The sequence below is a fragment of the Dermacentor andersoni genome, chromosome 3 (assembly GCF_023375885.2).
Source record: "Dermacentor andersoni chromosome 3, qqDerAnde1_hic_scaffold, whole genome shotgun sequence".
Taxonomy (NCBI): Eukaryota; Metazoa; Arthropoda; class Arachnida; order Ixodida; family Ixodidae; genus Dermacentor; species Dermacentor andersoni.
Genome location: NC_092816.1, coordinates 186,649,681 through 186,793,859, shown reverse-complemented (window position 1 = coordinate 186,793,859; position 144,179 = coordinate 186,649,681). Strand labels below are relative to the sequence as shown.

The following is a 144,179-nucleotide window of genomic DNA, read 5'->3' as shown; positions in this document are numbered from 1 at the left end:
CTCCACTGAGCGTAGCGTGTACTTCCGCACTTTGATCGATGCCGGAATCGCGCCCTTGCTTGTCGCTGTGTGGCCCCGTCTAAAGAACAGCGGGCGTGTCCGGAAAGTGGCAGCATACTCCGCGCTCGTGTTCAGCAGCGCGTCGGCACTGCTGTTCTTTGCGTACACCGACTACGATACAGCCTTGTCCACCTCGCTCTTGGTCGTTACGCGCCTTGCATCCATACTTCTCGACCTTCTCGAATTCTACCTCACTCTCGCCGCATTTCCCACCGAGTCACGCTGCACCGGTTCCTGCGTAGGGCTAGCTTCCGTCTTGATAGGCAATGCCATTGGACTAGCAACGTTCCGTGTCGTCCTCAAGAGACGCGAAGACAGCTGGCTCGTCGTCCAAACGGCGCTAATGGCGATAGCTGCTATGGCCACCATGTACATGCCTTCGGACGATGCCTGCCTGTCAAGAGGTATGGACTCCTTGGCCGCCGCCTCACTGCCCTCCAAGCCGAGTCCGTTGAGCGCCGGACAGCCTGCATGTTCTGCCCCGCTATCGGTGGCTACCGAGGTTCAGGCCAAAGTATCGCCACCGGACGCGCGAGGGGCCCCCAAGAAGAAGGGAAAAGCGAATAAGATGCCGGAGCAGTTCGCTGTGCGCCCTTCCAGGTTTGCAGCGAACTGGTAAATAAACTAGCGCCACAGAGTGCGCACGTGCGTTTTCCTATTTTTCACCTATGGTTTTGTCTTGTACTGCACATTCTCGGGGACAAATCCAAATTATGCTAGGGATGCAAAAGCGTAACGATGCTTCAATAACTTCGGGTACTACTTTCGAATGTATGCTACATTCGCTGCATAACCGCCTTATATGCTTTATTGAAGTCCTAACGTTATATAGACTGCCTTATCCTTCGCGCTTGATTTCTGTCTCCTTGTATGGGCCATTATAAGTTATTTGAGCTTAATTGCACGAACTTGCTTCTCATGCTTCGTACATTGTGATAAGTGACGCATGCACTTCCATTCGATGATTGTTGTTCCACTTGAACAAAAATTTAGAAGAGCGGTATACATAATAAGCATGCAGTACGAACATCACACTTTTTGTAGACTTGAGTTACTCAGGCGATTTGTTCAAGTACTGATTATTTGCTTTTTTACAAGCATATGGAAGATTACAAACATGTCGTGCAAGGCACAAATTCTACTTAAGAAAGTTGTACAGCGCTCTCAAACACTCCTGGTAAAGTATAAACTGCCCTGGCTTCCGTTTGTGTTCGCGGAGCAGTACTCTCACAGCCGAAATCACCAAACCTAAACGATCACCTCTAACAAACCAAGAGATCATCAATAAGCTTCGAAATAACATGAACTTCTCCGGGCAATTGTTCGCGCACGCAGGAAACTGCAGCCTCGGCGCGGCACACGCCTCGCGCACACGCGCTTGCTGTGTTGGCTCGTCCCGGGGATTCAGCATGCTGCTGCCAGCCTTGCTATAATAGGTATCATCATCAGCAGCCCATCTTTATGTCCCCTGCCGTACCGAAGGCCGCTCGGAGAATTTTTCACGCTTTAAAATTTAAATTACTACAGTTGAATTCTTTTCAACGACAGTGGTAAGCTTCCAATAAGGATTTCATAATGCCTGCCGTATGCTCTTGGACCGAATTTTAATGCTCTAAGTTTCCTTCCCATGATCAGCGTCCCAGTTGACTAATTGATCTAGATAAGCGTACTTCATCTATAAAAGCACTATCGCATCGAATGCGCGATGATGCGCTGTCTGTTTGAACGCGGGATTGGTCACAATCGTAACGCTGTGCTTCGCAATCACGTGGTGACAGCCGACGGCGCATGAAGTAGAGTTTTACCTATAACGTTCTTTCGCGTCGTTCCTTGTTTCAGATTCTCAAGAAAGGCCGTAATATACGGAAAAGAAATGACGTGGTTGCGCCAGGGGGGGGGGGGGGGGGACACTCCCCGGTTTCAGTGGCACTAAAGTCCCTTGATGATTTGAAAGTAGCGACACTCTTTGAACTCTGCCGCCGCCGCGCGACCTCCTCGCCTCCTCCTCGCCCCTTGCGCGTTCCCCCGTTTTGCCCCCGTTTTTGTGCACGACGATTGGTCTCCCTGCCGTTGCCCTTGGAAACGCGCGGATCTTGAGTTTTGCTTGTGTTTTTCTTTTTCGTTCGCGCCATTTTCCTCCTCAGCACGGCTGGCTCGGCCCTTTAGCTCGGCGCAGCGAACGTTGTACGCTGTGTTTCCTGCTCTATGTGCTAGCGCTATGCCGGCCTGTTGCGCATATAACAGTAGCAAGAAGCCTGAAGATGGTTGTGCCGTTTTTGTGATACCACAAGGAAAGCGTGATGGCTTGCGCAGGAAGCAGTGGCTGCATGACATTGGCCGAGAGAACTTTGTTCCGACAAAGAACAGCGTTGTTTGCGAGCTGAGGCATCTTTCTTATAGCTCGTAGCAAAGCATCCCGTAATGCTGCATTTTTTTTTTCATTCTTCCGGCCTGCTAACCAGCGTTTTTGTTGCGGTTGTCCTCAGTATGCTTAATATTCTGGGGCGGCTCCATCACCTCGCACGTCGCTAACTGTTGTTATTCAATCGGAAGTGCAGCATTATAGATTCTGCTTTGCGCCCTGAAAAAATCAGTGGCAAGTATACCCGTGGTATTGCGGGTGATAAGCGTAAGCCAGTCAACATTGAGTTTTTTTTTCAAGTTTTAAGGCAAAAGCCTTTAGATCTCTGTTTCAAGGTCGCGTTGTAAACTGGAAGTATCACGTGACGCAAGGAGGCCAGAGGTGACCCAAAGCATGTCCACCCCTGTATAAGAGAATGATTACCCAAGTTAATTAATGAATCATTAGTGATTGACCTAAGGTGGATTAGGGATGATTAAGGTTGATTAGAGTGTATTAAGGAAGATTAAGGTGGATTATAGTGCATTAAGGAGGATAATATGCATGAATAAAGATTAAGGTGGGTGGAGGGAAATTAAGGCGGATTATGGTGGATTAAGGTGAAAGGTTGATGAAAGGGTATTAAGACCGATTAGAGTGCATGAACAAGGATTAGGGGGATTAAGGTGGACAAAGTATTAAGACCGATTAGGGTGCATGAACAACGATTAGGCGGGATTAGGGTGGATAAAGAGAGATTAAGGTCGATTAATGTGAATTAGGGTTGGTAAAGGAGAATTAAGGCCGATTAGGTTGGATTAAGGTGGATTAGGGTGTATTAAGGTAGATTGGGACTATTAGGCAGGATTAAGTTGGATTAAGGTGCATGAATACGGACTAAGGTGGGGAAAGGTGGATTAAGGCGGATTATTATAGATCCGGGTTGATAAAGGAGGATTAAGACCGTATAGGGTAGGATAAAGTGCACTGGGGGCGATGTGGGTTGATTAGATTGTATTAAGGTGGAGTGGGAGAATTAAGCTGGATTAAGGCGGATGAATGAGCATTAAGGTGGATTAGGGGAGACTAAGGGGAATTAGGGTTCATTGAGTATTAAGACCGATTAGTCTACCATAATCCTCCTAATGAACATTAATCCACATTCACCGACCTTAATCCTCCTTCATTCAGTTTAATCCACCATAATCCACAAAAGCCCTCCTTAATGCACCCTAATCCACCTTCATCGACCTTAATCTACTCTAACCTTCCTTAAGGCACTTTAATCCTCCTTAATCAACCGTAATGCTTCCTCATTCACTTTAATCCACCCTAATCCACTATAATCGTTCTTAATTCACCTTAATCCACCCGAATACACATTCATCTACCTTAGTCCACCCTAATCCTTATTAATCCCCCTTAATCCTCCTTCATTCACTTTAATTCACCCTAGCCCACCATAATCCTCTTTAATGCACCTTAATCCACCCTTATTCTTCTTCGTGCACTTTAATCCACCCTTATCCACTATAATCGTCCTTAATGCACCTCAACGCACCTTCATCCACCTTTATCCAACCTCCCTTATGACCTTAATCCACCTTCATCACCCTAATGCACCTTTATCGACTTTAATCCACCTTAATCCTACTTAATACACCCGAATTCAACTTAATCCAATCACTAATCAATCATTACTTTGCTAATCATTAGTCATCTCTTATACGCGGCTGCATATGCTTTGGTTCGCTTCCCGCCTTCCTTCGGTCACGCGATATTTTATGTAGCTCACAACGGGACCTTGAAACAGAGGTCTAAGGCTTTCGTTTAATAAGCCACACACAAAGGGATGTGTCACAATGAATACTAGATCAGACGCACGAAGTAAAGCGTGTGATCGTGTGGCAGAAAAATTGTCTGGAGTATAGAACTCGCCTCAAAACTCCCTTTAAACCAGTATACCCAGCTCATACGGCTTTAAGAAAAAACCAACCTCCTCATAAACGTTGCCTCCAGCATTATCGATGCTGTTATTAGCATTTCTCAAAATTTTCAACCCCACTGGGGCGCGCAACTGGCCCAAAATAACAGACCTCCATAGAATCCTGCGGTCCGTCCGCGGGAGCCCAGGAGGAATAGCGTGCCGTGCGCAGCCAGCGGGCGAGGAGAATCAAGGAGGAAAGCGCCGTGAGGAGGAGATTGTCGCTACTTTCAAATTATCAAGGGGTTTTAAGTGGCACAGGAAATTGGCGCCATCTCTGTAATGGGCGAACGCAAAAATCCGTTTCCCTTGCATGGCCTCGTAGATCGTCGCGCGCACGCACGCCGATCCAGGTGGCCGAGCCCTTCCCCTCCCCAACTCCTCTCCAATCGCTCTCCCTCGTTACTACCCTCGCAACTCCCTCACCTTCGACTGTCTCCGCGCGCACGCCGTGCGGCCCCGACGGCCCGGAGCCAGCTCAGCCCGCTGCATGAAGTTTCATATTTCGTTATCTGCTGTTATCGCGAAGCGTGCGCTGCTGTGCGTTGACCGGCGTGGCTAGTTTCGTCAGTTTCGTGGTCCTCGGTAGCTGTGTGCTTGTGCTCCGCGATGTTTCACCAGTTTCACGACTCGTACCGCTCGTGCATCGTGCAGTGGTGCCCAAATACATCGAAAACAAGCCCTGCAGGGTTGTTCCGGGTGCCTAAAGACAACAGGTGAGCGCTCAGACCCAAAGACATCAGAAGGCGCATGTATGTACTATCGCGCTCAGTATGAGCTACACCGCGCGAGCGCATGGCCGTGCGCTCGGTATGGTTGTACAGTGGTCCCGATAGTGGCGTGCTTTCGAGCTATCTGGAGAGGGTGTAGCTGTTCCAGCAAGCTCGCATCACCTCCACTTGCTTGCTTTCCCCTTCACCCTCCTTTACACTGGTTTTGATATCCGTTTCGAAAATGATAACTGTAGCTATCGGTCGACGCCCAAACTTCGTAATCGGGCCCGCGTCGGTCCGCACAGTGGGTGTTATCTGGTGTGTCAGATTAATAAAAAGGAATACGTTCGTCATTTCGCAATATGCCCCGGGTGTCCAACGATGATCGACTTCTTAATTGATCTCAGGTTTTAGCATTTACAGCACGCAAGCTGTCTTAGTGCGAACCAAAATTTTTGTTTATTCGGGCTGAATATATCTTTGATCATACGACTCTTTCATGTCAGTGCACGTTAAAGAACCCCAGGTGGTCGAAATTTCCGGAGCTCTCGACTACGGCATCTCTCAGCCTGAGTCGCTTTGGGACGTTAAACCCCATAAACCAAACCGAACCATACGACTGTTCGGAATGGCAATTAAGTACCCTAGACAAAAAGAACCTGCACATGACCTTGCGTTTATGTATCTATGAAAAGTATCCTCTGGATGAGCTGACTGGAAATTAGTGTATTCTGGTAATACCGGTAATGATCGGCGAAATCGGGGTTTGGGGCCTTAGTGATAGTGCACTCTAAAATTTCGGAACCATTTAATGCATCTTAAGAAGGCGTGGTGTGCTCTGGAGCCATCACGCACGGTGGGAAGTTTATGAAGACGACGCATGGCCCCAGGAGTTGCGGCAAATGAGCAAATTAGGCTGCTCCGGCCAAATGTGAAACGTTGCTATAGTACGAAGAACGGCGGTGGCAGCAATGGCAACGCATTGCCGCATTAGTACCGGGGCTATGCTAACACCCTGTCGAAAACAATGCATGGCCCACGTCGTGGCTGCTTCCGCCTTCACGCTGGACGCTGAGGCGCATTATCAGTGCTAAAATCATGGCTAAACGCACAGCCCTTCTTGGACGAAGAAAGCGCTGTCTTTGATAACCTTCGCACGCCACGTCTGGTCGGTGGCAAAAGTGCTGTATGATCTTGCAGTTTCTGCTTCAGCGAAATCAAAGTGAACAAGAAACAGAAAAGGTGTCCTTCAGATAAACGGGGACGAGGGGTTCCAGCGCGCTTGCTGGAACAGCTACACCCTCTCCAGATAGCTCGAAAACACGGCACAATCGGCGCCACTGTGCAACCTTGCAGAGCGCTCGGCCAAGCTCTCGCGTGGTGTAGCTCATACTGAGCGCGATAGTACACGAACACAGCCCTGTCCATTTGTGTGCTCCATGAGGCTCCGGACGTCGTTGCGCCTTGATTGTGCTACACTTGCCTCTTCCCGCTAGAGAAAGCTGACAAATTGATGTTCCTCCTCGTTGTTACCTGGTCTGTGACTTGTGTTCTTCTGTGCCAAGTCTCATTCTGCAACTTCGGTATCTTACCCAGCTTTCCTTACCGCCCTCACTGCTTTTTCTGTGTGTCACGTTCTACAAACCTACTAAGAGCTGAAAAATTACTGTTAGTGTTTGTGTACTATCTCAGTAACCCCCGATGGGAAAACCGCGCGAACAACCTTCATGTGTAGGCATGATACGCTTTTTTTTTTCTTCTGGAAAGCATGAGCATTGCAAGTGTCCTACATGCAGATTTTTGCAGTTCGTGTTTATTATACAAAGGAGAGCCTAGTAGGTACGACTTAGTGCATTAAGTGACGTAATTTTGTTGCTAAGCATTACATTCGGGTCAAAAGAAAAGTTGTGTTGTTAGCTTATTTTACCTGGTCTTTGATTGAGGAATAAGCCTTTTCTTCTGCAAATGTTTTCTATGTGCTGCTGCAAAAGCCTTCTGTTCCCCTTGCCACCGTTACTCAAGCTGTGGCCAAGTGCAAAATAATGTGATAATGTGTGTTTCAGTTTTTAGTACAATGTTATTCTTTTTCTGCCATGTTTTTTCAATTTCTTTAGCCGTAATGAACATGTCACGCATTTCGTATACTTTCGTGCAGATTTATAAGTAAGCTTTCTTTTGGTATGGGGGGGCGGGCTCTCAATCAAACAATGCTAGCATTTTATTCTATTTTTAAGGTATTTTGCGTGTCATTGTTTTGTTTTTGCCATTACCAGTGAGTTTTCCCTTTCTACAGTTGTCATGACTATGTCATACATGTCGTCCAATTTTGCGCAATATCTTAGTGCATATATCAGGAGCTCGTCAACATTTCGGTCTTGAGGACGTTATATAAAAATCTTTTTTTTATGTGTGTACAAGAAACGGCCTTCGCGTTTTCTAACGCTTTCCTTTGTTATTTCGCCATCTGTGAACTTTTGTCTTTAGTACTCTTGTATATGTCATGCACCTTTCACTTTTGCCCATTTTTTGAGCGTCTATCACACCACATTGTAAGAAAAATCTGTTTTCGGAAACGAAGTCAATAAAGCGAAACTAAACATCTGTTGTGTTGAAAGTGTAATTTCTTTTTATGCCCCGGCGCATGCTGGTACATGCTGGCAAGACTGCGTGCATGCCAACGCATAGCCTACGGCACACCACGCGCCAGCTCGCAAGCAATGCCAATGCGCTGCGTAGCGCGCGCATTGCTTGCGAGCTGGCGCGTGGCGCGCCGTAACAAACGCGCTATGAAAAAAAAAGCGCGCCGCTTACGGGTAAAAACAAAAAAAAAGTGAGCGGCGCGCGTGGCATGGGGGAAAGGCGGATAGGGAGTGGAGCGCGTCGGCATAATCAAAACAAAAAGGAAAGAAAAACGTTTGGAAGAGGAGGTGCCGCGCGGCTGCTGTTGCTGTTGCCATGACAACGTAAAAAATCATGTGCGCCGAGATTATGCTTCTGCGTCGCCCATTGGCTAGGGCCGTAACTGAAGGGGACCTTGGCGCTAGCGTCGAAAGAGCGTCTCCTGGAAAACGGCCAATGGGAGCCATACGGAGTGTCCGCCCCCTGGTTGCGCGCCCAGATTGCAGCGTCTTCAATCGTTTTTCCAGACAGCGAATTCCGCGTGCCCGTGCCGCAATTTTCATGCGCGTTAGGCGCCGTCCTATCTCTTATCGGTTTGGATCAAGACGAATACACATCCTCGTACAATAGGCGCTGACGCACGCCGAACGTCGCGAACGATAGGCTATTTTTTTCGGTTAGGAATTATTCTTATTGGTACTTTCTAAACACGATTGAGAGCACCTCTACTGTGACGTACAGAAGTAGTGATGTCACGTTCAAGCGAATACCTTTGGTTAGGGGCGCTATGGGTTTTCCTCACTAATAAGGAGTTCTAGAAATAATGTCCCCGAACTGCTTTGCATACCCAAAACTAGTTTGCATGCCTTTTGTGTTTTTCACGCGCAAGCATTCTATGACGAGTACCCCATCCCCGTCACGCGAAAAGTGTGGTGCCTTGTATCTGCACTACAACGCATGATTTGCAAAATTAGGAGATTTAATAGTTACAATAGTTTAAACACGCACTTGTCACCTGAGTGCATAAGTGTTGCGGGATCCGAGATCCCCGTTAAGTAATAAACGAGAAAAAAGCGAGTTAACGAAAGGCTCCGATCTTTATTAATCATATCTTAAAATGGCAACAAACAATGACACCAAGGATAACATAGGGGAAATTACTTGTACTTACTAATTGAAATCAAATATGATAAAAATAATGGAAATGGCCGCAGGTGGAGGACGATCCAACGTCACTGCATTACGCATGCGAAGCTCTACCAACTGAGCTACTACGGCGCCGTTTTCCCATCGACTTTCTTGGATATTTATGTTTTGCTGCTTCAGGTACTCTATCGCGGTCGTCTACTTCAAGTCGTCGCCAAACGGCCTCGTTGCTGAAACCTCTCGCATGATACATACATCTTATTCAGTGGTGAACCACCTTCAATGCTTTTTCGCCTGCAGGCCAGTCAGCGCCGCCTTTGAAGACTACGCCGACGACATACCGCTGTTCTTGCGGGTGGTCGCCATGTTTGTTTCGCAAAAACGCCCGTCTGCTACGCGCGCTCCGCTGGGAAGAGAACAGCAGCTAGCGGGCGACCCGTTCCGTAAACGCACTGCCGCCCCAGCGTATCGGAAATGCGCAGTGCCGTCTTCGCTCGCCCACTGGGCCCGCTGGCCCGTAAGCCTTATCAGCTGTAACTGTAATTTTATCGCGTTTTGACTTTATACTGAACCTCAGGGCGACGACAGAAATGCGCCTGGATGTCCATATAGTTGCTATCGCAATAAAACGCCCGGTAAGATATAAACTTCCCTGGCGTCCGTTTGGGTTCCGGATGCAGTACTCAGCCAGCCGCAAGCACTAGACACAAACGGCCTTGCCACAGTGCAATGTCAATTAACCAGTAAACTTTGAAGCAAGACGAACTGGAGACACGGACCGGGCAAGCGCCTCTCACAACTACAGGCAACTAGCCATCACCCCGGCGCCGGCAATGGCCCCGCGCACAGGTGTTTGCCGTGCTGAACAGCCGCAGGCGGCTAGAAGAGTACTTCGCTTCGCACGCACGATGATGTGCCGACTGTGACAATCGTAGTTGCCGCATAATCACGTGGTGGGATCTGTAGGCGCGTGCCTTCATTGACACGCGTACATGTAACTGCCGATGCTGACATGTTTTAACCTGGACGTTCTTCTACATTGTCTTCGTTTCGGATTTCAAAGAAAGGCCGTGAAACATTAAGAAGGAAATGAGGTCTCTGAGCGCGTGTGCCTCCGTATTGCAGCGCCTTCAATCGTGTTTCCAAGCAGCGAATCCTGCATGCACGTCTGTAATTGAGCCGGTGACAATTTTCACTCGCGTTTGGCGCAATTCTATCTATTCTAATTTAGGATCATGGCGCATTTCGATCCTCTTGAAAAGGGGTGCTGACGCCGATCACTTTTTTCTTCTCTTAGATATCCGTTTTGGGATTTGTGCTTTCGAAGCAAGATTGAGAGCACTTCAATTCAGACGGGGAAGAACACAGGGACATCATGTTACGTGATTAGCATTTGTAAGAGAGGGGGGGGGGGCGCGTTTGTTTCCGTTAAAACCGGGTTCTAGAGATAGCATCCACACATAGAGTAATATAGTAAACGACAAGAGTGGAGTCTCAAGCCATCTCGCAGCCGAGCCAAAGAGTAATATACTAAACGTAAAGAGTGGACACCTCCGTCGGCCCCAGCGGCGGCTTTGGATCTCAGGGCACGTAGCGCAATCGGCCAAACCCAGCAGCCTCCAAGATGGTCGCCGCGCGCCGCCGAATATCGGAGGCCATACTTTCATTTTCGTTTGTTTAAATATATATATACATTTTTTGGTGACCAGTAGCGTTGCATGCATGGAGCGATTTCGTGCAAGCGCTTGCGCCGCTTCTTATACGTTGCAACTACTAGCACACAATGCTGTTGCTTCACTTAATGTTAGTTTGATTTAAATTCATATTCATTATGTTTCAAGCTGTTACTTAGCGCAACCACCATCATCTTCATCATCATCATCATCATCAGCAGCAGCAGCAGCAGCAGCAGCAGCAGCAGCAGCAGCAGCAGCCTGTTTTATGTCCACTGCAGGACGAAGGCCTCTCCCTACGATCTCCAATTACCCCGGTCCTGCGCCAACCGATTCCAGCTAGCACCCGGGAATTTCCTAATTTCATCGCTTACAATCATGCCAACTGTTAAATGAGGAAGTAGAACTTTATCGCTTGTGACATTCTGCTTCTAATAATTCACCACAAAAGGCGTATCGTAAAAAGATGTGCCATGTTCCTTAAATATCAGTCAGCTTGCTGGATCGCCAAGAACACGTAAATTGCAAACAAGAATTTATTGCAGCAAGATTGTAAGGAAAGTGGCAGAGATACTTGAAAACGGGAAGACACTAGGAAATTCAATACGGGCGTCATATGCCGTACTTTTATTCGCGACCAAGCCCGAACCGCACTAAATTTCTCGGTCGTGATTGGTGCCTTTGCGCAAGCTGCGCGAGGGAGCCGATGGCAGTCGAGAATGTCGGTCTCGATCGGGCTTGATCGCGATCGTATGTGGTCCTGTGGCAGCGGTATAACAGAAAATATTCGAAAATTAATGGCGTGAAGGCAATAAACTTCACACAAGCATAACCACACACACAAGACGCCTTGTAAGTATCGAAGTAATGAAAAATAACTACACAGATAAGCCATCAATAATTTACTGAAAATGGGTTTATCTTAGAAGGAATAAACATGACGCTTTTTGTACTTCTACGAAGAAGGGTGATTTGAGGTAGCAAAATTATGTGAATCGTTGCGTGCGAAAATAAATGGCTACGTAAAAAATTGGGCGGGCACCAACATCATCATCTTTAATACATAATGCAATGAGTCCCTCATTAAACGGCTGCAATATACTGGCAACTCAGGCAATTAAACACTTTGACACCGTCAGCTTCTACACCTGCTGTCTTCGAAGCGTTGCAATTGTCTTGTGATACTTGGAAATGTGCCCTTGAATATGGATGATGACCTTTGGCTGTAGAGTGTATTTCGAGGAAGGAAAAGTTGAGATTCCTGCAATACGAAGAATGATAGAGGCAGAAGGTAAGCGATACTGGAGCCTTCAAAGCCTTTGAATGAAGATGGTACGTTCCTTCGTGTAATGCATTTTTTTTCTTATCTAACACGGCGACTCTCCCGTATTAATGTATGTCATCAAAAAGAATGGCGGTCAAGAAAGCCATGTAATAAATGCTGAAAAACAACAAACTTTCTACGGTAAGGACTCCATACAGAATCAAAACGTGAAAATATGTTTCTTCAGCCCAATGCAGAACAGCTAACAACGCTCGAGCGCACATAGCCTCGTACAGAGGTTCAGAGAGCGCGTTCTCGCCATACTGCAAATACTGCACGTGTACTGCTTCAGATAAAGCCATATTTCTTTTGCAAAACTGGCGCACCATTCTTTTTCAGAAGCCGCTGCGCACAACCTTCTTGAATAAATCAACACAAAGCCCTCTGCACACAACGGCAGGTGTTCATAGGCTGCATTTCCTAAAGAACCGTTTGGTTTGAAGTAAAGCAAGTTTTGGCACGTTGGTGTTTCATTTCTGCATCTAGCGCACAACACGAATCGGTTTTTACTCTGTCCTTGTCTTCTGTTGTGCGCAAGATGGGCTAGATGCAGAAATTAACCATTTTATCCTATTTTGTTTTCGAACTTTGTCATTGTTTTGAACGTGCGTCGCAGCTCCGGCGCGGCCGCGTCGCTGCTATCGCTGGGATCACCACACATTGCTGTGCATGATAAAAAAAGAACACCAAATGAAATTGAACGTCGCAAATGCGCAGCAGCTCTTCATGGCTTCATGTCGGCCATGTCCCCCTCCGTCTCTCGTTCATGCGGCTAACAGGGAAAGAATGAAACACGAACAGAATAGAAATTTTTAGCAACGCGCAAAAGAACTTCCTGCGGCCTTACCTTGAAACAGCGACGACGCAGTAGTGTCCGATGCTGGCAGAAGAACCCCACAACGATCCTCGGGCGCATTTTACAGAATAACGTCGCCGGCCGCCAGCCCGTCCGTAGAGCCCCGCGATGGACGGGCTCTACGGCCATAGAATCAAGAACCAGCAGGGGCCTGACAGGGCTTCGCACGTGCAGGATCGAGCCGCCTGTCAAGTTGCTAGCCATGGCCGCAGCAGCATTTTTCTTGATGAGCTACATAGCTGAATCGGCGAATCTGCGTAGCTTGGCCGCGAAACAGCTCGAGTACCGCGCTTGTCGTTTACTGTGTTACTGTATGGCGGAGCTATTGAGAGTCGCCGATTCCGCTAGTCGGCAGAGCTCATCAAGAAATATGTGGCTGTGGCAGTGGCTATACGCTTTTCAGGCGGCATGACACAACGCGTGCGAAGCCCAGTCAGGCCCTTCGCAGGGTCACCGCGTAGTTATTCTGTGAAATGCGCCCGAGGATCGCTGTTGGGTTCTTCTGCCAGCGTATGACACTACTGCTTTGACGCCGTTCTTTTGCACGTTGTTAAAGACTAACATTATCTTCGTGTTTTGTTATGTCACTGTTAGCCGCATGAACGAGTGACGGAGGGGGGCATGGCGGCCTTGAAGCCATAAACAGCTGCTGCCCGTTCGCAACACTGAATTTCATTTCGCGTTCTTTTTATTTTTTTATCATGCTGAGCAAGGAGTGGTGATGCCAGCGATAACAGCTACGCGGCACTGTCCGAGCTGCGACTCATGCTCGAAACGATGACGAAGTTAGAAAAGGAAATAAGACGGTGCCTTAAAAAAATGCGGCCTATGGTAACACGCTGCAGAGTGCTTTATGTAGATTTATCGAAGAAGGTTACGCGCAGCTGGTTTCTCAAAAAGTATGGTGCGCCAGAATTGCAAAAGAAATGTGGCTATTTCTAAAGCGGCACACGCGCAATATTTGCAGTAGGGCAATAATGTGCTCTCTCTGTCAACCTCTGTAGCAGGCTGTCGGCGCTCGAGCGTTGTTAGCTGTTCTGCATTGGGCTGATGATACCTACATACCTGATGATACGAGAATACCTACAAGGGGCTTGCTGGTACGGCATATGTTATTATGTTGTAGCGCAAGCTGAACGACAAGGACAACAGAAAGGCACATTTGACACACGCAGCGCCGTGTGTGTCAAATGTGCGTTTCTGTTGTCCTTGTCGTTCAGCTTGCACTGGAAAAAAAAACGATGATACGTGTTTTCACGTTTTAATTTTGTATCGAGTCTTTATGTAGAAAATGTATTGTTTCTTAGCATTCATAACAGTGTTTCCTTCACCTTAGAACAGAAAAAAATGTGCATTACACGAAGGAACTTAACATCTCCATTCGAAATCGTTGAAGGCTCCAGTATTGTTTACACGAAGGAACGCAGTATCTACATGCAATGGCTTTGAAACCTGCAGTATTGCTCACCTTCTGCCTGTCATTATACTTACTGCAGGAAGCTCAACTCTTACTTCCTAAAAATACACTCCACAGCCAAAGGACATCATGCATATTCAAGTGTAAATTTCCAAGCATAACAATACAATTGCATGCTTCGAAGACGGCAGGTGACCCCGCATCCAGTCGAAGTGCTTAATTTAAGTTACTGAGATGCCAGTACCTTGCAGCTGATTAATCAGGGATTCACTGAATGACACATTCGAGGTGAGCATGTTCGCGCATGCTCAACTATTTTTCTATTTTATTTTGGCACGCGGTCATTCACATGATTTTGCCACCTTAATTCACCTTCCTTCGTTAAACTACAAGAAAAAGCGTCATATTTATTCCTTCTAAACAATCCCACTCTGAGCAGAATAACTGTTGCCTTCTGTGTAATTTTTTTTTTCGTTCACTGGATTCAACACGTGTTGTGAGTGTTGTTATGCTTGCGTAAAATTTATTGCCACGACGCCATTACTTTCCGACTATTCTATACTACCTGCCTTTCGCAGTTTCTTCCCGTTTTCATGTCTTGAACTTTTCTCACAATCGTGCAGCAATAAATTGTCGTCTGCTATTTTCGTGTTCTTGACTGCCCAACAAGCTGATGTTACTGAAGGAACATGGCAGATTTTGTTAGGATACCCACTTTTTAATAGGCTTTCAGAGTTTTTCCGATGCGCCTGCGGCGAGTTCAACCCTTAAGGGCAGTAAAACATGTGCATTCATTTCTTCCGACTGGCTTATTTTTAGGACGTTTTTGCGGCCCCTAGGGAGTCCACAAAATCGGACGACGTCTGTACAACTGACCAAGAGGATACTTCAAATGGTCCGTGGGGCGAACGCGTGGCGGGAGGAGGACAAGCACAAAAAGGACCTACGCATTGAAGAATGAACGGGAAAGGAAGCATGCCGCCGCTTCTTTGCAGGTGTTTGAGCCCCAAAAAATTTGTTATCCGACGCCAAGATGCAGATGTACCTAATACAAACCAAGAGAAACTCTTTAGAGCAGTGAAACACAACACTGAGGCGTTGTGCGCCGGCTGAGAGTACGTCAGAGCCATTGAGGTTACCAGCTGTACAGAATGTCCCTTGTGACGAAGTTCGGGTCTCTCACCAACGAGCTTGCTATCACATGATAGAAATAACTCACCAGCGGAAATGTTTGCTTCTGTATGCATCTCCTTTTTATTCGTATCTCGGAATGTTCGACAATGCGTTTTACCATTACTTTTTCGAAGGTACTTATTTGTTGTGGATTTTACTAACCCCTCCCTTCTGTTTTCTTTTTCATTAAAGTAAGCACTGCTCCTTACTATTCAACTAGATTTAGCCGTTTTTTTTAACATGCTTACTAGACAATGAGAGCATCGGGCGACATGGTGCCAGCCCGCCTTGACATAAAGAAAAGTTCGGTGGCACTTAGGCAATTTTGCAGAGTCACTCAGGGAGATCCTGTACAACTGAGGGAGTTTGGAAATGTCATCTTGGCAGGCACCCTGCCATTCCGTTAGGTGCGTTGGCAGCGAAACTCTTTATGTTTCCTATATTACTCCATGCTTCGCCCGCATGCAGGTCGGTGAGGAGTAAAGCCGGCCTGTGCATGCGGGTCGCTGGCCATTGGTGGAGAGGGCGAGGGGGCCGCGGCGCCGCGTTGAGATGGTAGAGATGGCACTGGAGCTGATGCCCTCAGGTTGCGCATGCGTTGCGCCGCCTGGCAACCACTTGGACGGTGACATCTGCGCTTTCAAGGGGAGGTCGATTATCCCAAAGCAACGACAAAGATAGCCAGCTTGCCTCGTACAACCCTTATAACGCTGCTTTTCGTTTGCTCATTCCTCCTCCGGTGTATCCTTGAACAAGATGAGAAGCTACGCATGAGCCCTGTTTCGTAATCTTCGATGTATGTAGATTCCAACAGGGCACGTTCGATCTGCTCAATATTTTTAATTGAATTTATCACTGCAGAATTACAAGAAGGGCGTGGCTATAGTGAATGGGCCCTTTAGTATTGTGCAACCCTACAGTGACGGGGAACAAAATTCTATACAGTGCCAAATCAATAGCTCCGGTTTCTCTCCGTGATTCGTGGAGCAGTAGGAAAACAATGAGTTCGCGACTGTGCGGTGCTCGGCTGGATCCGCGTGTAAAAATAGCAGTTATATTTCTTGAAATCGTGCTTTCCTCGTTCGTGTTTCGATAGCCTTTATATGGACACTCCAGGCGCTTCTTTACCGTCGCCGTGACGTACCGTATTATGTCCAAGGGAGATAACACCATCGCTGCGTGCCTTATGCTGTATGTGCGAGTGAAAGAGCGCGAGGGTAAGCCGACGATCGCGGCCCAATCTGGTGCACGCCATGGAGGAAAGCAGCGAGCAAGGAACCAGGGTAGAGGAGGCAGGGGGATGGGGGGGGGGGGGGGGGGCGTTGTACTTCAACAGCAAATGCGCGCGTCGAGGCTGTGCGCGTTCTTATGGCGGCGAGGACTTACGGAGTCGCCATCTGTCGAAAGCGCCTCACTTGCGCAATATAAGGGATAACGCGAAGCGCTCCTTATAGGTATGACTCTCGACGCTCAATAAAAACAACAGGCCGGAACCCTCTTGTACAGTTTTGTAAGTACTCACGAAACGATAGAAGTTTTTTTACTGTCAGAAGAATAATCTTGGGCAAACAGAAAGCACCGAATTCTTTATGGACACCACCTCTTTACTGAATACCTACAGTGAACAGCGCATGGTCGCCGCGATGGAGTCCCCCTAACCAGCTTCTTGCGCGAAAGGCAGGCAGTTCCTGAGAGCAAACTATGTGAAATGTGTTCTTCTAGTGGCGTGTTTGTATAACCAACTGGAGTATGCCAGAATGAAGGCTCAATGCAGGGATCGCAGTGACCAACTGCGCGTCTGCATTCATGTCGGCGCACAATGTTTGCCTTTCGCTGCGAGCTAATTTTCGTACCATGCCGTGAGCTCTAGGGCGCAGCATATGAGCATTTGACAGGACACAAGCAACTATTGTTGCTTGGACGCTAACAGATCTGTTCAAAAATAACATTGCTAGAACTATCCACTTCGACACGGCAATGTTTAAAGCGTGCCATCGCGACAATTCAATTTTTTCAATTTCATCACAATTCAGGAAGGTTCCTGTTTTTTTTTTTCATTACTATCTCTCAAGTTGCACCGTACTGCACATGTTCATCGGTCTTCTCAGCCAGCTTTCCCCGCTACTTTTTTCTTAATCCACTATACATTAACTGTGCTGTGCTAACACGATCACATGCCATGCCTTTCTTTAATGTGTTTCTTGCCATTCCCTTTGCAGTGCAGTGAACTTGCCAGTGCGTTACCGGTTCTGGTCACCGGGATCAAGCCGCACTCCAGGCCTCTTTGTGCAATTTTATCAACACGCGCATTTTTTTTTTTCCGGTGGAAAATTGCGCGGCACCGGGATTCGAACCACAGTTCTCTTGCACGCGAGGCGGATGCTCCACGTCTACGCCACCGCTGCACCTACCACCGCTACCCAGTGACCAGGGTAGTTGTAGAAGTGTGGGAGAAGCCTTTGCCCCGCAGTGGGCTTAACCATGATGATGATGATAATGATGATGATGATGATGAACTTGCCGGTATCTATCACCGACAAGCTTACAGAACAATGCTGCATGACATTAGCTGGGCAGCGCGCGCGGGCGAGCGCCAGTGGGCGCTTTCTTCTACTCACTGAACATCGCAGCCTCGACGCCATAGCAGAAATTTTTCACGCGGAAGTACTTGCTGCACATCCGAGTTGTAACCGATGGCTGCTTGCCGGTTTTCTAAATTTCGCGATCCGTGTTTCACGCAGCGTCTTGTCCCGCACATAACGTGAGAAGGCTGACACCGGGCTCCGTTACGTACCTCCGGCAGTGCGTCACCGAGCAGTAGTCGACCATGTTGGACGCCTACAAAGGCAGCCACTACCTATTGCGTTGAAGTGCTGCCAAGTAGACATCCGAAGCGGGAAAACCTCCCTACTTAATCAAAAGTGCAGCGCAGGCGGTACCTTTAACGATTGTTTTCAGCTTGCGTCGGCGCTTCCGAAGGAGTCGGCGTGGCCGCTGCGTCCGCATGATGCCTCATACCACGTCATGCCGACGGCAGCGCCAGATTTTTTTAGTGGTGGATCTCGCCCCGATTATCTTGAAAGCGATCTCCTTTGGCGGCAGAGTCTAGGTGGGCCGGAGGCTCGTAGCTTTGCATGCGCTGTGTTCTCGCCGCTCAGTTTGCGCTGAAGCGATAGCCAGCCCGAAGGTCACTTTGCTCGCTGCTGCTGCCACGCTTCCTCGAACCAACGTTTTGACCGCCAGTGTCCACGCTCATTGAATGTCACTTGTCCATGTTTCACTGTGCGCGCTGACGCCATGCTTGTTAATTTAGTTAGTACTAATATCTTTGCTTATTATGGCGTCTCGTAATTTGCTCTTACAATGGATGCTTCGCCTTTCGGGCGAAACTGCAACCTTTTTAAAGATATTGCTATTCTAGGCAGTTTAAGTGAGTATGCATACATCCTCGGACACACAAAATGAAAAAAAGGAGCGTCGAGTGCTTGTGAGGTTGTTAGCACATGCTCAGTTCCTTTAAACTTCAGGGGCTACGACAAAGCTCCGTCCACACAGTTTGGTCCTGTGCAGCACTTGAACGTCGTTTCTGTGAGTGTCACCAGCTAGCCCCACTCCGCACATAACATGCGAGAAGGGGCCTTCTCACTTTTGCGACGGCACTACTGCGACTTCGCCCCTCAAATAACCAAGTGTTCCAATAGGACGGGTACCCGCACCATAGTTACTGCCTTAGAAATATAGGGATGGATATTGCACTACTGGTAAAACTAGGTATGGCTTCAAATTTTAAGATAACACAGACATACTTGTGGGCGCTTCTAGCAAGTTTCGTTTTAAACAGCAGTACGGAAGTGTGAACCGACAAAGCGCTAGGAACGATGATCAAAGAAAACAAATAGGCGCGTATTCGTACTTTACTTGTTGGATAGACAAATCATTAAAGAGAGTACGGAGCTTCTAACTGAGCACATTGGCTCTTATGAAACACGAGCAACGCAAACGCACTCCGCAGGACCGTATGAAAGGACAACACAACCACTTGATCTCACGCAAAGCACTGGAATGGACGAAGAGCAACTGTTTCAACAAAGGTGAATTACCATCTGACAGTGTGTCCTATAGAACGTGAGGCTGTCGTGCGCACTTCACTCCCGGTGCGAAAACGCACGTTGCGCTTCTTCTGCTTGCGCCGGAAAAAACCTTGCTGATAAATTATTGGGCCAGCACGTTTGCACGTGCTCCTGCTTGCGCAGAGTAAGGCAGTTACGACGGCGACGTAGTGACGTTCGAGATCAGCCTTTTCGCACGGGGGCTTTGTTCGTTGATGAGGGCCCGGATGATGACGAGCGCCGTCACAACCGCAGTCACAAAGATGGCGCCAAGCACAATGCCAAGGTTGTCCCAGATGGGTTCCGTGGCCTTGGTCAGCAGCTTCCGCTTAGGCTTGTGCTGCGCGCGAAGGAAGCTTTCGTGTCTGCATGAAGGCTTAAACAAGCAATTTGCTACAAGTGAAATACTTTAAAATTATAACACGTGCTAGAATTTCATACGACCTTCAAATTTGATTCAATAGTATCGAAGAAATTTTTGCAGGTATTGTGTCCCGTCATTCGAAGAGTAATGAGCCAACAAGAGTAATCTGGTTGTACACCCGCCGTGGTTGCTCAGTGGCTATGGTGTTAGGCTGCTAAGCACGAGGTCGTGGGATCGAATCCCGGCCATGGCGGCCGCATTTCGATGGGGGCGAAATTCGAAAACACCTGTCTGCTTAGATTTAGGTGTACGTTGCCCGGTGGTCGAAATTTCCGGAGTCCTCCACTACGGCGTGCCTCATATCAGAAAGTGGTTTTGTTATGTAAAACCTCAGAATTTAATTCAATTTAATCTTGCAGTACGCTATTAGGTTCCTTACTTTCAAGGCAAGCAAGACGAAGATAGAAGAAAGGCTTAGCAAAACTGGACAAGCGCCGATTTACACTAGAACGTTTAGCCATCTAAAACGCCGGTTTCAGATGATAAACAATCAGCTGTAAGTGCTGTTGCTATTTACATTAGCGTTATTTCTCTCTTCGTCTTTCTTGCGCTGACCAACATGCGCTCTGTAAAAACTTTTCTCGTCCCATGGATTTGCAACCATCTGGATTTGCAAGGCTGTCGTATCTTTCTCATTTAAATGTAAGATGCCTATTCACTCTGTGATACTACCAATGTGCAATATCGTATGCACAACCACGTCAAGCTTATATTATATATACATATATACATACATTCCGACTAAGTAGTTAAGGAATCTTAATTAATTATTCATTTTCGCACACATAATTAAGCGAAAGTGTCACTGAGACAATTGTAGAGCGACATGAACAACTCCTCATGCAGCTTTTTGTTGTTCAAAACGTGCTACATAAAAGAATTTTTCCGAGCGTGAAAGAAGCCCGCGAATACACGAAAAGTGCCTCGAGAGGCCCGTCGTGCGGCAATTTTGCGTGCGTTGGAGGGCTCCTTTCACGCTCCAAAAAGCACTTTTGTGTAGCACGTATTGAGCAACAGAAAGCTGTATCGGGAATTTTTGATGTCTCCCTACAATTTCCTCTTTGACACTTTGGTCTAATTGTGATAGTTGAGAAGCTGATTAATTAATCAGTACTAATTAGCTAACTAGAAAAATATCAAATTTGGGCGCAAATAAAACATAATGACAGCCTCTGTATACGAAGCTGCCCTCCTTTCTGTGTGTTCAGTGAACAAAGGTGCAGCAGTGAGTGTGTGAACCCTCGCCCTCAACGCGGGTCTTCCGACGACTTTCGATACTCCGATTGACTGGAAGGTTGGACGGCACTTTTCCAGGCCTAGGGATCTAAGCAAGACAAAGAGCGTTTAAGTAGACGTTTTCAGCTCATCGGTGTGTTTTACTTCAGCCGTGCTAGACTGATTAGATGTAACGCTCTCCACTCTTCATGTAGATATTGCAAATTAACCCGGTACTCCTCCTTCTCGATGAGAGCATGTTTCTTCCTTCAACAACGTCGTTGGCGTGGATGCGTCGGGCCAGCCTACCCCTTTTGACAAGCCCGACCTCAACTCTTACAATATCCAGCAACTCGCCTCCAACAGCATAATTCTACAGCATCCCCAGCAGCTGTACTAGTTAGGCTGCGCTCCTTATTAGTACTATTACCGCACACAGACCTTGAAACTCTTACAGGCTTAATGATTTCACTGAGGCCCAGCGTAGACTTGGGACCGTGATAAAGATTGTACCCTTTGGCAGCTGAAACCTTAGGAACCTTAGGTAAACACTGTTAGATAAGGACCATTCGCTAGCATCGGTCTCGGCCTCCGAATGAAACGACTCGCCGTCGCATTCCAATTATGCGGCGCAGGTGCGCCTCGACCATGCTAACGCACTCATCGGACAGGTTGGCTATCCTGCCCCCGTGTGCCGCGCGTGGAGTTTTTCTCTGCACCCTGTGTGACGCTTCCCGAAAGTGCTAGTTGAAGCATGCATGGTTCGAGGTAGTTGACCCTAGTTCCGGGAAATGCTGTTTGCAGCTCTGTCATGTAGTTCAAAAAAACGCGGGTCGTCCCCTTTAGCTGAGCGCCTTCTATGTGAGGAGGCAACGCCGGACGGAGGCAGCAATTGGAGAATAGCACGCTTGCATGGAATGTCCCTATTTGCCAAACATGACGACACTTGCATGAGGCCCAACAATTGCGTGAACATGACGACACCTGTACGGGCTCGCGTTTGGATGAAAATGACATCTGCACGGTGTCGATGATTTACTGAAAATGACGTGACCCTCAAGGACTGGAGGGGTCATAAGCCAGACAATCATCGGGAAGAGAGAGAGGTTTTTCTTCTTGCGGGCCGCCGCGCACGGCTTGCTGCCTGCCGTCGACAACATTTCACTGTTGTTTTCCTTTGATAGATTCCTGTACATCATGTAAATAAACCATTTCTCTCAATTTTTCTCAGCGTCGGCTAACTCTCAGAATCAACGGAAAAACAAAATAACACATGATTCTGCCGAACTGGTGCTGAAAGCATTTTTCATGGTATTTCAAGATGCCTTTCTTGTAGGAAGTACCACTGCTGTGGCTTTGACTATGTTAGAACATACAGTGTAAAGGCAAGATAGATAGGCCGGCGTTGCACGCTTTTCTTGCGCGTATACGTATGCACGTAAACAGCGAATCTGTTTATGGCTGGCGTTTCATGCATTTTTGTTCTCCATGTGCGAAACCCTGAGCCGATCCTGAAGATAGTGCACTAGCGGGCCTGCCCAAGGCGGAGGTCAAGCAGGTTTCAAGCCATCCACCAACTTGCAAAAATAATTTTAATATCCTGGACACAAAAAGTAGTCTCAGCTATTGCCGCGTCCCTATCTGTGCCCAATCAGGTTGACGACGAGGACGACTACTTCAAGAGTGCGAGCGAGGTGCTAGAGAAGAAGCCTGAACCGCGTTCTTGTTCTAATTATCCCCATTAAATACATCTGCCTGCTTTCTCCAGTGAGAGGCGACCCTGTTGGAGGGGCTGGGTATCGCATCATCGACTAATGATTGGGACAACTCCTTCGAGCAGCCCCCCATCCAACCCTTCAAGACATCATCAACGCGTCGAGACACCTGCACACCGAGCAACCCGCCACGTCCAAGGTCTGTGCCCAGAATTCAGACTCTTGCAAGGAACTTTATCCGTGACCTTACCGACTCAGGAACTGACGCTTGTAAGTGCACCACAGGTGACTGTTCAAAACACTCTATTCCCCGCTAGCTTCCACGGTGACACATATGAAGACGCTGAAGACTGGCTGGATCAGTACGAACGTGTAGCTAAGATCAATCAGGGGCGTCCCGACCAGAAGCTTTCCAACGTGTACTTTGCTTTTGAAAGTAACGTTAGGACGTGGTTTCCAAACCACGAGGCACATATGCCAACGTGGAAAGACTTTTGCCGGCGACTGCTTGATATCTTCGGATGGACTGATCGCCGGCCGAGATAATGTCCGACAATTTTTCGAGTTGCGCATTGAAAAGTCCAACGAAAGTGTTTCCCCGTTTGCCGAGGACATGACTTGTTTCTTTTGCCCCGCGGATCCCACCATGTCTGAATTGAAGAAGCTGAGTCACCTCATACGCGGCGTCAAAGAGCATCTAGTCGGTGGACTTGTGCGTAACCCACCTACAACAGCGGAAGAGTTCATTAAAGAAGCCACAGAAATCCAGCGGGCGCTCCAGCAGCGTTGCTGGTTATACGAACGCCTGAGTAACGGTGCGCCTGCAGGGCCCACAATACTGGCAGTGAAAGGCGTGACCTCGATGCACCAACTGATAAAAGACATTGTGCACGAGACTGCGAAGCGAACAGCGACACCGAAGGAGTTTAATGTTACTTAGGTCGCTGAAGGGTTCCGCCAGAAGATCCGGAGAGCATTTACATCTCCCAAGCCACTCCCTGAACCATGTTTTAGGCAGCGCTTAGAGCCGCGCCCATACAGCTACGCAGACGCTGTCCGTCGTCCACTTTCTAACGTGCCAGTACCACAGCACCACCAGCGGCTACCTATTGCTGCCTGGATACAGAAAGTGCATTTCAGGCGACCTCAGCTTTAGCGAACTGACGTATGGCACAATGCTGATCGCCGACTATTGTGTTTGCTTTGGGGAGAACCAGGACACATTTAGCGTTTTTACCCTCATCGCCAGGGTGGCATCCAGGGATTGTCTCCTGCCACTCAGCGACGGTGTTCATTTTAGGGCGAAGTTCCCTTCAGCAGGGCGGAAATATCTACCAGTCGCCCCTAAAACTCTTTGCAACGAAATCTTGCAAGCCTGTCACGATGAAGCCCCCTAAGGCACCTAGGCTACACAAGATCATTAGCACGCATCAAAGAGAAGTATACTGGTCACGGCTCGCAACAAACGTGAAGCATTACGTTCGAACGTGCCTCTTGTGCCAACGGCGAAAAGTGCCACCTGCGAAACCTTCCGGACTATTACACCCCGTTCCAGTGCCGGAAACGCCGCTTGCACAAATTGCGTTGTACTTTCTGGGTCAATTACTAATATCTGCTGCCGGAAAGAAGGGAATGATAGTTGCGAAACATTAGTTCACGTGGTATGCGTAAACCAAGGCACTTCCGAGCAGCACAGCAATCATCATCGTCATCATCAGCCTGGTTACGCCCACTGGAGGGCAAAGGCATCTCCCATACTTCTCCAACGATCCCGGTCTTGTGCTAATTGTGGCCATGCTGTCCCTGCAAACTTCTTAATCTCATCCGCCAACCTTACTTTCTGCCGCCCTCTGCTACGCTTCCCTTCCCTTGGAATCCATTCCGTAACTCTTAATGACCATCGGTTATCTTCCCTCCTCATTACGTGTCCTGCCCATGCATATTTCTTTTTCTTGGTTTCAACTAAGATATCATTAACTCGCGTTTGTTCCCTCACCCATTCTGCTCTTTTCTTATCCCTTAACGTTACACCTATCATTCTTCTTTCAATAGCTCGTTGCGTCCTCCTCAATTTAAGTAGAACCCTTTTCGTAAGCCTCCAGGTTTCTGCCCCGTACGTGAGTACTGGTAACACACAGCTGTTATAAACTTTTCTCTCGAGGGATAATGGCAACCTGCTGTTCATGATTTGAGAATGCCTGCCAAACGCACCCCTGCCCATTCTCATTCTCATTCTCATTCATTATGAAAGTAATGTTTACCAGTCTCGGAAGAGAACCGCAGTTTACGATAGGTAGTGAGGCACTTGAAGTGGTACGGGAATACATCTACTTAGGGCAGGTACTGACTGCGGATCCGGATCATGAGCGCAGCAACCGAGGCCGCACAAATCTTCATGGAAAACGTCGTCCGGAGGCACGGAGCTCCAGCGCTCATCGAAACCGACCGGAAAGCAGCGTTCATGGCTGAACTTCTGCGCACTGTACTCACGCTCAGTGAGACGGCAAACAGAAGGACGACAGCCCATCACCCGCAAAGCAATGGGCTTACGGAACGCCTCAAGACTCTCGCAGACGTGTTGTGCAGGTATGCCGATGTGGAGCAGAAGAACTGGGACAAAATATTGCCTTATGTAGCGTTTACTTATAATACAGCCCGGCAAGAAATCACTAGAATGACGCCTTTTAAGAGGTGTCTATAATGCTGGATGCTCATGATTTCAGCGATTTCGAGACTGACGCCGCAGGTTGTGTAGAGCGTGCCGAAGCACCACGACAGACGGTGTGCGTTCGAATAACTAGCGAGCAAGACCGTGATGCTCTACTTTACGTCAACACCATTGATGCGTCGTCTACCAGCACGGCCAAAGAGTCTGGGTACGGATTACCGTTCGCCGCCGAGGACACTCGGAGAAACTTCTAAGCCGATATTTTGGACCGTACAAAGTTCTAAGACGCCGTAGCAACATCAACTATGAAGTCGTTCCTTACAACCCATCTTGCTCGGAGCGCCGCCAGGACCTGCCTGAGACTGTGCACGTGGTGCGCATGAAACGTCAATTTTCTGAACGACATTAACACTTTCTGATATGCTGCGGATCAGGTGCGACCCGCCGAGCCCTGGAACAGTGCTTCTCCTGGAGGGGGGCAGATGCCGCGTCCCTATGCCGCGGCCCAAACACGTTGACGACGAAGACGACTACCTCGAAAGGGCGAGTGAGGTATTAGTTAAGACGAAGCCTCAACTGAGCCCTTGTTTTAATTGACTCCATTAAATACATCTCCCTCTCTTGTCTCCAGTGAACCGCGACAATATTAAGCTCACAAGCATAGACACCACACTTTGACCCGCGTTGGTCATGTCTACATGTGCAGCGCCCTGTCTTCGTGGGCTTTCCAAGCGCTTGTGCATCTACTCGTGGTCTTCCCGTACTTGCAGCTTGGATGGAATATGCGGAACGACTAATCCCAAGTTCCGTATATTGGACACAAGGCTAACCACCGAAGATGCAGGCGCTGGAATCGTTTTCACGATTCGTTGGCTAGGTTTGACGTTGTGACATTTTTGTGTTGCTTGAAGAGGTTACGCACACGTTCGGCTGAGACGGAAAGAACGACATTTGTTACGGTATGCTCAGCCCACCGTTGTTGCTTGGATTCGATGTCTCGAGCTTGCTCGGTGGCATGGTTTGCAGCATCTACCCGGCAGCGCCGCTTGCGATTCCTCAAAGTTAAATTGCTTCAAAGTTGATTCTGTCCGTTACGTAACACAATGAATGGCTTCTATTCCCTTAAGCAGTGGCAATAGTCAATAGTCACAATTGATATTGTTGGTCTGAAAATGCTGTGGTTGCTCCAATGTTTGATCAGCTGGCGTCTGCATTGAAGCGGTGCGTGTTATAATGCCTCAGAGCATGTTTAGTGCAGTAGAGAACAAGCTGACTGCGGCTTTCGTTGTGTCGGGTCGACTGCCTTTTGCAAGGTAGACGAGCCATGTGGAGGAAATACTGCTCCTCTGGCCGCATGGGGCCTACTTCTGACGGTGGTGGTTCCGTGACCTGTTTCAGGACTACAGGCCATGCTCACTCTTGACCTGTGGTGGGAGCAGGAAGCCTTCATGGTTTCTTACGTGCCACTCACGACTTCAACCAGCATGAACTTCCTCAGGAGGCAATTTCTTACCGTATCAACGAGATCGGATTCAACGCTGGCAAGAACATTCTGACGAAATATGTGAAAAATTCAGCAGTGCTGGAGATGTCAAAGCCTATTCCGCAGTTATGCGCAATCCTCGTCCGCTCCTTTATTACTTGCGGGAAGCTGACAACGATTGGTGTAATTTCCGACATGCTCCATGAAATAAAATATGCAGACCGCAAGATGCTTTTCACGTCATCGGTGCGCATCGTTTATATACACCGTTTGGAAACTTCCTCTGCATTAAGTTAATATTTCCTTATTCGACATGACCAGCGTCTGTGAAAGTAGGCTACGTGATGCACCATGTACGACCATTCATTCTGAGACTTGTTCAGTGCCAGAAATGTCTAAAGATAGGACACGTAATCGCTGGTTACAGAATTGAAGTCACCTGTTCACTATGCGGCGGACTGCATAATACCGACCGCTATGATTTGTCTTTATTTAAATGTCCCAGCTGTACTGGCTCTCACGAAACAGCAAGAAGCTCGTAATCTTTGAAAAGGGCCTATAGACCAATCTTCCCTTAAGAAGGATGCTCAATCTGTTCGCCAAAGTGATCAATGATCGTGAAACAAGCGCCGCAAAGTCATTTCAGAAGAACTGCATACGATACAGAGGCGCCACGACCACATCTGCCTGTGTGTTCATCGAGGGCAGCATTCACACCTACAGGAAATTCAAGGGTCGTGAGAGCAAGCGGCAAATATTCGCCTCCACCGGCAGATACTGACAGATAGGTAGATACAGATGCAGAGCTTTGCCGCAATTTTAACCCACGGCCATGACAGCGGGCCCTAGTGGTCCTCTGCGCAATGAAGCTAGAAGAGTGATAGAGCCAATGAAACCGGCGACACGACGGACAAGCGAGGAAGTGGACACAATGAGAAGGAAAGCGTTTAGAAAATGCTGAAGCACCTGGTAGAGTCGATGTGCGTGTCTCTGTCGTCTCCGGGGTCCTGCCGCTAAGTGCCCTGCAGATGCTCGCCTTACTGGAGTCGCTTACCGCAGTTCTTTATATGCTGTAGAGCCTTTACTTGACGTCTGGGCTGCTCACGCACGAGAGGCCCACAAACTATCTTCGTCGCCGCGCCTTTATGTGAAAGTTGATTTGAACTACCACCTAGGAAACAAGATGTGGAACCCGGCAGTGGTTTTAATAATGCAATTTCTATATGTTCGTCAACACAATGCTTAATTTGTTATCATCGTTATGCATCCTTCTTCCTGCGTCATCATCACCCCTCATTACACCTCTTTGTCCCCTTTCCCCCTCCTTCTGTGCAGAGTAGCTGGCTGGAGTACTCTTGGTCGGGCGGACGTCTATGGCTTCTTTCGGATAAATTCTCTCTATATAGTCGCGTATAATCCACCTCCGCTGCAGCAGTTACATCGGCAGGTAGTGCGTAATACGCAACAAAATATCGCAGTTTCAGCCGGAAGGCAAAGCAATTGATTGCGATAGAACATTATTGGAGAGCTATACGAAAAGGATAGTCGTTTTATCGGTCATATATAGTTATAAACATAGGCCTACTAACTGAATTACAAGCAAAGCGTCACACGCGCACAAGCCAACATGAACACATCTCACTCGATCACCGCCGAAACTCGTATCAAAATGCTGCAGCAAGGGAGCGAGGCAGTTGCAGCGAGCGAATTGAGGTTCGTCCAGTCACTCGCGCCAACGCGAAGTATGCCGCCAAAAAACAACGCAGTGCGGGTTCTGCACCCGTCGCAGATCGCTTTCAAGGTACAGCGTTCGGTCAGGGCGCGTGCGGCCCCCACGGAGTAGAACACGCCCCCTCCACCTCAAGCCTTGCGTGCTATGGAAGGCCTCCTCTCCGATTTCCGCCGTTACGAGCGTGAGACGTGGCCACGATGGCCAGCTCACCCTCGCACGCACTCGCTCGCAAATTCAGGAAACTGCGCACGGCGATGATTTTATTGCCGACTCTATACGGAACCTCACGGTGATGGCGAGGCCGATGGCAGAAATGTTCCTTTAGTGTCCATATAATTGCTATCGCAATAAAATATTGATCAGTCCTTGGTGATGGCACTTGAGATTCCAGATTGTGTGGCAATATCATTATCAGCTTGGGCTACAACACACGAGCGCGTGGCAAACTGCTCCCCACGTGTTGGATAATTACGCAGAGGGGCGTGTCGTGTTCGAGATTTCAAGAGAGAGTAACTGTTGTGCTGTTTTCGCTTCAAATATATATCGCTTCTTTGTGCCTGGTTTTTCCCTCTCCCCCAGTATCATGCGCGGCATATCGATCTCGCGATTACGACAAGAAAAGCCGGTGACCCCCTTCAGTGGCAGCTAGGCGTCAATCAATATTCCACGCACAATTCCGCAGAGTAACTATTGCAGATGCGAGAGAACGGGTTCTCCGCAATGTTTAAATTGTATATATTGCGATTCCACGCGGAAAGAGAGAAATGGTAAGAGAATGTTACTGCATTGAGCACCAATGCAGCAACATATGTGACGGTGGCATCGAGGACCGAAAACGAGAGCATATAATTCTGAGGTGACAGCAGATTTTATTTACACGAACGACAACAAGATCGCCGCAAACAGTGGCCCACCGCAATGTTGGGATTCTTTTGGAGAGAAAAAAAACATTTCCTCTTTGAGCTTTAGAGAGAGGACGAATGCAGGCACAAGCGGGTCACGTCCGAAACAATATGTACGTTCAGTTCGCCTGCGCCACATGAACATTTTCATCACAAGGTTCTGCACACTGTCATTCGTTTCAGTGGTGTAGCTATAGCGCCCTCTGAAGCAGGCCATTCGCTTAAAAGGTGCGGGAAATGCGCAGGGTTTGTTCCCGATTTTGCTGCACCCTTTCTATTGTCCGTATTGTCTTGGTGAATAGACACAGGTGCGAAAGAGCAGCGCAGCAGACGACGCAGCACACATGGATAAACACCGTTAAAATCCAGTTTACGTGCGCCCTCATAGCAGCAGTTTCGGACTTCTTAGACTTACGCACTTCGTACACAGTACACAGAAAAAAAAAAAGCAATTGCACCGCGGCTGCAAATGGACATTCGTTTCGAGTGTCACGCTGTTCCTGCACCGAATAAACCAAGTTGCGCAATTTCCGAACATCTCGTGAACCACGGTGCAATGGTTAGCCGTTGTTCAGGAGAATCGAACGCACCTAATAACAACGTGACGTTCTACCTTTAGGTCGGAAACGTCGCACCAGACAGAGCCACTGTACAGCCTGCGACAGCGCTTGGCCACAGTGAGCTCATTAGCACTTAACTTCACCATAGATGCGAATAGTGTAAACGAAATGTTAACAAGACAGTCGAAAAAACTGTACTGCAAGTGGCGATAGCAATATGAATGAAATAATCCTAACAATCAACCACGTGGCGTACGAGCCATAAAGTTCCCTTGATGTCACGTTTTCTACATATACGTCTTATTATTTAAACTATTTAATAGCCTTGATATCTTTTGCGGATTGTTTGTAAACTTTGTTTCTAGCATTTTAGTTTTGCGACAGTGCTGTGCCACGTCGCAAAATTCTGTGAATTCTGTGCTACGTAATTTGCAACGTACGTGTTCTTGCAAAAAGCTTAGCGTTGTAATGAAATGTTGGTGTGTCCGCGCTGTCGATCCTACATGTTTTAGAAAACTGTAATCAAACAAGTGCGTCAAAGGTAACACGTTATTTCTGATGAATAAGCTGTTCGTGGGATCATACCGAAGCAGGTCTTCAGCTGACCTAAGGCATCGTTTTCACAACTGATTTATCATATCTAAATTTTCATGCCTTGTGGTTACCCAAACTATATGAAAATTCTGCGCTCTATAATAAAAAAGGCGTTCTAAATTATCATAATGCTAGATGACGGTATGTGGCAATTACGGTTAATAACAAGGAAATTTTGTGCCATCTAGGTCAGCAATTGATGGTTGACAGGGACATCCCATGATACGTTTCATTCTTTAAGTACACCGCCTGCCTTGAATTAAGTGACATTGTCAACGGGAGTTCATATTAGGAATATTTGATACTAGATATACTCTTGATTTGTGATTTATATACCGTGGTTATTTGCATTGCCAACTTTAACATGAAGGCTACTGCGTTCTGTTCACTCATATAATTTTCTTAAAAGTAGGTTTTCTGCATCAATTACATGATCAGCTGATTTTCCCTAAGCATGCATACTGGTATTACCTGCTTACATGGCGCAATAGCACGTTTCATTGACTTTGACTATATCGTTAATGAGAAATAATAATATTAAACACGAACCTTCCTAAAACGCTTCCTTGTCCTGCTCTTGAAGCCTAACGAAGAGAGTCTAAAAAGGAGCCAATATTTGAGGCTGTTTGTGAGCTTTCTTCCTGGTAATAATGTTTTAGTGATGCGCCCTTTTCACATATGCCACACTAATAATATTCTCTTAACAAAAGATCACAGATCCTATCGTCAAAAGTTTTAGCCAGGTCTAAAAAATTCTGCGTAGTATATTTCCATCTTCAAATTGTGGAAATATGTGTTATTTCACGGAGAGCAATGCGTGCTGAGTACAGGTGCCTTTCTGCAAAGCATGTTCAGAGTTCCATTCCGGAATTGGTTTATGTGGAACCCGTTCTAACATAACACTTTATTTCAAATTTGCTGAAAAAGAGAAACCTGGTCGAATAGAGCCTCTCCGATAGTGTTCCATGTCATTTTAATTGCTTTTTTTTTTAATATAACTGTTCATAGAAATAAGTAGGCATGACACGGCACGGACGAACGTACAAGTCAACGGACAAGAAGGACATCGCACATCAAATGTATAGTCCCACCATGCCGGATAAGAAGGCACTGTATTATTGACGTGTGGCGCTATCATTACTGAGCATGCGCAGATAAGTTTTCTGCCTACCGGCTTTTCCATAATTGCGTGACCTTTCGGTTGTGTGGGTTATTGTACAGTCAGCATTCCCTTAGTTTTGTGTTCGTCGCAACGCCTGCGATTCGCTAACGTGAATCCCTACCAACCAGCTGAACCTTGTGTCATTATGTTATATGCGGCTCTGCATATCTTGGAGAAAAAAAAACATCGGTGGACTTAACATTCTTACTATGTGTAATCCACGGTGCTGTTATATCAATTACAGTATTTACAGGTTTTAATTGCAAGACATAAGTATCTCTCTCGTTGCTTTTCTTTTTATTGTAAAAAACACTATTTACCTTACTTTTATACGAAGAATACGTAAAGAAACAACTGCGACTTATTTATGTGGATCCAAGGACATTATTGGGTGTGGCTTTACAGGCTTTAATAAAGAAGTACCTGTTAAAAGAACCTGTTATTGCCTTTCTCTTCAGTTCGCTTCCACCTGTCAAAGAGGATCATATTTTTTACAGCAGAGAGTTTGCTATTTACCAAGCAGGTTAACGCCATCCATATTGTCTATATCGACGCACCAGTGAAAGTAAATGTATTAGCGAAGCGTTCGCGCATTGTCTTTTCTTCATATCTTTATTTAAACAATTGCGAAGATTGTAAACAATTCAAACATACCTTGGTTTTTATCTCCTTAAGAAAAATGTTTAGTACGGTTGCTCCTATCTGAATACAAGGGGAAGGAAAAAGTTTTCTAGCCAACCAGTGCACCATGCTTAATGAGAAGTGGTTAAGGTAAAAGGAAATGTTCAAATGCAGTGACTATCGATCGCGAATTTTCGAATTAGGACGCCAATTTTTTATTATACATCCTTGAGATTCGCAAATTTCAGGTAACGAAAGTATGAAGTTTACATCTCTAGAACCCAGCAATGATAAATGGAATCACCATTCTGTAAATTCCAGTTCATGCTGCTTCAAAAGCGGACAAAACTGATGTATTATACATGGCTGTTATATGCACCACTAGTACGTGAGTAGCAATTTTACATAATCCTTGTAAACAGTAACTAATTACCTGAGATATAAATTATTTCATAGAATTTTCCGCTTTGGATGTTCTAACTGGTGCAATTTACAGAAGTGTGATACGTGTTCTGGTACAGAGTTGAGAGTTGTAGCCTTCGTGCTCTTATTATCTTTAAAACTTAACGATTTCCCGCAAATGAAAGAAATCAGACTCTAAGTAGTTAATTTGGGTTTAATGGCGCAAAAGCGACTAAGGCTATGCGGCGCCAGCCACAAGGTATTAGAAATCAAATGTTAAAGCAACAAAAGCTGCGTTACTTTAGTGTTTGTATAAAAAACCGGTTTCTTCTAGAAAGCTGAAAAAGTCAGGGAAGGGCACAAGCGGTTCATCTCCGAGTATTGAGGCGGGGTGTAAAGGTATGTGTAAGTTATAGGTATTATGTAACAGCTTCCGTCTCTGTGTTTCAATATGTGGACATGTCATAACAATGTGCATTACTGTGAGTGGTTCATGGCACTTCTCGCAAGTTGGCGGGTTTTCATTTTGAAGTAGGAAGTGTGTCAGGTGTGTACGCCCTATTCGGAGTCTACATAGGATCACCTCATAGAAGCGTTGCTGGTGATTGCACGACTTCCACTCGCTAAGCAGGGGTTTTATTGTGTGTAACTTGTTATTTATGCAAGAGTCCCATTTTTGTTGCCGCATTGATGCCAGGGCCTTATGAATCGCTCGGATACTGTTTCTGTATGGAAGTGTTGTTTGTGTTACCTTTGTGCGCTGCCGTGAATGCGCATCTATCTGCTGCTTCATTCCCTGGTATCTCAACATGGCTTGGGACCCAGCAGAATTGTAAAGTTCTTCCGTATTCATTATAGGCCAACATGTTTAGGATATCATCAAGTAGGGGTTCAGACGCGGAGTTAAGGTTTAGAGCTCTGAGTGCGCTTACTGAATCGGTATATACGATAGCATTCATCTGCTTGTCGCTGGTATATTTTTTTACTGCCGTCCATATCGCAAAAACTTCGGCGGTAAACACTGAAGAAAAATTATTTATCCGAATGCTATTTTGCCAATTTTTGGTTAATATTCCGACACCTACGTATTCTGGTGTTTTGGAGCCGTCAGTGTAAAATTCCGTGTAATTTTTATATTTTTCTTGAATAGCTCGGAAGTCTTGTATTATGTGTTCTTGTGGAATGTCTTTTTTCTTTAGATGTGTTAGCGTCCAGTCACATAGCTGTGAAAAGTTGTACCATGGTGACAATCTTGGTGGCCTTTCAGCAACCTGCAGGGCCTCATGAGGAATATCATAAGTATGACAGTATTCTTCGTGGCCTGGTCCTCTAGTGTTGTTTGTGTGCCTGGACATGTGAGCAGTGGTATTTTGTAAGATGTGTACTCTCCCTTAAATTTCCTCACTTTGTCCTACATTCGTTTTGACGTGACGGTGCTATTAACTAAAGATGTGTATTTTTGCCATGACGATTTCTCTGCCTGTCTTCGAATAAATCGTCCTTTGGCTTGGGCATGTTTGAAATTTAAAAGGTTGCTATAAGTGGGGTACCTCCGCAGGATTCCCCAGGCCTTATAATTTTTTTTTTTTTTTGGCTTCGGTACACTCGTTCGTACACCAGGGATTTTGCCTTCTGCGCAAAATACCGGATGACTGCGGTATTGCCTTTTCTGCTCCAGATATTATGACCTCAGTGATTTTTTTGTTGAGTTCGTCAATGCTTAGTTCTTGTGAAAATACAGCCTCCAGTTTCGCGTTTTCCATAAAAGACGGCCAGTCAGCGAGCTGTAATTTCCACTGACGTGGCCTGTTGACTAAGGTCAGTGGTGATGATAAAAGTTCGATGATTGCGGGCAAGTGATCACTGCCATAAGATCTGTCAAGGGCTTCCCATTTAAGATCATTAAAAAGAGATGGTAAGTAGAAAGCTAAATATAGACAACTAAAACCGCGGGAAGTTGGTGAAAAGTGCGTCGGGGCACCTGAATTTAAAAGGCAGATATCATTGAATACGATAAAATCTTCAACCAGCTGTCCTCTTTGGTCAGTTTTGACGCTGCCCCAAAGAGTACAATGAGCATTAAAATCCCCTGCTGAAACAAATGGTTCCGGTAATTGATCTGTTAAATTTTTAATTGTTTAGTAGTGAAGTGGGTGTGGGGTGGAATGTACAGTGAGCAAATGCTTTTGTAAGATAGAATGGTGACAGCTACGGCTTCTAAGGAGGTATTCAATTGTACATTTCGGGTAGGAGTGCCGCCCTGCACGACTATAGCCACTCCACCTGAAAAACGGCTCTAACATTCGCGGTCCCTTCGGACAACGGTGAAACCTTTGAGAATTTGACTATTTTTTGGACCGAGATTTGTTTCCTGGTGACATACTGCAACTGGTGAAGAGCAGTTGATGCTGTCTTTGACGTCACCTAGAATGTGTATGAGCCCTCTACAATTCCAATGGATAATAAAAGCCATTTTGAAATTGAATGGTAACAATGGCACTACGGGAAGAATAGGAGGTAGATGTTAGGTGACATGGATTTAAAAAGGCTAATACAAATGAGCGATAACCTTTAGCTCATCGCTTTCTTATTTTGAGTGGTTATTGGGATTTTGTCCCTCTTACCGCGCTCGAGAGAGCGCTTGTCCTTCGGTGTCAATGACACCGGGGTTTTTGTGTCGATCTGCATCGCTCTCTCTGAGGCCCTGGAAGACCGAGAGTTTGGCGCCAAGACACGTGCCTCGGGCGTTGCAGTTCGCTTGATCTTAGGGCCCTGCGGGAATGGTGTCTGTAGGGCCTCTGAAGAGGATGGAGCAGCGCCGGCTGCTTCCACCACGGGGGCGGGAGGGGTCACGGCGGGACTACTATGCATGGTCTCGGAGGACTCCTGAGACCTCTGTGACGCTGCCCCCATCTGCGTCACATCGGCGTAACTTCTTCGAGGAAGATACGATAGCCGCTTTCTGGTTTCATAGAACGAGATTTTTTCTTTGACAGTTAGAGCAATTACTTCTTTTGATTTTTTCCAGCAAGGGCAGGACCGCAAATAAGCTGGATGATCTCCCTTGCAGTTAACACGATGTGGGAAAGAGGTGCAATTCTCAGATTGGTGTTCGTTTGAGCTGCATTTAGCACAATTTGTTTGTCCTCGGCATGTATTTGAAGCATGTCCAAACCTTTTGCCCTTGAAACATCGTCTGGGGTTTGGTATATATGGTCTCACATTGAGTTTAACATAACCTGCATCGAGCAAGGTAGGCAGAAGGTGAGTATAACATGTTTGGTGGGGATTTCTTGGTCGCCTCTGCGGATTACTATTCTTTTTACTTTGGTAACATTTTGTTCCTTGAAACCTTCCAACAGTTGCTCGTCGCTTAAACCAATAAATTCCTCTTCAGATATTACTCCCCTGCTTGTATTAAGTGTTCTGTGGGCTGAAACAACGTCACTGTCGCCTCGCCAATACTGGTAAGTTCAGATAGCTCTTCTGCTTGATCTTTATTATTCAGTTCTAGGAGGAGGTCCCCGCCAAACATTTTGGAGGCTTTTTATGTCTGTCCGATATTATCATTCAGGCATTTGGCTACAAGGAATGGAGAGAGCTTTCTAACAGGCGTGTTGCTTTCACTATTGACTACACAGTGTTTGGGGAAAGATGGAGCGTTGCTTCGAAAGGAGAATTGGAATGATACTTCGGTGCGGCATCTTTTTAGACGCAGATCATAGACTACAGAGGCTTGCGCTGCCATAGGAAAATGTGTTTGTTTGGCAACAGCGCCGACCGCCCACCATGCAGCCCAGTGAAGGGGACGTGGCAGAGCTTGCGTACAAGTCCGCACGACGCCAGTCGTACGCCATCACTATTACCAAATATGGTGTACCCAAGGTAAGATAGCCACACAAGGTTATCCCTTGCCGTCAAGGAGAAAGGAAGTAAGCAGAAGAGAGAAGAAGATAGGAAAGGCCAGAAAGTGAGAGAGAAAGACGAAGATTCGATGAGAAAGAGACAGGAAGAGTTGACTGCCGATTTCCCCCGTGTGGGTCGGTCCGGGGGTGCCGTCTACGTGAAGCAGAGGCCAAAGAGGTGTGTTGCCTCTGCCGGGGAGCCTTAAAGATCCAAACACCTGGCATCGGCTCAACACGCAGGATTCCCCTTTCCTCGGACACGGAAGAACAGCTCACGGCTACAAGCGGGAGGGTCCAACCCTCGTGTACTCGGGTACGTGGTGTCGCACACACCAAGCGCCTTCTGACGCAGACGCCCCTGCGGGGAGACTATATAGTGTACCCGCGCCAACAGTCAATATAACTTCACTTTCTCTCTCAAATGTACACAATTTAGTTAAAATGGGCCTTGGGGTTATCTCAGTAAAGCATTTCTGCGTTTTGCAAGTATGTGAATAGGCGGAAACGAGTTAAGCTCGACATAAGTTTTGGCGAATGACCGGTCGTGTTTGATGTAAGGGCGCCTCATTTCGTGCCGCGTCTACAGAGGCTCTGGGCACTGAAGTGAAATCGAAAAGCAAAGGTACATTCGGCACTGAGACAAGGCTGGATTATACTAGTCTGAAGGCATATTCTGGAAGCGAAGCTTGTCTTCTTTCCTCTGCTTGCTTTTCACCAACATTAGGTCGACTGAGTAATCTAAGTAACCTGGATTCATTTTGGCAAAAGTGCATTCATACGTTGAGGACTATTTAAAATGTATTATTTGGTAGTACATGCGAAGACAACGATTTGATTCTGAGGCTTGCCGTAGTGGGGTAATGCGGAAAGAGTTGGACCTCCAGGAGTTCCTTAGCATCCACCTAAATGTAAGTACACATGTGCTTCCGCATTTCTTCCCCATCAATATGCGGCCACTGCCTCCGGGATTCGATCCCGTGACCTCGTGGCTAGCAGCCCAGCACCATAGCAACTAAGAACCACGGGGGTGTAGACTGTGACTCTGTGGACCGATCTGGATACAACAATGCCTGAAACGTGCTCTGGAAAGCTGATAACGTAATTTTCAATGCGTCAAACTCTGGAAGCACTTAAATGTCACAGCAACCATATGACTCGCGGCCTTAACCAGTAATGCTAACTATTAAGCGTAATTACCACTGTATCTCTCAAGGTATAACGGGATTCTATCGGCCGATATCCGCAGTAAGCTTCGATGGTTTATGTCCGAGTTTTTTTCAATGTCGCACTCTCTCTGCCTCGTAATTCTGCAACGAGGATCACAAAAGCGCCGAAAAAACGTCCATCGAGTAGACGAGCGACATGCTTGTAAAGACTGAGCCGCCACGTTTTCTGAAGGTACAAAGGTTCAAAATAGCAAAATAGATGTCACATATTTATGCAGATATTGATTTCACCAACTTTCGTAACCTTGCTGCAGGTCCTCGTTCCAAACCCTAGAACGTGTCCAGCGTGAAAGCCCACTCCCGGACCACGTTGCCCCGCTGTCGTCGGTCAGTGCGGCCGAAGGAGCTGCCATGATTCGGGACGCTGTCAGGAGCATTCGAGACATTGACGCCTTGATGCAAATATCCTGCATCGTCAGACGTGTTAAGAACGACCCGCTGAGACGCAAGTTTTGCCAGCCATTTGCGACAGCAGCGGCAAACTTTTCTTGGAACGCCAACGTTACCCTCTAGCCTCGTCGCCATTGTGACTAAGCGTGCTCGGCGGACCAACTATCGTTACTGAGCCCGCCACCGCCAACCTGGTCTGCCGCGAGTGGGGGAGTGCCCGCGGGAACGTCTACTGAGGCCTCTTCCCAAGCGCCGGTCGAGACGCAATACAATGGGCTGCCGGCCGCGCAGCGGGGGTCAGCTCGGGGAATAAAAGGCACCGTTCCTGACACAAGCCCCGAGTTCTACGAAGTCCGGCTTACCTAGGTTGGGGACCGTGACCCTCGCGCAAGGAACTGTGCGTGTAAGTGTGTGTGTGTAAGTGTGTGTGTGTGTGTAAACCGTCCCGCAGAGAGGCGACTTGTTTACGATGACTGGACGGCCGTTTCACTCACCTGGGTATCGGGGGAGGACCAAGTGTTTATAAACCGCTGTTGTGTGGATGCTCAGTGCACTTTCTTAAGCAGTCATGTTAGACTGCTGTACTTTCTCAAGCATCATGTTAGACTGATGTACTTTCTCAAGCAGTCATGTTAGACTGATGTACTTTCTCTCGCAGTTATGCTGGACTGATGAACTGCATGTAGATACTGTAAATAAACCCATATTCCTCGTTCTCGATGAGAAGCAGTCCTTCCCTTCATCAACGTCCTCAGCGTGGATAAGTTGGACGAGGGCATGGGCCAGCTACCTTCTAATTCATGCCCGACTCCAATCTTGACAACGGGTCACGAGCGATGGGATTGAGCCCCCAATCCTAACAACTGGCTGACAGCGGTGAGATGGACTTTGCGACGTGGTGCCTTGTCTGCAGTGAGTGCTTGTTTCTTGCGTTGACTCTCTAGGCTTGAGTTTGTGGTTGTTTTGTTTAGAAATGTAGGGAAGCTAGATTGTTGATTGTTAGCTAGGTTGTATTTTCCTAGATAGTTTTAGCGAGCAGGACCAAGGCAGTAAAGCAGCAATCATGGAGTTAAGGACACTGCTGAGAGATGAGTTGTTGATTGTTGGTGAGGAAGTGGGCCTAGATGTACGCAAGGAAGTGCTAAAATCGCAATTATTGGAACCAATTTCCGAATAGGCCAGCGAGGAAGAAATTGAAATGGGGTTGGAACTTCTGAAAAGGAGAGAAGAACGAGAGAGAAAAGAACAAGAGAGAGAGGAACGCGATAATGATCGCGAGGTGAGAAAAATGCAACTTCAACTTGAAAGTAAACGTTTGGAGTTCGTCTCAAGGAAGTGAAGGGGATCTGGGACGATCAAGAGAGGCAGAATCATACCGCATGGACAGGCTATTAAAGCCATTTGAGGTCGGGACCATCATAGGCTTGTTCCTATGCAATCTTGAAAGGACTTGGGAGAAGATGAACTTCGGTCCGAGTACATAGCCACAGCGGTTGCTGTCTATGTTGCCGTGTGAGGCGGAAGTAATCGCCAGACTCAGTGCACAGGATGTGTAAGATTATGCGAAAGTTAAGGCTAGTCTCCTGAAGAAATGCCACCTTTCAGCCGAAGCTTTTCGGCAAAGGCTTAGGAGCACAGGCAAGAAAGATAGCGAGGGGTATCCGGGGTTTGCATGCGGCTTAAAGGCCAACCTAGCCGAGTGGCTGAAAAGCGCGGAAGCGTACGACAGCAAAGACATGATCATTGAATGCATGTGTCTAGAGCGGTTTTACAAAAGCATCCCCCAAGCTGTGAAACTGTGGGTGCAAGACAGAGGGAATGTAAACACTGCGGAAAGAGCGGCTGAATTAGCCGAAGAATACGCAACGCGTAGAAAGGTGAACGCCGAGGACGGTAATTGGGACGGTCGAAATAGACCGCGGAAACCATTTTCGTTCAAAAAGGGTTCGCAGACTAGACGATCGGAGCCTGCATACGTGGAGGAAAAGCCCGGAAAAAAAGAGCGAGGAGGAAACTAACGGGGAAACCGTACAAAAAGAGCAGAAAAGAAAATTGAAATTTTTTAGACCAATCCGCTGTTATAAGTGCCACAAACTGGGACATATAGCTGCAAACTGCGGGAAGCCTAGCGTAGTTTTCACCTACGTGGATGAAAAGGACGAGAATATGGAACTTTTAAGCCCATATCTTCACGACCTGCAAGTTAATGGTAAACCATGCCGGGTTCTGCGAGACAGTGCCGCCGCGATGGACATTGTCCATTCGTCTTACGTGACGGTAGATGACTTCACTGGAGAAGTAGCATGGATCAAACAGGTTGTAGAACAACACAGCGTGTGTCTCCCCACAGCCAAAAGTCCAAATCAGTGGACCATTCGGGGAGCTAGAGACTGAGGCTGCAGTTTCCAAATTTTTGTCACTGCAGTACCCTTACATCTTTTCGGATCGTTCAAATCAGTTACTGCGCGACAAAGGGCTTAAACTGGGAGAGGGCGTAGTAGAGGCACTGATGCGAGACGAAGCTCGTAAAATCGCGTCGCTTTCGGTTGAGCATGCACAAGCTTCTTCAGCGGAAGTAGCAAAACAGATAACTTCAATACCCGAATCTGAGCTGGGGACAGCTAGGCAACGAGGGACAAAAACACAGTTGAGGAAAGCCTGCCAGCTGACCAGCTCAATGAGAGCGCATCGCCAGGGTGTCAAAGTTCACCACCTGCAGGAAGAGCCCGCTAACGCACTGGCAAGCGAGACAGGGTCATTACTATCACCGGCCTCAAAGAACTTTGATCAGCTCTTGCGTGTGGATAGAGAGTCATTGGCAGCCGAGCAAAAGAATGATGAGAGCTTAGCTAAATTACATCACGCAGCTAAAGAAGGCATTGCTAGGCGCAATGTGACGATACATGAGAGAGGAGGATTGTTGTATCGGCACTACAGAGATCGAAAGGGTAGCATTTTAAATCAGTTAGTCGTACCTGCTAAGTACAGGGAGGACCTTTTGAGTCTCTGTCATGGAAATGGGTGGTCCAGCCACCTAGGCATAAACAAATGAAAGGAAAGATTTCTTATGGAGTACTACTGCCCTGGCTCTTGCAAAGACGTAGAAAACTTTGTAAGATCATGCGATGCCTGCCATCGCTGAGGTAAACCAGGAGAGACATGGAAAGCTCTACTACAGGTAGTGCCCTTAATAACAGAACCTTTCAGACGACTTGTGATAGACACGGTAGGGCCTCTACCAAAAACAAAATTGGGTTACAGGTACTTGCTTACCATGCTGTGTCCGGCTACAAAGTTTCCAGAAGCAATCCCTCAGAAATAACTCAGCTCCACCGAAGTAGTAAACGCGCTTTTGACAGTGTTTGCACGAGTTGGGTCTCCAGCCGAAATTCAGGCGGATCAAGGGTCAGTATTCACCAGCGCACTGACTTCCACATTCTTGCAAACGTGCGCGGTAAAGTTAATACACAGTTCCGTCTATCACCGTCAGTCAAACAGTGAAGAGAGGTGGCATTCAGTGTTTAAGCGAGTTTTGCGTGCGCTCTGTTACGACCACAAGGAGGACTGGGAGAACTGTCTGCCGGCAACTTTGCTTTGCGAACGGTTCCACATGAAGCGACAGGGTGCTCGCCAGCAAAACTAGTGTATGGGAGGACACTCCGTTCTCCACTAAGAATGTTAAGAGAGATTTGGGAGGAAAGATGGGAGAGTCCAACAGTGGTATAATGCGTGCTAAATCTGATGGAACGGCTAAGCACAACCCAAGAACTAGTCAGAAAGAACATGGGAGTAGCTCAAAAGAACTCCAAATTCCGTTACGACAAGAATGCGAGGCTTCGTACGTTTAACGCCGGGAACCAGGTAATAATCCTCAAACCTTCAAGAAAAAACAAGCTTGAAGTCCACTGGGACGGGCCCGTTAAAGTGTTGCACAAGCTTTCAGATACTAACTATGCTCTGAAAATGCCCGGTTGCAGGAAGGAGGTGAGGATATATCACCGCAATTTGATCAAACCGTATATAGAGGGGAGCGGAGTCGTGAACTAAACCATCAAAGAGCAGGATGACACTAGTACCAAGTTTAAGGAGTATAGGGCGACCTCCAACTCTGAAATCGGCCTAGAAGAAGTAGTAAAACATTCGGTATGCTCGCACGGTCTAAGAGCCGAGCAGCTAGAGGAGCTAAAAGGGGTGTTAGGGGAATATCTCGACAGATTCAGCGATCGGCCAGGTAGAACCGACATAATAACGCATGAAATAGAGCTGACATCAACCAAACCCGTAAGATCAAAGCCTTACAGGGTGTCTCCAAGACAGAGAGAGATTATGGAGGCAGAGATACAGTAAAACACGTTGTGGGGCTAGTTGGTGCATAGCTTTCAATAGATTCAGCCACCTGTCATTTCAATAAACAGTTGCAAGTAGCGCCTTGTCCTGTCTGTATTTCTTCTTGTGTGCCGTCACTTTTGGCGCTTAATCTATTGAAAGCAGAGATACAGCGCATGCTAGAGTTGGGAGTTATTGAGCCCGCTGAGAGTGACTACACGTCACCGCTAATACTGGTAGAAACCCCTAACAAGGACCCTCGTCCGTGTGTTGACTACAGGAAGTTAAATGTCATCACTAGGGATCAGCTGTACCCGATACCCAACATTGAGGAACGAATTGAAAGAGCGCTGCTAAATACATTTCAACTATAGATCTCGTGCGGGGGTACTGGCAAGTTCCCCTTTCAGAATGTGCCAGCCGCTATGCCGCCTTCATCTCACCTGTAGGCACTTTTCGCCCTCTCGCACTCAGCTTCGGGCTGAAGAACGCGCCGTTTAGCTTCTCAAAATAATGGATATTGTCCTAAAAGACGTGCAGGAGTTCGCCTTTCCATATCTTGATCAAGTAGCAATTTTTTTCGGGCAGCTCGGAACAACACGTATCCCACCTCAGACAGGTGTTCTCACGGTTGAGGGAAGCCGGCTTAACGATGAAAGCGGAAAAGTATAGATTTGGGTGTTCGCAGGTTACTTATGTGGGCCAGGTTGTCGGCCAGGGCACGAGACGGCCGGCCGAGCTGAAAATAGCTACGATTGGAGAATTTTCTCAGCTGCGCGAGAAAACAGACCTTCGTTCATTTTGGGACTTGTGGGCTACTATCAACGGTACATACCGAATTACTCGCAAATGGCAAGTCCATTAACGGACGCCCTCCGAAAGGGAGCAATGAGTAGCGTACACTGGGATAAGGACAAAGAGAACACTTTCCAAAGTTTGAAAACGCTATTGGCTTCTCGTCCTGTGCTTGGCGCGCCAGACTACACAAAGGAACTCATAGTTCAATGCGAAGCAAGCGACAGAGGTATGGGCGTGGTATTTAGTCAGGTCGGTGACGATAACGAGGAGCATCCTATCCTCTATGCCAGCCGTAAACTAGCTGTAAAAGAGGAAGCATACAGCTTCAGAGAAGGAATGCGCTTGTTTAGTATGGGCCACCCAGAAGTTGTCGTGTTACTTGTATGGAGCGAAGTTTGTCTTCGAGACCGACCACTGTGCTCTGACGTGGCTCAATCAATTGTCACACAAAGATGGCCGCTTGCTCCGATGGAGCCTCACTCTCCAAGAGTACAACTTTTCCGTTAGATATAAGAAGGGAAAGTTGCATAGCAATGCGGATGGATTGAGCAGACTAATTTGAATTCTGCGTTTGAGGGTCCCGCCTAAATTATAGCGTTACTAGTGTTAATGTTGTTAAGCCAAGAAGATCCCCTCTCATTTAGCAGGATTCCCTCCATGATTGCTGAATTTGTCAGCACGAAATTGCTTCAAAAATTGGCATAGCGAAATGCAGCATTTTTTGTTTGTGCGCTTATGTTTTCTTTGAAGCCTAGCGCGTCTAAAGTGAGACCCAAGGTACGTCATCTCGGCGCAGAGCCGTGTTGTGGCGTTCGTTTAGCAGTTGTCTGTCCTTGTTGGATGTTTTGGGGTGGTGACATCATTACACAAGTGGTTGCTGCGAGCCAAGGCATCACCCCCCCCTGGCCAGCAGCCGTTCTCTTCCTGCCCAGCGGTTGTCAGCGTTGGACAGTCGAGATTTTCCGGGCCATGGAGGCGCTGTTAAGAACGGCCCGCTGAGATGCAAGTTTTGCCAGCCAGTTGTTACAGCAGCGGCAACCTTTTCTTGGAACGCCACCGTTGCGCTCTAGCCTCGTCGCCATTGTGACTAAATGCGCTCGGCGGACGGTCTATAATTACTGAGCCCACCACCGCCAACCTCGTCTGCCGCGAGCGGGGGATTGCCGGCGGGAACGTCTACTGAGGCCTCTTCCCACGCGCCATTCGAGACGCAAGAGAATGGGCTACCGGCCGCGCTGCGGATGTCAGCTCGGGGAATAAAAGGCACCTTTCCTGACACAAGCCCCGAGTTCTACGAAGTCTGGCTGACCTCGGTTGGGGACTGTGAACCTCGCGCAAGGAAGTGTGTATGTGAGTGTGCGTGTATAATCCGTCCCGCAGAGAAGTGAGTTGTTCACGATGACTGGACGGCTGTTTTCATCACCTGGGTATCGGGGGAGGACTGAGTGCTTATAAACCGCTGTTGAGCGGATACTCAGTGCACTTTCTTAAGCAGTCATGTTAGACTGATGTACTTTCTCAAGCAGACATGTTAGACTGATGTACTTTCTCTCGCAGTCATGCTAGACTGATGAACTGCATGTAGATACTGTAAATAAACCCATATTCCTCGTTCTCGATGAGAAGCAGTCCTTCCCTTCATCAACGTCCTCAGCGTGGATAAGTTGGACGACGGCATGGGCCAGCTACCTTCTAATTCATGCCCAACTCCAATCTTGACAACGGGTTACGAGCGATGGGATTGAGCCCCGAATTCTAACAGACGCAACGTCACCTGCCATTCTCGTGAGGATTCCCGTCTGCAGCTGGACGACGTGTCCGAGTATTACTGGTTCCTGGTGAGACAATACATGATTCTCGAATACATAAATGAAAGCATTACTTAACCGTCCACCCCACGAGACGCTGCTGGGCTCACCGTCTACCACCCTGCAATGAAGCCAACCAGCCGATAGCGACCACGGTTTCATTTCGTGCCTTCCGGGCATGCAATCTATAGCGTTTTTCATTGCTTTCCTAAAACTGGTGTCGGTCACCTATAACTGCCACTGTGGAAAGGTTCTAGTAATATGGACTGAAGCACTCCAGATCCCTGCTGCTACTACTATTTGGAATTTGGAATGCTATTTAAAATTTCGACATGAACTGCCCTCGCACCGAAGGTCGGTCAAGGCTTCGTCTACCTTTATACGTGGCAGTGGTCTATTAGAAACACTATAATGATCCCATTCCATCTCTTTTCACTTTCTTTTCACGCTTTTATTTTTGTCACCCCTCTTCTTTCCTTCTTCCAATTTCTCTTCCCCTAGTGCAGGATAGCAAACCAGAGGTTTTAACTCTGGTTGACCTCCGTGCCTTTCTCTCATTTGCATCTTTCTCTCTCTCTCTGCTTTTACTACATCTATATACAGGAAACGCTCAGTTGTACGAACGTCGCTTTATCGAATATTTCAGAATAACGATCTTTTTAAAAATCCCCGGCAGTTTTCTTATAGATTCTATGCAAAAGTGTTTCACTTAAACGAATTTCGGAACAGTCAATATTTCAGTTCAACGAACTCGCTCAGAGGACCAAGGCTTATTTTTACGAACCACGTGGTGTGTTTTTCATTGGCTCCGTTCAGCCTTCTAGTTTTAAGTAACAACGGCAATCCGCGTGCCCACTTTCGAGATGAGTGCAATGAAACGGAAGCGGCTGTCTCTCTCGGAGAAGCTGGAAATCCTTCAACGCCTGGACAACGGTCAAAGGCAAGTGAACGTTGCAAAGGACTATGGAATTGCACCGTCGACGTTGTCAACGATTGTGAAACAAAAATCGAAGCTTGAAGAAGAAACTTCGATGAATCCCGCCAGGAAACTACTCTGCATAGGGTACTTCAAAGAAGTGGACGATGCCGTTGCGGTATGGCTTCGCGACCTACGATCTCAAAACATTCCAGTGTCCGGCCCTATGATACAGGGCAAAGCTAAAGAATTTGCTCTTCGGGACGTTCGCGGCTTCGAAGCAAGCAGTGGATTGCTTACACGATTTCGGGATAGGCATGGGATCGCGTGGAAAACGATTTGCGGTGAAAGCAAGGATGCCGACCAAGCGGCAGCGAGAACCTGGACGGATGAGCTTGTAGCTGAAGCTGTAGGGTACGTTGGAAAGTTGAGAGACTTTGTGTCTCAACAGCAAGCTGTGCCAGAAGAAGTGTACAAAAACATTGACTCTTTGGACAGTTTTGTTACTTCCTGTGCTAATTCTAAGTTATGGGGTTTTACGTGCCAAAACCACTGTCTGATTATGAGACACGCTGTAGTGGAGGACTCGGGAAATTTTGACCACCTGGGGTTCTTTAACGTACTTCCTGTGCGTTAAAAGTACAAGTGCTGAAGAAGATTACAGATTTCTTTTCTAAGTGAGAAGGGCAGCATTATAACTGTTATGAACATTGTACTTGTTGATATGTACAAATTCCATTTCACACATTTCTAACACTATGGATGCCATGTCTATTGTTCCATGAATTGCACTTCAAACTTTTGACTCTGTATGCCATGTCTTATGTTGGTCTAGTGATTATTCAGTTTAGTGAACTTTCAGTTAAGCGAACTATTTTCTTCGGTCCCTTGAAGTTCACTCAAGTGAGAGTTCACTGTATGTCCTTAGGATTATGTTTCTTCGCGCAAATGCACGAAATCTTTCGATTTCTTTTTTTCTAAAAAAGATTTCTTCCCGTGTTTTCTAGAAAGCTTTACTTGCTTAAACTTTGTGCTAGAAACTCACGACGTGCTAGACTCAAGTGGTAGGCACCCGTACTCTTCCCCAAGCCACCTATCTTACGGAGTTTCAGTGGGTTCTGCGATATTTCGAGTAACACAAGAATTGACATTCACCATTACTTTAACACGAAGCTAATGAGGAAACCAGATACTTTTCTTTGCAGCTTCGTTCTCTTTTATGAAACATGGTTCACTTTGCGCGCTTTCGCGGAATTAGGTTATCGTATTCAGTGTCTTGAAGCTTCAGGTAGCCCATTATTTCAACCTCCCCTCGCAATCTGCTAGGCTGCTGCTTTGCTGATATGTAGAGTGACCGACGCGGAAAGGCATTGGCTGCGCTCGCAATCTCGACACCAGGACAAATCTTCCTTCAACTTTAAGGTTTCTTTCGGAGAAATTCTCGTGGTTGTTTCTATGTTTTTAAGTAGTTTTGCGCTACAGTCCATGCAGTGCAAATTTTTCCCTTTGCTGAAACATCTAGCTCTGTGCGGACTTGCGCAGGACGGACTTCCCTTTTGGCGGCGTTTCATATCCAAAACCTTCCCAATCTAAGTGTATCCCGAGTTCGCTTCATTCTGACGCACTCGACCGGTAAAATTATCCTTTACAGTGCGTTCTGAGTTGCGCCATAAGCTGATGCATTGCCTTGTTACAACGAAAAGCACATAATGGTGAAGGACGATTTAGAAAAAAAAAGTGTAGTCTATATATACATTCTTGTTCTTGAGTTGTATTATTAGCGAAGGACTTGACGCTGGTCAAGTTGACTCCACTGGAGCAAGTTGGAAACGGCAAACTGTGGCGCATCATGGTTGCTTTGTGAGACACTACAATGTAGAAGCCTCAGCCAAGGTTGGGCTGACATATGAACTGCGTATTGCTGCTCGGCCGAACGCTTGTCATTTGCTACGGCGGTTTCCATGCCTTCGCTAATGACCCCTTCAATTATTGTTTTATAGCGTAATTTCTAGTATCCCAGCCGGTTTAAATTTCTTTGTTGGGGACCTCTTTATTTTTTTTTCAACAATGTTATTCTTCATTTCCCTGCAGATTTTCTTGCCATTTTATACGATCCTATATGGCTTATGTGCAGGGAAACTTTTGTTTTCATGGGGTAGCTAACATCACCACAGCCTCCCGACAGATAAGTGCACAGACAGCCCGTCGCGCTCATTCATGTGGCCTGCGAGTGGAGAACGCCGTAAGGGCGTGGAACCCTCTAGGAGGTACTCACACAACCCGGACTGTCTCAGTGTTCTAAGCCCGGCTAGAAAAGACCGACAGCAGATTAAAAGGCATGCGCTGATAAGAAAGCTTATCAGGACTGTTGCATTAGATCATAAAAGTTTGCTATGTTCATAAAATATTTATGCGAAAACAGCGCTTGCAGACGTATTCACTTTGAAGGTTGCGCAATGTGGCATGGAGGAGCCGATCGACTTAAACGTGGCTCCATTGACGCAACGGTGCCAATGCTAAGTGTGCATGAAAACGCGAAAGTGCAATAATATTGGTGCCTCAAAAAAAAAGAGAAAAAAAAACGCGAACAGCAACCACATGTGGCCTTCTTAGATCCCACGCAGGAAGTATAATGCATGTTTTCACCTATTGTACATTTCATTGTTTTTTGTTGTTGCCATCGATTCCTCACTACACATTATGCATTGGCTTGATGTGCCTCTTAATACAGGAATATTTATACACTGAATGACTGGGCCGACGTAGTAGAAATTGAATGTATGTGAGGGAAGTGTGCAAAGAGGGACGTATGTAGAACGAAGACAACAAAGAACGGCTTGTGATTGTCCACCTCGTTATTTTTGCAATCCTGCCTCTACGCACCACGAATGCACGCATGTCAAATCTCCTCATTGCACGACATTTCAGCACAAATGCGTGCCATCAGCAGCTCGCTCGTATAAACCAGCTGCTTCAGTCAAGGCTACAACACAGGATCTTGGAAATAAATTTGGCCAAAGGAAGAAGCACGGCTGTATATTTATGCTCGATCATCCGCTACAATGGTAGTATGCTACAAAAGTTAATTTAGGGATAGATGCGAATTATCACAATTATCCTCATATTAGTAAGGTATTCTTTCAAATCTCAAGATGGATTTCCTTTGCACTATGGTATTGATTAACACCGAACAAAATGAAGCTTTACTCGGACAGAGGAATTTTGTCCGACTTTCAGCTCTGCTAATTCAATGTGACGGTGAAAAATTGAAAGTATCGCCATGAGACAAAGACAGCTGCTGGCTGGCAAACGCGAAAAGCATCCTCATGCCTGTCTATGCGTTGCAAAAGTATTTAAATTGCCGCAATTGCATGCAGATGTTTATTAATTTTTATTGATTCTCGCAAGGGGCTGATAACTAAATCAAAGAACATGACACACTCCACATTTCAACGAGAGGAACGGAAGGTTCCAATAAAAATGAACTCACGCGTTCTTGTTGTAAAAGTCTCAGAGCACGAGCCAGTGCCATCTGCGGCAACTTCTCATTCAAGTCATGATGAAAGAAGCGGGGACGAAGTCGGACAGGTCGAGAGCCCATTGATACCTTTCACGGACACGCCCGGACTCAGCTTGTTTCTGTGCTCGACCGCCGCTTTATCTTTCCAACTTGAGATGCTTTCAACAGCACACACTCTGTCATTTTTAACGGGCATTTGGTTAAAGATTCCTAGTTTTAATAGGTCAGGCGCAACCTTGTCTTTTATTTAAAAGAGGCGAGTGTTCTCTGCGGGCAGTGCGAAACAATCCGTCTTTTTTAAATTTTCCGGTGCTGCCATCTGCCGAACGCCGCTGGAAACGTGTTGGAAGAGTGCCGGGACTTTCACGGCTTGTTTCTGAACCTGCACCCATGTTGAGTGCGCGTCGGTTGTGCGTTTCGTAGATTACGAATAATGAATATTATTGTCTCCTCCGGGGTAGCATGTCGTTCCTAGAAGCCATGTAGTACTCACCGACTACGGGTTGAGGAGGCTCGAGTGCGCTGCGGCGTTAAGAGGAAGCATTAGCTCGGGCACAACTCCAACGCGGCCTATTCAAATGCATGTCAAACGCATAAACGCTTTTGTGAGCTAACGCCTGGGCCTAGTTTATTGAAATTTGTTGCATTTGAGAGAAAAAGGTAAATTCTTGTGACTGTTGGCAGCGGAATTTCGGTTTACGTCCTGCATTTTCTTAAGATAATCTTCAACTATTGAAAAGTTCGGAAAGAATGAAACCACGAAGTTAACAAGTTAATAGCTCTGCATCAAAGATAAATATCGCAGTTCTGTAAACGGGATCCATTAGACCATTCAAAGCGGACAAATTGAATTTGTCAGTTTGCATCTTACATGAATCCATTACGCAGTGTAGAAGGGTTCTGCAAAAGCTGTATTTACATATTACTAAATATCTTTAGATTCGTGTGTAACATATCAATTTTTTTCCGCTTTATGTGTACTATTAGAAGGAATTCTCTGAATTGTGGTATCGTTTTTCATTGCTGAGAAATATAGTTGTAATCTTGATAGTATCGTGGTCTCAAAATTTGCGTTCCTTCTCAATTTTTAGTAAGAAATTAACGACATAAATCATTCATTCAAAACCGACAGTCAGTAGATATTAGGTTTTTCTGTTACATGCAACAACCCTGGTCAAGTTTGGTGAAGTGGTTGCCGAGAAAAACGAAATTTCCTTTTAGATGTATTTAGATAAGGCACCCGAGCTAAAGCTTCCTCTGAACAGTGCAGCCGATATAGGCTCGATGAGTTACATTTGCCGACGCAGCCGCGTTGGAGTTAGTTTTCGCTGATTCGTGCACTTGCAACTAGGTTTTAACAGTGGAGCTGTTTAAGCTTTAGTTCCGCGGTGGAGCGTTAACAGAAAATTCAGCCCAGCTGCGCGTCGCCTCGCGTTGCCTAGCAACCACTTGCGAGAGCACCGCGCCACGTATTCTCTTGGTACTCCACGAGCGTGGGACTCCCGCTAAGGGGCTAAGCAGTGCTGACGCACTTCGCATGGGCTCCTGCATTTTTAGGCAATTTTCCGGACACCTGCTTTTATTCATCGAAACTGTGGCATCGACGGAAGCGGCACGGGAAGAGGTACCGGAGGATATCAAGTTTATGAGCGGTACGTCGTATTCTCCTCATTTTTGCCGTATGAAGGCTTCACGCCACGCTAACGGAGCTAACCCTACAAGGCTAAGCGACCAGCCGAACGCGCGTGGCCCGTGACCCGCGGAGCGTATCCCGTGGCTCGTGAGCGCTCGTGAGCCGCCGCTCGCTCTCTTCGAGAGCGACTCGGCGCTGCCGCTGTGTACCAATGACTGACGCATCCGACGCAGCAAGTGCACGAGAACTGAGCCAGAAAAACAACAGCATTGAAATGCAGGTGGAGACGATACAAGAGCAGCAACAACTGGAAGCGGAGTGGACGTATGACGTGAACAGCGGAAAGGCGATAAACATCCAGGAAAAATGGCACACATGGGAGAGGAGAGGCAAGAAGACCCAGGTTCATACAAAACCCACAGCCGAGGAAGCAGACCAACTACGAACGCAGCAAGCCGGAGCAACAACACCTATTGCGGGAAACGTGCCACATTATAGAAAACCGAGACTTCCGCCTTTGCCAGTGGACGACACGAAAATCATCTACAGACCTAAGGCGGGATTACAACTTTCCAAGTGGACATTGGTGGCAGTGACACATGCCATCGGCCGAGCTAGCAAGTTGTCCCAGAAAGACTTCTACGACAACATCCGGATTCAAGTGCAACATGCCGAGAATATAATAATCGCAAGTACACCAAAGACATAGCGTACGACATGCTCCTCAAGATCACCAACATCCAGCTTGGAGGGTCCATTTACGAAGTCAAAGCACATGTCAGCACCCTACAGGGCATCAGCAAAGGCGTAATCTACAACATCGCGCCAGGCACGAGCGAAGAAGAACTACTACAGGGGCTACGAGTATCCGCAAGATACACGGTTCTCGCAGCACGCATGCTGGGAAGACCGTCAACAGCACTCATCTACTTCGACGGACCACACGTCCCATACAACATCATATATAAGTGATGCGACTACCGCTGCAAACCATACAGGAAATCTGTGCAGTACTGCAGAACCTGCGGAGAACTAGGGCACCGGCAAGATATCTGCCCGAAACCCCTTATCAACTTCTGCTACATGTGCGGCATGGAAAATCAACCGGAAGAACATGACTGCCAACCCAGTTGTAAAATCTGTCAACAACCCCATGAGACAGCAGGGAAGGGGTGCCGACATAAACTGAAGCCAAATCCACCACCGTACAAGATCAGACTGCAATGGGAAAACAAGATCCAAGAGTAGCAATGCAGATGGAACTCAAATTCAGACTCAGACTTTCCGGCACTATCCGAATCAAGCAGTACCTCACTACAGAGTCCACGCAGATCCAGAAGTGACTCCAAATCAACAAGTGGTCAAGCAAACGATGGACCCCGGTCAAGATCACGATCTGGATCCCGTACACGCAACCCACAAAAGCGAGTCACGTATGCAGACGCTGCAGGAGGAAACACACGAGCACAAGAACCCACGGAAACCGAACGAGACCTGCGAGCACAACTCCAAAATCAGCAAGCCCTCATTGACAAGCTCATACAAAGGTGCAAAGAACAAAACACCGCCAATCAAGCCTCGAAACCTCAAGGAATGCCAAACATCCCACCGCCCCTTACGGAAGAAAGAATCAAGGAAATCGTAACAATGGAGGTGCGGAAGCAGATACAGGAGGCCATAGCCACTTTTGCAAAGGAGATAACACAACAGCTCCTGCAACACATCACCGATCAGCTGGCCCCTATCCATGCTACCCTCCAAGACCTCAGCAACTTCATGTCCTATGCCAAGCAGAACCACGTAACGAAAGCCACAGTAGAAAAGCTACTCAACAACACCGACACGGCTCGCAAGAAAGCACGTAAAGACCTCCACAATGCAGCCAGACCGGAATCCATGGCCCGGGGCGAAGAGAACGATATCGAACAAGATGGCGAGTAATACCAAGGAGAGATTACCACAACTCCCAATGAAGCTGTGGCAATGGAACTGTCGCTCTATCCGAAGCAAACGAACAAACCTCCAAGAACTGACCAAACTGGAACAACCAGATATCATCGCTATCCAAGAAACTTATTACACCAATCTGCGCATACAGGGATATGATACACACACCGGATCTCACAGAACAGCCATCCTGACGAAGAAAAATCTCACCACGCAGGATCACACAATTCAGGGAACAACCGTGGAACACGCCCTAGTCGAAGTGCTACCTGAGAAGAAGACACACCAAAGACTATACGTACTATGCTTATATAGCCCACCCAAGGATCCGTTATCCGACTTTGTAAACTTCATCACGGAAGCCAGAAAACTATCTAAAGGACATAAACTCGTAATAATGGGGGATTTTAATGCCCCCCACACAGCATGGGGTTACCAGCACACGACCAAGAAAGGAGCGCGAGTGCACGATTCGGCGCAACAAAATCACCTCACCCTCTGGAATGATCCTAAACTACCGACCCGAATAGGCAACAGTGTGTCCAGGGATACGAATCCCGACCTCACCTTTACAGTAGGAATATCCAAGGCGGAATGGACCCGACTGGAAGAAAATCTCGGCAGGGACCACCACATCCTTCAGCTTTAAATCCTGCACCATAAGAAGCCGAGTAGAACAGGAACGGCAAAGCTGACGGATTGGAAGGCCTTCCGAGAACATGACATAGAAGAAAACATCGAAAACATTGAAGAGTGGCTCACCGAAGTGGTCAAGATGGCGGAGAAGCACACTAAAGTCATCCAACTCACGATGGACACGCCAGCCGTAGACTCTCACCTCCTACATCTTTGGGATGCCAGAAGAGGACTACTGAGGCGGTGGAAAAAGATGAAACTTAACCGCAAACTGCAGAGACGGATCGCTCACATAACAAAGCAAGCAGAAGAATACGGAGATCAGCTCAGCAGGCAGAATTGGCATAAACTGTGCGACCAACTTCAAGGCACACTCAGCACGAAGAAGACCTGGCATATACTGCGAGCCCTTCTAGCTACCACCAGAACCAAGACCCAGCAAAGACATGACCTCAAGAAAATCATTAACTCCCATCCAGGAACAGACAAACAAGTTCTGGAAGAAATCAAGGGTAAGCTTGTCGGAGACAATGCCCCCAAGGTTACCGATCCCCGACCGTACAAAGGCGAACCAAATCTCACCCTCGATAGCCCTTTCACGCTTCCTGAACTCCATGCCGCCCTTGCCAAATTGACCCGTAACACATCGCCAGGAAATGACAAGGTGACCAACAAGATCCTACGAAACCTCCCAGACAAGGCCCTAAATGGACTCCTCGAGTACATGAACAACTGCTGGGAAAAGGTGTGCTCCCAGCAGAATGGAAGCACGCAAAAGTAATTATGATCCCAAAACACAACAAGCCACTACAAATCAGCAACCTACGGCCAATCTCCCTTACTTCCTGCGCTGGAAAGCTGCTCGAACACATGGTTCACGATCGCCTCACCACATACCTCGAAGACTCAGGACTCATGCCCGACACAATGTTTGGCTTCCGACAGCTCCTCTCAGCACAAGATATACTACTACAGCTCAAGGAAGACCTCTTGGACCACCTAGAACGCCACAAAAAGTTCTCTATTTTAACAATAGATGTAAAAGGAGCCTTCAATAATGTGAAGCATGACGCAAACCTCCAAAATCTCCAAGAGACAAACTGCGGAATCCGGACCTACCAATACGTACACGACTTTCTCAAAGATCGCACGGCTACGGTGGGTATAGGCAACATACGAAGCGACAAGTTCGAAATGCCCAACAAAGTAACTCCACAAGGGTCAGTCATTTCACCTTTGCTGTTCAATTTCGCAATGATCAAGCTCCCACAACGACTCGATGGCATCGAAGATTTAAGCCATGCAATATACGCCGACGATATAACGTTATGGACAAAAGCGTCCACAACCGGCCAACAGCAAACTACTCTCCAAGAGGCAATCGATCAGATAGAACAGTACCTCTCAAAATGCGGTCTCCAGTGCGCCCCCCAAAAATCAGAGCTACTTATACTCAAGGCAAGGACCCGGGGAAGACCACGAGCCTACGTCGCTCCAGATCCCAACGTCAGACTCAGTGGAATCGATATCCCTCAAGTTGGCTCCCTCCGCGTCCTTGGCCTCACAATACATAAAGACGGTTCTTGGGCAGCTACACTTCCGAAGCTTCAGAAGACCCTAACACAAGTAACCCATCTCATTCGGCGTATAACCACCCAAAGAAGAGGACTGAAAGAGCAAGAAACCGTCCAATTAATCCAAGCACTCTTTATAAGCCGGATCACATATGGCACCCCGTATCTACTCCTCAAGAAAGCTGAAATTGAAAAACTCAGCATCATCATCAGAAAAGCAATCAAGAGCGCACTAGGACTCCCCAGTACGACCTCAACCACGACACTCCTCAAACTTGGCCTCCATAACAACTGGGAAGAAATGAGCGAAGCGCACAGAGCCAGCCAGCTGGAACGCCTTAAGCTGACTCAAACAGGCAGAGCAGTACTTCGCAAGCTCGCATACTGCGAAAGCTTCATAGCAGACTCAGACGCGAAAGCCCGATTGCCGCCACTTCTTCGTGACTCTATCTCAGTCGCTCCAATACCTCGCAACATGCATGCAACATACCACAAAGACAGAAGACAAGCAAGAGTTAGAGCGCTTAGCAAGAAATACTCAAAGAACCCCAACACGAGATATACAGATGCGGCAAAATACCCAGGTAGAAGAGCATACGCAATTACCGTGACCAACAACCTAGGGAAGGAGCTAATCGCTGCCACCATACCGGCCAGAAATCCAGAAACGGCGGAGGAAGTGGCCATCGTCCTCGGCATCGCCACATGCAAAGACACAGCAATCATCTTGAGTGACTCGCAAACGGCATGTAGAAACTTACGAAAAGGCCGAATTTCTGCCGTAGCAGTGAAGATTCTCAAAGAAATAACAAGACGCCAAGAACTACCCGACACCTACGTCGCATGGACCCCAGGCCACGAACACCTGGCAGGAAACGATGCAGCACATGCTGTCGCCCGAGAGCATACCAGCCGGGATTTCCTGCCGCACGGTCTCCGGAAAGCGACGAGGGTGGAGGACATTCCCATCAACTACGCCGTAATATTGCAGCATTACCGACTGGAAAGAAGACAATATCCTCCACCTCATCCAAAATAAGCAAGGAAGAAGCCACCGCCCTCTGCAGACTACAAACAAATACGTATGTACATGGAATTATCATGCACCGAATGCACCCCACCAAATTCTCATACCTATGCCGGTATTGTGACGTACCAGACACGCTCCCACACATGGTGTTGGTGTGCCCGCACCGCGAGAAAAACAGTGAAAATGATGCCTCAGAACCGCTACAAGCGACCGAAGAAACGTGGGAGGCAATGTTATAGGCACAGAGCCTGGAAGATCAGCAAAGTTTGGTGGACCGGGCCCGGGCTGCAGCATTAGCCAACGGCTTTCTGGACTAAGAGAGCCGCCCACCTAGGGCGAAGAAAGGAGGCGAAGAAAGGACACTTTCTCGCTGTTTCTTATAATAAACGTTCATTCCTCCTCCCTCCTCCACGAGCGTGGGACGGAGTCGTGACGTCACAAACAGGTAAAAGCTTGGAACAGCCGGCGCGGCAACACACATCTGTACTCCTGTACTCCGCACGTACGTGCTGCTGCCATGGGAAGACCGAAGAAAGTCCGGACGCCCGAATGAAGCAGCTTACCAGGAAAAGCGCCGTACGGCGAAGCGAGAAGTGGTGCCTCACCGCCGTGCTGATCCGGAACACCGAGCCGAAGCTGTGGCTGAGAAGAGGTGACGAGGAGTCGGGGATCCCGAGTTTCAGTCCACGGAACGCGAGGGTCGGCGCCTAAGCTCTCGAGGTCGCCGAGAAAGCGATCCTGGCCTGCGACTGCTCGAAAACTTCCAGCGTCCAGCCCTTGGAGAGAAGAACTTAGCAAAGGTTAGCATAGCCTTGCAAAACCTAAAAACATCTTCGCTAAGCCTACCAAAACCTGGAAACCCCAGAGACGAATTAGCGGAGCCCTCAAACAACTCTGCAAAACATAGCCTAACCTTGCAAAACCTACAAAACACTTAGGCAAGCCACGTAAAATCTAGGTGATCCCAAGCTCCACTGCTGACTCAAGCTTTGCAGAACTAGTGCAAGCTCCGCACGTTTTTTTTTTTTTTTCGTATTCTTGTTACACATTCTTTTGACATTTTTGATATTGAAGAATTCTTCGAGGGTAGCCTTGGGAATCGGATTTATCAAATCGGTGCACTTGTTAAACACCGGGATCTACAGCCACAGATCGCTCTTAGCGCCAAATATTGGGAAAAGGTACAAAGCTGACATCCTATCAAATAATGTGAAAAAGCAGCCAAACACATTTTCCGCATATGAGCAGCGTTGTTCCAACATGAGACGAGTCAATATGAGCAGCCGAGCCACTTAAACAACGCCATCTGTGATGCAGATTCATATATTACCGTCTGTTGCCTTTTATCTCATTCCCTCCTTTCTGTAAGTTCATCATATGTACAGTGTGCGCGTGACATAAGGCATGATTAGATAAACCTGTGCCCTCATGAGCGCTCAGAAACGCGGATGCCATCGCTGGCACCATTGGTATATAACTTAGCCAGGCGGTTGTTTATGCTGCTGTACAGAATGCATCGTCTATTGCTAAGCGTTTGACGCAGAGGTAAAAAGTACATCTTCGTAGTTAAAAAATGTGCCAGCATGAGAACATATACGGACCCACCCATCCCCGTAGACAACGCGATAGGCAACCTATAGGAACGGTGACGCACAAATGTTGGCACAGCCCACTGTCGCCACTTGCCGCTTATTGTGTACGTACCGTGCGAAGCGAAGTTTATTTCAAATCGCTAATGCCGGAACTGAAATATAAAAGCAGTTTCCTTCAGTCTTACTTCCTTACTTTTCAGTTCTGGTCCGCCGGTAAATGGTGCACGAACTCAACGGCGTCAGGCCCAATCTTCACCGAACAGGATATCAACACTGACTCAAACTTCGTGCGTACTGCTTGAGATGGTTGAAGCTTGCGCATTCCAATTTCGTAAGCGTGTTTTCACTCATTTTGAGCACGAATAATTACATATACAAGTGATGGCGTTATGGCTATTTCGTTGTCGCTTCGCCGGCCGATCGCGCGAGGTTCCGTCGATGGATGGTCGGCACGCTGCTTTTGGCGGCACCGTCGACGAGAAATCTCTTCGCCCCACAATTCGCCCCCGTCGGTTGCGTCGTTGTCGGCATCGTCTCATAAAATGGTCTCAGCGACACACTGTGCTGAGTAGTCGGCCAACCATTGGCGTGACCATCTTGTCTTTCGATAGTTGCAGAGTTGAGAAAGGTATAGAGGCAAGTTAACTATAGTGTAGTACAATGAACTATGCACACATTGTAGTACACTCAGGTTGTGAATTATACACGCAATACGCGGACAGTAACACGTCCACACACTTCTCGTGGAAAGAAAGCACATTCTTATTTATCCCTCAAATGCTGTCAAGACCACCTTCTAAGCCTGTCTCGCCTGTCTCACATAAAAAATAGGACAGTGAATTAAATGTCGACACTAAGGAACACAGGGTCGACGTACATGATGTTTCAAATTAATTATTAAACGTTGATTATTTCTGTATATAATGTCAGTTTCTGCCTTTTTTCATGCCCGTTCTTCCCTCATTTCGTATCTCCTTCCTATCGTATTTCACACACAATTATGCCTACCTTGTTTATATATGTGTCGACATTCGTCTCACGTGTTTTCGATCAAGAGGTCAGGTGGGATCATTCCAGACAATGTGTTGCCTAGGGTGCAATGGTGGTTATTTTTCGGCTATATTGGCCCTAATTGTGCCGCTTACGCAACATTTACATATTCTGCGGCTAATTGTCGCTTCCGGTGGGCGCAACCTGAGCCGCCTTCCAGACACAATTTCCCAGCGCGAGCCCGGCTTCGTCCAAGAGAACTCTCCAGATTGAACTAGTCTGACGGCCGCTTTGCCTCAACCTCTCCATACGTATGGCCGCGCCAACTTCACAAGTGTGTAATGCAATGTGGTTCATTTTCGACTATATTAGCGCAAATTACAGCACATCTGAACTCCTGCATCGGAGCCAGCAATCGAAGAAGTGGAGGACAAAGTGACGCGTGGTTCGATGCTAAGCAGGGCGCTCTTACGCGCGGCCGGCCAGGACTGGGGCCTACTGGAGTGGACTGAGGGACCGTGCCGTTCCCACAAGCAATACCCTTCCATTCATCTACTCTGCGACTAACACTCGCTTTTCGTCTTGTTGAGACCTTCATTTTGATTTTTCCGACTCGCCATACGGCCCTCCGGAGGCGCGATAGGGTGTTTTTATTTCAGGAGACGTTACAAGATACCCAGATACGCCCCACCGGTGTGAAATCAGCTCAGAAAAGCTTGTCTTCAAACCTTTTGCAGGGCTATTATTGCGCGTTGCGTATCGCAAACCCACATCTGCGTGCCCAGATTTTTCCCTCAAAAGGGGCTTCAGCCCAGAGAGTCTACTGTGCAAAAGGATAGACAGTTGGGCGAGTTGGTACGGTAACATGATTTTTGGCTTCTAGCGCGAAGTGTAACACGGACACAGAAAGGAGCAGACAGGACGAGCGCTCGTCCTGTCTGCTCCATTCTGTGTCCGTGTTTCACTTCGCGCTAGAAGCCAAAAATCAAGCCTACTGTGAACTCGAATATTGTGCGTTCAGGCGTATATTGAGAGAACGCGCTAAGCATGTGGTATACTGTCTCTAGAGAGTGTGAATATTTGGTTTAGTTGTGTCAAGAGTATCAGCTCAATAAATATTTCGTTTCAATAAAAGCGTGTGAAATTATTTGCTAGTGCAGGCAGGACCAGAATATGCTACAGTCATGCTACAACAGAACGAGAACGAAAACTTCGTTCAGAAACCTTTCCGAACCACTTCCACCCATATTTCATCACATGGTCATTGTTGCTGAAATTGTGCCAGACCGGACGACGTTTCTCGCTTCTACTGGCCGCGAGATCTAGCCGAACAGCCGCCTGGCAGACACTGGCTGGACCACGATAGCGTGGATCGGTGTGGATACCGCGCCGCGTTGGTTGCTAGTCGCTACTTGTTTACATGTGCGCGCACGCCACACATATACGTTAAAGTTTGCATGTTCGGTGGTTGTATCGCAGTCGTAAATGGTAGTATGCATTTTTTTACGAAGTAGAGATTCATTTTTCTTTACGTTGTAGCCTTTGTGCTGCAATAAAATGAGTCACTACACACATCGAATGCGTGATGCGTGTCAAAGCACTCTCCGTTCGTCACAATCACTTCAGTTTGATTGCCGCATTTTGCTTTGGGCACTTCAAATAAAAATATTTGGCATCGTAATAAATAAACGAAGCGGTGTTGGAATCCCTGAAATAACCTTTAGAGATTCCTTCTAGCAGTGTGTCGATTATTCAGCAATCTTCCTGATACCACGAAACATCACCAAAGTTGCGTGAAATCACCCACCAGTAAGAAAGAATGTCTTAATCGCTCTTATGTGGTTGCAGGATGTAGTTGATCTAAGGCATGTTACTGCATGAGTGTCGATTAGCGTTTACGAGAAAATGCTTAGCTGTTTCACAGGGTGCCCTTTTATCATGTAAATATTGCACTACGCAGAAATTATTTTGCTGCCCATGTGAATTTCTCAGGATTTCGTACTCCAGTATCTACCAGAAAAGGAAAGCTGAAATAAAAGATCAAGAGGGAATAGATGAAACAAGAGGATCGTGTGCTTCACTGTAGTTGTTACAGAAATGACGTCGAAAAATTTAATTGCTTGAATCTAATATAATGAACTCTTCAGCGTGGTGTTGTTAGCTTCAGGTAAGGTAACGGCCATTATCTTCACAGATTAAGAAAACATCATAATGAGGCTGCCACTTAAAGTGGCTGAAAATTCTTCCTATCACTACCACGCACGTAATAATTCAATAACATCCTTCGTGCTAATATAGTGTGTTACCATGGTATATTGCGACAAAAAAAAAAGAACACATTTAAAGCCGGATATTGATTTTACAATAGCTCAGTCAACGCCATAATGGCCAACCTTGTAGAACTACACTTAATTATTATATCGTATTTGACAGACCAATATAAATGAAGTAAAAGGCAGTTTTATGAATACGTTAAAGGGGTTAAGCCGGGTCAAATAACTTTCAGGTTAAAGACCATAGTACAGGAATGCAGGCGATTTTACAATCAGTGCGAAAGGACCAGAGATTTAGGCATTGGCAGCGTCAAATAATTAAGCAGAACGCAAGCTGAACCCTAACAAAAAGTACCATGGATATAAACAACCTGCGTTTTTCACTGAGTTTACAGATCTAAAGAACTTGCCATGCGTTTCGTGCAAGACATATGGCATTCGAGTGCAATATATCATCATTTGACTGAGGTCAGTGCCTTTCATAAGAAAAAAAAAAAGACATGGCCAAATCGCCCGCAGCAAGGAGTCGCCGTGTACGTTTCAATGCGTACAGCCGACGGTCCATGCACGCTAACGCAGCGATGATGCTGCCCGATCTGGCGGCCAGTTAAGCGAAACGCGTGGCGAAATTGGACAAGAACGGTCACGTGACTCACCACAGTAGTCTCCAGGGCTCACTCAACTGTCGGCACGGTTGCCTTGCTTCTACACTGAGTGTACAGTCTGCGCGCACTGATACAGACAGACCGTCGGCGATGCTGTGACGTCTTCAGAGATGCAGCTCGTGCTCAGTTCATTCATTGTGTTCAGGCCCAGCCGTGCACTGGTTGCGTTTTGGAATTGATATTGTACATCCAGTAAAGACCATTGCTTCTGCAGCGTGATCGCGACTTCATGAAATTCTCTTCGGCAGAGCGCAGACGGTGAAAAATAAATGTAGATAGATGGCGGAATCTGTATTGCGGTGCTCAAAGATCAATGAGCGGGTCGCATGTTTTTGTAATTGCAATCTCTCTGTATAGCTCACATCAGTTGCGTGGCCTCTCCAGCTGCTTTTTTAGGTTGGATGGTTTCTCTGAAGTTTCTTGTTAAACAGTTTAGCAGACTGCATGCGGGTCAAGTACTTCCGCTTGCGGTCGTAACCACAAGGCATTACAATTTTCTGCACACGTTTTCAGATCGTTTGCCTCGTTGAATTAGCCATGCTGGCAAAAAATTGTATCTAAGCAATAGCAAAAAAGAACGACTGACGAAGCCTAGCCCACTGCCCTCATCAGCAACTACGCAAAGCTACATTTTGAAGGGTAAGAGAGGCAATAATTTCCAACAGATGGTCCCCACAGATGTAAAATTGCGCCTCAGAGAGTCCCACATTTCTCTCTGGGAATTGTTTTTTTCGACGGGACTAACGCGTCCTACATTTCTCTCTGGGAATTGTTTTTTTCGACGGGACTAACGCGAGGAAGAAGCTCTCGCGGCAAAAGCGCTGAGCCGGCCCCTGGCATTTTTTTACCTATTCGCTGCCCTCGACGAACCCCTGGCTCGGTATGTATCGCAGTTTGTGGGAAGTTGTAACACCAAGATGCGGCAGCGTCGGAAGATACCTGTCGAAACTGAAGAGAGAAAAACGCAAGCGCTCCTATGGCTGCATGCTTTCTTCTTACAAACGAGAGTATAGTCGCGCGTTAATCCAACAATTACGCTTCAGCCATGAGAAGACGACGGCCGCAGCTCGGGAGGATAATCTCGCGAGGAGGCTTAAAATAAATTTCATTGCCGTCCCGTCCCACTGAACGATTCGCGTCGTGTGAGCCAAGAGCTGTAGTACCTCGACAAACGTTGGTGGTTCATGACGAAAGAAGGTGGCCGAACGCGGATGCGTTGCCACCGAGTCTACTCGCGAATAGAACGAGCGTGTTCTACGTTGCAGGAAGGCCGCGGGAAGTAGATGCGGTCCATTGTAATTGCGCGTGGAATACGATATGACTAAAATACGAATTAAGGGAAGAAACATGCATGAAGAAATTCATCTTCCATTCCACCGTGTGAAAGTGGATGTACAGCGAAGGTATTGCTGACCTTACAGAAGCACCACCACCACCACCACAAAGCGTCGCACATAGAGTTTCATATTAGTATACCTAGAGGGAAATCTGGCGCTGCGATCGTTCAACCATCATTGGAATGATGGGAAGTACAGGCTTCGGATTGGCGTTCTATTGACTGGCGAACTAGTCTACAAGTATTTTTTTGGCAGTTTTGGTTTAGCTTCAAGCGCACTTGCTGTAACCTGCAGTGGGACAGTGCAACGCAAAGCTCTCTGCTTTTGTTATGTTGCTCGAAGTGGCGAGAGCGCGCTGGGCCAGCGACTGGGACGATGTTTGTGTCACGATGTGGCGTCGAAGCCCTGACGACAAAGCGACGGCATCGTAAACGTTGAAAGAACATGTTTTGAGCGTTTGGACCTTGGTTTGTTAAGTGTGTTAGGTTGGCACTGTACCGTTACGTGCTTTATGAAACTTCAGAATATGAAAAAGAAGGCACTACTGATACAAGACATATACAGTTGTACTCCTAGTGGCTTGACAATCAAATTTTATTGAGGGCTTCATTATGCATTCCTCGTTTATGTGCTCACTGAAATGCGTGTTTTAGGTCTTTGAGAACACAAACTTACTTGTGGTAGGAAATGTTGCTGCTTCCTGGCTGTAGTCTAGTGTCGCAAAATGGGTAAGTGGAAAGCCACGCCATAACGCTTCAGAAGCGGTACGTCAATATACAATATGATGAAGCATATTGGTAGGAGGCCACTAGCGTCCTAGGTAGCACTGCAGCAGATGTGCTTAAAAGTATGTGAAGACGTTCAGCAATCGTGACAGCCGACGCAGCCCTTCGAAAGACCGAGAGAGAGTTAGCAAGTGCCTGTCGTCTGCGAGAAAAGTCTCGCGTTTGCAGCGAGCAGGCCTCGTAGCTGACGACACTTGTAGCATTCCACTCAAGGGCGCAACACTTTCTCACAATACAACATTTTTATTTCCATAAATACTTGATGAGCATTTTTATATAAGTACATGCACGATTGTTTTTGCTGTTGCAAAAATAAATAAATAATTATTCTTTGTGGTTAAATCGGGAACAGAATCGCACAAGTATGCTTACCCTGGTGTGTCCTGGTGACAAACCACAGTAAACCATGCTTCCATCTCAAAGTCATACAAAGTTTATGTAGCGTCTTGTACATTATATAACATACTACAGAAATAAAATTAGATTTTACGTGATAATATTTGAGTATAGCTTTGTTTACTGCGCCACAAACAAACGTCACTAGTCTAAAGATCGAAGTCAATCCGAAGCCTGTACTTCCCATCATTCCCATGTAGGTTGAGGCAGCGCTCATGAGAACCCCCGTAGACACTAGCGCCACATTTCCCTCTAGGTATTTATTTAGAAACTCTATGGCGTCGCACCATCGAGATCGATGAAGCGTCAGCGAGTGCGTTCGCTGTTCGTGCTTTGCCACTGCAGTGGTCGCTGTGCGTGTTGACGGCGTCTATATATGCATGCTGTGAACATGAAGGGGTGTGAGTAAGCCGGCAAACGCGATTCAATCTCGCGTGCGCGAGCGAGGAACGCGGCCCGGATGCGCGCGCTCTCCTGAAGCGTGCGAGGCAAGGGGTTCAGGCGAGGGAGGAGGGGCGTTCTTCTCCCAAGGCTGCCAGGGTGCCTTCATGTGCTCCTTGCACGCCGCTCCGTACACAGTGGAGACGACCATGGCGTCAACTACGGCGTTGGCCACGTCAATCGCGGACGCCGTAAGGACGCGTTGCCGGTGCTCGTATGTCTTGAAAACAATCTGCGACGTGGCCAAAGTGCGCGCCCACGCGGGCCTCATCTTCAAATCGATCTGCGATGTTTGCAGGGGGCGCGTAGTGCCGATAGCTTTGTATGCCCTGTGCGTTCGACGTTTCGTTCGCGTTGAAGCGACCTATGCATGGAGGTCAATCGGCCCGCGGCTCTTGCCGCGATTCCTAACTCCAACGTTTTCACAGAGTTCCCGCTGTCATCGAACGAGATGTGTTCATGTTTGCCTGTGCGCACGTTACACCGTGATGGTTAATTTAGTTAAAACACGTTAGCGGGTAAGTTTGTTTGAATCCATGATAGAATGGGTGACTGGGGCTGAGAGAGAGAGAGAGAGAAAAACTTTATTTGGTTCCTTCAATGATTTAGCGTCTCGAGGTCTCGGTCGTCTTGGGTGCCGGCGACTTGGAGCCTCTTCCGGCAAGGGTGGGCCCCTATTCCAGGGCTCCACTGAGCCTAGCTACCTCACTAGCGTGCTGCACTAAGGCCCTTTGGGCCGTGAGCTCGCAGCTGGTAAGCCGACTCTCCCATTGCTCCGCACTCGGGTTATTGTGTTGGTGGAATGATTTATTGTGTTTACATTCCCATGTGACATGATATCGTGTGGGTGTGGCGCCGCACCATGGGGCTGAACAAGTTCGTAGAAAGAAGCAGAGACGCAAAGGCCGCACTGTCTCTGTGCGTCTGTTTCTTTCTACGTCCTTGTTGAGTCACGCTAACATATTCTATCATTGTTAATTTAGTTAGCAGGCGAATGTTTACAATTTTACAAGGCCGATAAAACTACTTTCCTTACTTCGTATAGCTATCTACTAATTTGCTATCGCAATCAGTGCTTCGCCTTTCGAGCGGAACTGCGAATTCTTTTTTTTCTATGACCAGCCAGATACGGCCGATCTGACGGTTCACCCCACCCTCTCCTACCTTCCTTTCCTACTCTCGCCAGCCGGCAAGCGTTCCCGCCTGCTGTACGGTCCTGGGGGAGAGTACCGTGTAGGTGGCTCCTTACAAAGGAAATCGGAGTAAGACTGACAGACGCGTAGTAACCCAAGACCGCACGTACGGGGGGTCAACCACTTCTCATGGGGAACGGCAGCGGTGCGCCCTCAGACGCCCGCGTTACGCAAGCAGGCGTAGCTAAATTTGTCGTGACGTCTGGGTAACGTCGCATAGCGGCAACTCACTGAACTAAGGCGCACCAACGGCTCTCATTGTTTAGGGAGCCATTGCACTGGCATTGAAAAAAAAAAGAAAGAAAGGGGAGGCGTTGGTTCGGCCGAGGCAGCCACCATGATTCGAGACGCTGTCAAACGCTTACGAGACATGGACGCCTTCGTGCAAATGGCCTTCATAGTCAAACGTCGCGTCCCCTGCCACTCTCGCGTGGATTCCCTGCTGCAAAGAGACAGGCTGAACAAGCATTGCGGGTACCTCGTGAGAGGTTACGGGTTGCTCGAATAGATCGAGGAAACCCTTGTAGGAGGATGTGATCACGGCCAGTGATGCGTTCCGTTGTCCTTGCATTTATTTCATCAAAAGGGGTGAAAGCATGCACTGGGGCGGCGACTTGGGCGACGAACGTGACAAGCTTCTAAAACGACAATGCGCATGTCGAGCTTTCGTCTGAAGTATCTTACTTTTATCTTATTTCTGCGTCTGGCGGTTATTTTTTTTCTTCTGTTTAAGCCGGCACCAAGGCGCCGGCTGAGAACGCCGAGCACAGGGTGCCCGCTTTGCAGCGTGGGTGGCTATTAGCGGCCACTGATAGCGGCCACTGGAGCAACGTGAAAATGGCAAACTGTGAGGCGTCGTGGTTGCTTCTGGAACCATCACGATGTCCAGGCTCAAGCTAACTAACGATGGGCTCATTTATAAAGTGCGTATTGCTTGTCGGTCCGGCACTCGTAACGTTCTCTGTCGGTTTGCATCCCGACGCGGAGGACCTCCTCATTTATTGTTTCTATAGTCTAATTTGTCATACATCACCCCTAGACATTACATCACCCCTAGAATTAGTCTGTGTGCGCGTGAGCATTTCAGACCGTCCCTTTATATTCTGTGCATGTTATAGACCACCAAATTCGTCCTCTAGATTCTCTGCAGATTTCCATGATGTCCTTAACAAATTGATTGTTAGGTTTCCCAACTCTCCGTTATTTATTTTGGGGGACTTTAATTTTCCAGATATAGTATGGGAGACTGACTGTGTTAATTTTAAACGTACTTCAGCCGAGTCCATTGAATTCTTAAATTTGTGCTTTGACTTCAACTTAACACAGCTGGTCCACATCTTCTAACACACTTGACCTAGTGCTGACTACTACCCCCGACTTAGTTTCCTCCTTAACTTATCTTCCTGGGATAAGTGATCATTCATTGCCGCAGTTTGATTTAAAAACACGCTTTTCTTACACAAAGAAGGTTAAGACAATTTGCGATTACTCCAAAGCTGATATTCCCGCAATTACGCAAGAAATGGAGCATAATATGGATGCAGTGATGCCCGATTTCGACCAACGAACACTTGAAGAAAACTGGACCCTTTATAAATGCAAACTGTTATTCCTAATTCGAAAATATGTTCCGCAACGAAAAGTACACTGTAATCCCCAGTCGCCTTGGTTTACGGCCGCCTTGCGCCGTCTTCGGAACAAGAAAAAACGGTTATTTCGTTCCGCAAAAAACTCTAACAACCCGATTCGTTGGTCCGTATATCACCGCATCAACGATGAATATTGTAGCGCTATTTCCCAAGCTAAGCAAACCTTTTTCAACATTACATTACCATCATACTTACATGTCAACCCACGTAAATTCTGGAGTGTTGTTCGTGGTAATACACCAGCCGCAATACAATTGTCCCAGTCTAACACCCCTGTTCAAAGTGATCAGTGTTGCACAACTTTTAATAATATCTTTGCTTCCTTTTTTCATGACGCTGCACCTATGCTTTTGTCGCCTCCAACGACAGTTTATGATACCCCTGTGGATTCAATTCTTATAGACTGGGTGGGCATTAGAAAACTAATCGGTAATTTGAAGATAACTTCGTCGGCGGGTTCAGATGAAATTAATTCAAAAATACTAAAGTGTACTGAACTGTATTCATCAATTATTCGTTCTAAGATATTCCAACAATCATTACACTGCTCATCATTACCAAGCGACTGGAAGGTGGGGAATGTGGTTCCTGGTCACAAATCAGGTAACACACATTGTCCCGAAACCTACCGTCCCATATCACTAACCAGCATTCCCTGTAAGATTCTGGAGCACATAATATATTCCCACATAGTTGATTTTCTTGAGACGAACTCCTTTTTTAACAACAGTCAGCATGGCTTTAGGAAATCCTTCTCCTGCGAAACGCAACTAGCTTGCTTTACTAACGACCTCTTTTCTAACACCGACTTAGGACTTGACACCGATTGCATTTTTATCGATTTTGCTAAAGCCTTCGATACCGTATCCCATAACCTACTAATCTATAAACTTAGTCTTCTTAACATTGACCCGCTAGTACTGGACTGGATTAAAAACTTTCTTGCTCATAGAACACAATACGTAATCGCTAACAATTCGTCGTCTGCGCCCCTCGCGGTAACGTCAGGCGTGCCGCAAGGGTCGGTTCTCGGTCCTCTACTTTTTCTAATCTATATTAATGATCTTGCTTCCTGTGGGAAATTTTCAACTATTAGACTTTTTGCTGATGACTGCGTTATATATCATAAAATTACTAACCTCAATGATTCTCGTAAACTCCAAGACGACATTAATAACGTTCTGTTATGGTGTAACAAGTGGTCTATGAAGCTTAACTTAAGCAAATGTAAATGCATGCGGGCATCACAGCGTACTAATACTACTAATCTGCATACATACTTCCTGAATAATAGCCCTCTCTCAGTTGTCTCGTCGTACAAATACCTTATACTAAACATCACCAGCAGCCTTTCCTGGCACATGCATGTCGAGATTATATGTAGCAATACCAATCGCATGTTGGGCTATTTGCGCCGAAACTTCTCATCCGCACCATCGTCACTGAAACTAACTCTCTACAAAACATTAGTTCGCTCCAAACTGGAATACGCATGCGCCATTTGGGCCCGGCTAACATTACACTCATAAACAGCATAGAAGCCATTCAAAATCGTGCAGCGCGTTTCATCTTATCAAACTGCTCCCGACATGCTAGCGTTACCTCAATGAAGACAACACTTAACTTGACAGAACTTTCTTTCCGTCGTAGATGCTTCCGCCTTTCGCTATTCCATAAAATCTACCACCACAACCCTTTGTTGAAAGAACAGCTTATCACCCAGCCGTCATATATATAATCTCGCTCTGACCATAGTTTCAAAGTTGGTGTGCCGTCTTCACGTACTAAACTTCGTAGTAATTCATTCATCCCTAGCACAAGCAAAGATTGGAACCGCCTTCCCGCCACCATTGCAGCCATCCTGGATACCGACACCTTTAAAACCAGCATTCATGAAACGCCACGTTGAATCTGTCTTTGTATATTGCACAAATGTTTTGTTACGTTCACCCACTCCTTTCTGTAATGCCTTCGGGTCCTGAAAGTATCTTAAATAAATAAATAAATAAATAGCCTAGCCGGCTTCAATGTTCTTCGTGGGCACCTTCACGATTATTTTTTCTAGAGTGTTGACCATCACCTCGCTGCAGATTTTCAAGTCTATCTCGACGAATTCATATGGACCTGTATGGCAGTTACCGAAAGGATACCAAGCAGGGACAGCCGCATGAGCAAGTGCTATATTCACTAGATAAGCGTTTGTACTTAGAATGGTGCACTTAGGTTTCTTCGCTATTGCAGACAGTAAATTAAAAGACGTGTGCTGACAAGGAAAATTTGCCATGATCTCTGCAGGTGCTCTCAAAGGTTTGTTATGTTAGTAAAACATGCGTTAGAAAACAACGGGAGCAGCCATATTCACTTCGAAGGATGTGTAACGTGGTGTGTGAGAGCCAATGTAACAGTTCTGGCTCCATGCACACCCTGAAATGGCGTACTGAATGGTGAAATTAGAATAATAACTGTGCCTCGACGACAACAATCACGCGCATAAAGTATACGTTTTAAAATGCTGCATGCTCTAAGAGCGCCCTAAAACCTCAGCTGCTTCTTTTATGACTCCAAGGCCTAATCATGAAAAGAACAGCTTGCCAAAGAAAGCACCAAGGTTGGATATTCATTCTGGATGTCAGGGACGAATGCACTATGGATAGATGCAACTAATTCATATAAATGGTCCCAATGGTGTCTTATTTTTTGAAAACTCGAGATGGATTTTATAATAATTATAACAGAAAATTAGGTCCTACGCGAAAAAAAAATAAATTTCTTTTGAGTCACAGCTCTTCTAACTCAATGTGAAGCTTAAGTGGACCCTTTGCACTCAAGCGCACGTAACCAAAGGCCAAGCCGCAGCCCTAAGAATCGATAGTCTCGTCATGAGGCAATGTCGGATGCTGGCAGACAAGCGCGAACACCTGTCTACCCTTTGCCAGAACAATTTCGATTCATACAGTGGCTCGTTGAGGTTTAGTAATTTCTTACTCGAATGCAGCAATGGCCTAATAAATAAGGCAACGGAAATGAAACAGGATACCTCCCGAGGGAAGGAACGGAATGTTTTAACGAGGAACGTTTTATTATTCATCGAGATGTAGCTATTGTTTGGGCGCAGCAGCCGCAATTTTCGTTTCTGATGTGTTCTTATTGGAAAAATCTCAAATCCCGAGCCAATGGCGTCTGCCACAATGTCTCATTCAAGTCACGACGAAATAAGTGGATGCGAAGCCGCACGTGGTGAGAGCACAGTGATAACTTTCATGAACTGGCACGGGTTCAGCTTGTTTGTGCGCTGGACCGACGCTTTATGTGCTTTCCTATTTCACACAGTAACGCGATACTACGCGCTACAACATTCAAAGGCGGTCGCACAATTTGCATGTCCTTAAAAACTTCAGCAAAGCCCTTCAGGTCTTGAGTGCCGAAGCCCGTCTGGACCAGTGTCCTAGAGCTTTTTCCTCTGTAAAGGGGCGATCGTCCAGTTTTTCAAGCGCGGTCACGAGCACTTTTTTTGGCACTTTGTAACGGGGACAGTCACAAAGGAGGTGCTCAATCGTATCCTAGCAGCCGCAGGTGTCACAAGTAGGGCTGTCAGCCATTCGAATGCGGAATGAATAGGAGTTCGTGAATGCCACGCCGAGCCACAGGCGGCACAGAAGTGTTGCTTCCGCTCGCGGTAACCTTGGTGGTAGGCGGAGTTGCAAACGTGGATCCCATCTGTGGAGACGTGCATTCGTGAATCCACTGGTGTTCCACAGATTCTGCGTAAGCTCGCGGGCGTGGGAGCGAAGACTTGTGGCTGCATCTGTTCTTGACAGCAGTATGGGTATAATCTGGGCACCATCATGGGCCGACCGGGCAGCGTCATCCGCACTGTCATTTCCCGAAATTCCGCAGAGTCCCGGTATCCACTGGTAGATGATGTTGTGTCCCTTGTTGAATGTGTGATGGTGGAGCAGTGGGATGTCTGCGACTAGTTGTACATTTGGTCCGTGGTTGAAAGGGGACATCAGACACTGGAGAGCTGCCTTTGAGTCGCATAAGGTGGACCACGAATGTGATGATTTGTGAACAGTAAACTCCAGAGCAGCACGGATAGCTGCGAGTTCTGCAGCCGTCGATGATGTAATGTGAGATGTCTTGAACTTAAGGGTGACAAACTCTACGGGAATCACCACTGCTCCAACTGAACTTTTAGAGGAGACAGAACCGTCCGTGTAAACGGAATTAAGAGTAAACCTCTCTTCTTTTGGGCAAAACCGCAGCCGCTTCCGGATACCATTGGCTTGATTACACGATACCTACTTTGGCCAGGCAAACGCGCTCAATTTCCCGAAAATATGCCATACGGCGGCGTTGCCTCATGCTGTATATATGCACGCCAGAGCACTCTTTACAGAGATATAGTGCAATGCGGCAAATTTTTTACTATATTGACGCCAATTTGCGCCGCTCCTGTAATACTGAGATTTCTGCGACTAATTCTCGCTTCCGGTGGGCCCAGCCGGGGCAATCTTCCAGGTGCAATTTCGTTGCCCAATTTCACGCTTATTAAAGGGACACTAAAGCGAAACAATAAATCAGTATAGACTAATGAAGCATTGTTTGAGAACCCTGCAGGCAGTCATTTCAAAAAAATTGTTTGAATATTTTTTTTTTAAATTATGGGGTTTTACGTGCCAAAACCACTTTCTGATTATGAGGCACGCCGTAGTGGAAGACTCCGGAAATTTCGACCACCTGGGGTTCTTTAACGTGCACCTAAATCTAAGTACACGGGTGTTTTCGCATTTCGCCCCCATCGAAATGCGGCCGCCGTGGCCGGGATTCGATCCCGCGACCTCGTGCTCAGCAGCCCAACACCATAGCCACTGAGCAACCACGGCGGGTGTTTGATTATTAGAGGAGAAAATGAAGGTCCAAGTAACAGTATTTGAATTTCGCGCTGAAACCCCAGCGCCGGTACGTAGCGTGACATCAGGGATTCCAAAGTATGTTTTCGCATTTGGGCCGCGTTGGCTGAATAAAGGTTCCCGAAACTCGCCATGTTTAATATTTCGTTCCTTTAGAACACAATGCAGTCAATCTGTACCGCTGTATATAATTAGTAGGCGCTAGAAGATGCCATCAAAATCCAAGACGTCACAGCCCCCAGGTGCGGGAACTCAAGTAGGCGTCGCCACCCGTATTTCGTTCTTGCGCTTTTTCTGGCTTACCAAACGTCTTTGTCGTTGTAAGAGTGGCGTTTTTGGTGTTGTAGAACGGTAATTTACTGATGAAGAAGAAATAATTTTTCACTTAAGTGTCCCTTTAAATCCATACCGTAACTCTTACCTACTGTGCGACTAACACTTGCTTTTCGCCTTGTTGAGACCTTCATTTTGCTACTTCTTGCGACTCGCTAAGGTTCTCTGGAGGTGTGACAAGGTTTTTTATTCGGAAACGGGTACAAGAGACCCCCGACCCCAGATGCGCCATAACCATGTGAAGTCGGCTTAGAAGACCTTGTCTTCAAAAGTTCTGTAGGCATATTATTGAGCGTTGCGTATCGTAAGCCCTTTTCTCTCTGTCTAAAATACTCCCTCAAAAGTGGCAAGAGCCCTAACAATCTATCGTAAACTTGAATATTCTGCCCTCAGCCGTATATTAAAGGAACACGCTAGGCGTTCGGTATACGGTCTCCAGAGTGTAAGAGACGCAGCTGGGAACTTTTTTTTTTTCACTTCACTATTTCGAAATTATTTACGATTGTTGCGGCACCAGAATATTTTTCAGTGGTGTTGGAACAGAACACGAAGGAGAATTTTTTGACAAACCATTCCGAACCACTTCGACCAAAAGTTCAACAAAGGGTCATTGTTGCTGAAATTCTATCAGATCAAATGACATCTGCAGCTTCTTTTCGCACGAGATATAGTGAAGAAGCCGGCCGGCGAACACTGGCAGGACCACAATAACATGGATCGGTGTGGATGATGCATCGCGTTGGATCCTAGTCAGTGCTTGCGTAAACGTGCACGTTCGGCGTTCATATCCTTCAAAGTCTTTATTTTCTACGGATGTATCGCAGTCGTAAATAGTGGTACGCATCTTTTACAAAGTGGAGACTCATTTTCCTTGCGCTGGAGCCTTTGCGCAGCAATAAAATTAGTCGCTCCACATTTCAAGATCACGATGCGTGTGGGCGCACTGTCCATTCGTCACAATTATTTGAATTTTATTGCCTCATGGTGCTTCGGGCACTTCAAATAAAGATACTTGGCGTCGATATATATATATATATATATATATATATATATATATATATATATATATATATATATATATATATATATATTGAAGTGGTACTAGCATACCTCCGCACAATGAAATGGACATTCCTTGCAACAATGTGTTGATTATTCCAATAACCATCTTATACCATGAAACGTGAAGAAAGTGGCCTGAGATCACACAGCAGTAGGAAAGAAAATCTGAAGCTCTCATATGTGATTGTAGCATAATATTCACCTGAGTCATACGACTGCACGACTGTTATTTGGTGGTTGCGCGGCAATCGAGGGTTGTTTCCCAGGTTTCCCTTTCATTACGTGAATATTCCACTGCGCAAGAATACTATGCTTCGCAAATGCATTTTCCCACTTTAGTGCTATAAAACACCCCGGTGCTGCAAAAGCGAATCGTAAATAGAGTATTGCAAGAGCATCGTGCGTAATAGTGCAGTGGCTAAACACAGGACATCCTAAAGCAGAGTTGCTAGAGGCTAATATTCTGAATACTTTAGCCTGGTGTTGTTGGCTTGGCGGAAGATAACGGTCATTATTTTCACAAATGAAGACAAGAACTAATTAAAGAAGCAATATATTATTATTGAAAATTGTGCGTATCATTCTCATGTAATTATTAAAAATAAACCTTGTTGCGAAAATGCAGTGTTCCTAATGCTATAGCGTGAAAAATATACTGTGCCATGTGGGGCTCCTTCCGGAGTGCACTCAGTCCATATTTGTGCATTTCATAAAGAATAAAATAGGAAAAAGCAGTAGAAGCCAGTAATGTATGCGTAAAAGTGGTGCAGTAGAGTCACAAGAAATTGATAATTTCACACGCTTGCACAGGAGTACAGGCATTTTTATAACCACTGCGAGACTAGCAGAAGTTTGGGTTTCCTAACGGCATCGAAAACGGAATGGGAAAAATGCAACTCAAGATCGAAAAAAACGTACCATGGATGTACCAGAACAAACTGTATGTTGCGCTCCGTTCGCGTATAGTAGGTGTTTTCTGCGTGTTTCGGGCAAAAATGTGGCGTTGCAGTGTAATACAAATATGATACTTTGACTGCAGTCAGTGTGTTTCCAAACCAAAACAGGCGATTAAATCGCCCACAGAGAAGCACCGCCATGTGTGTACATTTCAATGCGTGAAGACAACCGTCCATCGACACCAGCACGGCGATCATGCTGTGCCACCTGTAGCCCGGTCTGGCAGCTACTACAGCGAGGCACGGGGCGTAATTACCGCAATAACGGTCACGTGTCTCACCACAGTAATCACTCGGGCTCACTCAACTGTAAGCACGGTTGCCTTACTACTACACTGCGTGTATAGCCTGCGCGCACTGATAGACAGATCGTCGCAGGTGGTGTGATGTCACCAAAGATGCTGCTTGTGCTGAGGTCTTTCATCACGTTTAGCCCCAGCGGTATATTGGTTGTGTTTTGGAATTCGCAGCGCACAACAAGTAACTGCTTTTGCTTCTGCAGCGTCACTGAAGCTTCGTGAAATTCGTTTTCGCAAAGTGCAGACGGCGGCCAATAAATACAGAAATCAGGCGCAATTTGTTTTGTGGTGCTCAAAAATCAATAAGCGGGTCGCATACCTTTGTAATTGCATTCGCAACGTCTCTATAGCTAAGTTTATTGGATAGCCGCTCCACTTTTCTTGTGTTGTCATGTGGCCTCTCTGCAATCCTTTGGCAAACACTTTACCAGACTGCATATGGGTCAAGTATTTCCACCTGCACCCATAACCACAAGACAATAAAGAATTCACTGGACACTTTTTCAGATCACTAACCTCATTTAATTTAGCAGTGCTTGTAAAAAATAGTGTCTAAGCAAAACCAATAAAAGCGTCCGACGAATCAAAGTGGGTAATCCTCTTCAGTACCAGGTCTGAGCCACATATTGAGGAGTAATAGATGGAATAATCCCTAGGAAAAGGTCCCCACAGAGGTAAAAGTATCCACCAGAGAGTCCCCACATTTATCTCTGGGGACATTTTTTTTCGATGGCCAAACGCGAGAAAGATGCTCTCGTTGCCAAAGTGGCGCGCTGGCGTCATGGATCTTTTTGCTCACTGGCCGCCCTCGACGAAGTTTTAGCTTGGAACGGTACCTCAGATTGTGGGGTTTTGTAACGGAATCATGACGCCGTGTCGATAGACAGATGTCGACGCTGAAGACTGGAAACGGAATTGCTTCGAGGCGTCGTGCTTTCTACACGCAAATGAGAGTACCCACGGGCGTTAATCCAAAAATTGCACGCCAACTACTACAAGGACACGGCCTATGCTCGCGATGCCCTTCTAACAAGTAGCATTTCAGTAATTTTTTTTTCTGTCTTCCAAATGCGTTAATAGCGTCGAACCCGCCAGGAGTCCCTCGACGTCGAGCAACGTTCGTGGTTCATGATGAAAGAGTGTCGCCCAACGCGGGTTTGTGGTTGTCGACAATCCTCAAGAATACAACGAGCGTGTCCCACGTTGCAAGACGGCCCCGGGCCCCCGATGGGGCCAATACTAATTGCCCGTTGAATAGGATGCGAATAAAATATTGAGTAAGCCTATAAAAATCACGAAAAAAGAGAGAGAACACAGATGTAAGATCGGCATTTATTCATCGAATCATTTGAGCAACCATGTACGTCGTTTTTGCCCTCCTAGGCGTCTACATTTGGTTGATAATTTACTCTTTTTCTGTCGTTATTCTTAAATAAATCTGATTAACAGAACTGTGTCGAGTACTAAGACTTTCGTGACTCTGTATTCTAGTCCTGAAATAATGCGCCGTTCTTAAAATATTTTGTAAGGAGTGCCCGGAACCAAACCCGAATGAATTAGACCCGAAGCGCACCCCGAACACCTTAAAATCCAGCTATCGCCTGTTGTAATCTCAGCGCTGACGCCCGTTGTTGCAAATGGGTCGCAAGCCCCAAGGGTGGCGTTGGCCTGGCGGCCTGGGGCTCAACTGGAAGCATCCGAAGGTCCCGGCAAAGCATGAGTCGACTGGTAACAGAACAACTTGTTTATTCTAGCATCGCAAAAGAGCGGGCGGTCAGGTCGACCGGAGTGAGAGACGGGAGAGCACGTTACTCGACAGAAGAAAACGGAGCCTCTCTCTCGGCGGGGGAAGAAGAAGTCGCAGAGTAGTGCGGACGTGCCCACATCGGCTCCCTTTTTCCAAGGTTTTCGGCTGTTTTGCGAAGCCGACCCACGGAACCTATACTTTTTATGAAGCGGCAAGTTCCGAGGATTGCGCAGATAGTGGACTCTTATCGGTGGGTGGACTTTTCACCATTTTGTGACTCCTTGAATATCCGACCATGCCGCGAGAGCGCCAAGCCTAACGGGCTACGCCTACTTAGGCGCGGCAGCGCGAGAAGGCGTAGGCCTAACCCCCCGCCGTCGCGGGCGACCGGAGTTCCAAGCGAACTACTGACCAACAGAAACCATGCCCGGGACCATAGTCGTCGAGGGGATGGAAATCGCCCCGGAGGAGCTCGATGAAGCGGGATGGACGACCGCCCTCGGCAGCAAACGAAAACAACCAATGAGTACGCCGTCATATGGCGGGCAACGTGTCACCAAGAATATGCCGGCTGGCAGCCGCACGGCCAGCTCGCCGGCCAAAAGGTTCATGAAGCAGGTAACGGCAGCCTCGAGGCTACCGAAATTACCCAAGGACCAAATCAAGATCATCGTGCGCCCCAAAGGAGGCCTCGACGTTTCGAAAACGAATATCATACTCCTCGCCCAAGCCCTGGCCATGGCGGCGGCCTTGACGGAACAGCAGACTGCCGAGGACACCGTGTGCCCAAACAAGATGCAGAACATTTTGGTTATCTCTACCCCTCACGATCAAAACGCGAGGGCGTATGCTAGAATCACCAAGATACATACTAAGCTCGGCGCCTTTGAGGTCTCAGCCTACATTTCTGCCCCTGATGACACGTGCAAAGGTGTAATAAGAAACATCGACCCTTCATTTGACGACGGAGCCCTTAGGAGGATGATTCTGAACCCAAGAAACCCTACGGCATTGGAAGTCAGAAGAATTAAGAACACACAAGTAGTTGTTATACTGTTCGACGGTATGCGAGTGCCCAACACGGTCATGTGTGGAGCCGCCCTCGTTCCATGCTTTCTGTACAAACGGCAGATGGATGTATGCTACGCGTGTGGCCACGTGGGTCACCGAGCCGACGTGTGCCCCAGTAGCGAAGAGGAAAAGAAGAAGTGCCACGGCTGTGGCAAAATGAAGTCATCAGAGTCACAAGAGGAGGAACACCAATGCACACCCAAATGTGAAGCATGTGGCGGCCCCCATATCACCGGGGATAAGACATGCAAACAACGCTACCAGATCCCATACATCGTTAGGCGTCGGCGTCGAAGGCGACGACAAATGTTGCGAAAAGCACAGATGGCCAGCGGCGATGACATCAGTATCTCCTACGCACAGAGCTCGGCGACACCTGCGGCAGCATATGGTGGCTCCAACCTGCAATCCCGCTCACAATCGAGGGGGCGCTCTCGCTCCAGGAGGCGAGCCGGCTCAGGGAAAGGCGGGAAATCCAGCGCATCCAGGTCGAGATCCCGGTCCCGGTCTCGCTCCCAGCCCGCGAAACGGGCCACGTGGGCCGACAAAGTCAAAGGCTCCGGCACAGCACCGTCGATGGGAAAGAAGACTACGACGGCCAAAAGAGCAAGTGGTGAGGCACAGTCAGAGCAAGTGAATGATCCCCGAATCCAATCACTTGAGGCGGAAAATCAACAGCTCAGGCGCGAACTTGCAGAGCTTAAAGCAGCCTTAAATAGCATTAGAGGGCAAATCTCGAACCCCGATGAGGATAAAATTAAAGATCTAGGCCCACTTGCTGGTAAATCCAAGCGTAAAGCTCCCAACCCAGAACCGGTGAGCGAGACAGAAGAGGAGGATGAGATGGCTGAGCCGAGCGAAGCCATAGCTACCGCCGGCGATCCACCTGCCAAAATAAACAGCAGAGGCAAGCTAGCTGCCATAGAAAAGACCCTAGGACGCATGATGGAAATGCTTTCCGGGATGGAGACGAGATTAACTCAACTAGAGAGACCCAAGGTCCAAGCCAAAGGCAGGCTTACGGTGTCGACAGTGCAGAATCAGGCAAACCCGAATCCCGAAAGTGGGGCTAAAGGGCTAATTCATCATACTCAGTAGGCAAAATGGCGAACGCAAACAGCACGAATCTGAAAATCTGGCAGTGGAACTGCGCAAGTTTCCAGAGGCGCAAGGCCCCATTAGGACAGTTTATCAGGTCTATTGCGGACAAGCCGCAAGTTATATTGTTACAGGAAACGCTATGTACAGCTGAAATTTCCCTCTCGGGGTACCGCACGGTAGCATATAGGAGAGAAAAGGGCAGAGGTATCGCTACCCTAATCATAAAAAACATCTCGTTCGTTGAGCACGAGGTCCGCGCGTACAAAGCGGGCCTCGAGGCCCAGTTAATAGAGATCGTACCCAACAGAACAATCAATACTAAAATTTTCATTCTCAACGTGTACAGCGCACCATCGGACAGGAAAAGAGACTTTAAAACATCACTAGGCACCACGTCTAGGGCGGCGAGAACCGCGCCTCTCGTTGTTGCGGGTGACTTTAACGCACCCAATACGGAATGGGGGTACAGTTACAAAAGTGCAAAAGGGACGAACTTGGCCTTCAACGCTGCAGAGCTCGGCTTAATACTCATCACAGACCCAAGGCTCCCCACCAGATCCGGTAATTCGGTCAGTCGAGATACGACTCCCGATCTCACCTTCCTCCGAGGTATCGAGGGCACGTGGGACAACCTCCAGGAGGGGCTAGGCAGTGACCATTACATACTTGAAATTCTGTTGCGTGTCAAACCCAGACCACCCGCGAGATATGAGTATGTGGACTGGGACCTGTTTCGAAAAATCAGAAATGAAACAGTCCCGCCAGACGAAACGTATTCAGATGTGCTAGATAATCTGAACAAGGCGGTTAAAGGAGCAACCAAAGAAATCATTACGGATGTTGAAGTTCCTAAAATGGACTCGAGACTTGCTCACCTTCTGGAGGCTAAACACGCCCTCTCAGCCAGGTGGAAGACCCAAATGCTTAATCGTAGACTCAGAACGAAAATCGCGCTTCTTAACAAGGAGATTGAAACCTATTCGGCCCAGCTCGCCCGGCAGCAATGGGATGAGACGTGTACCGAAACGGACGGGCGTATGCGAAGAGGTAGCAAATGGAGCTTACTTAAAAGTCTCCAACGATAAACAGTCTAAGGACACCCTTAGCCTTGCAACGGATAGGCTCATTAAAAAGCAAACCGCAATCGGTCTCACCGACAGGGAATTAGCCAACAACTTAGCACGTACTTATCTCCCCCTCGCCGAAGACGCGGATCGCCCGGTAGAGCGTGTGAACTACATGGGATTCTCGGCACCTGATCTAGACGAACCTTTCACCATGTCAGAGATCAGACACGTTCTCTTCAATCTAAATGGCAGATCAGCCCGGGGACCTGATGGAATCACGAACAAACTCCTCAGGAACCTAGACGATAGGGCAATCGAGATAGTCACGGCCAAAATAAATGAGGTATGGAAAAGTGGACAGGTCCCGATAGAGTGGCGTACCGCAAAAGTGGTACTCATACCCAAACCAGGAAAACCTCCACATATAAATAATCTGCGGCCTATTTCCCTTACATCATGCATAGCCAAGGTTGCGGAGCACGTGATACATAACAGGATCACTGAACATATTGAAAACAAGGAGCTCTTTAGACACAACCTAATCGGCTTTAGACAGGCGTTGTCCACGCAGGACGCTATGCTTTTGCTTAAGAAAGCGATCTTTAATAACCCTACTCGCGACGTGAGAGGGATCCTCGCACTGGACCTCTCCAAGGCCTTCGACAGGGTCGCGCATAAACACATCCTGACAGAGATTTCGTCTCTCAACCTGGGCCAGCGGTTTCATGATTACACCAGATCCTTCCTCGCGGATCGCAAGGCACAACTCCGACTAGGCATGGTCACGGGAGGACCATACGAACTAGGCACCTGCGGCACCCCGCAGGGCTCAGTCCTCTCCCCACTCTTATTTAATATAGCCATGCACAAACTCTCCACTCGCCTCGCTGCAATCCCGAACGTGGGTCACGCCATTTATGCGGACGATATTACGATCTGGGCGCCGAGCGGATCGCTAGCCATGCTCGAACAGTCGTTACAAAGCGCGTTGGAGGCTACCGAAGATTTTCTTTCAAACACGGGCCTTGAACTCTCCCCCACTAAATCAGAGCTACTGTTATACCGCCAGTCCAGACAGGGGGTCAGAAATCTTGCGCCTCTGGAAACTCTGCCGGTAGAAATTCGAGCTAAAAATGGGCATCCCATACCGAGAAAGGACTCGGTCAAGATACTAGGTCTCCTCATTGATGCCAAGGGCTGTAACTCGACGGCCCTCAACAGGCTCACTGGACAGGCTAGTAATGTCCTAAGACTTGTAGCCCGCGTCTCAAATCGAAGAGGCGGTCTTAAAGAGGACAATTTGCTCAGAGCTTATCAGGCATTCTTCCTGAGTCATGTCACCTACATCGCGCCGTACCTTAATTGGGGTAAAGCGGAAAAGGCCAAGCTCGACTCCCTAATCAGAACCGGCCTCAAGCGCGTGCTCGGCCTTCCGCAGTCCACAAGCACTGAGAAGCTGCTGGAGCTAGGACTCCATAACACCATCGATGAGCTAATAGAAGCTCACACAGCGGCTCAGATAATGAGACTTTCATCCACTAAGCCAGGGATTAAGATTTTAGAAGAAGCAGGAATCCAACCCAGACATGAACCGGCGACCAAAGTTAGCTTGACCCGGGAAACCAGAGCTCGCATCATGGTTGACCCCGTCCCGCGAAACATCCACCCAGTGCATAACCAGGGAAGAAGATTCGCGAGAGCCAAGTCCATCCTTAAAAAGATCAATCAGCAAAAGCTAGATGCCCTCTTTGTCGATGCTGCCAGATATGACAGTGGGGATAAGTTCGCTGTCTCGGTGGTAGACGCGGCAGGCAACCTGGTCAATGCAGCCTCTGTTTATACTAAGTTTGCCCATGTGGCGGAGGAAGCGGCGATCGCTCTGGCTTTTCACGGCTCAAAAGTTCCCGCTATCGTCTTCTCGGACTCACGCACAGCGGTTAGATCCTTCTCGTCCGCCCTCATATCTGAACAGGCGTACAGTATTGTGATCAAAGCACTTCAAAGGACTAGGGAGAGTACCGAAGGAGGATACCAAATCTCGTGGTTCCCAGCCCATCTAGATAGCTCAATTAACCCGCTTGGATGTAATCCTAACGAGCAGGCCCACCGGAGAGCGCGCCATTTCACGCACCGCGCTGTCGCGGGTAGCCAGGCTTGGAACGAGGTCAACATCCACAAAGATCCATTAAGTACATTCCACGAGATTGTTTCCCATTATCGACTAGGCAGGAGGACATTTCCACCCCCTCACCCCAAATTGAACAAACCCCAGGCTACCACACTAAGACTCCTGCAAACCCGTACATATCCCACTCCTCGGTCTCTTCACAGGATAGATCCTGAACACTCACAGTCGTGCCCCAAATGTGGTCATGACTCATGCTCCTTTGACCCCATGCTCTGGCTGTGCCCAGCCCTTAACGCCTCTCCACCCATCACGAAAGAACAATGGCAGGACTCTCTCAAGAGCAGCAATCTCAACATTCAACTCCAGGCTGTCCAGAGGGCCCACGACATTGCCGCGGGACTTGATCTCCCGGTTCCATCGTGGGCGGAGCCACCGACTTGATCTTCGGGAGCCTTCGGTTTGGCTCCCCGAGGTCTCAGTCCCTCAGGACTCAAATAAAGTTCTTGTCATGTCATGTCATGTCTCTCTCGGCGTCCGAGGGGGCTGCTCTTATACTCTCGGAGTCGAGGGCAAGAGGAAGGCCTCGTGACGAGGCCACGTGACGGCGGGGCACGGACACGCTGAGAGACATGTTGAGACGAGTGTAGTGACGCATCCGCCGAGCCGGCGCCGGTCAGACCTCCTCGCTTCACACTTGGGGAGCTCCTCTCCCCGGCTGCCGAGCTTTGACAAGCGTGGGCACCAACATGCACACACACACACACACACACTTGAAGACACGTGGCATTGAAACATGCCTGGACGCGCTTGGCGGGGAGGCGTATCGGCGGCGCTGAACGGGCCAAAATGTCCGCCGCTTTGAACGAAGCCCCGGCGTCCGTTGCATCCGCGCCGGCTATACCGCGCGTCGTAGGCGAAACGTAACAGACCGCCCCGCCGGGGGAAGGAGATCCCGATGGTCAGGGGACTGCATCCGCTGTCCGGAGGGATGTCGCTCGATGATGCTCATAACCGAAGTCGGGCGTCCTTCGGCGTTTCTTGAGCGCAGCGCACAGAGAAGGCCTCGTTCTCTCGTTCAGGTTCACACAGGACACTGCAAAGTGACTTCGGGAGAGTTGACATTTTTGTTCTCGTTCCCGGCAAGCGTTAGAACTACGCCGAAACTCAACCGCTCAGTCAGCAAGCACGAAACAACCCTCACCAAGTCCTGCCAGGCTCTTTCCCCTTTCATACCACTGCCTAGCTCCTTACAGTAGTCTAGCAGCACTCAGAACGCGTCCACAAATTGGAAAATTACACTAGAAAGCACGTCATCACTTTGAAACACTACAAAAAAGCAATATGTTAAAATCCTGCCTCAGGAAGAAAAACATCAGTAACAAATAACTTTGAGGCTGATTCTTACGTTAGGGGCTTCGACTTAAGCCATCGGCGTTACCGTTGAGACTCCCCTTTTTGTAACGCACCTCAAAGGGATGTTGTTGCAAAGCGAGGCTCCAGCGCAGGAGGCGGCCATTTGTGGAAGAGATGGCCTGCAGCCATTGGAGAGGGCAGTGATCCGTCTCGAAGCATGCGAAGCGGAGGTCGCAGCGAGCGACCGTACACTAGCTCAGCTGGCGTAAACCCCGTAGCCGCATGCGGCGCGGTCCTCAATGCAAACGTCACCCCAGGCAGACACAGCTCCCAGTCAGTTTGTTGTGCAAAACACAATGCTCTCAACCCGCGCTTTATGACGGAGTGGAGCTTCTCAACGGAATTCGACTGTGGGTGGTACACTGAGCTGTGTAACAGCTTTACCCCACACCTTTCGAGAAAAGTTGTCGTCAAAGCGCTAGTAAACACTTTGCCCTGATCTGATTGGATTTCCGCAAGAAAACCAACTCGCGCAAATATAGACAGTAGTGCATTGACTATCTCAACTGAGCTGAGTTCTTTAAGCGGCACTGCTTCAGGGAACTTTGTCGCTGGGCAGATCACAGTCAAAATGTGTCTGTACCCCGTGGCTGTTACCGGCAGAGGTCCCACTGTATCAATAACGAGCCGTCTAAAAGGCTCCGTAATGATAGGTACCAACTTCAACGGCGCCCTCGATTTGTCCCCTGGTTTGCCCACCCGCTGACAGGTGTCGCATGTCTTCACAAAGTGGTCTGCGTCCCGAAAACACCCTGGCCAATAGTACTCTTGCAAGAGACGGTCCTTAGTTTTCTTAACTCCTAGGTGTCCGGACCACGAACCCCCATGCGACAAGCGCAACAGATCCTGACGGTAGCACTGAGGCACGATCAGCTGATCGAACTCCACTGCTCTGCGGTCTAGATACTTTCGGTACTGGACCCCACCTCTTTCCACAAAACGAGCATTTTTCTTGGCGACACCTTCCTTGACAATGCAGCGTATGTTTTCTAGGCTGCCATCCTTCTTTTGCTCGGCTATCAAAGCCGCCCGGCTGACTTTTAGCAACCTATTAAGTCCGTCTGACGTAGGCGTAATGAGCAAATCTGCAGATAGCTCTTCTAACTTTCCCGTGTCGGGCATTTCCTCTCCAGTATCTGGTGCCTTTAACGCTACAGGCTCAATTTTATTCAGTTCGGGCGTGCTCTGAATATCAGCTTGCTGCGCCCCTGACCCTTTCTCATTGTTCGACAACGTCGGCCCCGCAACTACCGCCTTTGCAGCGAGCTCCCGAACCTTCGATCTGGTTAAGGCCTGAACGCTAGCCTCACCAAACAAAAGCCCCTTCTCGCGCAGGAGGTGATCGGACCTGTTCGAAAATAGGTACGGGTACTGGGGGGGCAGCGTAGATGACACTGCGGCCTCCGTCTCAAGCGCTCCGAAAGGTCCTTCAATAAGCACTTTTGCTACGGGCAGACACACGCTATGAGCTTCCACGGCTTGCTTGATCCATGCGCACTCGCCCGTGAACATATCGGGTTCTACGTAAGAGGGGTGAACTACATCCATTGTAGCTGCGGAATCGCGAAGCACTCGGCACTCTTTCCCGTTCACGAGGAGGTCTCGCATGTAAGGCTCGAGAAGCTTCATGTTCTCGTCAGTGCTGCATAATGACAAAAACACGACTTTTGTTTTTGTTTCTGGACACTGCGCCGAAAAGTGACCCGGCTTCTGGCACGTATAACACACGCGCGCTTGCCTCGTCTCGAACCGCTTTCTGCGTTCGGCTTCGGCTGCCGCCGTCTCCTTACGTTCGGTCGGACTGCTTTCACTCGCATCCGCACTACGTGTGTCCCCCTTTCTCTCATGGGTGTGAACTTCGGCCTCTCAAACTTCGAGCCAAATTCACCCTTTTGACCGTCCTTAGCTCCGCGAGCCCGACGCGTCACAAACTCCTCGGCTAGCTCAGCGGCTCTAGCCACCGTACTAACGTCTGGCCTATCCAAGACCCAGTACCGCACGTTCTCAGGTAACCGACTATAAAACTGTTCCAGCCCGAAACACTGCAGAACTTTCTCGTGGTCACCAAACGCTTTCTCTTCTTTGAGCCACTCCTGCATGTTTGACATTAGCCTGTAGGCAAACTCTGTATATGACTCACTTCTGCCTTTCTCATTTTCCCGAAACTTCCGACGGAAAGCCTCCGCTGACAGCCTGTACTTTTTTAGCAGACTCGATTTCACTTGGTCGAAATCCTCTGCCTCCTCTCTCTTCAAGCGAGCGACTACGTCGGCCGCCTCGCCGGGTAACAAAGTGAGCAAGCGCTGTGGCCACGTTTCCCGAGAGAACCCCTGCTTCTCGCACGTTCGTTCAAAGTTGACCAGGAACAAACCAATGTCCTCTCCAAGCTTAAACGGCTGCATCAGGTCAGTCATTTTGAACAATACTCGTTCTCCTGCACCGTGTGCCTGACTTCCATTGCGAGCGCGTTCCATCTCTATCTCGAGACGCTTCATTTCCAAAGCGTGTTGACGGTCGCGCTCTTTTTCTTGTTGCTCTCGCTCTTTCTGTTCTTTAAGTTCGCGCTCCTGTTTCTCTTTTTGCTCTTTAAGTTCCTGTCTTTTTGCCGTCTCCCTCTCCTCAATGGTCTCAAGGCATTCCGACAGCTCGTCATCCTCAGCTTCCAACTCAAGAATAGCCCTTAGCAGTTCTGGTTTTCTGAGTTTGTCTGAGACATCCAGACCCAACTCTCTTGCAAGCTCCAGCAATTTCGGTTTGCGCAACGACTTCCAATCCATGGCTGCTCTGAATGCTGCTTTCTCTACTGCCTACTATTGTCTTGCCGCAAACTAACCCGGCAGCAACGACAACCACAATTACCAGCTCTGTTTCTGACACTAACAAAAGCCTGGCAAAACTCAGAAGAAAGTCCCGCACTCACCAAACCTCGCAGCCAAGAATTCAGCGCATTCGTTCCGCTGCAGGCAACCAGTCATCACACAGGGCTCGTTGCACTGCTCCCGGATGGTCGTTGTGCTGCTCAGCATACAGTCAACTGCATATCCTCGCAGCTGGCCTCCGTTGTCGCGATCTCACCGCTACCAGCCAGTTGTTGTAATCGCACCGCTGGCACGAGTTGTTGGAATCTCAGCGCTGACTCCCGTTGTTGCAATCGGGTCGCAAGCCCCAAGGGTAGCGTTGGCCTGGCGGCCTGGGGCACAACTGGAAGCATCCGAAGGTCCCGGCAAAGCATGAGTCGACTGGTAACAGAACAACTTGTTTATTCTAGCATCGCAAAAGAGCGGGCGGTCATGTCGACCGAAGTGAGAGACGGGAGAGCACGTTACTCGACAGAAGAAAACGGAGCCTCTCTCTCGGCGTCCGGGGGGGCTGCTCTTACACTCTCGGAGTCGAGGGCAAGAGGAAGGCCTCGTGACGAGGCCACGTGACGGCGGGGCACGGACACGCTGAAAGACATGTTGAGACCAGTGTAGTGACGCATCCGCCGAGCCGGCGCCGGTCAGACCTCCTCGCTTCACACTTGGGGAGCTCCTCTCCCCGGCTGCCGCGCTTTGACAAGCGTGGGCACCAACATGCACACACACACACACGCACACTTGAAGACACGTGGCATTGAAACATGCCTGGACGCGCTTGGCGGGGAGGCGTATCGGCGGCGCTGAACGGGCCAAAATGTCCGCCGCTTTGAACGAAGCCCCGGCGTCCGTTGCATCCGCGCCGGCTATACCGCGCGTCGTAGGCGAAACGTAACGCGCCACAGAGGGGGAAAACACTTAGTATTAAGTGCTGTTGTGTGTTAAATCGCACGGTTGTCATTGCTTCAAAAGAAAGGGGCTGTATACTTCCCAATCGGAAGCAAAATATTGCTTCCAATTTCTTAATATGGATTGTTCACAATATCACTGAAGCTGTAACTTGTACGCTGAAGTTTAGTTTGTCATATCCAATAGCGACGTTCACAAGGCAGATAGAGCGCACCATACATTTTATTGTCGTCTTTTGGTGCTGAGACAGGGTTGCACTGTGCTTTTCGCAAGGCCAGCGGCCCGTAAGTTCCGCGGCGTGGGTTCTACGCCGCTTCCTGCGAGAGATGGCGCGTCGCTGCGGGACCAGGCCGGCAGCGTCCCGGGATGGTTGCGAGATGGCTGAGAGGAATCGTCGCAATTACTACAACCAATCTGCTTTGCCGGTAGTCATCTCATACCTAAATCACCTCACGATCAAGGAAGAGCCATGATGTTTTGTTACCCAACGTAACTTAGGCAATCTGAGCAAACTTAAGATATAAAAGTTAAGAATCCGCTGGTGCTACCTATAACGATGTGCTGATGCACATCGTTATAGCGTCCGCACAGATTGCGTAGTAAATGTAGGATAACGGCCGCACTGCCCAACAAAATTTACAGGTCGCCAAAATAAATAATTAGGATATAATATGGAGCCTCGAGGTATTGCTCTCTAACAATGAGGGAAAGATGGGGAAATAGCGCTGACAATGCTCGCGGCCCATGCACGAAGCAAGTCGCGAATGTACTTGTAGGTACGCGTCGAGAAACCTGCCCGTTGAAGTTCGTCCAGCACACTGTCACAGGTTACATACTCAAACCCTGTTTTGAGATACGAACATGTATGGCTTTACATCGGTCGGCGCAGAAACTGCCAATAATTTGTTCGGAAATTTTGGGTTGCACATCTTGAGTCGGAGTTGAGTCGCCGGTAGCCAAATCGTCGTGAGCATAGGTTGACAAATTAGCGGAGGTGACGGTTAAATCTAAAAATAATTATATGTTCGAAGAACTTCCCCGCCCTTGATGTGAGAGAAACATGCCGCAGGTCATCACTGTCATCCGGTATTACGTGCTTGAGGTTGAAAGAGAGCTGGGCCAATTTCCAAGTGTACGACATTTTTCTCGAGGTAAGCGTCTCGTTCATGATGCGCAGGTAGTGCTGGTAGTGTGATCCCGAAAACTTACGGACGCATCTCACGGTGACGTGATCTGGGCCGGAGTCCGGGTTTGTTCTGGCAGCGGCAATAGCCTGACTGAGCCCTGCGAGGTGTGGTATCACCGTTTAAATGTGACCCAGGGGTCCTGACTAGATCAGAACAGACGGGGATGTCTGTGAGTGCGACATAATCGTTACGAAGCGCATAAAACTTCCGTAGAGGACGCATACTTCTTCAGGATCTTGCTGGTGACTGCTGCAGTAGTGGCAGTCCTAGACATTGTGGGGTCAATTTGTTCGGCACTTCGTGTCACGTTTCGCAGTGTTGTAAAGTATTATTGAGATTGTTATATACGAAATGCCATTTCTCAGGTGTCTGATGTGGAGATTATTGTACAATGGTGTCATTCTGCTGCGAGATGCGTTTCATAAGTGACATGTTGCATTTGATCTTGCGCCAGCTACGGCAAACGACATACCTGGCTGTCCAAGGGTGAATCAGGGGAGAGTCGACAGCAGGCTCGCTTTCGTGTCGTGGAACATCTATGTGTTTAGATCTTGTCATCGTTCCATCCTTGGAGCGTGATGCGCCAACCAATCACCAGTGTGGTAAAGCACTTACGTCAAACAATAAATTGCATGCATTATTTGGAGCCAAAATTTGGAGCTCTAAGGTTGAATTGTAGATTGGTATGATCGCTCGTAAGTGTGTCCACGTGGCACGACAACTTCAACGAAGAAACGTTAAATCAGGAGCACTGTCCAATTCAATAGCATTCCCACGCCCAGTGCACAATCAGGGTAGTTAAGAAAAGTGAAGCAGTCTTGTTGAGTCCAAGTCGGGAGTCTGCGACCTCTCTGTGAATGGTGTGGGCTGTATCGGATAAGGCTACTATAGCATGACTAAGCATTTTAAATGCGGAGTTGCTCTCAGAGCACGGTCCCGCGCCTATATAATCAAATGCTAGGATAAAGCGAGCGTTCTTATTGTTCTGACCATCATGCTGTTGCGTCGCTCTTGCTACCTACAATACGCACAATTTGTTCTGTTTTTTACAATAAAAGCTTTGTGCTGAATACTCTTCTCTCAGGTTTCTTTATTGATAGATGTCTTCATGTTTGGACTATTCTCTCTTTTTCGCCGCAGTTATGCCCGATACCTGCGAAACACAGAACCACTTGTAAACGTATTGAAATGCCTAGAAACGGCTACAGATGTACGTGTTGGTGTACGGCACAATTGAAAATAAAATTTTCAAAAACAACGTGTTACGTATTTCACAAACATGTTTCAGACGTGTTTCACAAACGACGTGTTAAAGCTACGGCGACCGTCGGCGTTAACGAACGAAAGAACCCACGACAGAGCGATCTCCCAAGTGCAGCATAATAAACTGGTTTTAGCGCACGGAACTTCAACAGTCAAGGGTACGTTAGCGATTTCGACCCGAGGTGCGCACACGGCCATTATTCCATGCTCACGCAGCAGGAGCTGACAGCAGGAGAGAAACGCCAGTGTCCCACTGTACGTGATTGCAGAGGTGTGAGAGCCGAGATGCGATCGCCTGGCCGGTTTTCAAGTAAACAGGCTGCAAATTTGTTAGCCATCTTCTTCCGTGCTGGAAACAATGGGAGACAGGAAGTTCGAAAAAAAAAACTAAAGAAAAACGGCCGCTGGTGCATTCAATGTCTTCGTCGGGTGTTCGGTTAACCCTTTGTGTCCCTGAGGCAACAATGTTGCCACAATGCAAAATAATGCTGCGAATATCGTGTGCGCCGCCGAACTTTCAAATACCACTTTTTTGTTTTTCCCAGCACTTCGAGATTTCGAAATATACATAATAGATAGCACTGCGTCTCTTACGAGCAGTGCAACAAAAGAAATATGGCGTCCTTCTCCGAGCACTCGCATCGCCTTCTTACCTGACGTTTCTCCCAACTCGTCATGAGGGGTTTTTTTTTTGTTTATCCTATTATGAAATGTTCTTGTAGAGCGGAGCTGTGCCCAAAAATAATTTTTATGTAACTTAAAGGTAAGAGGCGAGAAGTAGTAATCCTTTCGACACGCGTTGTGTTGGGTAAATGGAGATCGCACATACAAAAACCATTGACAAAAAAAAAAAAGAGACTTCAGCAGTATATCCTATACAATTCACATCCATCATCATATACCAAGCTACAAAAGGAGGAAATTCTTGAGGAGTGTGTGTGCAGGCATTCAATTGCGGCTGAAGTGTGGCAGTACACAGTTCAAGGAAATAGAGGAGGGGAGCTACTGCAGAGATGTGGGCGCGTGATTATAAATACTGTAAATATGCCGCCGGAGTAGCGGTAGGAAATAAACTAAGTTGTACATAACGCTTGTCGCCACCACCTACCATCCCCCCCCCCCTTTCTCTCTTTTGTCAACCAAGTAATCCCAGCTGTTACGAGGACGTGGAGCCCAAGGAAAAGGAAACAAGGAAATGTTTAACGACTGTTCATATATTTCATGAAAACGGAAGCAAAAAAGAATACAACGTAAAGCTTGTGCTCCGAGAATATACCTTTCAAGGGCACGAGATACTCGTACGATAATGCGTATACAAACATAACATCTCGCTGCTTTTCATGGCGCTTTGTATCCAATTGCCCAAGGGTCTCTTCTTCAGCCTATGTTGCTGATAGTGATACATATTGATGCCTGTACTTGTTTATTTTTCTCCCGCGACCGCTTTTCTCCGGCCAACAAATGCTAAATATTATCGCTCGGCGCAAGAAAGCAAACTCGGCGAACGATTGCTTAAGAGTTAAATAGGTGAATTGGCGCCCCCAAAACGAACGATCAATAGCTCTGCGGCCGGGGCGCCAGCAATCGGCGAGAATGAGTGCCGGCTTGCTCCCCCATAAGTCTTTCTACTTGCGTCATCGAACTTCCTCGAGGAAGCACTGCTCAGCAAATGCATTCGAGAACACTGTACAGAATACTTTAAGCGCGCGCGAACTTACGATGAGTCCAAGCGCTTCTACAGAAAGAACGACAGCACTGAAGCCACGTAGGCGATCTGATAGTGATAGCGACCTCACCACGTGACAACCGAAATGTACCAAGAAAGCGGTGCAGTAAAAGGGAAGGATTCAAAACAGAAATCAACCCGCACGGCTATATCAAGGCTTATGATCTAATAAGTCAGAAGCATCTACGAAATAATTGTTTTATAGCAAAAACAGAGCGCTTGTTGGATTCGGCCCTTTCTAGGACGACTTAACTACGAAGACGTGCACATACTTTTTGATCAAGCAGAGAACGTGAATGTCGATGTCATTTCCACGAACGGCACCCTCCTACGTCACTCCTTGGTCTGTCCTTTGGGAACGAGAACACTCGAACCTTCGGTCTGTTGTCGTAGCTGCCGCGACAGTGCGGCATGCGGCATCGACCCACCGGGATAGATTTTAGGCGTGCACTGACCCAAACATTCGGCTAATAAAACGCTTCACATCGTGACGCAGCAGTTCACCGATGCAGAAAAATAAAACATGTCCTCCCTGGTTTCCAACAGAAACGCCAGCACGCCGCTCCAGTGGCTCGTCAGGCTTAGCAATCGTGGTCTCTCGAACGGCGTGGCCATACCTGGGGACATGTGCACGCGGAGTGACGTGTTGGTCAAAACTGAGTGACGTCAGAGGCCACGGCATGAGCAGTGAGCAGGTCTGAAGATATCGTAGAGGGCGTTTGCGTCGGAACGGTGACGAAGTTTTCTAAAATGTTTCCGAAAAGGTACGCCCTGTCGTGGCAAGAGTTTAATACAATTATTACAAAACAGCTGAATTGAATTGAATTCTGGTAGTTTACGGGCAAAAACAACAATGTTGATTTACTTGAAGAAATTCTGGTGCTAGTTTCCCTGGAAACCAAGCCGTTCAGCCAGAGGTACTTGACATTTCAGAATCCCGCCTTATTGTCAAATTTGTTTTCTGGTTAGCTCTGATTGGCCCGGAGACCTGCTACGGCTTGTATTCTTGGTTCTCGAATGACCATCATTACAGAATTTGACAACATGACGCACTTTGGTTACGTGTCCATACTTGTACTCTAGAATGATGTACAGTACATGGAGTTCCCTGCACTTCGTCCTTAAGGCTTCGAACGACTTTGTGACTTGAGAAGCTAATCATTTCCAACAAATAGTTTGTCATACCTGAGTAAACATAACTAAAATTGCACGACGATACTTGTGATAAGTGTAGTTCTTCTGAACACGCTTCTGACATCTGTTCTTCACCAAACCACTGTGCCAACTGTGAAGGATATCACCCTGCCTACTCGCGATCGTGCCCCTCGTGGAAAAAAAGAGAAACAAATAATAGAACTGAAAGTCAAACTGAACCTATCTTTTCCAGAGGCACGTAAACGTTTCGCTCTCCACAACCAGTCTAGTCCTTCCTGCACCGATGTGGCGCGCCGGGGGGCAGCGCTACATCCTTGGGCGGCCGCCCAAGTCACACGGAGTGTGACGGTGGTCTCGCCATCAGCCCCCCCGGCTAGAACCGCCAGCACCGTTCCAGCCCCCGCAAAGGAGGAACAGCAGACCCTCGGGCCTGTTGAACCCAGGGCCACTGCCCGTGCAGATAGGCTCAACACCCCCGCGAACGTGCCCGCTCCGCAGGCACTATACACCGCCTCAGACGAGGTGATCGATACGAGTACAAATCCGGCGTCTCAGACGCCCAAGGAACGGCGCAGCTCCCTCGAGCACGTCCGGAAGATAGAGAGATTTTGTTTCATGGGGCCTGGAAAGGTCTCGTGAGCTTGTATAATCTATATTTCTTAGATACACAGCACAGCACACATAAATTATGGATACACAGATAATACAATGGAATGTGAGGGGTTTACTCCACAAGCTAGACGACATTAAGGAACTCTTAATTAAGTACAATACAAAGGTGCTGGGCGTCCAACAAACGTATATTAATCCTTCACACACGAACTTTCTCCGGCAGTATGCCACTTACCGAAAAGACCGCAACGACGCCCTTGCCTCATCTGGCGGTGTGGCAATAATTGTAGATAAGGGGGTTGCTTGCCAGCAATTACAGCTTAAAACACACCTAGAGGCAGTCGCAGTCCGTGCGATACTGCTTGATAAACAGGTAACAATTTCCTCACTATACATCCCCCCAAACTACCATCATTCAAAAACAGAATTCCAAAGCTTTATGACTGAACTGTCCGAACCTTATATTGTCCTCGGAGATATTATTGCACACAACACCCTTTGGGGATGTTGTCGTTGTGATGCCAGGGGACGCTTAGTAGAAAGCTTCCTCTTCACTACAGGTGCATGCATACTAAATAATAAAGAGCCTACATTCTATAGCGTGGCAAACAAAACATTTTCATCGATCGATTTAAGCGTTGCATCTGGTACACTCGTACCGCATTTAGAGTGGAACGCGCTTAAAAATCCATATGGGAGCGATCATTTTCCAATTGTCCTAAAATCAACAAAACGTGATGAATGCTCTCCACGCGTCCCCCACTGAAAAGTCGAGTCAGCCGACTGCAAACGTTATGAAGAACACACCCGCATGACTTGGGAAGACATTTCTGCACTTTCTATTGATGACGCCGTAGCATATCTGACAGCATTTATTGTTGATGCGGTGTAACTATGTGTCCCTGAATCAAATAGATCACCCTTCAATCGACGTGTTCCCTGGTGGAATGCAGAGTGCAAAGAAGCTCGTGAAAATCAAAATAAGGCTTGGAGACACCTTCGCGAATCTCCAACTGCCGAGAATCTTATCAACTTCAAGAAAATAAAGTCACTAATTAGAAGAACACGCCGCCGGGATAAACGGGAAAGTTGGCAAAAATACATCAGTAACATCAATTCATATACAGAGGAACGGAAAGCCTGGAATAGGGTCAACAAAATGAAAGGCCGCGAAACTCATCCTCTACTTTAGTAAACACACAAGGAGACACTATTGAGGACGAAGCTGATTCGCTAGGGGCACATTTTCAGTACATCTCGAGTTCATCCCATTACTCAGATACATTTCTAAGATATCAGCGACAAGCGGAACGACAGCCTCTGAACCAGAAAGGAAATAAAAATGAACCTTACAACCAACCATTTAGCATGGCGGAATTTCAGGCTGCACTGAACTGTTGCAATAAATCAGCTCCTGGAGGCGATCGAATAGCTTATGAGATGATTGAACACTTGCACGCCGAAACACACAAAACACTATCACTCTTTAATTCCATATTCTCTGCGATTTACATTCCATCTGTCTGGAAGCAAGCAGTCGTAATTCCTATTCTCAAAGAGGGCAAGGATCCAACTTCGGTCTGCAATTACAGGCCTATAGCCCTGACAAGCTGTCTATGAAACTCTTTGAGAAAATGGTAAACAGACGCGCAATTCATTATCTTGAAAGCAACAAAATACTAGACCCCTTGCAGTGTGGTTTTAGGGAGGGTAGATGTGCGACAGATAACTTTGTCCGCATGGAGGTGAATATCCGAGATGCCTTTGTGCACAAGCACTTCTTATTAGCCGTATTTTATTATATGGAAAAGGCATAGACACAACCTGGCTTTTTGGAATTCTTCGTGATCTGGCTAGTATGGGTGTCAGAGGCAATCTCTTGAACCTGAATAAAAGCTACCTCGCTAATCGTACGTTCCGTGTGAGGGTTGGTAAAGTGCTATCTCGTCAATTTACGCAGGAAACAAGTGTGCCACAAGGTGGTGTGCTGAGCTGCACGCTCTTCATCGTAAAAAAGAATTCCCTCTATAGCGTCATACCACGAACAATGTTTTATTCAGTGTATGTGTATGACGTACAGATAGGATTTAAATCATGCAATATTTCTATCTGGGAGAGACATATACAGCTTTGCCTAAACAAAATATCTAAGTGGGCTGACGAGAATGGATTCAAGTTAAACCCCGCAAAAAAGCACATGCGTTCTATTCTCTAAAAAGAGAGGTATATTACCTGGCCCTGTTGTCCTTCTTAATGGACAGCCGCTATCTGTCATGCACGAACATAAATTTTTCGGAATCATCTTAGACTCGAAACTAACATTTGTGCCTCACTTTAGGTATCTGAGAGCGATATGTCTGAAGACAATGAATTTACTAAATCTCTTGTCCCGCACATCTTGGGGAAGTGACACGAGATGCCTTTTGAGCTTCTACAATAGCCTTATGCGGTCCCGCCTCGACTATGGAGCAATAGTATATAGCTCTGCTGCGCCTAGTGCTTTAAAAATGCTAGATACCATTCACCACTTGGGTGAATGGTAGCCTGGCTACAAGCGCTTTTAGGACAAGTCCCGTAGAAAGCCCGTATGTGGAGGAGGAGGAGGAGACAAGCGAGAGGAAAGACAGGGAGGTTAACCAGTGTAAGTACCGGCAGGCTACCCTGTGCTGGGGAAAGGGGTATAGGGAATAAAAGGAGAAAGAAGAAGAGGAAAAAAAATGAAAACCAGAAAATTCAAACAGTAACGCGAAACTACACGCTACAACATTCAAAGGCGGTCGCGCAATTCGCATGTCCTTAAAAACTTAAGCAAAGCCCTTAAGGCCTTGAGTGCCGAAGCCCGTCTGGACCAATGTCCTAGAGCGTTTTCCTCTGTAAAGGGGCGATTATCCAGTTTGTCGAGAGCGGTCATGAGCACTTTTCTTGGCACTTTGTAACGGGGACTGTATGTGGAGTGTAATGAATGGTCATTACATCTCCAAAGGACTTATTTCACTTTTTCTTATGCTCTCAAGGTTAAATCAGACGTGCACCATCCATGTCACTCATCTATTCGTGAAGTGTCTACAGCCATATTATTTCGCAACCGCCCAGCTATTAGAGCTCCGTTTAACCTTCGTTTGATAACACTGGCATAAGAAAGAGGTGTCTTAGTCCCAGAGAATGTCCTAATGGCACCCACTCGCCTGCTCCCACCATGGGAATGGCAGACCATTTAATGCGACGTCACTTTCGTAGAAATATCTAAGAGGGCGCCAGAAGCACATATACAATTCCATTTTCGTGAACTTCATGAGAAGTACTCCTGTACAGAATAGTATACAGATGGTTCCAAGTCCTGTAAAGGAGTTTCCTATGCAGCTCTGGGACCTTCATTTTCAGTATCCGGGGCACTAAATCCATACACAAGTACCTTTACAGCGGAAGGCTACGCTATACTATCGGCTATTCAAAACATAAGGCTCACAAAACTTGCAAGGGCTCTTGTGTTTACAGATTCTTTAAGTGTAGTCGGAGCCCTACTTAGTCCAAAAAAATATAAGAACTCAGTTTTTCGTGAGCTGTACAGTCTGTTGTGCTCCCTATATATGTGCAATCAAGTGATTGTCATTTGCTGGGTACCTGGTCACAAAGGTATAAAAGGCAACGAAGCTGCTGACCAAAGCGCTAAGTCGGTAACTTTTAGCGATGCAGATTCAAATATCCCCATCCCGGCCACAGACCTAAAGCCTTTTCTACGCAGTAAATTGAGGAATCATTGGCAAGGCGAATGGGATAAACAAGCAATGAATAAGCTTCACATAATAAAAACAAAACTGGGGAACTGGATAAATGGGAAAATAGCAACATACAAGGAAGTACTTCTTTGCTGATGAAGGATATGCCACACATACGGTACCCACTCTCATTTCTTGACTGGGGCCGATCCTCCAACGTGTGTTAAGCGCGGCAATAGTCTCACAGTCCTCCATGTTCTTATTCAGTGCCCTGCAATCGAAACAGAGAGGAAAACGTGTTTCCCTGCTACGTATCGCGAGAATATACCCATTCACCCTGCATTATTTCTTAGCGATGAGCCGCTTTTCAATCTGCAAACATTCTTAGAGTCTTTAGCCGAAACGGACACCCTGAAAATCATTTGTCCAGGCAACTTTTAGCTCATGACTAACAGCCCTGCATTCAAGGGCTCTCTTGAAACTCTGGTGTCAGTGTTATGTTTTATTGCATCATGTTTAACGAAAGCCCATCGCCATAGCCCACATCACATCCTAGTCACCGTCATTATTTTAGCACCTATATATTCTACGGCATTTACAGCGGAAGTTTTAGGCCATTTTACAGCCATATCACATCTACCATGATGAGTTCATTGTGCACGTCATCCAGAATACATCGTCAACATTACCACTTGTCATGGCGCTCTTTGGCCAAACCTGGCCCTTGTGCCATAAAACACCGCACATCATCATGACTTCAGAAGCTAATCATTTCCAACGAATAGTTTGTCATACCTGAGTAAACATAGGTAAAATTGCACGACGATAGCACTGGATCAGATGAGCTCTAGAACAGAGCCCCCAACATTGTAATCATTATACGCCATGGAAGAATGCATCGAAAGGCCGGTAAAACACCTTGAAGAATTTTCTTAGGGTTAGCTGGCGGCATCAAGTCTCTTGACCTATCTTGATCCGTCTCGATTTGACCACGGACGCCTCGACAGCCGGAATCACTGCAACTAGCAGCGATGATCACAGTTACCAGAGTCGTCTACGTGCTACGCCCGAAGGAGCAGGATCAAATTGCGGGATTAATTTAAGTTAGTTATTTTTCTGAGTTTTATGCGTCTTGAAAAGTATATATTACTTGAAAAGTTATGCTTATAAAGGCAGGCAAAGCTAGGTGAACGAAGCCGCTGTATGAAGTAAGTTACGTACGCGCAAGCATATCAGACGAATCCATCTGCTAACCATAATTCCAGTGTTGGCTTACGCAAATAGGCGGGTCATGTTCGCTATTTCAAGAGGGAGTAATATGTGTGCCGTTTATGCTTCGAACATATATCACCCTTTCATGGCTTGATTTGCCCTCTCCACCAATTTTATGCGCAGTATTTTGATCTCGCGAAAACGATAAGTGCAGCCGGTGGCCACCTACAGTGGGAGCTACACGTCTATCAATGTGTCACGTACAATTCGGTCAGTGAACTATTGCAGATACGAGACAACGTGTTAGCCGCAATGTTTATATGCGATTCTTCGAGGAAAGAGAGATATGGCAAATGCAGGCATAAAGCGGCAATGCAGTAACATGTGTGAATGCGACATCGAGAAATGATATGGTGAGCATAAAATTCCGAGGCGATGGCAGATTTCATTTCTAGAAGCAGGAAGGACCCCAAGATCGCCGCGAAAGGTGGCCCAAAGCTCTCTTCGGTTTAAGAGATGCACCCTCCTCGCGCATGTCACATCCTTCAAATTGTCTTAACTAAAGATGTTGATTCGTATCGTCAAAAGCTTTTGACAGGTGTGCAAAAAATCCACCGACAATCACGATACTCCCGAACGCGAAATTTGAACGCCGCCCCATACGTGCTTTCATATCGCGATATATTGGCTGGCGCGGATAATGTCTCGAGCGGGATGTTCGAAACAAAGGAACAGACTGTACGGACCTGTGCTCTGAAGTTCTAGGTACAATATTTTCATCTTCAAATTGGGAAAATGTGCGTTATTTGTGAGAGAGTAATGTGTGCTGAGTACTGAGGCTTTTGCAGAAGACGCGTTGAGATTTTGAAAGCGAAATACCTTTATGTTGAACTCTTTCTAATGTAACTTTCACTTTTTGAAATATCCTTGAAAAAAGAACAGCTAAAATAGATATTGGCCGATTTAGTGTCTCAAGTCTTTTTCATTCTCTCTTTTTAATATAAAACCGTTATACGTCTGGAAAAATTTAGGGGTTCGCAGACACGGACGCAAGTAGAAGGAAACGGACAAAAACAAAATTCAGCGACCTTCCACTCTGTGAAGAAGGATGACCAGCGAAGCTGTGTATGTGGGCCCCTTAATGGGGAACTGCACCTCCGCCGCAGGTCGGCACGATATTTCACTATCTTCGGGATCGGCGCACGTATGGATAGTGCATATATAAAGGGACACTAAAGGCAGTCATCAAGTTGAGCTAAAGTGTAAGATTAGTGCTCGAGAATCTGTAAGGCATCAGTATTACCGCAAACAGAGCCTCAATAATTGAGGTAAATGCAGGACATGGTTAGAGACCCCTCCCCCTCCCCTCGAAGACATTTAAGTACTTGCTCGATGACGAAAGCACTCCTCAGTTAAATTCTGTCACTAGAACTCATCCACTCGTTGCACAAAACATCCTTGTATTGTATTATAAGACGAAATAAAAACGGTACTTGTCCAGCTTTATTTCATTTTTGGAAAAAAGAAGTAATTTAAGTTACCCTTGAGAACGAGGCGGCTGGTGTAGTGTTGCGCTGGTTTTGCTGGCTCATGAAGCTCGCGCAAATTGCAGTAACAGGGAATTCAACTTCCATATGACATCGCGGGATGCCCGAACGGACTGCGCCACTTGTAGCTGCAGCGGCGAATGCACCACTCTGTCTTGGTTCGGTGCCGCCGCCTGTCGGGCGCTGTTTTACTCAACGACGGCAGGAGAGGGTGGTGATGGTGTATGTAACGTCACCACTCCCCCGGTTGGGTGACTGGAAATTTTAATTTCGGTAAAGGCATTGGGACCCTTCAGATGCAATTTCTCTCGTAAACGAATATTTTCTTGGCGCGAAACGAGCGTTGCGAGGCACCGTGCTCATTGCAAGTATGTATCATGTCACTAAGCAAATATGCAATTTCATTGTACCACTATTTTTTTATCACATGGATGTATCTGTTGAGAGGAAAGACAAAAAGCAGTCACTTCTCAGAACTAATCATCTTTTTTAAAACACATTTCTAACTTTTCAATGACACTTGCTGCTATGTGTTTGTCTCCAGAGAGCATACTTGATTTGACTTTCCAATCAGAGACATTACATAAATATACCATGTTCAGATGACTGCCTGGAGCAAGTGAGAATTTTCATCTTGGTGTAACATACTGTATCTTGATTTTGTTGACATTTGGTCAAATGGTACACCCAATATACCCACATACTAGTTTTCTTGTCCAAATTGCATGCCAATGTATTTTGATTTTTTTGGCATTGGCTCCTCTGCACTACGTGAAGTCGCGCTGCACTGGCTCTTTCACATCCTCGTGTCCTTGCAGCTGCCTTCTTGCGTTATATAAAGCGTGTGCTTGAAAAATATCGTGTGCAAAAATCAACACAAGGGCATGGTGCAAAACAACATCAAGACAGTCAAGGCCATGGCAATAAAAGAAAGTCCTAGCTCTTAGTCTTCCTAGTGAAATGCATGCAAAACATCCAAATGACTGCAACAGTCAACTGCTTAACTAACTTTAATTTTTAGATTTAAGCAAAAAACAAATAAACCACAGTTCATCCTTGTTTGTCACGAATGTTAGAATACTCCTGCTAATGAATAGAATATTGGTCATTTTCAGACGTCATAGGTCTGTCATGAGTCTGGTGTATCGCAAACACCACTCGTGACACATCCTAAGAACGTGCCCAGTGTGCCCCCCACCCCCCGCATCATCCCTGGTTGTACCACTGCTGAAGCCACAATTTGAGGATAATAGCTGCAAACATTATGCTCAGTAGGGATGAAAATATTGTCCTTCAGTTCAATGGATATATGAATGTGCCTATAAAGAAGGGCAACAAGGCTTGTTATGGCAAGCTTACCCACATTTCAATACTAACAAGAAAGTTCACTGCGGCCTGCATCTAAGCTTACTAAAAGGCATGAACTTATTTTCATGTATGAGGTGCGCAATGGAGCTCATTTTTGACGGACGCGACTACTGTTGCAGTTTGAAATCTAGCATTTTAGATTCTTGAAGGCATGTAAAAGTTGCAGTTAAACCGCAGTTATTAGTTTATTACACCAACCTATTGTTCTGTGTACGACAGACTGGTCACACGGAATTAAAGCAACATTTTATTTTGATATTTTATTTCTCTGCTAAAAATATTCAAGCGATAAACACATTTTGATCTGCCATGCAATAGCAAAATGCACACATTACGCTTATAACCCCCAGAGGAAGGTTGATTTAGCTGTTCATATGACATAACACTAACACGCCAACTCGTATTAGCAAATGCACATGCATGTCCAAAACAACAAGCGTATGCAAAGCACCCCTGAAATTGTAATTCCACACAGCAGCCGTTATATACGATGCCGATGCATAATTAGCTGCTCGACAATTCACCGAGTCCATAGACATAAGCATCCTTTCAGTTTCGCACCGTGCACGGAAACCGAAACAGGAGACAAAACCAGACCTATAATCACACCATTTCAATACATGAGCAAAAACAGTTCAGTCTTAGGGGTAAACACTGTGAGAGCGATTTAGTGCGCGACGGCGACGAGCGACGGCGACGAGCGACGGCTTCGCGCGACAAAACGGGCCGTCGCTTGAACAGATGGCTCGGTTCCGGAAATCTAGAAATTGTCGCTCGTCACCCGGCAGTGCTATGAGCGACTAGCCAATAGCGCGAAGCCGGAACCGGATGTACATCGCTCAAATAGTACCGATTGTCGCGCGGAACGAGCAAATGATTCAATTTTTATACGTGCAAGGATAAGAACCTACTGCAAGACCTCCGGAAATATTTTATGCTACTTTTTATAGTAAAATACATCAACGTAAATTACTAAAGCACGCGTCACGCGTGATTGCAGCCCTCATACCGGCAACACCGGGGAGGCGTCGCTCAAAATCGTCGCTCGCACGGAGTAAGACTTGTAGGCGACGAGCGAACGCGACCGCCATCTCCATCGCGTCGCTTGTAGCTGCCGCGCGCAAGATCGGTTATATGGAGTTTATACTTTTTTCAGCATAAAACATGGATTCCTCATGCGTTTTCAGTAAGTTTAAGGTAACGCACCCAATTGACCTCTTGGAGCATGCAGCTGAATGCCTGCAGCAAAGTTTCTAACTAGCACTGGTCCTGCACCTAACTTCAGTGGTCGCAGATTCCCCTTGGCGAGACACCGTCAAGCGCTCGGCTTATTTATAACAAAAGTATGCTGCCAGCAAAATGACGCCTTCTGTTATGTGATTCCTTATTTCAACAGCGTTCCGTACACAGCAGACTGCCAAACTGAATAAATTCAAAAACACAAAACGCACGCTAATCACGCTCCGCATAGGCTCGGAATCCCGGGCTGGTGAACAAACCATTTTAAGCGTCCTCTCGCCTGGCGTCTTATTGTACATACCATAGTTCTGGCAGCGTTTGCGATTTTCAAAGCTCTTACGGATAATGGCAAAGTGATAAAATCACATGCACTTATCGCGACGACTGGCTTTTTCGATTGAAATCAAGAGACACAGCGCGTATGCCTAGTCCGTTGTCAATCACGTCGGCTAAGAGCAGCGACGACTTCCTGGCGATAGCATCTCATATACGGAGAATGTGCACCTAAGTTAGAATTCACTTACCGTGGAGGATTTCTTGTGATATCCAAGGCATGACGAACGACTGTCGTGTTTTCGCGGAGACGCGAGATGGCTGACACACGATCTCCCTTGGATGGCCTTCGTTGCTGCTGGCTGGACGGATCAGCTTTCTCCGGTGCTGTGTTGTTCCGCGATCTTGAGCGCGCGCGCGCGGTGGAGCAACTCCGAGTGAAAAAGTAGAGCGCTCGCTGCGCGTGCCTTTGAACTGCGGCGGCCTGTTCTCTTAGAAGCAAAACGATGTGTTCTTTGCTCAGCGTGCATAAGGGATACATTGCTATGTTCGGGGCCAGCCACCTACAGTTGAAGCAGAAGATTGCGCTAAGTTTTCTTCTCTATTGCCGCAAGAGTAGAACGGGCATTCTACTCTCTCTCTGAAGGGGAGAGTGAAAAGCACATTTCACTCTCTCCTTGGTGACAGAGTGAACAATGAATTTCACTCTCCTCGACATTTTGCGAGAGTAAAACAACTCTTTGAAGAGTAAATCAGCAGCTTCACTCCTGCGATACCCTTCCTAGTTTTTAGAGTGAAGGATTATGGACGCACACCTGCAAATATATGCGCGCTTTTCATTCTGTGTGGCATGCACTTAGTTACTCTGTGCGGTGTCGAATTATTTTAGACAAGTGCACGCTCCGCGCAACGTATGTGGCATAAAGTCTTGCCTGATAGCTCTTGCGTTCTCGGAAATATGCACTCTCAATTGCAACAAAAACGTGCCGCGTCTACGTTATGGCTGTGGCCTTAGCGCATGGATTCATAATCATGGCGACGCCGTTTTCTTCGTTTTTGATGTGGCGCGTGTCTACTTTCAGCGTTAATGAATTTTCAGCGTCGTTGAAAACGGAGCGACGCGGCTTTCGCAGCGATGCGTGAAGACGTTGTCAAAGGCCTGCACACAACCCTTGCGCAACGTTGCACAGGCGTTTCCTAAAGCATTTCAAGTTGCTTCACGTGCCTCGGACACGCCACAATGCAAGTGATGCGAGATCCAATCACCAAATGGGCGTCAGTGCCCACTGCTGTAAGGCTTTCGCCACGGCGGCAGCCCAGCGTCGGAGCGTAAAAAAACTTAAATCTCGGAGGCAACGTAGGAGGCCGCATTCCTCGGTGCCGCCTTGCAAGCGGAAGTGGCCTGCGACGAGAGCCAATAGGCGCGCAACTCTGACCCCTCCCCTCCCCCCCCCCCCCCCCACCACCGGGCGTATACGGGATATGCTTACCGTATGCGCAGCCCGGATAGCCGCATTAGCGAGTGCTACGTTTACTGGATAAATGTGGCTAATCCTACAGCCACCTTTATGTCCCTTCGCTGGTGCAGACATTAAATTAAAAAAAAAACTTGCTGAAAACAAAGTGTTTTAAGAATTTCGCAGTATATCTCAAAAATTTGTTAGATTACCAAAATAATTGTTTGAAAACGCGGATATAGCCGAATTCACTTTGAAGGTCCTATATAATGGCATGTGCGAGGCTATCTGTGGAATTTCGGCTCCATTCACAGTGTGAATGGTCGGGTTGCTAGCGCATAATTACAAAAATGGTGATGCCTTGAAGACCACGAGTAGGCTTAGTTCAACACTTGTATGAAGTAGAATAAGTATATGCATTACCCTGCAGCACATTTCATTACTCTTAATTGTTCACAGCTATTCCCACTACATTTGATTAGCGATAATTTAAGATTACACAGATGAATAAATATACCTGGAATGAAAGAGCGATGTGGCAGGGATTTATTGTCTACAAAGGCACGTGTTCAAACAGCGAAATAAAAGAGCGAGTAAAACGAGGATAACGGCGTTTGTGTTGTCGAGCTCCTTCTTCTTGCAAGTTTGCCTTTACGCGCCATGAATACATGCATGTTACATTTCTTCACTACACAACATTTCAGCATAACTGCATGCCATCAGAGCGCCCTAATACGCCGTTCTCATGGCTCCAAGCACTTGATCTGGAAAATAAATTCGCCCGATGGAAGCAGCATAGCTGGATATTTGTTTTTGATGTCACGAAGCAATGAACCTATCCTAGGGACAGTTAGTCGATGGACAGATGCGTGAAATCCCGATTCATATTTGTACCTCATTGTTTGAAAACTCCAAATAGACTTCGTTCACACTAAGCTATCGATATCTATCGAAGAAATCAAGCATTACTTCAAAAGAAAAAGGGAATTTCTGCCGAGTTTCAGCTCTGGAAACTGAATGTGATGGCGAGTAATTGAAAGCATTGTCTGTCACGCGGCGATGATGGCTGCTTGAGGGCAAGCACGAAAAGCATCCGCGCGCCTGTCTAAGCTTTGTAAAAGCATTTAAAATTGCCACACTTCCTTGTTGATGTTTCCTAATTTTTTAATCTATTGCAGAAGTGGCCTAATTATTATGGAAACGAAAATGACTAGCTACAACTCCCAAGAGACCAACGGAAGCATCAAACGATCAACGGTTTATCTTTTCTAGAGATGTTCTTAGTACTTAGGTGCAGCAGCCGCAATCTGTTTCTGATGTGTATTTATCGTAAAAAAATCTCAAAGCGCGAGGCGATGGCGTCTGCCAGAACTTATCATTCCAAACAGCACGAAATAAATGAGTGCGAAGCCACAAAAAGGCGAGAGCACAATGATCACTTCCACTAACACCCGTCGACTCAGCTTGTTTCGGCACTCGAGCACTGCTTTATGTGGTTTCCCATTTGACAAGCTTTCAAGAGCACATGCTCTGTTATTCCCAATGGGTGTTTAGTTAAATTTTCGTATATCTATTGCGTCAGACGCAAGCTTCTTTATCCCAACGAGAGCTGTGTTCCTCGTGGTAAGTGCGAAACGATTGCAGATCCACCGATGGCATCGTGGAGAAAATTGCTGCAGTGCTTGGCCGGGGGGGGGGGGGGGGGCGGAGTATTTCCGAGAAATCGTCATGGAACGATCTTAAAACCTAGTAAAAACAGCTAAAGGTCTGAAATGTGGCGAACAGGAAGCGAGGGGCCCAAGCCGCACGACACGGCGCCAACTTCAGCGGCGACCGCTGATGATCCTGATGTTGATCCTGATGATCCTGATGATCCTGAACCGTGATGTTCCTATAAAGTCGAAGGGCGATAATATCGTCTCCGCGCACCGTATGCTATAGTTGCGAGTGCGAGAGTGAACGGTTGAATGCGCCTCAATCTCGCCTATTCGAGCGAGGAAGCGCGCCCTCTCCTGTCGCGCACAAGGCACAGCAGTGAGGCCAGGAAGGGGGCGGGGGTAGTGTTCTCTTCCGGCGGCTGCTTACGGCTCGACCGTGCGGGCGCCATATCATGAAGGCGATCTACGACGTAGACTAAGCGCACGCCCGTTCGGGCATGATCTTGAAAGCGATTTGCGATGTTTGTAGATTGCGCGTACTGCCGGTAGCTCCACATGCGCTGCGCTTTCGACGGTTCGTTCGCGTTGAAGCGAGAGAAACACGAAAGTCAATTTGTTCGCTGCTGTGGTGGCGATTCATCATCCTAGAATTTTAACAGCGAGTTTCCGCGCTCATCGTGCAAGATGTGTTCATTGTTAGCTGTGGGCGCATGACACCGTGTTTTTTATTGAAAACTCGTTGGCGGGCTTGCTGGTTTCAATTCATGACAGTACGTGTAAGTGCGACTTTAGGTGGACGTAGAAGGAAGCACAAACAGAGAGTCAGCGCTGCCTCTGTATGTTTCCTTCAATCTACGTACTCGTTCTGTCCCGCTTACACATTATATCATTGTTCATTTAGTTATTGAGCGAATGATGACAAGTTTATATGCCGATAAAACCGCTATCATGATTCGTATGGCTATGTACTAATTTACTATCGCACACGATGCTTCGCCTTTAGGGCAAAACTGCGACTTTGACATTTTAGCCTATATGGCCGAGTGCCCGTGGCGTGGCGCAAGTGCCACATGTTGGCGTGGCAGCTGAAAAGGCAAAGTGCAGAAAAGGATTTATTGAAGAGAAAGGAGGAGATGTCTTGAGTGTGTCTGTCGCATAAGAGCAACTGCCCACCACTCTAAAGGGGAGAGAATTTTGGTACAAGGTAATGAGGTGAGCTGACTATGACATGGACGTATTGTCCTATATTGAGGTTTTGAATTATACACGGAGGGCACGCCGGAGAAATGCGTCGACAGATATCTCGTGGAAGGGAATTCCGAACATTCTATTTTAGACCACAAATTTTCTAAGGACGAGTGTCAGACAAGCCCGTCTCACGTTAAAAAAGGCGAGGGTCAACCACGTGTTGACGCTGAAGGACATAAGCTAAACGTAAATGATCGTACGATTCAAGGTTGATTCTAAATATCTATTCTGTCGCTTTCTGTAATTTGTTGATGTACCTATGCGTTTATTTCGTATGTGTATCGTATCCTATCTTACATGCACTTACATCTATTTTTTCTTTCTCTGCGTCGACATTTTGTTAACTGTTTCATTTTCTGACCACGAGTCCAGGTGGAGCCATCCCGGGGATTGTGCTCGTTATGTTTAAGCTATATTGTTGCAAATTACGCCCGTACAGCTTGTTTACCTACCTTGCGACCGATTCTCGCTTCTTCTGACCACAGCCGAAGACGCCTTCCAGGTAGCATTGACCCCATCGCCCGATTTCTGCTTAGTCCAAGCGACTCCTATATTTCCAAGAAATGTGGAGTGCAGTGGCTCTGCCTCAGCATGCATATATCTGCGGTTTTACATCGTTCACAGGGCTACAGTGCAACGTGCCTAATTTTGGAGTATAATGGCGCTAATTACGCCACTCCCGTAACATTCACATATTCGGTTACTAAATCTCGCTTCATGTGGGCGCAGCGGGAATACCTTGCAGACACCATTTCCTCGTGTGAGCCCTGCGTTGTCCAAGAGAACTCTCCAAATTTCACCAAAGAATGTTGTAAGGTAGCTTTGCCTCAATCTATCTTTTCCTATGGCGTCGCCCCCTTTACACGTGCACACCGCAATGTGGTTAATGTTCTTATATATCGGCGCTATATAATTACACCGATATATTTACTTTTACCTACTATGCGACTAACTCTCATTTGCGTCCTGTTGAGACCTACAATTTGATAATTATTGCAATTCGGTAAGGCCCTCTGGAGCGCCTAAGAGCTGTTTTTTTAACAAGAGGTTACATAATAATATCAAAAATCCCAGATACACCTAACCCGTATGCAGTAAGCTACGAAGATATGGTCTCCAGAAGTTCTGCAGGGATAATATTGACGCTGAGTATATTGGGCCCATTTCTGCGTGCCTAAAATCTTACCTCAACAAAGGTGAGAGCTCAGACAGTCTACCCTAATCTCGAATATTGTGCCTTCAGTCGTATATTTAGGGAACACGCTAAGCATGCAGAATACTGTCTGTAAAGTGTGACAGATGCAGCTGCCAATGTTTTGTTTCAATCGAATATTGTCAAATTAGTCGCGAGCGTAGGCAGCACCAAAATATTTTTCACTGTCATTGGAATAGAAATTGAAGCGTAGCTTTTTTGAGCAACCGATGCGAATCTTTTCGGCCGAAAGGTAAATTCAGGGTGAGTGTTGACGAAATCGTATCAGACCAGATGGCGTCGGCTGCTTCTATTGGCGGTGAGATCGAGCCGCCTTCGTATCCGCCTGGCGGACAGTGGCTGAACCACGATAGTGGGGATCGGCATGGATGCCGCATCGCGTTGGCTGCTAGCCGTTACTTGTTTACGTGTGCGCGTTCGGTGCACATATTCTTTAAAGTCTGCATGTTCGTGGTTGTATCGCAGTCGTAAATGGTGGTGTGCATATATTTACGATGTGGACACACGCTGCAATGAAAATAGTGACTGCACATTTCGAGCGCGCGATGCATGTCGCCGCACTCTCTGTTCGTAACAATAATTTCAGATTTATGGTCGCATTGAGGTGTAAGCACTCTACACAAACATACCTGGCTCCATTTTAGATAAATGAAGTAGTTGCAGGGATACCTGAACGCAGTGCTTTAGAAATTATTTGGAGCAACATGCCGGTCATTCCGCTGGCTTTGTGATGCCACAAAACATGAATGAGGTGCGCTCAGTTCACAAAGCAGTAGGAAAGAAAATCTTGAGTGCTCATATGTGATTGCAGCATAGAATTCATGTGAGGTTTATTGCTGCACTGTCGCTTATTGGTTGCGCAACGATTCTTAATTATTCCACCGGGTGCTCTTATGGCATTTAAACAGTGTACTATGGACAAACATTTTTATTATGCAAGAAAGGAGAGGCGTGCAGATAAGACACAAAGGAAGAGAAGTGGACAACACGAACGCCACTTCTGTTTTCTTGTGTCCTGTGTGCACACCTCACCTTTTTGCATAATGAATCCTGACCATCTAGCTCACCGTTCTGTCATTCTAAACAAACATTTTGCCACGCAAGTGAATTTTCACGATGTGGTACTACAAAGCGCTTCGGTGTTAGAAAACGGAATCGAAAATAGAGTATTACATGAGCATCATACGTAATAGTGCAGCCGCTAAACATAGGACCTCGTAGACCTGAGTTGCTTAAGGCTAATATAATCAACCTTTCAGCGCGGTGTTCTTAGCCTGACGTAATGTAACGACGTTATTTTCATAAACAAAATAAAAACAACATAATAAGGCTATCACTGAAAATGACTGAAAATTGTTCGCATCATTCTCGTTTAGGGTATAATAATTAAATTACACGCAGTATTTGTTCCCTTTTTAATGCTGAAATGTTTGTAAAGCCACCTGGTCATCCGGCCATAGCGCAGTAAGTCACATGATTACGTACATTGGAAAAGTAAGCTTAGCTAGTATCGTGTATTTGGCAGAAATGTCGAAAGGAAGTGAAATGCAGTAATGATGCGTAGAAGTGGTTAAGAATGGCCACAAGAACTTGATAATTTCATATCATTGTAAAGGAATACAGGCATTTTTGTAACGAGTGCGAAAATAGCAGAAAGAAAGTTGAGAAGAGAATGGGCAGAACGCAAGTCAAGCACGAACAAAATGTACCACGGATGTAACAGAACAAGCTGCGTCTTGCACACCGTTCGAATTTACGAGGAATTTCCCGTGTGTTTCGCGCAAAAATGTGGCATTGGACTCCAATGTTTAATACCGTCACTGAAGTCAGTGCGGTTGGGAACCACTAAATCAACTGCAATCTCTCTCAATAGCTAATATCATTTGGAGAGCCTCTCCACTTGCTTTGTTTTGTCAGGTGGCTTCTCTGAGGTTTCTTTTAAACAGTTTATCAGACTGCATTTGGGTAAAATATTTCCACTTGCGCCCATAAAAACAAGACATCACCGAATGCACCGCAAGCTTTTTCAGATAATTTGAGTTGTTTGAACGAGCACTGCTTGCAAAAAATTTGTCTAAGCAATGGTAATAAAACCTGCTCAAGGAATAAACCCCGTCGTCTTCCTTAGTACCTAGGCAAAGCCACATTTTGAGGGGTAAGAGAGGCAATAATCTCCAACGAAACGTCCCTACAGAGGTCAACTTCCGCACGAGAAAGTCCCCACATTTATCTCTGGCGACTTTTTTCGATGGGGTAATCGCGAGAAAGAAGCTCTTGTTGCGAAAGCGGCGCGCTGGCCTCAGAGATCTTTGCACTCAATGGCCGCACTCGACGATTCCCTAGCGCGGAGCGGTATCTCAGGATGTCGGCATTCGTAACTACAACATGCCTCCGCGTCGAAAGGTAGCTGTCGACGCTGAAGAGAGGAAACTCAAACGCGCCTAGGCTGCGCGCCTTCTACGAGAAGTTGAGAGGGCCGACGCACGTTAAGCCAACAAGTACGCGCCAGCCACGACAAGGCGACGGCCGGAGCTCACGCAGCCCGTATCGCAAGAAGGCTTCAAATAAATTTCCTTGCCGTCACGGTAAATGTGCGATTCGCGTCGTGCCCACTGGAAGCAAATTGACGTCGAGAAATGTTCGTGGTTCGGGATATGCGTGGCTGCCGAGACGTCTCAAGAATACAACGAGCCTGTCCTGCGTTGAATCACGGCCTCGGAGAACCGATGGCGCCGACTGTAATTGCGCGTGGAACACGACAAGATTAAAATGCAAGTTAAGTTAATTGTACTCATGAAAACATTCCACTTCCATACCATCCTGCGAAAGTGGATGTACAGCGAAGCCGTTGCCGACGTTACACAAGGACAACCACCACAAGGCGTCGCACCATCGAGATATATGCAGCGACAGTTACTGAGTTCGCGCGCTCTCCCTTTCTGCTTCGGTGACGCGGTGCTTGATTTGCATGTTTGCGGCGTCTGGACGCTCGCACGGTACCCTCGTTCGCTAAGTGAAAGGTCACAATAATGTTTTAACAGTGTCTGCCTTAAATACTGATCACGGTAGTAACACAAATTGTGCGACATATGCAACGGGGAGAGCGCCCGTGCATACAGAACATATGCATGGTGATCATGCGTTCATCACGCGCGCACGCAGGTGTGTGGAAATGCAGCAAACATCCTCATTCTAATGAGTCATCCGCCGGGCGTAGTGCTTTATTCAACACATTCAGTTTTGGTTGAGCAAAATGCGCCCTAAAACTGGTACAGTACGACTTTCACGCAACCTGCAGACGTGATAGCATTAGATTGTAATTTGAATATACGAGATAACATGTTTCTGTTATGCGGCAACTCGAAAAATCCCCGCCCCTCGCTGTTCTGAAGATCGTCGAACGGCGAAGCTGTATTAGTTACAGCGTGCGTTGCACCATGGAAGCAGAACTTCGCCAGCAGTCTATATTGTAAATATTTCGATTAGCCATTCTTTCACCTCATTTTCGCTTTTGGGTGCTTCGCGTGGTGAGCATGCTTTAGGCGTGCTTGTTTTTGCGGTTCACCTGGCGTTTCTTTTTTACTGCGAAAGCAATTTCATGGTCACTTCAGGCACATTCGTGCCGTTGGCGTCAGCGTCGCCGTCAGGTTCCCTATTACTGAAATCATGTGACGGTGAGCCGGCAAGCGTGCTTTAATCTCGCGTGCACGATCCTGCACCGCAACACGAATGCGGGCCTTCTCCTTTCGCGCGCGAAGCAGGGGGCTCAGGCGATGGAGGAGGGGCGTTTTTCTCCGGCAGCTGCCAGGGTGTCTTGATGTCCTCCTCGCCCGACACTCAGTACAGAGTGGAGACAAAAGCATCGTCTGCTACGGCCTTGGCCACGCGAATCGGGGACGCCGTAGTAGACGCTTTTGGTGGACGCAGTGATGACGCGTTGCCAGCGCTCCTGTGTCTTCAAAGCGATCTGCATTGAAGCGAGAGTTCCACGGAAGCCTATTCGCTTGCTGCTGCCACAATTCCTCACTCCAGAAATTTGGCAGCGAGTTTCCGCGCTCATCGAGCGAAATTTGTTCATGTTTGCCTCTGCGTGCGTGACACTGTGGTTGTAACTTAGAACACGTTGGCAGGCTAGAATCATATAATGTGTAAGCGAGACTGAACAAGGACGTAGAAATGAACAGACACGCAATAGCATCCCTTTATCCGTCTCTGTTTCTTTCTACGTTCTCGTTGAGTCACGCTTACGCATACTATTATTGTTAATTTAGTTAGTGAGTGAATGTTTACAAGTTTCTACGGCCGATAAAACTACTATCCTTACTTCATACAGCTATCTAGTAATTTTCTCTCGCAATCGGCGCTTCGCCTTTTGGTCGGAATAGCGATTGTTTTTTAGCGTGAGATTTTTGCGGCGCATAGCTAGGAGTCGCAACGAGGACCCCGTACACGAGTGAACTCTCCTTGGCGCTCGCGGTAGGCAGCTTCTTGCTCAGGAGTACGCAGTACACGCGCTCTTCCCATAGTTGCACCTTGGATAGAATGTGCGGAACGACTAATACAAAGCTCCTTATATTGGGCGCAAGGCTCACCACCGGATATGCGGGCGCTGGAATAGTTTTCGCTATTGGTTGGATTGGTTTAGCGAGTGACGTCTTTGGGTTCCTTAAAGAAGTTACACACACGTTCGGCTGTGACAAAGACAACGACATCAGTTATGGTATGCCCGCAGTCTACCGTTGGCGCTTGCGTTCGTCGTCTCGAGCTTGCTCGGTGCCGTGGCTTGCAGTATCCGCCTGACAGTGCCACTTGCGATTCTTCTAAAATTAAATTGCTTCAAAGTGAAATCTGTCCGTGACGTAAGACACTGAATGGCTTATATCCTCTAAGCAGTGGCTCATAACCTCGTAATCACGGCCTCGCCATTAGGTCGACAGAAGGGAAGTGAAATTCTACGCTGGAATGTCTTTGGAACAACAAATGGCGCTCCTGCCGAAAAGTTGAAGGAACAATTAGAAGGCTACGTTGCTGAGTTCCCCCCCCCCCCCGCCCCCCCTGAGCACTTGCCTCCACAGGTCTGGTCTGGCTATATGGTTTTGTGCCATATATGCAATCAAAGTGAATCTCTGAAACACTTCTTAATAACATGTGACCATTTCATTACTCAACCGTAAGGATTTTTAGAACCATTGCACAAGCTTGGCTTGAATTTTACATTTCCTGTAATTCTTACCTTTTGGGCTACCGTACTGGGTTGCTGCGACAGGAACGTTTTAAAGCCCTCTGCCTCTTTTCTCGTGAGACAAAACGAAGGATGTTAGAATTCTTCTAAACACTTATGCTCACAACATTCATAAAATATCTAGAGGAGCAGTAGACACATTAAATAACATTTGCAAGACACTTATTTCATTTTACCCTAATTTATTTTTTTAAATGCTAACAGTTCCTTCCTTGCCAGATTCATGGCAGATTCCCCAGAGTGGGTTGCGCCATTTCAGTGGGGAACAAGAACGAGGACGTGCGGCAATGGAGCAAGCTGTTGAAGAAGACTACGACGACGCTCGAGCCGTTGCTGGTGATAGTTTTAGCGAACGCCCAGAACAACGGCACAGGGTCCGCCTAAACAGCTTCACTTGAAGAATCCCTTTTCCGGCTGCTATTTCATTTCCAGTAAGCACGGAGCGAAAATTTCCCACCAGATAGAGGCTAACAATTTCGTTGTGAATAAAGGGACAGAAAACACGTACAATCAGCATGTATTTATCGAACCATTTCAGCACCAATGCACGTCGATCTTATCCTCGTCTACATCAACACGTGGTTGATACTTTTTTTTGTCGTTGTAGTCAAATACGCCAGATTAAAACGCTTTAGTTGAATACAAAGTTTTTCATGACTTTCACCAAGCTTATTCCAAGATTTGTTCTGTTCGTAAAATATGTTGCAAAAAACATCCTCTGCCGCGAGAGCGCTTTGGAAGGCTGTTCATTGTGTCGTAATCAAGAGGTGCAACATCGCTCTGGCTCCAATTGCAGTACGCTAAATCGCCCTCCGCCTCGGTACAGCAGAACATCAATCGCAGCCCACCGGGTCCCAAATGCCCTAGAATAAACGATGGTGTCGTAATGAAGAGGTGCTACTTATCTCAGGCTCCATTCGCAGTACATAATGTCAAGAACATTCTGTCCAGTGCAGAGCAGAAACTCAGTCAAACCCAACCGGGCCCCGAACGCCCTACAATTCCGACTATCGTCATAGAGGAAAGAAATTACACGTGGCACATTGCAGCATGAAGCGCGTAGGTAGTGCTAATGCTATATGGTCCTATACTTTGATTCGTATTTTTTAAGTTGAACTTGTGTTTGCTCACTAGTTTCGGTGGCGTTTTAGTGGCGCAAAAAAAAAAGAAACATCCTATTGCCCCTAGAGCAGACGAGCTGCGGGAAAGGGTGGTTTGACGAGTTGACAGCAGCGAAGGCGCCGGAGCGCGTGTGCTTAGTAGGGATTCAAGCTGCATAGGCGCATGCGCAACAATTCAGCGCCGATTCACGCCCTCTGGGGAGGGAAACGCAGGAAAGGGTTTGTCGTGTGCTGCGGCGGCTTTCTTTTCGTTCACTTCAGCATGGGAAAATTGATGCTACTGCCACACGTGTGTGTTCCCACTTGAACTGGCAGCCTTTGACGAACGACAGCGAGAACTTTCCCGTGAAAGGGCTCACTGTCGGCGCGCCGATCCAGCGGTTAGACCCGTCCGAGCCCAGGCAATCGAAAAGCAACAAGAAGTTCCCGAGCTCAGGGAGGGAGAGATGGAAGCAATTCGGCACCGTTACCCGTGGGTCACGACGGGACGAAGGTCAGGTGCGCGCAGTAAAAGCGTTGCTTACCCACATTTCCCGGTAGGGGAAGCGTTCGTCATTTTTTTTCTGCTGAGGGCGCTCAATGCAACTAAATCATTCATCTGTAATATGTGTAGCGACCGATGGCGACGAACAGTTCACATGGCTTTCTTTTTACAAAACAAGAACCCTGACAAACAAGTACCCAACTTCTACAGTCTTGCACTGCCTTGGGTGGCCATACCCGCCAATGAGGGCTGTGTATGCAGCGCCAAGGGCAGCCAAGAACAACTTTGGACAATTCGTAGAGAGAGAGAGAGCAACACTGTTTTCCAGCTCGAATTCCCGGTAGCTGCTTTCAGAGCAGTGTCCCTCCATTTAGGACCTCTATGACACCTTCTGGAATCTGGGTTTGTGCCAGGCAGGGCACCTGCCTTGCAGTTGAGGAAAAGGCTAATCTTGCTTATTTCTACTGTCAAGATGTTCGAGAGCCGCTTCAACAGCGGCTGTCAGCAATAGTCGACTTCTGCCGATGAGGCACAGAGAAGCCAAGGTGCGGAAGGTGCCTGAGGGGGTGAATGCGAAAGAGGAGACAAAAGAAATCGACCATTGCTGAGCATGTGGGTTGTATTAGGGTGAACTCCGCAGTGTGCACATTCCGGAGCTAGTACCGCGCCTCCATAGACTGTATGGCGCCGCGCAGCATTAGGCAACATGCTTGTTCGAGCCCGTCGGATGAGAATTTCAAGTCGTCTCGTGAGCGATGGCTTGAGAGCAGTGAAGCGATGACGCTTGGGGCTGTAACTCAAGGGTGGGGGATCAATGCCGACATTCTCTTGCATGTACAGGACTCAATGTCACGTGTCCGTTGAGAGTATACCGGGCCGAGCTGGTCAGCTCTTTCATGACCTAGCAGTGCAGTGTTGCCTGGCATTCGTGTTATCGCTGTGGGATATGATAAGCACTCCGTGACGACCGAGGCCATGGAAGCTGGTAAGTTGTAATTTTCCGGACGCCTAATCACCGCCACGGAATGAGTGAAAATTATGGGTGGAGTCGCAGGAGGGAGAGATGGAAGATGTTGTAAGGCGCTCGCCGACGCCTGAATCTCTGCGTTGTCTGGGTCACTTATCGCGCTTTTGGTAGTGACAACTGATATTGTTGGTTTAAAATGCTATGGCCGCTCCATTGTTTGAACCGCTTGCGTCTGCATTGAAGCGGTTCGTGCATGAGAGCATCTTTAGTGCCGCACAGAACACGCTGACCACGGCTTTCGATGTGTAAGCTTGGCAGCCCATTGCGAGGTAGACGAGCCATGTGGAGGAAATGCTGCTTCTGTGGCCTCATGGTAGCTACTTCTGGCGGTGGTGGTTCCGCGATCAGTTTCTTGCTCTCACTCAGCATGACCTAGCCGTGTGACGTGATGGTCAAGTGGAGCTCCTGCCTTTGCGGTGAATAGATATGGTCACGTGGTAGTGACGGTGAAGAAAGCAGCAATACGGTGGAATACAAAACTGGCTTTTATTGGCCGAACCTGTGCCTACAAAAACAGGCTACACTTATAGCACAATGATAGCGGCGAACACGGTCGGCGATCGTCGGAAAATCTGATCAGTGGGTCAAGCGCGTCGGCTCTTATACAGCAGTCGTCGAAAGTTCCAGACTACAATCGTTCGGATCCGCGTGCCGTCCACAAATTTCTTCACCATTCGCGTCACACGATGAAATCAGATAACACAAAGTTCGGCGACAACAGACAGCTGGGTAGAAGCATCGATAACTTTCCAGAAACTTCGGATACATGCAGGCGCGTCCCGCGCTGTGCGATTACATTTGTTAGGCGGCCAAAAGTGGTCGCCCGATAGAGGTAAGTACACGTGTCAATATTATTTCTGATAAAGTACTGAGGTGTCGAAGATTGTTTAACAGGGCTGCGCTGGTGTAGATAGGTCATCATCATCATCAGCCTAGTTACGCCCACTGCAGGGCAAAGACCTCTCCCATACTTCTCCAGCTACCCCGGTCATGAACTAATTGTGGCCATGTTGTCCCTGCAAACGTCTTAATCTCATCCGCCCACCTAACTTTCTCCCGCCCTCTACTACGCTTCCCTTCCCTTGGAATCCAGTCCGTAACCCTTAATGACCATCGGTTATCTTCCCTCCTCATTACATGTCCGGCCCATGCCCATTTCTTTTCTTGATTTCAACTAAGATGTCATTTACCCGCGTTTGTTCCCTCACCCAATCTGCTCTTTTCTTATCCCTTAACGTTACACCTATCATTCTTCTTTCCATAGCTCGTTGCGTCGTCCTCAATTTCAGCAGAACCCTTTTCGTAAGCCTCCAGGTTTCTGCCCCGTACGTGAATACTGGTAAGACACAGCTGTTATACACTTTCCTCTTGAGGGATAGCGGCAACCTGCTGTTCATGATTTGAGAATGCCTGCCAAACGCACCCCAGCCCATTCTTATTCTTCTGGTTATTTCAGTCTCATGATCCGGGTCCGTGGTCACTACCTGCCCTAAGTAGATGTATTCCCTTACCACTTCCAGTGCCTCGCTACCTATCGTAAACTGCTGTTCTCTTCCGAGACTGTTAATCATTACTTTAGTTTTCTGTAGATTAATTTTCAGACCCACCCTTCTGCTTTGCCTCTCTAGGTCAGTGAGCATGCATTACAATTGGTCTCCTGAGTTACTAAGCAAGGCAATATCATCAGCGAAACGCAAGTTGCTAAGGTATTCTCCATCAACTTTTATCCCCAATTCTTCCCACTCCAGGTCTCTGAATACCTCCTGTAAACATGCTGTGAATAGCAATAGAGATATCGTATCTCCCTGTCTGACGCCTTCTTTAACGGGATTTTGTTGCTTTCTTTGTGGAGGATTACGGTGGCTGTGGAACCGCTATAGATATCTTCCAGTATCTTTACATATGGCTCATCTACACCCTGATTCCGTAGTGCCTTCATGACTGCTGAGGTTTCGACTGAATCAAATGCTTTTTCGTAATCAATGAAGGCTATATATAAGGATTGGTTATATTCCGCACATTTCTCTATCACCTGATTGATAGTGTGAATATGGTCTATTGTTGAGTAGCCTTTACGGAATCCTGCCTGGTCCTTTGGTTCAAAGAAGTCTAAGGTATTCCTGATTCTATTTGCGATTACCCTAGTAAATACTTTGTAGGCAACGGACAGTAAGCTGATCGGTCTATAATTTTTCAAGTCTTTGGCGTCCCCTTTCTTATGGATTAGGATTATGTTAGCGTTCTTCCAAGATTCCGGCACGTTTGAGGTCATGAGGCATATTGTATATAGGGCGGCCAATCTTTCTAGGACAGTGTTCCCACCATCCTTCAACAAATCTGCTGTTACCTGATCCTCCCCAGCTGCCTTCCCCCTTTGCATAGCTCCCAAGACGTTCTTTACCTCTTCCGGTGTTACTTGTGGGATTTCAAGTTCCTCTAGCCTATTCTCTCTCACCTTATCGTCATGGGTGTTACTGGTACTGTATAAATCTCTAAAACTCTTCAGCCACTTGAACTATCTCATCCATATTAGTAACGATATTGCCGGCTTTGTCTCTTAACGCACACATCTGATTCTTGCCTATTCCTAGTTTCTTCTTCACTGCTTTTAGGTTTCCTCCGTTCCTGAGAGCCTGTTCAATTCTATCCATATTATAGGTCCTTATGTCCGCTGTCTTACGCTTGTTGATTAACTTAGAAAGTTCTGCCAGCTCTATTCTAGCTGTAGGGTTAGAGGCTTTCATACATTGGCGTTTTTTGATCAGATCTTTCGTCTCCTGCGATAGCTTACTGGTTTCCTGTTTAACCGCGTTACCACCGACTTCTATTGAGCACACCTTAATGATTCCCATAAGATTGTCGTTCATTGCTTCAACACTATGGTCCTCTTCCTGGGTTAAAGCCGAATACCTGTTCTGTAGCTTGATCCGGAATTCCTCTAGTTTCCCTCTTACCGCTAACTCATTGATTGGCTTCTTATGTACCAGTTTCTTCCGTTCCCTCCTCAAGTCAAGGCTAATTCGAGTTCTTACCATCCTATGGTCACTGCAGCGCACCTTGCCGAGCACGTCTACATCTTGTATGATGCCAGGGTTCGCGCAGAGTATGAAGTCGATTTCATTTCTAGTCTCACCATTCGGGCTCCTCTAAGTCCACTTTCGGCTGACACGCTTGCGGAAAAAGGTATTCATTATCCGCATATTATTCTGTTCTGCAAACTCTACTAATAACTCTCCTCTGCTATTCCTAGAGCCTATGCCATATTCCCCCACTGACTTGTCTCCGGCCTGCTTCTTGCCTACCCTGGCATTGAAATCGCCCATCAGTATACTGTATTTTGTTTTGACTTTACCCATCGCCGATTCCACGTCTTCATAGAAGCTTTCGACTTCTTGGTCATCATGACTAGATGTAGGGGCGTAGACCTGTACAACCTTCATTTTGTACCTCTTATTGAGTTTCACAACAAGACATGCCACCCTCTCGTTAATGCTATAGAATTCCTGTATGTTACCAGCTATGTTCTTATTAATCAGGAATCCGACTCCTAGTTCTCGTCTCTCTGCTAAGCCCCGGTAGCACAGGACGTGCCCGCTTTTTAGCACTGTATATGCTTCTTTTGGACTCCTAACTTCACTGAGCCCTATTATATCCCATTTACTGCCCTCTAATTCCTCCAACAGCACTGCTAGACTCGCCTCACTAGATAACGTTCTAGCGTTAAACGTTGCCAGGTTCATATTGCAATGGCGGCCTGTCCGGAGCCAGGGATTCTTAGCACCCTCTGCAGCGTCGCAGGTCTGACCGCCGCCGTGGTCAGTTGCTTCGCAGCTGCTGGGGACTGAAAAGCTGAAAAGAAAAGCTGAAACGCAGTTATCTACTGTTGTAGGACCATACTTTAATGCTTATGAAGTGGAAGCATATATGAAACACAAGTGTATAGTCGTTTGAAAAACGATAATATTTAACTTCGTAAAAACTAAGTATAGTCTGCACTAGTGGCTCTGTAAAAAATTAACAATATATCGTATACAATAACAGCTAGTGCAAAACCAAATAACACACATGGCACTAGTGAATCTCGGTACATTTCAGTTAAACAAGAAATAACAAGAATTGAAAAAGTGAAAGTTCAAGGTCTATTGAAATAAGCAAGAAATCCCAATATGCACAGGGGAAAAAGAAAATTACAGGTTTTTGATGCTAAACCGAGTGCTCTTTTCTACAAATCGAAGCTACGTCACTTGGCTGGGATTTTAGGGCAAGCTTGCACCTACTTTGAACGCCCATACAACGAGCATGCAATAATAGATGCCCGGACGCTATAAATTTGTTGGAATCGACATGAACTCCATCGCTATGCTGAACACATGCTCCAAGCCGACGCGCATGCTGTGCAGCGTCATTGGAGGGCTGGCAGTGGCCTGACAATCAACGACTGAGTTGCTATAATGTGCCTTGAAATGATCGGGCATTTCAAACCTCCGGCTTCGCGCATCGTGGGGGAAGAGAGGGGAAGCGCTCGGCTCGGTGTGACTCCAGACTGCGAGTAATAGTCGACAGTCACTCTGCCATTTACACACAGTCACTGCTCGTGCGCCGCCATTCAAGGAATATTTCAAAATCTTGAGTGGGTGTGGCCTGTTTTTGGAAGCGTTGTTGACGTTCAATTATATACGTTACGCGTTCATTCAGATACCTCGATCTGTTTGCGCAGATCCTAAAGTGCGCCCCTCATGTCCGTGATGGTGTGCTGTTGAGCGTCTGTCGTGTGCTATGATGGAACGCCTACTAACGTCGCGTATAGTGCAGCCTGCGCGTCCGTTTGTGTAAATTAGAGCCAATGAAACCGGCGACACAACGGACAAGCAAGGAAATGGACACAATGAGAAGGAAAGCGTTTAAAAATGCTAAAGCACCAGGTAGAGCCGATGCTCGTGACGCTGTCGTCTCCGAGGACCTGCTGCTAAATGTTCCCTGCAGATGCTCGCCGTACTCGAGTAGCTTTTACATGCTGTAGAGCTTTTGCTTGGCGCCTGTGCTGCTCACGCATGAGAGGCCCACAAACCTTCTTCGTCGCAGCGCCTTTATCTGATAGCTGATTTGAATTAGCGCCTAGGAGACAGTTGTGTAGGAAGGAGGTTTCTCGCATTCTTTTAATTTACCTGCAGGACACAGATTTGGCCTCAACATGGTGACGTTAGTAGTGACAATTTGTAATTGTGAGGTCTCTGACTGATTTATGTGATTTATTTATTTTAAGTGTCGCTAAGGTGGAGCAAGTGCCGGCAGAACTGCGAGGCTAATCCCACCTGTAGCCTACAACCACTAAACTTAACTCTACTCAAGATATGGAACGCGGCAGTGGTTTCGTTATTGAAATTTCTATATGTTCATCAAGAGAATGTTGAACTTGTTATCACCGTTATGCATTCCTTTTTCGGGGTCATCATCATCCCTCATTACACCTCCTTGTCCTCGTTTCTCCACCATCTGTACAGAGTAGCAGGCTGGAGCGTGCTATGTCATGCCGACCTCTGTGCCTTCTTTCAGATAAATTCTCCCTATATTCGCGTATAGTCCTCGTCCACTGCATCAAGTCCATTGGCAGGCGGTACGTAATACGTAACTAAAATCCGCAGTTTCGCACGAAAGGCGAAGCACTAATTGCGATAGAAATTTCGGGGAGAGTTGTTCAAAATAAGGATAGTAGTCTGATTGGCCGTATAATCTAATAAACACAGGCATACTAAATAAGTTAGCAAGCATAGTGTCACACACGCAAAAGCCAACATGAACATATCTCACTTGATTACAGCAGAAACACACTGTCAGAACGCTGCGGGGTGGAAACGCGGCAGCTGCACCGAGCGAATCGAGGTTCGTGCAGCCACTCGCACTAACGCGACGTATACCGCAAAAAGAATGCAGCGCGCGCTGTGTACCCGTTGCAGATCGCTTTCAAGATACAGCGGTCGGTCCAGGCACGTGCGGCCCCCGGGGAGTAGAACACGCCCCCTCCCCTTCTTCCCCAAGCCTTGCGCGCTATGGAATTGGGGGAGAGGGGGAGGTCTCGCGCTTCCTCCCCGATTTTCTCCGTTGCATGCGTGAGACTTAGCCGCAATCGCCGGCTCACCCTCGCACTCAATCGCTCGCATATACAGCAAACAGCACACGGCGACTATTTTATTGCCGACTCTATACGAAACCTCACGGTGATGGCGACGCCGACGGCAGTAATGCGCCAGGAGGGTCCACATAATGGCTATAGCAATAAAACATTGATCAGTCCTGGCTGTTCACACATGGGATTCCATATTGCGTGGTACCATCATGCTCAGATTAGTTACAACGCACGAGCGCGTGGCAAACCACTCCCCCGAGTTGGATACTTATGTAGAAGTGCAAGTCGGGATGGAGATTGCAAGAGAGAGTCACTGTTGTGCTGCTTTCGCTTCGAACATATATCGCCTCTTCGTGCCTCGTTTTCTGTCTCCCCCCCCCCCCCCCGTTTTATGCGCAGTATTTCCATCTGACGAAAACGATAAGAGTAGCCGGTGGCCACCTTCAGTGGCAGCTATGTGTCATTCAATGTTACACGCACGATTCGGCCGTGTACCTATTGCTGATACGAGACGTCGAGGTCCCCGCAATGTTTATATTGTATATATTGCGATTCCACGCGGAAAGAGAGAAATGGCGAATGCACGTATTGAGTACCAATGCAGAAACATGTGTGACGGTGGCATCGATGAACGATAAGGCGAGCATTTAATTCTGAGGTGAAGGGAGATTTCATTTGCAGAAGCACGAACGACGCCAAGATCACCGCAAAAGGTGGCCACCCACGCTGTTCCCAATCTTTCCGAGAAATAAACATTTCCTCTTTGAGTCTTGGAGAGAGGGCGAAAGAAGGTACATAGGGGCTATGTCCGAAGATAAGTACGTACCATTCGCCTGCTCTACGTCAACCAGTTCATCACGAGGTGCGGCAAACTATCATTCGTTTCAACGGTGCAGCAATACTGCTTTCCCAACCACGCCGTTCGCTTCAAAAGGTAAAGAAATGGTGCAGAGTTGATTCACGATTTTGCGGCACCCTCTCTACGGTCCGTACCGACTTGGTGCAGACGTACAGGCGCGAAACAGTGGCGCAGCAGACGACACAGCACACATGCCACAATTGCCGTTATTACCAACCTCATGTGCGTTCTCATAACAGCAGTTCCCGACATTTCAAACTTATGCACTTAGTGTACACTACATGGAAAAAACAAAACACCTGCACCGCGGCTGCACATCGACATTCATTTCGAGTGCCACGCTGTGCCTGCACCGAAGAAACCAAGTTACGCAATTTCCGAACTTCTCGTGAACCTCCGTGAAGTGGCTCGCAGTGGTTCAGAAGAATCTAACGGAATTAATAACAACGCGACGCTCTTCCTTTAAGTCGGGAACATCGCACAAGTCGGCACCACTATTCAACCTGCGAAAGCGCTTGGCCATAATGAGCGGATTAGTACTTAACTTCACAACAGATGCCAATAGAGTAAACGAAATGGTAACACGACACACGAAAACACTGACGAAAACACTGTACTGCAAGTGGGGATAGCAATACTAATAAAAACAATTCTAATAAATAAACCACATTGCGAATGAGCCACAAAGTTCCCTTGATGTCACGTTTTCTATATGTATGTCTTATTATTTAAACTATTTAATTGTCCTTGTAAATACTGCGCACTGTTTGTCAACTTTGTTTCTAACATATCAACTTCGTGACAGCTCTGAGCTGCGGGTCTGATCATTTGTAGAGCACGTATTCTTGCAAAAAGATTAGCGTTGTAAAAAATGTTGGTGTGTTCGCGCTGTCGATTGTAAAAGCTTTCGAAAAAGATAATTGAACAAGTGTGTCACCAGTAATACATTATTTTTGATAAATGCGATATTCGTGGGACGACACCTAGGCACGTCTTAAGCTGACCTAAGGCATCATTTTCACAACTGATTTATCATATGTAAATTTTCATGCCTGTTGTTTGCCCAAACTCTCTGACAATTCTGAACTCTATAATGAAAGAAGGTATTGAACATTATCACAATGCTAGAAGACAGTATGTGGCAATTACGGTTAATAACAACTAAATTTTGTGCCATCTAGGTCAGCAATTGATATTTTGACGGGGACATCCCATGACACGTTTCTTTTTTAAGTACACCACTTAACGTCTTGAAGTAAGGGGCATTGACAACATGCGTTGATATTAAGAATGTCTTTTCCTAGATATGCTCTTGATTTGGGATCAAAATGCCATCGTTATTCCATTACCAACATTACTATGAAGGCTATTGCGTTGCGATCATTCATATAATTTTCTTAAGAATAGGGTTTCTGCATCAATTACATCGTCATCGGATTTGCCCGTTAAGAATTCATACTGGTATCGCCTGCTTACATGAAGCAATAACAAGTTTGATTGACGTCGACGATATTGCTAATAATAAATAATAATATTAAACATGAACCATCCTAAAAAAACTTCCTTATCGTGCTCTTGAAGACAAAATAAGAGAGTCTGAAAGGGAGTCAATATTTGAGACTCATTGCGAGCGTTCGTCCTGGTAATAACGTTTTAGTGATACGTCCTTTTCGCGTATGCCACTTCTATAATGTTCTCTTAAAAAAAAAAAAAAAAACATCGTACATCATATCGTCAAAAGCTTCAGACAGGTCTAAAAAATTCTGCGTACTATATTTCCATGTTGAAATTGGAAAATATGTGTCTTTTCTCAGAGAGCAATGCGTGCTGAGTGCGGGTTCCTTTGTGGAATCCATGTTCAGAGTTCGATACCGGAATTGGTATATGCGGAACCCGTTCTGTAATAACACTTTTCTTTCAGCTGTCCTGGAAAAGAGAAATGAGGTAGAATAGATCTTGGCCAATAGTGTCCCGTGCCATTTGTATTGCTTCTTTTTAACATAACTGTTCATTGTCATTCGAACAAACCTTGGCTGTTATCTCCTTAAGAAAAAGCTTTATCACCGTGGCTGCTATGTAACTACATGGGGACGGAGAAAGCCATTCTCGCCGACCACTGGACTCCAGTTGATTAGAATTGTTTTGCCTAAAAGACAAAGTTAAAATGTAGTGGATATTGATAGCGATTTTTCGAGATAGGGCGACAATTTCTTATTATACGTTGTTGAATAGCAAATTTTCAGGAAACGAAAGTATGATGTTAGCGACTGTGGAACTCAGCAAACAGAAATGGAATAACAATTCTGTATATCGCAGATAATACTGCTTCTAAAGCGGACAAAACTGATGTATTATAGATGACCAATAATACATGAGGAGCAATTTTACAAATTCCTTGTAAACAGTAACAAATTACTTGAGACATTTGTTATTGCATAAAATTTGTCCGCTTGGGATATTCTAACGGGTGCAATTTACAGATGTGCGATACTTGTTCTGGTGTAGGGATAGGGAGTTGTAGTCTTCGTCCTTCTGATTTTCTTAATCTTCCAGATTTCCCGCAAGAAAAGAAATCAAACTCAAAATAGTGCATCTGCACCAACGCTCACTATAACTTAACTTCATGTCTCAAATGCACCCAATTTAGTTAAAACGGGTCTAGCGGTTAAATCAGTAAAGCATTTCTGTGTTTTGCAAGTATTTGAATAGGCAGAATCGGAGTTGCGCCCGAGCTAAATATTGGTGAATGACCGCTTGCGTTTGATATAGAGGCACGTCATTTCGTGCCGGGACAACGGAGGCTCTGGCAACTGAAGTGCAATCGAACAGCAGAGGTGCATTCGGCACTGAGACAAGGTTGGATTATGCGAGTCCGAAAGCATATTCTGTAGACTAAGATTTTCTTTATTTCTGCTTGATTTTCTTAACTTCACGTCGGCTGAGTAATCTGAGTAACCTGGATTCATTTCGGCAACAGTGCATTGATGCGTTGAGGCCTACGTGAAATAAATTACTTGCTTTTACATCCGAACAAAACGATTTGATTATGAGTCTCGACACGGTGAGGTACTGCGGAATAATTTGGACTTCCAGGCGTTCTTCAGCGTCCACCTAAATATAAGTACACGTGTTTCCGCATTTCTTCCCCATAGAAATACGGCCACTGTGGCCACGATTCAAACACGAGACCTCGTGCCTAGCCGCCCAGCACCATATCCACTAAGCAACAACGGGGGTAGAAACTGCGACTCTATGGACAGATCCGATGGACCGGTCCAAAACGCTGGAACGTGTCCAGCGTCACAGCACACTCCGGGACCACGTTCCCCGGTGTCGTCGGTGAGTGCAGCCGAGGCAGACGCCATGATTGGAGACGCTGTCAGGAGCTTTCGAGACATTGACGCCTTCATGCAAATGTCTGCATCGTCAGACGCCGGGTCGTCTGTCATTCTCGTAAGGATTCCCGCATGCAACTGGATGGCCTGGCCGGGGATTACTGGTTCCTGGTTAGGCGATACATGATGCTGGAATACATAAAGGAAACCTTTACTCAACCATCCACCCCGTGAGAGGCTGCTTGCCAGGCCATCTACCATTCACCAATAAAGCCAACCAGCAGATACCGACTACGGTTTTGTTTCCTGTCATCGGTGCACTCTAAAAACTAGGAAGGGTATCGCAGGAGTGAAACTGCCGGTTCCCTCTTCAAAGCGTCGTTTTACTCTCGCAAAATGTCGAGGAGAGTGAAATGCATTGTTCACTCTGTCACCAAGGAGAGAGTGAAATGCGCTTTTCACTCTCCCCTTCAGAGAGAGGGAGTGAAAAGACTCTTGCGACAATAGAAAAGAGAGACTCTTGCGGCAATAGAAAACAAAACGTAGCGTAATCTTCTGCTTCAACCTTAGGTGGCTGGCCCCGAACATGGCAATGTATCATTCATGCACGCTGAGCAAAGAACACATCGTTTTGCTTCTAAGAGAGCAGGCCGCCGCAGTTCAAAGGAACGCGTAGCGAGCGCTCTACTTTTTCACTCGGAGTGGCTCCACCGCGCGCGCGCGCGCTCAAGATCGCGGAACAACACAGCCCTGGAGAAAAATGATCCGTCCAGCGAGCAAAGGCCAGCCGAGGGAGATTGTGTGTCGGCCATCTCGCGTCGCCACGAAAACACGACAGTCGTTCGTCATGCCTTGGATATAACAACAAATCCTCCACGGTAAGTGAATTCTAACTGAGGTGCACATTCTCCGTATGTCATGCTATCGCCAGGAAGTCGTCGCTGCGCTTAGCCGACGCGATTGACAAAGGACTAGGCGTACGCGCTGTCTCTCGATGTCAATCTAAAAAGCCAGTCGTCGCGATAACTGCATGTGATTTTATCACTTTGCCGTTGTCTGTAAGAGCTTTAAAAATCGCAAACGCTGCCAGAACTATGCTATGTTCAATAAGACGCCAGGCGAGAGGACGCTTAAAATGGTTAGTTCACCAGCCCGTGATTCCGAGCCTATGCGGAGCGTGATTAGCGTGCGTTTTGTGTGTTTGAATTTATTCAGTTTGGCAGTCTACTGTGTACGGAACGCTGTTGAACTAAGGAATCACATAACAGAAGGCGTCATTTTGCTGGCAGCATGCTTTTTTTTTATAAATAAACCGCGCGCTTGACGGTGTCTCGCGCAGAGGGAATCTGCGACCACTGAAGTTACGTGCAGCACCAGTGCTAGTTAGAAACTTTGCCGCAGGCATTCAGCTGCATGCTGCAAGAGGTCAGTTGGGCGCGTTATCTTGAACTTACTGAAAACGCATGAGGAAACCATGTTTTATGCTGAAAAAAGTATAAACCCCATATAAGCGATCTTGCGCGCGGCAGCTACAAGCGACGCGACGGAGATGGCTGTCGCGTTCGCTCGTCGCCTACAAGTCGTACTCCGTGCGAGCGACGATTTTGAGCGACGCCTCCCCGGTGTTGCCGGCATGAGGGTTGCAGTCACGCGTGACGCGTGCTTTAGTAATTTACGTTGATGTATTTTACTATAAAAAGTAGCATAAAATATTTCCGGAGGTCTTGCAGTACGTTCTTATCCTTGCACGTATAAAAATTGAATCATTTGCTCGTTCCGAGAGGTAGTGGGGCGCCGACTAGTGCGGACGCGACAACATCGGCTCCCGATATCTTCAATGATTTCACGAGGTTATTCACCCCAAATCGACGTGTACTGCGTACCAGCGAAAGCAGGAAGTTACACGGATTCCGGGGATACCAGATTTATTTCGGTGGGTGGACTCTTTCACAAGATTTTCTGCGTTCGAATTTCTACCTCGGCGTGCAAAGGCGGGCAGGCCTAGGCCTAACACCGCAAGTCATTCATTACCGCCATGGAAGTCGTCTCCGGTGAGACGATATCGCCGGAAGAAGCCAATGACCCGGGCTGGATCGCGGCATATAACCGCAAACCCCGCAAGGGCAAGGCCAGTCAACCTCAAGGACCAAGTTCGTCAAGTACACGTGGCAGACGAAGGGACGGTGATCGCACCGCCGGACCGAACAGCGCATACCAGCGCCTCGTCGCTACCTCGAGACTCCCTCAGCTACCGAGGGACACGTTCCGTATCATCGTGCGACCCCGAGACGGTCTCAACGTGGCCAAATCCACACCAGTGCAGGTTGAGCAAGCCCTCGCAATGGCGGCAGCCCTGGCTCCTCAAGACCTCACGGAAGACTCCATCTGCCCCAACGTAACTCAGAATATCTTCATCATCTGCACCCCCAGCGAACGTAATGCAAGAGCATACGCCACGGTGCAACAGATTCGCATGAAAGATACCACGTATCGGGTCGCAGTATACCCGGCCCCACCCGATAACACCTGCAAAGGCGTAGTCCGAGGGATTGACCTCGAGCTCACCGACTCCCAACTCCGAGAACTGATCGTCACGAAACGCAACCCCAATGCCTTGGAGGTGAAGAGAATAAAGAACACCACAGCCGTGACAATCCTTTTCCAAGGAATGCAAGTACCCAGCTACATCTACTGCGGAGCAAGCATTGTTCGATGCACGCTCTTTCGCAGACACACGGAAGTTTGCTACAACAGTGGCAACATCGGTCACCGCGCGGATGTATGCCCTAACCCCAACACCACATGGTGCCGGAAGTGTGGTCTCAAAACGCCACCAGAAGATCACCAGTGTACTCCTCACTGCACCCTGTGCGGCGGACCACACCCAACCGCGGACAAGGACTGCAAACGCAAGTTTCAAGTCCCTTACATCGTGCGACAGAGACGCCGCCGTAGACGCAACCAACGCGGCCGCAGCCGCTCCCGGGGACCGAGCGGCGCCGGTCACAGCGAGTCGAGCACCACCTCGGGAATTTCCGTAGCGACCACAAGGAGTCGCTCGGTCACGCCGACACCCGAGCGCCGCAGCGCCCTCCGCAGCAGCCGCTCCCGCTCCAGGGGACGACGCAGCAGCCGCTCCCGCTCCAGGGGGCGCCCTACATCCTGCCACACAGAACTGACGTGGGCCGACCGAGTACGAGGAAAACAGCACCGGCAGCAGCAACGGGACGCTTCATCTACCAGACAGGTAACGCGGTCTTCATTGCCCGAGCATGAGAGCGAGATAGTAACAGCCCTACGACAGGAACTAGCTGGTCTCCGAGCCACCATACAAGTGCTTACAGAGCAGCTTAATGACGCGAAACAGCAGATTCAAAGCCTTAAAGCTCCCAAACAAGCACCACCCCAAGAGACAAACGTAAAAGTAAGCACAGCCAAACGCAAACCCCCTCCGCTCCCAGAGACGGAAGAAGAGAGTCACGCACCGCAAGACACCTTGGGCGAAATTCTGCGCCTCTCGCGAGAGAACCTAGAAAGTATTCGTACCCTAGCAAACCGTGTAGAGGTGGTCGAAAACAAAGTCGCCATAAAAATTAAAAACAAAGCTAGTCCGCCACAACAGATGGACACGACGACGCACTCTTCACCACCAATAAATCCCCCGCAAAACCATCATGGCTAACACGACACGGGATACCTTAGAAATTTGGCAGTGGAATTGCGCTAGCTACGCGAAACGCAAATCCTCGCTGCAACAGTACCTCAAAATTCAACCCAGAAAGCCGCACGTAATACTATTACAAGAAACTCTATGCGAAACCCTCACGCTCGCAGGGTACAGCCCCGTCTCCCAAAGAGGAGGGGACGCCAGGAAAGGCATCGCCACGCTCGTTAATAGAAAATTCGCCCACCTGGTTCATGACGTCCTACCGAAAAACAGTCGCATCGAGGCGATCCTAATCGAGCTTGTGCCTAACCGACTCTTAAAACAAAGCATTTTTATACTAAACGTCTACAGCTCCCCCACGCACTACAAACAATCCTTCCACGCGATCCTTACTAAAGTCACATCATTGGCACGAAACTCACCACTCATTATCGCCGGTGACTTCAACGCTCCCCACCCGTCGTGGGGCTACCCCACAATCAAGCCGAGCGGCAACAACCTCTCGCGCGCAATAGACGACCTGTCCCTCACCCTGGTGACGGACCACAGGTTTCCCACCAGATTGGGTACGTCGACGCGACGCGATACTACGCCGGACCTCACGTTACTCCGCAATGTAGAAAACTACACATGGACAAATACGCAAGAGAACCTGGGCAGCGATCACTTCGTCATACGCACAGAAATACCAAACACAACCGCCCCACCCCGATCTTTCACGCTCACAGACTGGGATACCTTCCGTAAGTTACGGAAGGAAGACACGAACACGTACGAATCCTTCGCGGAACTCCTCTCTGCGATAAAGGGCGACATAACTAGAGCCACGAAAACCATACAAACGGAACTGGAGGTCCCAAGGGTTGACCCTCACCTCGCACACTTACTCGAGGCCAAAGCCTCGATACTTACGCGATGGAGAAAGCAACGTCTAAACAGACGACTGCGCAAACGCATCGCGATCCTCAACCAAGACATCGACCAATACTGTACGGAACTCACACGACTCCAATGGCACGAACTCTGTTCGGCGGTCGACGGCCGCATGCGGACCGGAGGTAAGTGGAACCTCCTGAAACGCATGTTAGACGACAGCCAAACGAAGGAAAATCAAAGCCACGCGCTAGACCGACTTCTACACTCACATAAAGAGAAAGGGGGAACGGAGGAGTCTTTCGTGGAAGAAATTGCCAAACGATACCTTCCATTAGGCGACGCTCACCCCAACGATTACCCGAGCATAAAGTGCGAATCCACTCCCGAGCTAGACGCTGCCTTCACGGAAGCAGAAGTCCGAGAGGCGCTACACAACCTAAACAGCAGGTCGGCCTCAGGACCCGACGGGGTAACCAACCGAATGTTACGTAACTTAGACGACCAATCCATTACATTGCTCACGAAAGACATCAACCACGTGCGGGAAACAGGAGAGGTACCAACGCAATGGCGCACTGCCACGATGGTCCTCATTCCCAAACCCGGCAAACCCCTTAACCTGGACAACTTACGACCCATCTCTCTTACTCCATGCGTGGGTAAAGTAGCGGAGCACGTCATTCACAACCGAGTATCACGCTACATTGAGGAACACGAACTCCTCCCATACAACATGGTAGGGTTTCGACCCCACCTATCCACTCAGGATGTTATGTTACTCCTAAAGAGACAGATCTTCGACGTTAAAACAAGAGACGTTCGAGGCATCCTCGCCCTAGATCTCACAAAAGCATTCGATACCGTCTCGCACCGCTTCGTACTGGAGTCTGTTGCAGGCCTCGGCCTCGGCCAGAGATTTCAGGAGTACGTACGCTCCTTCCTGAAAGACAGAGAAGCCCAACTGCGAGTCTTAGAACTTAAGTCGGACCCTTACACGCTGGGCTCCGTCGGAACACCTCAAGGCTCAGTCATCTCTCCATTACTATTTAATATAGTGATGAAGGGACTCGCAGACAGACTACGAGACATCCCGAACGTAAACTGCGCTTTATACGCAGATGACATCACCATTTGGAGCCCGGGAGGCTCCTTGGCAGACATGGAGCAGGCATTACAGTCTGCCCTAGATGCCACGGAAGACTACCTACTAGACACAGGCATGAAACTATCCTCCAAGAAATCGGAACTCTTACTATTTCGCAAGTCTTGCCAAGGAGTCCGCTACCTAACACCTCTAGACGAACTTCCGATCGCACTCCACACAAGAGACGGACAACAGATTCCGCGAGTCGACCACATACGCATTCTTGGGCTCCTAATCGAAGCCACCGGATGCCACGGACACACTATCAAACATTTAACCGCCAAAACTGAAAACATGATCAGACTCATCCACAGAGTCTCGGGGCGCAGAAAGGGTCTCTGCGAAGACAACCTTTTGCGTGTATACCACGCATTCCTTATGAGCCACATTAATTACGTCGCCTCTGCCCACAACTGGACGAAAACAGAAAAGACGAAACTTAACACACTCATTCGCAAGAGCATCAAACAGGTCTTGGGCATTCCACAAAGAGCAAGTACATGAAAGGTTGACCAGCTAGGCATGCACAACAACATCGACGAAGTGATCGAGGCTCAGACTATGGCGCAAATACTACGCCTATCCTCGTCCAAAGCCGGTAGACTAATCCTAAACGAAGCTAATATCTCCCCATCTCCCTATTTCGAGCATGCGATAACCCTAACGAGCGAAATTAGAGGCAACTACAAGGTCTCACCATTTCCTAGAAACGTCCACCCACAACACAACGTGGGCAGGCGCCGGGCCCGCGCCCGCGCGATTCTCGATCGCACCGACGCGGATTGCGAAGCCACCGCATTTGTGGACGCTGCCCAGTACGGCAACACATCCACTTTCGCGATAGCAGTCGTGGACGGTAACGGAACCTTACGATCATCCGCATCGGTTAAAACGACCACCAGCGCTAAAGCAGAACAGATAGCCGTAGCCATCGCCATGGCAGACCCCACATTTACTCATGTCCTCACGGACTCGCGTGCCGCAATTCGGGCCTACGAAAGCGGCAACGTATGTAAAGAAGTGGCGCACATACTACTAGCGAGCTCAAAGGAGAGCAAACGACGCCTCTCCTGGTTCCCCGCTCACATGGGGAAAGACATTCACCCGCGGAAACCAAACCTCAATGAGACGGCCCACGACCATGCGCGAGAACTTGCCCGCCGCGACGGTCCCACGGCCTCCGAGGGGCTGGACATTCAGTTTAATGACCCGCTACTCACTTATCACGAAATCACCTCATACTATCGAAAAGGCAGAATGAAATATCCGCTCCCGCACTCCAAACTCGAACGCGCGCAGGCGGCCGCGTTTCGAATGCTACAATTTAAACGGACTCGTATCCGTCACGAGGCCTACTAAGCCACTACAACTCAGAAATCCCGGCAAATTGCCCAGACTGCCCAGAACTCTATTGCTCACTTTCGCACATGCTTTGGCAATGTACCGCGTTACCAGAGGGCCCTCTCTCCAGTGAGCCCGAATGGGAAGAAGCCCTCAAAAGCCCGGACCTCACACTCCAGCTCAAGGCCGTCCAGAGGGCCCAAGAACTGGCGGAGCGTCACCACGTTCCCGTCCCGACTTGGGCGTCGCCTACGGTTTCGGCCCGAGGAGCTCCCCGTATGGGATCTCTAACGGCTTGAAACTCCTCAGGACCTCACTGAAGTTCTTGACTGACTGACTGACTGCTCGTTCCGCGCGACAATCGGTAGTATTTGAGCGATGTGTGTACATCGAGTACCGGCTTCGCGCTATTGGCTAATCGCTCATAGCACTTCTGGGCGACGAGCGACGATTTCTAGATTTCCAGAACCGAGTCATCTGTTCAAGCGACGGCCCGTTTTGTCGCTCGAAGCCGTCGCTCGTCGCCGTCGCGCACTAAATCGCTCTCACAGTGTTTATCCCTAAGACTGAACTGTTTTTGCTCATGTTGAAATGGTGTGATTATTGGTCTGGTTTTGTCTCCTGTTGCGGTTTTCGTGCACGGTGCGAAACTGAAAGGATGCTTATGGTCTACGAACTCGGTGAATTGTCGAGCAGCTAGTTACGCATCGGCATCGAATATAACGGCTGCTGTGTGGAATTACAATTGCAGGGGCGCTTTGCATACGCTTATTGTTTTGGACATGCCTGTGCATTTGCTAATATGAGTTGGCGTGTCAGAGTTATGTCATATGAACAGCTAAATCAGCCTTCCTCTGGGGGTTACAAGCGTAATGTGTGCATTTTGCTATAGCATGGCAGATCAAGATGTGTTTATCGCTTGAATATTTTCAGTAGAGAAATAAAATATCAAAATAAAATGTTGTTTAATTCCGTGTTACCAGTCTGTCGTACACAGAACAATAGGTTGGTGCAATAAACTAATAACTGCGGTTTAACTGCAACTTTTATATGCCTACAAGAATTCAAAATGCTAGATTTCAAACTGCAGCAGTAGTCGGGTCTGTCAAAAATGAACTCCACTGCGCACTTCATGCATGAAAATAAGTTCATGCCTTTTAGTAAGCTTAGATGCAGGCCGCAGTGAACTTGTTAGTATTGAAATGTGGGTAAGCTTGCCATAACAAGCCTTGTTGCCCTTTTTTATAGGCACATCCATATATCCATTGAGCTGAAGGACAATATTTTCATCCCTACTGAGCATCATGTTTGCAGCTATAATCCTCAAATTATGGCTTCAGCAGTGGCACAACCAGGGATGGTGCGGGGGGGGGGGGCACACTGGGCACGTGCTTAGGATGTGTCACAAGTGGTGTTTGCGATACACCAGACTCATGACAGACCTATGACGTCTGAAAATGACCAATATTCTATTCATTAGCAGGAGTATTCTAACATTCATGAAAAACAAGGATGAACTGTGGTTTATTTGTTTTTTTGCTTAAATCTAAAAATTGAAGTTAGTTTAGCAGTTGACTGTTGCAGTCATTTGGATGTTTTGCATGCATTTCACTAGGAAGACTGAGAGCTAAGACTTTTTTATTGCCATGGCCTTGACTGTCTTGATGTTGTTTTGCACCATGCCCTTGTGTTGACTTTTGCATACGATATTTTTCAGGCACCCGCCTTATATAACGCAAGAAGGCAGCTGCAAGGACACGAGGATGTGAAAGAGCCAGTGCAGCGCGACTTCACGTAGTGCAGAGGAGCCAATGCCAAAAAATCAAAATACATTGGCATAATATTTGGACAAGAAAACTAGTATGTGGGTATATTGGGTGTACCATTTGACCAAATGTCAACAAAATCAAGATACAGTATGTTACACGAAGATGAAAATTCTCACGTGCTCCAGGGAGTTATCTTAACATGGTATATTTATGTAATGTCTCTGATTGGAAAGTCAAATCAAGTATGCTCTCTGGAGACAAACACATTGCAGCAAGTGTCATTGAAAAGTTAAAAATGTGTTTTAAGAAAGCTGATTAGTTCTGAGAAGTGACTGCTTTTTGTCTTGCCTCTCAACAGATATATCCATGTGATAAAAAAATAGTGGTACAATGAAATTGCATATTTGCTTAGCGACATGATACATACTTGCAATGAGCATGGTGCCTGTGTTTACTATAAAAAGCAACAGCCATGCTTGGTTAGGTTAGGCCAACTACAACATGCAGGCATGGGTGATTGGCGCTTTTTTTATTTCTGTGTCGTGAGGTTTATTGACGTGCGTATAGGTGCAGTGGCACGCAGTATGGCTAGTACAAAAAAAGGGGGGGGGGGGGCAGATATATGTAGCTCACTGTACACGACACAGGGCAAAGGAAATCCGTGTTCAGTAACTATGTTAAATTCCATGTACGTAAATTTTACAACGCTACTCGTTCGAAGCGCGCACAGGTGCATATTGAAGAAAAGTTTCCAGGGTAGATAATTTAGTTCGTAATTTACACTAATTTTGCTCTAACCACGAGACATAATAATTTGAACATACTGCACGGAAAAACCTAGAGCGAATTAAATTGTGTGTCAGCTTCGTGTGTATACATATAGTCTTTCCTATGCATTAGGTTTTTTGCGTAATGCATTAGCAGTTGACAGCCTATCTTATGATGTGTACTCTGTTTACATTACAGTTGTTTATTAGTTTACTCGTTTGTTTTGCGACTGATGAAATGCCGGCATATATATATTTTCCACATTTGACATAACCCTGTATGTTTTGCAGGGACAACCCAGGACGTGCATTTCTCAGCACCCAGTCAACTGCCAAAAGTGACTCAAACACAGGCCACCAGTAAGTGGACAACAGTTGCAATTTCACATTATGCAGTTGGCGGCTGCCTTCTACGGAGGCTTTTTTTTTTAATGAGATGGTGATGTCGTTCTAATGTACATTTTGACCACAAAGGTGCGATCATGTCTCACAGAGGCATATATGGTTGCTATTCTCTGCGAGGGACGTGTTCTCGTGTTCGTGAAGCATTTGTGTTTGGCAGTATTGTCGCCCAATGAGTTGGATATAAACACTAACTCGCCACTGCCGGCAAGTAGTTGCGAGAAACGCATTATGACGCTGTAAAGTTATTTCATTAATTCGAAGGAAAGTTTCGCAGCAGGAAAAAAGGTTGCTATTCCAGGTAAACATGTCTTTTTCTCACAGGTTATGTAGCCAAACTGTGGATGCATGAAATTCGTGACTTATGAATAGATTTTAATTTATTCTTTAGTAATGCTTCTAAAAGAGACTAGAAATAGCATGTGACTACCTCTGCAATCAGCAGACCATACATTTACAGTCATAAGTGGCAGTTCCATGCAGTCTGGCACTTTATATAACCTTTCCTTTCAGCAACATTGGAACTGGTGGCTGCGTTTTCAGAAGGAGAAGTGCACTTGACACTGTATATGAATGTGTGAATTCGGTTTTCTTTGTATGTGTCGGCTCACTGACAAACAGTGCAAAAATCTGTTGTACCATGAGCCTGACGACGCCTTCTGGTGCTAGAAATGCGGCACTTCGTATTTTATAGTACTGCATGACATTTAAATCAAAGCTACCACATAAAATGATCAAGAAAACTAACCGCTGTCATAGCTGTTTTCCTCAAAGAACGCTTGTCCTTTATGGGCTGTGTTAATCTGAGCTCTCCACCGATGTTTCAGTAGTATTATCCCTTAGTGAGTGAGAGATTGGGGGCAATTAATCGTGTTAGTGTTTAAGTGGTGTCCTAATTATGTGCATTTGTTCCAACAAAGTTGTCTAGATTACTTTATTGTGTAGTGTAAAGCTTATGAAACCATCAGCAACTACTGAGTTGCTAACGCGCATATGGATTTGTCACTATACAGGTGGAACTCGGCTGTACCACTGCAGTGCTGCGGAAATTGCCTTCACCAGCGGCTTTGCAACAGCTGTTTCGCAGCATGTCGATATGTGTTAATTTATAATTATGTTGGGATGGGCTAGTATTATGGACCACTGCTACTCTGTATTGTGACAGATCCTTATGATAGGGGATGTAATGGGCACAGCGAAAACCTTTGAATTTTTTACTATGGTACATAAACAGGCTCTCCTTTTCGTCACTGGAGCAGGAGAGAAGGGCATGCAGGCACTCCTGAATGTACATATATTTCAATACATGAGACACACACACACACACACACACACACACACACACACACACACACACACACACACACACACACACACACACACAATTAAACTAAAGGCAGGGACGTTCCATCTTTCATCTTGAATTGAATTGTGCAGCGCAAAAATACAACACAGACCACAGAGAAGCACACATGTTAACAGGTTTGATACACACGTTAGTTCAACAGATTTGATACTTCAAGTGTGCTATTTTACACAAGGGGGAAGGGAAAGGGGAGAAAATCTGAAAAAAAAGTGGAGTGGAAAAAAAGGAATCGTGCCAAAAAGCATGAGAAGCATCGCGCAGCCAGGATCACCAGCAGGACATGTAAAAAGCACTCTGATAAAATTACATACAGGACAACCTTACGTATAGTTTGTTTCAATCAACTCAGATCACATGCAGCCATTACTGCAATCAAGTTGTTTCCTTATGTCATATGAGGGAATGATGTGGGCCCAAAAAACTGTGTAGAGCTGAAGGATTATGTTCCATTCTAGCCTCATTGCCTGCTTTTTTATCATATTGTTATCAGCTGCTTATGTTAGGGACAAAAAGTAAGAGTACGAACTGTTTCCCGATTCGCCATTCCACACAACATGTATTTGTGACTATATGTACATGCAGATGATCCATAGTTGAAAAATATTCAGTACAGTAGAATCTCATTACAAGATGCACTTGGTTGTAAGAGACATCTGAAAATGGTTTGGTTGGTTTTCCGATGTTTGCCACGTTAACAATACTGTATACAAGAGACACCTTTGTTACTAAGGGTGACTTTTTAAGTATTCACTACTTCGAAGGGACACAACCCAGACACATTCACTTTCTGCACCTTGTGTGCTCCGAAGGGCGTAAAGATCACGCAATCCTTACACAAGTCAATCGCGCATGTCTCTTTTAGCATGAACCAGAAAAGGAGGGTAACGAGGACACTGCAGGGCAGAAAGTGTCGGCAGTTGAAGCTGACGAGCGTCTAAGAGCACCTCAAAGGTACAGCGAGCAACAAGGCTTGCAAAGTGAAGTGTTTAAATTCCAGAAGTTGGGAAGGAAGCTAACACAATCTACAGTCACTAAAAAGCTGTGAATGTCTTCTATAAAGGGCCCCTAAACCACCGATGTTGAAATTTAGTTGCGGTGTTGCAGTTCTACACAATAAGGCAATGAACAGGTAGCCACGAGAATTTTTCGAAACGGTGCAGTAATAGTGGAGCTACGTGTGTTTGATTATCGAAAAGTAGTCCCCACTCATTTTACTCTTTCATCTGGTACACGCCATATGGACAGTATCGTCTTTTCCTTGCCTAGTACGCCTCCAAATGTTACGGGACAGGCCAACACCAACGAGCTCTGTTGCTGCCGCGCTGGCCCGTCGTCCTGCGAGGGGTGGCGCTAATACAACGGAACTGTATGGTGACTCGTGTTGAAGAGCCTCATAGGGAGACCCTTCTGTTGGCGTTTCTGTTCTTTGCCCCCATTGGCTGCCCACAATGGCATCGCGCGCAACGCGACGAGGAAGAAGGAGTGTGTGTATTTGCTTGCAGGCCTTGCCGGCAGTCGTACACTTTCATTCGACCAATCGACAGCACCGGAAACTGCTGACATCATCAGAGACAGCCTGGTGACGTCAGGACAAACTGGGGGGTGCAGGATAGGTCCAGAGAGGCGCACGGGGTCATTTTCTTCATATTGTGGTGCTCAGGCAGTGCTACGCACTCTGGCATTTGGCTTCGTCGATCGTGATGGCATTCTGATTTTGATACGCGTGTTTGCTTGAAATGTTCAAAAAATGTCGAGAAGTGGTTTAGGGGCCCTTTAAGCCACCCTGAGCATTTATTCCTTCAGATATATCAAACCATACTTTAGTGATGATGCATAATAAAGTGATCTAGTCGGGCTCCTCAGTGTCTCAAAATTTTTGGTTTCGAGAGACATGTTTCCCGTGCCTCTTGAATATCATCTAATGAGGCTTTACTGTAATATACACAAACAATTGTGTAACTCCTCCTGCAAGTATTATTCATTAAGCCCGGTCACTTATGTGCAAAGCTTGTGGTTAAGTCTTGATGTCCGTACTTTTTAGAGCTATATTTATCAATTCATGCTGTTCTTATTGGTTCTTCGATGCAGGAGACAATGCCTACGAAATTATTGGCCCTGATCATGAGAGCCCTCAAGGGGCAAACAACATCTCTGTTGCAGAAGTGAGCCCGATACCACTTGGAAGTTACCATGACAGATGACACGGCAGCAATAGATACAGAGACTGCCATGTCTACTGCAGCTGCAACAGTGTACGAGGCAAGAAGCAGCGCGTCAGCATCAGCAGCAGTGTCAGAAGGAACCACACCAGGCCTGGTAGAGCAACATGTGTGCTATCACTGACTTTTTTTGTAGTGGATACAACTCATTTGCTCAACATACAAAAGCTTTTCACCACGACAGTGAGCCAGTGTTATTGTGCAGCAAGTGCAAGACTAAGTTAGGTGTTATAACACAGTACAAGCATCACTTTAATATATGCAAATGCAAACATATTACAGTTGTTGCCTCCCCAGCCAGCCCACATAGTGACAACAATGTTGAACACATGGTGGGACACACCTCTCCCCCATTACAAGATAGTAGAGACTGTCAGTGTTGTTGCTAGATTGACTGGTCTTTGTAGGCAACTAGAAGGACAACACAGGTGTCATAAGATCGTTGTTGATGTTGTTGAAGAGGTAAAAAAGAAGTTTGATGCAGCTGAAGTGCCAACTGATATTGAGCAAATCAGAAGCAACCACCTGAGAAAGCAACACTATCGAAATTTGGGTATCTATGTGCCGCCAACTCTGGTAAGAATGGCATAGGACAGAAGTGTGATGAAAATCACACAGACACTGCTGTTGCATCACTGGCCACAGTGAGCGGCGACTTGTAGGGCAAGAGAGTCAACTGAAACTAACATTATGATATAGTGTCATGCTCCCATGTGACCACTTTTTAAGTTATTTTGCAAGATACAGCTCAACCTCCAGAAACGAGACTGCAACTTGTCTGTAAAAAAGCTTTCACAAAAAGTATTCATAACACTATTAACATAGCAGTATCTTTTTTTTTTGTGTTGGTTCGAGGTTCCCGGCTGTCCATTAATGCAAAAATTGAAGAAAAAAAGAACATGTGTCGTACTTACACCTTTTTAACAAGTACGAGGGGGACAGAACTTTTCTAGTCATGCATCTTCACATACTATCAAGTTTTTAAATGCCTTTTATAATTATTGTTACCAGTTATATCTGAGTGCATTTTTTGCATGTAGCAGGTGTAAAATCAGGTCAGTTGGATCAGATGCCTTATCTGCAAGCGAGCCCTATATTCAAGAAATTTGAATTAAAATAGTTACGTTAGAGACGCAGTCTTTCAGCACTTTATTGCCTGTGGTTTAAGCATTGCTCAATACTTTTGTGGGTGGCGATTTCAACCGGCACAGCACTGCGCTTTGCCACAGTCACATTTGTCTTCAAAGCGGTGTTTACCATTTGTGTTGATCTGTTTGCGTATGCATAGAGCAAGTTTTTAATTTATATTTTTCTGCATTCTTGTGCTTGCACCAAGCTTGTATAGGGCAGTTACAAAATGTGGGTCACTATAACGAACTGTTCTGTTGGGCTTACACTTGCAAATAATCGTGTTCAGATGGCCGCACTTCTATGCGGGTGCACCGCTAGCTTTGTGTATGTTCTCATGTTTGTATAAAGCTTATATAAGCTAGTTAGAAAATGTATGTCACTAAGCATTGTGATATTCTTTGAAGAACTGCTTGGTTGGTTTTACACTTGTGAATTAGTATTGAGGCGGTGGTATTCCCATGTATGCCCACTGCTAGCTTTCTGTGTCCTCACGTGTTTGTATTAAGTTTCTACAAGGGAGTTACAGCATGTACGTCACTAAGCGCTGTGATATATTTTAAAGAACTGCTTTGTTGGTTTTACGCCTGTGAGTAATAGTACTCGGGTGGCACTAGTCATGTGTAGGTACACAGGGACCATTTGTATACATTATGCTCATGTAAAGCAGTTACAAAGCGTATGTCACTAATTACTGTGATATTTGTTGAATTGCTGTGATGGTTTTACACATGTGAATAATAGTGGTCAGGACACAGTACTTGCGGTGTATAGTTGAATTTATACACTGCCAAGACATGGGCTGTATACGTACCAAAGAAATGTATGTCCTTATATTGTTGTGGTTATTACTGTTTGGATTTTATTAAACTGTAATAAAATTGTTTCTTGTATCTATTGAGGTATGGCAATTTGTCATGCAGCCAAACTGAGGACCTGAACTTGTGCATACAAATAAACAGCTAATTTAAGAGTATACTGCTCATATTCTGCTAAACCAGTTTAACAAACCTTGTACTACAATGCTGGAAAAATGACAGAGCTGACTCGGATGTACAGAAAAAGTTCTGCACTGGCTGAAGGACTGCCCCACACTGGAGTTCGTAATGTTGCGTTTATTGGAGTAGAACAGAAAGTGCACTTCTATTAAAAATGCGACAGTCGGTGCAGAAACATAAGGCAGACGAGCGGATGTGGCACATTTTTTTCAGGGCCCTCCATGCCTACTACTGCATTTCTAGTCTTCCTGTGCTCTGCGTATGAGCCCCTGTTCAGCCAAGGTTTTTACTCCATGACAGTTGTTCTACTGGGTTCGTAGCAATATTGAAGAAAAAAATTCGATGGTTTTCAAGGACTTTCGAGGCCCCGACACAGTAACTTCAAGGACCTCGTCCAATGTGTGTAGTAGCTTGGACAGGCAATAACTTGTTCAAGAACACCGTTAACATTAATGCAAACAAAAGAAAACAAAAGAAATCGCATTTCAGTGATTTCAAACATTTGAAAGACTGCTAATTTGCCTTTCACCGCCCACCACTAAACGCACACAAGGAAGCATTTCAAGAAAGCGCTCAATGTTTTTCTGCAATAGCACAATTAACTACTTGGACCTGCAACATTTGCAGTTTTTGAATACTGTTTGGTTTGACAGTGTATGTGATGTCATCTGTTGCCTCAGCTTTTTTCACCATCAAATAAGCAATAGTCATATCTAATTTCTTTTTATTGTGTCTGTCGCTCTCAAATTTACTCTTCACGGCTTCTCTTCGAATGCCTCAACTGTTGAGCTTCCTGCTTCTGCTCCTCCAAGCGCATTTGTCGCCGGTTCCATGTGCATAAAACTGGTATCTGCAGCTCCTTTGTAATTTCAACTTTAAGGATGTCGCTTTCCTTCTATTACCTCTAGAGACAATTTTCTGTGACATGCGAAAGAGTGTCACAGAAGGGAAAAAAAGCGCTTGGCAATGTCTGCTAAGTCTAGCCAAGTGTAAAAGTTTAAGGACTTTCCAGTACTTCAAAAAATTCAAGGGTTTTCAATGCCTTGAAAATGGCATTTTAGAAATAAAGGATTTTCAAGGATCGCTACAAACCCTGGATTCTAGCACCTAAATAATTTTACAAGCTTATTTTGGCATGGAGTTAGGAAATTCATGCTTTCTAGCTAACGCTGCACTATCTCTGTACAGTGAAGCCACGAGAGCGCAACTATTTTGGAGTAAAGAAAAATACTGAAAGCTTTTAATACCACTCTTCTTTTTTTCTATGGAGCTTCGTATTGCCTAGTTAAGTTTACGAATGTGCCTGGTTTTGGCGGGCGTTTCTTCGACATTTTCTGGAAGAAGCAGATGTCTAGCCCCCGTATTCAGAAATGTATCTTAATACAAAGCTCATGCTTGACTTGATATAAACGACGCCTGGTGCGAACGTCCCCCAAGACGCTCACTGCCTTTCTTTTGGTGCGTTCACGACTTGCGTCGTTTAGATCAAGTCAAGCATGGGCTTCAAGTTATGATGCATTTCTGCATATGGGGGTAAGCGTGCACAATTCCGGGCAACGCGCTGTGCCATTGACACTGAGAGAAAACGGGGAAAACAGAGTTAACCACTTATGCTCCTAAACTTTCGCGTACCTGTGGTGTGCGTGTATCGTGGAAGAA

The 144,179-nt window shown here is 47.1% G+C and overlaps 1 protein-coding gene across 1 annotated transcript in view; it reads left to right on the top strand.

Annotated features, from left to right (window-relative positions):
* The window catches only part of LOC126524702 (solute carrier family 22 member 13-like), a 1,794-nt gene extending 1,115 nt beyond the window's left edge, over positions 1–679 (top strand). Inside the window, exon 1 of the mRNA XM_050172989.2 lies at positions 1–679. This exon is cut by the window's left edge and continues 1,115 nt beyond it. Within this exon, the coding sequence (XP_050028946.1) occupies positions 1–679 (679 nt within the window).
* Positions 680–144,179: the final 143,500 nt, after the last annotated feature.